Source organism: Coloeus monedula, assembly GCF_965178545.1.
Source record: "Coloeus monedula genome assembly, chromosome: 1".
Lineage (NCBI taxonomy): Eukaryota > Metazoa > Chordata > Aves > Passeriformes > Corvidae > Coloeus > Coloeus monedula.
In genome coordinates, this window is record NC_138781.1 from 146,220,310 (window position 1) to 146,364,488 (window position 144,179).

Consider the following 144,179-nt stretch of genomic DNA (forward strand, 5'->3'; position numbering starts at 1 on the left):
GCCACCAAGGTGGTCGGAGGACTGGAGCACTTCCCCTATGAGGTAAAGCTGAGGGATTTTGGATTGTTCAACTTGGAGGAGAGGAGGCTTTGGGGAGACCCTACAGTCCCTGCCAGTACTTAAAGGGGGCCTAAAAGAAAGGTGGAAACAGGCTTTTTAGTAGAGACTGTAGATAGGACAAGGGGTAATAGTTTTAAACTAAAAGAGGTAGATTCAGACTAGATATAAGGAAAAAAAATTTGTACCATGAGGGTGGTGAGACACTGGAACAGGTTGCCCAGGGAGGTGGTAGGTGCCCCATTTCCAGAAACATTGAAGGTCAGGCTGGACAGCACTCTGAACAACCTGATCTAGTGGAACATGTCCCTGCTTATTTCAAGGGAGTTGGATTGGATAGCCTTTAAAGGTCCTTTTCAACCCAAAGTGGTCTATGATTCTATAATAATTTAAGTCATCCCAAACAGATCACATATATTGCATGTGCAGATTATTTTGACAGTTCACAAAGTGTAACTTCTCCCACAAATGGAACTGTACTACCTGTACATATACATCAGCGTTGCTTCAGTAATACAGAATGGATATATCAGATTTCTAGTCTGTTGAGCATCTGGAACAGCAGAGAAATGTATGAAATGTCTGCTTGATAAAATAAACCTTATGTTAATCCTTATGATGTTTTCTCTCCAAAAAACAAACCCAACACTGACATTTCTGATGTAAAAAAATAATTTTGTCTAAGGGAGATGACTTTTTTGTTTCTTCTCCACATTAAGTGTTTCTATCAGGGAGAATAACATGTATCTAGGTAAGAGGCCCATCAATTTCTGTAATGTTCTGAGTGTCAGAAAGCATTTCTAAGGCCTTTGCTGAACAGTCTCTGCAGTTTTAAGTACTGTGTTTTATAAAGGAGATGAAACATGTGGGGGGGGGTTGAGGAGATTAACAAGAATGATCAGAGGTCTAGAAAACATGTTCATCTAGGGAAAACCAGATAGAACTGAACTTCTTCTGAATGCAAGAGAAGAGAGATGTGTTCTCATAACCGTGTTCAGATATTGCAGCCTGTTTTGAGTCCATGGAGGATATAACAAGAAATGGTGAGTTTAGACTGCATAAAAATTAAGATGTGAGTGAAAATGTTCCAAGCAGTAAGAATAGTGAGCTCTTAGGGTTGTCTGCAGCAGATGTGGAGTCTCTGTCATTGAAGATTTCCAAGGACAAGTTAGTCAATCATTTGTTAAAAATAACGTGGCTAAATCTGGTTCTGCCTTGAGTCACAGGAATGGGTGATGACTTTTGCAGTTTATTTTACCCTCTTTTTATTTCCCTGAATCTAGTCCTGTAACTTGCTCATTTGACTTGCTGATTCTCTGATGGAACTACACTAGACTGAGAAGTTTTTCAGTATAGTTTCTTAATGAATGTAGGCTGGGTTTGTCTCAGATGACAAGAGTGGACTTTAATTATTTTTCTTTCATTACTGGTCCGGTAACACACTGCTGTCGAAGGGCAGATCTTGCAGGTGTTACCTGTAACTAACTACTGAAGCAGTTTCAGAGTCTTCTTGCTGTTGAATGAATAAAGACAACAAATTCAAATTTTCAGAGTAGACCTGTATCTTTGCATGTCAGTTGTTAAATGCTGTCTTATGCAATGATATATTTATTGTCTCTTCATATTTCTGTTAGAAAGGGAAGAAATGTAACCGAACGAAGAAGTCGGTGAGAGCCGTTCGCTACGAATACAAGAACTGCACGAGCGTGCAGACGTACAGACCCCGTTACTGCGGCCTCTGCAGCGATGGGCGCTGCTGCACCCCACACAACACCAAAACCATCCAGGTTGAGTTCCACTGTCCCCAGGGCAAAGTCCTAAAAAAGCCAGTGATGTTGATCAACACCTGTGTGTGTCATAACAACTGTCCTCAGAGTAACATTGTTTTCTTCCAGCCATTAGATCCTATGTCTAGCGAAGCAAAAATATGAAAAGCATGAATTAGATAGCGCAAAAAATACAAGCAGTTTATCCAACACTTGACCCACAATCAGGTGAATGTAACAAATGCATATATGAAACATCTAAAATATTTTTCAGAATGGTCTTTCAAACTAGGTGCTTTTTTCCCCCCCGTAGTTTATTAAATACCTCGTTTTACATTTGCCGTCTCTGAATGTCTTTTATTCACTTGAAGGAAATTTGTACCTTGGACAGAGCCTCCTTTTTTTCTTCATGGTGGCATAAAGATTGCAAAGCCAATAGCTAGACTTTCCCCTTGAGTTAAGGGGATTATGCTGCAAGTTTCAGTAGGTGTAAGGCTGGGCTCCTTGAGAGTAAACGGATTCCATAAGGAATGCATGATACTGTATCACATACACTTCCAGGCTTTTAACTTCACTTTCCATACTGCATATAAACACTTCAGCAGTGTTCTTTTTTCTTTTTAATGAAACTCTAGTTTTTGATGACAGTAAAAATCTTACTGATGAAAGTGTTGCTTTATTGTGGCTTATTAAATACCTTCTGTCAATACCTCTGACTTTGAGGATTAAGTTTGCACATAGCTCCTGAAACTACATAGGTAAGATCTCTTATCCTGAAGCACAGCAGGTTGATAGCTGGCAGCAATTAAATTTCTCTTTGGTAACTTCAATAGCAGTCTAATCCAAAACCAGCTGAAGTCAGTGTTGTATAAGAATTTGGTTCTAATCAATGCGTGTCTGTAGATAAAACTATTTGGATGCAAAAATAATATACCTGTAAATTCCTCTAAAATACTAACTGTATCATATGGTGCTTCATTTCTTAGAAAGGTGTATATGTAAATAGAAACTGTACATACTGTAATATAACTTGACAAAGTAAATAAACTTTATGTGATCCAAAATATTTTTTCCTAAAGTTGTTTTTCTTAAACTACCAGCTTTTAACAGATAAAAGCAATGGGAAGAAAAAGGGTCGCAGACTCCTAAAACCAAGATGCTTTCTTGCGTTATTCTTAATGTCCCTCATCCTAATAGCTGCGTTAAAAGTCATGCAGTGCCTTGCTACAGGGAAGCATGAATAATTTGTGGGGCACATATAAGAAAGGAGGTTTCTTTCAGAGTAAGTTAGCATGGGAGATAGGATGATGTAAATAAAGTTAGTGTGCCCTGAAACGTGGTGGTGGTGAAGAATAATTATGCGATTCAGAGTTCATATTTGGTTCTGAACAACTTAACAGAGTATTCCATTGAGTCGTGCAACACTTCAAGCCTCACAAAAATCAGCTTGTGATCATGTTTGTGTTAGATACTGTATGGCAATATCCCCAAGGAATGTAGAGCCTGAGGAGGATGGCAGTTTCATGTATGTTAGATCATATATGTAGCAGGATTGTGCCAATAGGTCCTAAGTACAGTTGTGGAGACATTCAGCTGCTTTGAGACTAAGTTTAGCTTGGTGTGTGTCTGTCTTTGTTAGCAACAGCAAAGCTGTACTTACGCCACAACTGTTCTATAACCATATGATAGGAAACAACTCTGTCTTGAGAAAAAAAGGCAGAAAGCCTAATCTTAACATATTTGGCCTAGTGTTCTCTGAAGGAGCTATCAAACTCCAGTTTGGCAATTCCTGAGGGGTGGAATTCAGCTGGGGCCTGAGACTCCTCATTTTAGACAATGAAGCCTAAGGTAAAGATAACTATGAGCAAGCATCAACAACTTACGGGTTTTTAGCAACTTTTAGGTTATCCTTGAAATTATGAGGCCCTGGTGCTAAAACTGATTCAGTTAAGGTTTAGATAGATCGGGTCCTCACCTGGGCTCTTGCATGTCTTTCTCCACTAACTCCACCAGTGATGAATTTCTCTGTAGTCATTGTTACTGTTATCAACATGTTCCTGCCTGTTTTATACTTTTCCAACAGCTGGAACAAGACTATGTTTGTGCATACATGCAACACTCCCTGCCCTTGCACTGTTTATAGTGCAATCCCTAATCATAGAATCATAGAATAATTTGGGTTGGAAGGGACCTTTAAGGGTCATCTTGTCCAAGCCCTCTGAAATAAGCAGGGACATATTCCACTGCTTCAGGTTGCTCAGAGTCCTGTAACCTGACCTTGAATGTTTCCAGGGATGGGGATCTATCACCTCCCTGGGCAACCTGTTCCAGTGTCTCACTACCCTCATTATACAAAATTTCTTCCTTATATCTAGTTTGAATCTACCTCTTTTATCTTAAAACTCCTCTCTCTCAGCCCTTCCTTGGAGGAGAGGTACTCCATCCTTCTGACCAGTTTTGTGGCTCTCTTCTGGACCTGGTTCAAAAGGTCCATATCTTCTAATGTAACACCTTCTGTGCTAGGAAATGCCAAGAGCTAGACAGGACATGGCCAGGACTCCTCAAAGCAGCTGAGAAGTGATTAAGGAGTAGATCAGAATCCAGGAGAGATGGAAGAAGGGCTTTTTTTAAACTACTTTCATTGCACATCTCCTGCATCCCCCCCCCACTCCCAAAATCAGGGTGGCTTGTGCAATGCTTCTCTAATATAATGCAAGCTATCAAATATTTCTCTGGGTCATCTTGCAAATTACAGGCATCCTGATTTTCAAGAGATGCATCAACTACTGAGCAATGCAGCAATAATGTCTGGACAAATTTAAACAGTTTTTGGATTAATAAAACCCAGCTAATCCTGAGCCAGATGTAATTAGAGAGGAATGCAGTCAACCACTGATTTCCTATGAAGTAAAATGGTTCATTCACTTTATTATGACAGTTCCTCTATTCCATTCACACCCAACGTTATTTATACTTGTGCATCAGCTTATCATTGTTGCATTGCTTCTCCTCTATTCCCATGCTTTCCCTTAATGTTATCTGGATTTTCATGTCATTCCTTAAGTTTTACTTTTATTGGATCATACAAGCAAAGCGCAAGCACCAGGGAGAAGCAGTTCAGTAAGTAGCTTCTACTTTGCAGGCAAGTTAAAAAGCTCGTCTGGGATATGAACCCACCACCCTTTGTACATTGTCATCCACTAAAGTTTGTCGGTTTTTTCCCCCAACAAAGGCAGGAATTTTATTTCTGGTATTTTTGAAGAGACATAAATGTAGCTTCCTGCTGGGACTCTTCTTGTGGATTGTCCATCACTTATTTTGGAAAGGGGAAATACGGGCACTATGGCATATGAGTTCAACTGCAACTTGAGTAACTCCTTTTGTCTATACTGTTTCACCAGCACTTTAAACTACAGTCTGCACTTCAGGAAACCAATGCCAAAATGCCCCCATAACCTTTCTTAGTGCTGCTTTACCTGATTTCTACATCTTTAACTCATTTTGTGAAAAGGTAATAGCATTATTATGAGCGCTGCAACCTCCACAAAAGAGAAGTGCCACCGTGTTCAAATCCTTACTAGCCATCTTTATAAACACCAGAACTACAGCAGTCTCGATGTCTTCTTATGTTACTATAGCATTTCAGCAGGAAAACATATCTTTTGGAAGGAATCACAAGTGTTTCCTCTGGACAAAAGGAGCCAAATATCTGACCCAGTTTTACTGTCTTTTAGACTATATACATAATACCAATTCAGTGGCTATTTTTACCTCAGCTCAGTAGAGACAGATTTTCATCTGCTATCAGTTTGGTTATGTGCATTTAGATTCATTTTACTTTAATATGTACAGTTACTATCTTAATCTTTGGGCTAATTTCAGCCTGTTCCTGAAAAAGCTCTTGACACTTAGTTAAAACACAACTATGGTGTGTCAAACCTGTGAAATTTATATGAGTAAACTCCAGTGATAAAATCCTGAACATTTCTGTAGAGCTGTTATTTTCCTAAAGAAGCAAAGTTAATTACTCAGATTGAGAAAAATTAAATTATCCAAATGTCAGCAATTCATGCTCGTATCTCCAAGGATTCATATCTGAGCATCTCAGGGAACATCACTCAGCGTTCTGTGTATGGGTCCATACAGCAATGTGAACTGTGTGTTGATGAAACAAGCACAAAATACGCTGGTCAACTTGTTTTTCCCTGTAAGAACCCAGAGTGCTGAGAATATTTCTCTGCCTGTTTTTAAGGGTTCTTACGTCCCTGAACAACACTGTTTTAGCCTCCAACCTTAGAAAAAATTACCAACGGTCAGACAAGAACTAGAAAATACAGTGGTGTGAATTAGGTGATAGATTACTATGTAAGATTGCCACTGGGTGAAAAAATTAGAGATTTTGGGCTTCTCTTTGTAGTAAATAGATAAGAGTAAAAAATATCAAAATGGAGGATTGTTGTTGTTCTCCAAACCTTCTTCTCCTTCTTCTACTACTCCATGTCCTGCAGTAAAAGTAGTTTGGAATGATTGGATAGAAAATTCCGCAGTTCCTAGTCGTGTTACTGAATAATTGGTAGGAAAGTGAAAATAATGTACGTTTTTAGTAACTATTGGTTAAAATCTCTTTAAAAGGCTGTGTAAATCTTGATCGAGAGGCTTCACTCCTGCTTTTCTGTGTTCTATGCTGTACCTGGGTCACGCTAGTGGCTCTGTTCCTCTGATAAGACTTAATAAACAACTATCTGGAAGCATTGAAACTCCAGGAAAAGTCTCAGTTTATCTCTGAAACTCCTTGCAAGGACTTTCAGCAAATTCTCTCCCATCCGGAGGGACTTGATTTACGGCACGGTTCAGTGTCATTCCCATGTTCTCTGAACATATGTACCTTTCCTTTGCTACTACAATTGAAGGACTGCCCCAAAAATAAGTCACTTAACAGTTTTTGGTGTTAACAGCTGGTAGGCTAAGTACACCTTCAATAACTGACGTTAATGATACCCAGTGTTACACCCTACAGCATGTAGCCTGAGATGTTTATAGCTACTTCCAGGACTCTTTCATCTCTAGGACTTCATCAAAACAGCATACTTCTTGTATTTAATCTGCTTTGAATTTCTCTAGGGCAGTAGTCAAACACATTGAAAATGTCTTTTTTTTGCCTTCACTGTGTAAGGAGACTGGCTGACGACCTCCTCAACGGAAGCCTGACACTAGAGTGAAACCTCAAAATGGGTAGAATTCTACAATTGATTTCACTAAGATCATGGCCTCACCCTTTCTGTTTACCAGTATATTTCCAGGAGTAGTATAATGTATAATGAAATAGATTATAATGAAATAAAAAAATAGAATGTTACTATTTTTTTCTTTCTAGTCCAAGGCATAATTTTTCTTCACCCTATTTTCAATAATTTCTAGGTGTGTGGGAAGATGGATGGAAAAAATTCATTTACTGATTCTAGTATTTACGTATTATGACAAATGTGAACTTCATGAAATAACATTTTATTTCTCTCCTCTGAGAACTCAATACACTGGCATTTCTTTTTCTTCTTATTTTTTTTAATAATAAAATAATTCTTTTGTACTAAAGCTTTCTGTGTTGGCAGAAGCTTTGTTTCTTGTTTCAAAAAATAATTCTAGTTATGTCCTAAATGTGCTAAATTTTGTAATATGAGCTGTCTATTGAAGGCACAAAATGTAGTGTGACCTGAGGGAAAATTCTGCTCTGCTTTTCCTGCCATCAATCCCAGTTTATGCAGTACACAGGTATGTTCTATGACCAGAGCTACTACACTGCTATCAGTCTAGAGGCCTACCATACAACTACAACAGAAAGAGTTTAGTTTCAAGTATCTAGCAAATATTTTTAACATTTGTTTTACTCCATGATGTTAAAATTTTTATAAATGTGTAAAGTTAGAGCTAAGTCTCTTTCTTTGTCATTAAACCCATGTTTAAAATCTCATGTTCTCCATGGACTGTAGAGGGAGGCCAGCAGATTGACTGCCAGTGAGCTTGCTGGAGGACACAAAATTAATCTCACACTAAGCCTCTCCACCCAGAGAGGACCCTTGCTGGTCAATTGACTTAATTGAATGATTTTTAGATTAGCAAACAGGCAAAAAAAAAAAGCCCTATTTGTGTCCCAAGAAATAGATTTATTCTGCCTTGGACATGCAAATGGTCACACTAAAATAATGAAGAAAAGTGCCCCACTGACCTAAAACTCTTCACTGTCAATGGACGTTAATCTGGTTGTTGTTATTCAATGTTAGAATAAAGTATTTCCCCCAAAATTTTGCATTTCAGTTCATACAGGGAGACCTGGATCTCCGGTCTCATCTGTTGTCTCTCCTCTTCTTTAGCCTCTCGAGCTATCACCATGTGCCAAGACTCTTTTCCACCCTCTTCCATATTTTTTCCATGCTTTCCTTATCCAGCTCCTTATTTTCACTTCCACTGTGCCCTCAAGTGGTAAATTATGCATGTACATGCATACTCCGTGGCCGGAGGCCTTCCCTATGCACCCCATGCACCCCATGCATCCTGCCTTCTCCCTTTCTCCACGTGACCTGCAGCCTTCAGAATACATGTTGTATCCATCGCAGTCCACTTGCTTGGAGCTAACTGGACCTTTTTTTTGAAGCATGTCAAATTTATTTTTTCTTCTGGTAAAAGATAAATGCTATTTAGAAGGATGCTAACTGAGGGAGATTTGCTCTCCTGCACCTCTGGGTCTGGCTCATTAAAGACCCAGGCTCAGCACCTCATGTTGCTTGATTCACAGAAATTCAGAAAGAATCTATCCATTAGGCCAAACAGAGAATTGAGGCTGCACATACCCAGGATTGTGCTCTGACCATCAGGACAGAAGAATAAGTATGTTAGACCCTGTAGGAGGTTTGCTAGTTTGGGTTGTTTGGGCTTTTTATCCTCTCTATTTTTCATTAAAGAATTGCACTTTAAAGTTGGGAGTTCGTGCAAAGAGGCAAAACCCAAAAATCCTTACACAGATTGAGGTAGAATTAAATTCTTTGAATTGCCTTCATATACAAGTATAATCATTGAAATGCTTAAAAAGTTGGGCCTTCACCACTTTGCAAAAACTGTATTTTCAGACTGTAACATGTTAGACTGCCTACCTCAGAAACAAAATGTACATCTTTGGGGAAAAGAATCCGAATTTTAACATAAGGAAAGTATATAACTTTAGCGTTCCGCAGCTTACGTGCTCACTCTGTGAGCTGTGAGTTTGCAATTGTACATGAAACTCTGTCATTCTCATAATAGGACAGTGCTAAGGGCTGCCTTTGGCACTGCTGCACTGCTTAGAGGAAAGACAGAAGAGCCCATCTTGGGGCCAGAATTACAAGCACTATTTCACGTCAAATTTATAAGGGAAGATGTGTTTCAGCGGCACGGCGCAGGTCTCCTGCAAACCATGGAGAAGGGGGACACCTGGTGGCTACGGGCCATTTGGACTTGTTAAGGATAACCTTTGGGTCTGCTGCTGAAAGCAGGGATGCATCTCTGGAAAGGATGAGGCCAACTGATGTTGCTTATGAAAACTGCCACTGGTTAGGGGGACAGCAGCAGCAGGGGAGGACAGAAGCCAAATTTTTAAATGTATCTAAATTTTTATTAGCATTATGGCAGGCCCCAGTCTCCTCCAGGACCTTGTTTGCTTTGTGTAGATAAACAATGCAGAAGAAAGTTTCTCATCCCAGACTTTCCAGTACAGCAGGAAAGACACAAAGGATGAAGGGGAGGCCCTTTTCTCTGGTTAGCACACAAGGCACTAAAAGCTCAGAATATATGAGCAGCTTCCTCCCCACCACACACAATTTGTGGTAAACCCAGGAAATGAGCCATTTCTCTTAAGTCACCATCCACAGCCTTAACCACAAAGGCTCTCCTCCTGCTCCTCCTCCTGCTCCTGTTAGCTTTACCCTTTTCAAGTCCACTCTGCACTTCAGAGGATCATGTTGCAGAGGAAATGAAGCAATATGCTTTCTTTTCAGATAACAGAAGGGGTCTCAGGCACCACAAAAGAGAGGCCTTTAAAGAACAGAAGGACAATGAGCCCAGGGAAAATTATGGTCTTTGGAATGGTTATTATTCACTCCATAGAGAAGGGGCTGCTCTCTGTATAATGCAGATGTACTTAAGACAGTCCTACTTCATCTGATTACAAGCCATCTTGTTTTGGGTTACACAGTGCCTGGTGGAATATGACTTTGCATCTCTTCCTTGGGATGCTTGTGAAGGAAATAGCCATCCCTCACTTGCACTAACCACTATTCAATGTGGTTGCCAAATCTTTCCTCTTCCAAGTTGTAGTGAACATTTTAGCTTCCCTATCAGAGTGAAAAAACCACAGAGGGCTGCAGTATAGGCACTTGGCACGCAAAAAAAAAAAAAAAAAAAAAAAAAAAAAAAAAAAAAAAAAAGAGGAGAAGTTTCTGCTGCAACCTTCAGGCATGTTGGAAGTGGGAGGGGAAAGGGAAGGGCAGGAGAATTGTTTTGAGAAATAGGAAAAGCCTCAAGGCAGCTGTTATACAAAGTTCTTTGAGGTATCTGTGTTCTTCTATTTAAGCTTATTTGGGGTTTTGGAGTTTTGGTTCCTGGAAAGAACTGATCTGTTCTTGCTTTAATTCACATTTGTTCAGCATTTTAAAGCCTCTCCCCAACTTAAAAAAAAAACAAAAAACAAAACAACAAGAAAACCCTTGAAATGCAAGTGCTGAACTTTCACCATTTCCAAGAAAAGAGGTTTTCCAGAGGTTTTACAGATTTACCACGAGGGGGAGGCAGCTGAAAAATTATAAGACATCTGTTCTTAGGACTCGGTTTTTTTATGAAAAAACACTGGGACATCCACAAAAAGAATGCAAGCAAATCTGTTTTCAGCCTTAAGGCAAATACTAACCTTTTAATGTCTATTATCAATTCATATCCTTTTATGTAAGTTTATTTTTAAAAAATCTTATTAATTGTAGTTAGAATAAAATTAATCATTTCCCAGAGGAAGGGTATGTGCTAATGGAAACTATGCTCTTGCTTTTATAGATAGAGTGAATAATAGAAATTGCTTCTCCAGAACTTAACCCACAAACACATGCTGCGTGATTCTTATGAAGTAGTAAAAAACTTTCTAAATTTCATGTGTCTTATAATTCACATTGAATTACAAAATTCATACTTGTGCTGAAAAAGCAGCTGCTTTCTCTTTCTAACGGAATATTCTACACACGCCAAATCCATTCCTCAAACTAATTAATTTCCCGTGTGTCTGAAACAGAATTTTTAAGGATATAACTATCAAAACCTGAGAATATGAGAAGTCTTAGAATGATAACTAAGGTCACCAAAAACCTTCCACTGCCCATAACATGACCAGACAAGGCAGAGGAGAAAGCCGTATGAGGCAGATAAAGGCCAGGTCTCCAGCAGATCAGTGGCAAATCCAAACTACAAGGGACTGGTAATGTGTCTCTTGGATGACTTTTCTTGTTGAAGTGATGAAAATAAGAGGAGGTTTCTCTCTCAGTTTCTCTGATGACTATACTTCAACAGCCATCGAGAATGTGAAGTCCAAGGTCAATGTGAACAGAGAGCTATGAAAAGCAGCTGGGGAACTCTTTGGGAACATTAATTACAAGCCTATGAGAAATGGTCTTTTCCCCTGTGTGAGACATGAATCTATCAAAGATTGGCATTCAATAGCAAGCCTTCAGAATAGGCCACCTTTGAAAGGTTAATGAATAACCTCGAAAGAAGCCCTTATAAAATTGTAAACATGCACAAGATACTAGCCAAGGGCTTAATAAAATACACAAGCCCCACATGCAAAAAAACAGGCAAAACAAACAGAAACCTATGGCAACTCCAAACATAACAAGATGGACCTCATAAGGAGGAATTAACAGCAAATCTCTCAATAACTTGCCTTTTGTGGCCAGAGGTCTGCTATCTCCCCAGGGTACAGAGCACAGAGAAACCAAATTAAACTGTGGTTATCTGATGTCTCTAGTGAGATTCACTTTGTCGCACGTCAGAGCTCAGTGGGTAGCTGAAGTCCAGGACTGGGAGTCAGAAAGTCTGCGTTTGGTTCCCAGCTCTGCCACAGACTTGCTGTGTAGCACTGCTCTACTTACTCAGCCTTTGTTTGCCTCAGTTTCCATGGCATAAAGAGCCAGGGATTGCAACAGTGCTGCTGCACAGGGCAATGCTGCAAAACCCAGAGCAGGGCTGCTCGCACACCCACCACGTCAAGGGGGGTAACCACTGTCAAAACGCTAGTTTCTAGATGTTCAGCATCACATATTTTTGAGTTGCTAGGATTCCTGGCATGGAAGGATGGCTTTCAGACCAGCCTCACTCTATGGACAGTGGATTAAGTGATTGCTGGAAGATGTGGCATTTCTTAATTGCAGGAGGTTAGTGTGCCCAGATGTCAAGCAGTGTGGTGAGGGGAGACCACACAGCAGTACCATGTCCCAGGAGCCCAAGGCCACATTGCATGGCACAGCACTAACAAGGCTGGAGAGGGGCTGTGGTCCCTCAGAACCCCACTGAGCTGCTGGACTGTTTTTCCAGATATTAGTGACCATGAGTTGCTCAAGCTGTAGCTGTAGGGGCAGTCTGCTGAGCCACAGAGAACTGGGACCGTATCATACGGCAGTGATGATAGGGAACAACCGTGCAACCTTTGTAATACGTCAGCACCAAAAAGGTGTCTTCATCCCCACAGTTACATGACACCATCTGCAGCAGAGCCAACCCCAGACAATGCACATTTTTGGCCTCCTGTGATCCCTGCAGTTTACAGATGGTGTCATAGCCTGGGGCAAACTCAATTTCATAGAAAAGAAATCTTGGAGGGAATTCTGAGACCCTGGTGCAGATCTATAATGCTACTTGGCAAGGTCTCATCCCATTATGTGCAGTAGTTTCCCATACTACCATGAAACAGGAATCCTGCATCCACCCAGGTTTCTGATGGAGGTGTATCTAACCACAGAGAGGGGAATTTGCAGGAAGCCTGTGGGAAAAGAGGGCTGCAGCCAAAGGCAATGGGAATGCACTTGGCATACAGGAACATGGGATAACAGTGAGCTAGATCCTGGCACAACACTGGGATTTAGCCCAATGCATATTCACTACACATGGAAGAAAATCAACAGAGCCTCTCTAGTGCCAGGAGATCAGGCAACCAGCCTGTAAAAAATGACTGCCACAAAAGGAAATATCTGAATTAAAAACTAAGTCCATTTTAAAAGAGAATAATTAATATTATTGCAAATTCAATCCTTCCCAGCCTAGAAATGTCACTAATAAAGCTGCATGTGTGACATGTGATTCAAATAGGTTCCCTTATCAGTCTCATTCTTTATTTGCTTTGAGTTGAATCATTATCATCATAAAAAGGTTTGTGTTAGAAGAGGCATCTAGTTCCAACAACCTTCCATTAGAAGGTGTCTTGATGTCATGAATTATGAATTATATTATTAATCTTGTTGTTACAATTCCCAAAAGTAACCAGGACATCATATCTTACCTGGGATCTGTGGTCAAAACAAGAACTGTGAAGCCCAAGAGCCCACTCTGAAGAGGCTGGGTGTACTGCTTATAGCAGCTGGAGGAGGCTCCATGATAACAAACCAAAATGACAGGGCCCAAGGCAATAGGAGTTGATGTTCCCTTGCAGACAGACAGGGAACTAAAATGTATGAGCCAAACAATCTATGCTTACTTTGAAATAAGATGAAATCAGACAGGCAGGAGGTGGAATGGCTGTAGTGGAGATGTGTTTCTTGATTACAGACCAAATATGGAAAGGTCACTGGATGCTACAACCACTTTGTAGTATCACAGGAACACCATCCTGATTCCTCTAGGCATTTCTCTCTGCCAGATCCACAGTTTGTACCTCCAAGGTCTTTACTTCCTACTAAGACTTAGAGGAAGGGTTAAAGGAAGCCAGTGAGTAAGTCATTTACAACTTTCTCCTCATCATCCTCAACACAGGACTTGTACACAGACCTTACCTGGTTCAAAGCACTTCAAGTTTGTACAGCTTTGAGACTTATGTTCTCTCATGGGAATATAAATTAAGGCTTGAATTTGTCCTTTTGGAAAAAAAAAAGAATAAGTGAAGTAACTTCAGACAGTTTTCTTGCATTTAAATAGACAACATTACTTGCAATGATTAATAATCGTTAAAATAGGCAGTGGTTATATGGACTGTAATCCAACAACTTGTGTCACAGGAACTGCTTTCTTTTTACTTATGACATCAGCCACATCTTAGCTTCTATTATCCATTAGACCCTTTTTTTTACCCTCTTGCATTTTTTACATAAGCTGTCATAGAAGCTGCCTGGGGCCTTTGTTTTCACAAAGTCATTTTTAGCTGTTCCTATATTTCATATGAAAATGTCATTTACATTTTACTTCTAGGAATACAACAGGACAAGTATAGGAGTACAATAAGACAAGACAATAAATAAGACAATAGGAATTCAGTAATACAAGATAAGGAGACTGGGAAGCTAGAGTGACAGAAATTTATTAAGAAGTTGCCTTGGTCATGGCCCGGCAGAGAAGATCCCAAAGACCACAGGAATCTTCATAAATTGTTCTGTATGCATAATGGAGCTCTGCACAGGGGACAATTCCCATAAATGACTTTGGCAGCTGAGGAACCAGTCCTCCAGCCTTCAGGGCTTTCTCTGTTGTGTGCCCTTTGCAGGTCTGTTTTCCACTGTTTGATTTCATGTTTTTGAAGTTGTTTGAAATTTGCATCCACAAAATCATTGCAAGGGAATTGTATCAAGATGTGTTTTAATAGACTTTATTTTTCCAGGCAGTCTTTCTGTCCACCTCCCAAGTCCCAGAATTGTACTGAATACATAAATAAGAAACAGGGTTGTGAAATCACCTCCAATGTGATGCAGCCCAGGCCAAGGCTCAAAAGACTGTGTTGTTCAGTCTGACCTACATCCGAAGGAAATGTAAAACCTGATTCCTGATGCCCTCACTGTGCTGTGGGCAGTGAGCCAGTCTGAGCACAACCCTGTCACTGCATCTTACAGTCTCTCTTCAGAGTGGTACTGCTTTTGATCTGCTTCCCGTAGGTCTTGAGAGCTCTGAATAAAAGCCAATTTTACCAATTTTTTTTCATGGAAAAAGGTCAGTATTTTAATTGCGGTAAAGATAAGGACAACAGCATGAAAAAAAAAAATCTGTGTTCTCTTAAATTATACCTGTAATACATAGCCAAAAAAAGTTCCACAGCATCTCACAGGCTGCAGTGAAATTGCCACCAGAATAAAATTGCCCCTAATATGACCATGTTGCAGACACAAACAATTTTGGCTCTGAGTTTTGCTGTTTCAGTTCTGAATTTTACTGTTTCAGATAGAGAGTCAAGAAGTATTAGATGGCATACACAACGCAGGTGGTCACCTGAAACAGAAATTGTAAGACTTGGAGCAAATGGTTTCTGACTAAGAGAAAGGCTACAATCTCAGCATAAACTTTCTCCAGGTATTTATAAAATATTTATATTACCACTTGGAAAGAAACCTAATTAGATGTGCCTAGCATGATGGTGCTTGTACTTATAGCTCTGGTGCAACATAGATCATGATAAAATAGAGTAATAATAACTACAATGTGGAATTAGCCTCCACACAAACATCTAGCACTCTTGTAACTGGGATAGCACTTGTGCCTAACAAACAGCAGCTGAGACTGTCCAGCCTCTGGGAGCTTGAATGTTGCAAAGCCATTCAGATCCAGCAAGAACACTACTGAGTTTTGGCCAACCAAAGAGCATTCTGGTTTGAAGCAAATTAAAACAATTTACTGGTCTACATGGGGAGTCCATACAAAGTGGTTTCATACTGCCATGCTTTACTGTCCCTAAATGCTAAGACATGTCACTGTTTTTATTGCAGGAAGGTGCAGATGCTCAGTGAGCCTGGCCCTGGCTACATAGCACAGGGAGAGCCTCAGACATACCAGTCCTGATCAGCCTACAGAGAGAGCAAAGCAGTACCAAGGGAGACTTGGGTTGCCTGGGGACTGGAGGAGCAGAAACAGGCTGAAACTTCATGGTATATAATGCAAAGCTATACATCTTGGGGATTAAGAGTATTTGACAGAAAACATGGAATTGTGATTTGAGGAGAATGACTGACATGTATTACAGCTATGGTGAGCCAGCCAGGCATACACATGCATAGAGAAGGAGAAATATTTCTGTGAGTATAGAATATAACTGATATTCCAGGTTTTAGTAAGTACAGGCATGGGGAATCATAAGGTAGAATTGGGTTGTGAGCTGTAAAACCTGCCTGCAGAGGCACATGGCAGCACAAAGGAGCACACGGTGGCACAGAGAGGTTTGTCTCCACCGGGCCTGGGGGGAGGAGGTGTCACACGGCAGAGCCCTGCAGAGAGGAGCCTGCCGGGAGCTGCTGGATGGGTGAACAGCGAGTGACCACCCCAGAGAAGAACACCGAGAAAGTGTGCTGCTGATGTGGCAACACGGGACAGGTCACGCCATATAAGCAAATACGGTGCCTTTGAAAGTGTATAAAATCAACTCATTCCTTTGAATAAAGGATTCCGATTCCCTGACAGTCTGGGTCTGAGCTTCAGTCACTGACATACAGGTGAAGGATTTTCGTTTGGAGGAATTTGCTATGCATTTTTCTTACATATCCATTTTCATTAAAGTTGATTTTACAGCTAGAGGAGCTATGAAGGAAACAGGCAACAGGAACACCTACCTTACAAGACAGTATTAGAAGCATCTGGCTTAGCCTGGAGCAAACACCCACAGAGAAAAATTATGATTACTCCCTATAAACACAGACAAGTAAAAAAGCTAATTCAAGAGCACATGGGCACAGGCTGGCAATGAAGTTTAGGCCGGAAGTTTACAAAAGGGTTCCTAATGGAGAAAGTCAGCAGTATATTCCAGTAGGAAGGGTAAAAGCACCAAGCCAAACTTATTTCTAGGACAATGCTTGTTAAAGACCTCTGAACCTTCCATTTTACTGCAGTGGCAAAGGACTTGAATTTAAAGTTGGCTTACTTTCCAGACCTAGACATTGGACAGTCCTGGCTGTGCACAGCCTTATCAAAGGAAGCACCTGGACACTTCACCTAAAATTAACTGGGATGCCAAAATTGGGATTCACACCTCCTAAACTGTTTCAGAGGTGCCAGCTTTGGTGTGGGACCACCAGAGAGCAGATTCAGCCACCTCTACACACACAATAACAATTCTGCTTTTCTTCAGCTGACAAGGGCAGGGGTGTTGCCCTCTCATGTGTTATATCTTAGCAACAAAAACTTTTGTCTGGGAAGCACAAGATCAGGACCTGATGGGAGCTGACCGTGTTCCATGTTCAGTAGGGAATAAGTAAAACAAGAGGAGGTCAGAAATCTCTGGGCAGATGGAACCGTCCCTGCTGTGCCTGCTCCTGCCCCTGCTAATGTTACCAGGCATTGGATAAAATATGAGAACAGCTCTGGAGATAGAGAGGGGAGTCCAGGCCACTTCCTTCCCAGATAAATTCCCTCTGCCCTGAACTAAAAGGTCATGTTTGTGCTCTTCCTCTCCTGCAAGGAATGCTTATTTTTTTCCTGCAGTTTTCCCAAGAGCAATGCACCTTGCACAGTCCAGAACAGTCTACAGCTGGCCACTAAAAAGCTGCGGTCCGAAGGGAACCATGGTTTTGAATGATGGACACTGTTGTAATCACCAAGGTATGGGAGGAGAACCAGCCCTAGCTGCAGGTATAGCCTTAGGCTGCTCCAATTTGCTGGATGACAAAGCTGTAAACAGCTTTCTTCAGGGTTGTAAGCTTCTAGCCCAGAGCTTATAAAAATCAAACAAACTTTGCCTTTGCCTAATCTTAAATATCCAGCTTAAACTGAGGTACTTTCCCTTTTAGACAATTTTCAGGTATTTAACCTAAGGAAGCAATAAAAGAGCCAACAAAACTTCCCCAATAAAATAAGGTTCATCTCCTTTTTTTCCCAGCTTAACCTCTGGGAACAGACTGCAATGACCATCTCTAAAGTCTTTCTGCTTCTCAGCTCTATACCCTGCATCTGCCCAACTCCCACTTAACAGAAGAAAATGTGAAAAACATCCCTCTTCTTTTCCTCCCAAAATACTACAGGTTTTTGGACAAAAACTTCTGATATGTGAATACAGTAGTACGTACAAAATGATGGGCTAAATAAATCATAAACTGGGAAGACAAGACCACAAAGAAACATTTGTCATACTTCATGATACTTTTATTTTTAAAACTGACAAGCAGAGCAGGCAACACAGCTCCCAGCACATGAAAGGAGAGGACATGCTGTAACATTTAACTTCAAACAACAGAACACAAATAGACTGTTGATCTGCATAATTGTTTAAGCCAGTGTTTCCAAACTTTTAGAGTAATGGGACCACCATTAATGCTAAGACCCTCTTGTGGACCACCATGTACCCTGTATCATCAAATTTTTAATTGAAAACACAACAGAAAGCTGTTCAGCTTGGTTCTGCAGCCCAGCTGTGGACCACTTACCATAAGATTATGGACCACCAGTGGTCTGCAAACCACAATTTGGTAATTATCGGTCCAACTGACTCAAAACCAGGCATGTGCCAGAAAAAGCAATGGAGGGGCACAAATGTCATTACAAAGATATTACACATAACTAACCATATGGATACAGAGCTCTTTATACCACCCGCAGCTTTCCATGTGGGAACACTATTCCAGTTCCTGATTGTCTTCTTGCTAATGTCTCCCATACAGTGTATTTTTTGCAGCATATCCTGGGACTTGTTTATATGCATGAGCTTTGTGCCACAGCCAGTAGCTACAATTTAAGTATAATTATAAGTGGTAGGGAAGGGAGGAAAACTTGGCTACCAGTAAATTTCACAATCAACGGTTCTCCTGCTACTCATAAAAAAGTTTAATTGCTCCCCTTCTTGTTTGCTTCATTGTTTAACTAGTTATAGGCTGGGCTGCTTTTTCCACGTCTCTGAGTCTTGTGAGCCTGTATTTTAAGGCCTGGTTCTCCTCCTCACTTAGAGGAGGTGGAGCAGTGCAAACCAGAGATCTCTAGCCACAAATGACTACTTCGAGTCTTGCCCAAATACAGTTTTCTTATATGTTTTGGGCATCCTTGGATTCTTGGTTTATGTTTTTAGGTTCATCCAAACTCTAATTACACACTGATCTTTGAATAGCAGATACTTGTTTAACCTGCTGTAATACATGTACACACATGTACTCATATACACAGAGGGTTTATCTGCAGGACACAGTGAGGTGCTGTGCAGAAATGCCTTAACTATCTATAGATGACCTTGCTGAGGACTACACAGCACTGCACAGAGCCGTGCTCAGGAGCCCAGTGCACCTTAAAAGCCAACCTTTTCATTCAGGGTGTAGGTGGATACCACAAGGTAGAGAAGCCCAAGTTGTCTCTAAACAAGTTTACTCAGTTAGTACAAATAGTTAGTCATGACCCCATGAAGCAGTGTAGACATATTGTAAAGGACATATTCTTTAATATTAACACACTTGAGGCTTCCATGGTGCCTTTGGAAAGGAACACTCTCATTCTGTCCTTACTCTGTCATGGACAGGTAAATAAATGCCAGGGAAGTCTCCAAGGCAGCAACAGGCTTAGATTATGCAAAGACCAAAGAGGCAAGAAAGGAGGATTTCAAGCTGCCAGAAGGAGTAAGTGGGCCTCTTTGGAGCTCCTTGACCATCCCTAAGGTGAACCCTTGCAAATGCATTTAAAAGCTCAGAAGAAATTGTATGTGAAATTAATCTTTGGCACTTTCCAATTCAGACTAGGCACAGCTCCTTGGACAGCATTTGTGGCTGCTTGGGAAGCAAACGGCACGTTATCGTTTGGAAGAAAGGTTGGGTCTGTTGCTCTAAATTGCACAGAAAATCAATGGCAGGGCCAAAAACTGAGGCAAGGAGTGATGATTACATGTTCTGTTCTCTTGACCCTACGCCTCCATCCCAGTGCTGCAAAAGGCATCTCACTTAGGCAAACACAGAGAGGAGGGAGGGAGCAAGGAAGAGTAAGATTAAAAACTCTGGAAAAGAGATTGCAGAGAGGAAGATGTTGCATACCACCCCTAAAAAACTGTTTGACACATGGAAACAGCAGCAGTACTCCCAGGCCAAGCCTGTGGAGACAAAATTATCTCTTGTGCAACATTAGTGAAGGAAAAAGACTAAGTTATTTCAAGAATGGATTTGAGCCAATAAACCAACCCATTTTTGCTGTGTTGTAGCAGAAATTTTTCTTACTTTTCTTTATCTTTGACCTTTCATTGGGGGAAAAAAATAGAGCTGAGCAAAGCTGTACTCTGGTAAGAAAAATGTATCAGTAGCACGTGGCTTCATGAAATAGAAGAGCCGTGGATGTTTTTTATTCAAGGAGGATCTCATAGATACGCTTGGTTTACACAAACACTATGCTGATGGTAATGCTTGCCCATGGCACTCCACCGATGTGCTGTTCCAACACTGCTCAGCCCCTGTGTCTGAGAAAAGAATGTGACAGCTAATGAAACAATCCTAAGTCCCTCCAAGGGAAAAGAAAAAAATTCTCTTCTCTTGCTTCCAGTGCTTCAAAGCGTGTGTGAACCTAATGATGCTCAGAGGCATTCACAGCCCCACTCCCACGCTCGGGGCCAGCCCGCAGGAAGCTGCTGGTGCAGCCACTGAGCTGCGTTACACACATGGCACAGCACAGCACTGTGGTGAGGAGTGCTCACCACACACCAGCTGCCACAGCTGGGCTGGCACACCTCCGCTGGGGTGCTGAAGGCAAAGCAGCTCAGCTTCCAGCAAGGTGATGGCTCTGTGTCCTGCTGCAGCCTTGCAGCTCCCGACAGGAGACAGCCCGCTCTTATCTTCTTGACAGGGCTGTATGTGTGAACAAGCATTTATACTTTTTTTTTCCATTTTTTTCACAGGTTGTTTTTGGAATCTGGGAGCTTATGGGTCTGAAATAACACGAAGTCTGTTTTACTCATGATACCTCAGGTCCTGCTTGGAGGAAGTACAGAAAGCAGATCAGACCTAGTCTTATTTTATTACATCTTGGAAGCTCCTTGAGGAATTCAGAAAGCCTGTGAAAACCCAAAAAACAAACAGAGAAAGAAAAGAGAAAAACCCACAAACAAAGAAATCCAGCTTTATTTGGGTTCCCCCTAAACATGTTTGTCAACTGCACAGTGCTGCTCACTGAGATGATATTTCCTCAGTTATCTTATGACTCACTGAGCTACATAAACTGTTTGCCAGTCCCTAGGGCCCTAAGTGGTGCATATTTAGTTTACCTCTATCCCTTTGCATTCTTCTTCTTATTTACTGTTCCCAACTTCCCTCCATCTCTGACTATGCCCATTGTGACCTCTCAGATAAGGAGATCTACAAACTAGTTTTTATGCTGTTTCAGGGCAGGTTTTGGGTGCATGTTTTTTTCTTCCAACTTGTCCCAGCAGCTGATTTGGTGTATGGTGGGATCTCCCCACACTTTCTTCCCCACAAACAGTTTCTCTGAGGCCTGCCACAAATTTTCACAATAGAAGCAATGGATTGAACTCCCAAGCTCCACTTGGTTTTCACTCCACCAGAGACCTTAAAAGGAACTCTTATTTTAAAGTCCCTCTGTGGGACTTACTGTCCACATCAGTGTAGACTGGTATAGATACATCTCCTGTCCCTAACACTAGGAGGTTAAAACACTTTGCTGATCTATTGCCTTGCTTACCCTGACCTCCTCCTGTGTATTAAATTGCATAAATATCCTTGAACCCATGCATCCAAGGGGAGCTGCAGCTGAAGAACCACTTCAGGGAGCCAATATCTCTTGGACTGAGCCCACAAAACAAAGATGTGGGCAGCAGCCCCAGGGCACTGGACCCCAGGCTGCCCCCATTACCTCATACTTGTCCTCACCTCAGGTCTGTGGCAGTCCAAGGCAGCAGGGAGGACCTTGACCAAGGACCCAGCACTCCATATCTATCCCAGAAGTAGCAATGGTGGCCAGCCTCTCCATGCCAGGCAGAAATGTTCAGCAGCCCCTGATACTGCCAAGGTGGCTTGGTCAGCAGTCAGGGACTCAAGAGCCACAATTCAACCCCTGCAGCTGCTGTGGTTAAACCATCTTCTTAATTACACAGGAAAATGTGCTTGAAGTCATGACTTTCATTGGTTCAGTTCACCCTGCCTGAAAACAGAGTCAACTGGGCAAAAGGAAATCACAGTTCAGAGCCAATTTTGCCTATCTGCACCAGCCTTATCAGGATGTGGGGACATTCAGTGACTGGGAACCAAAGGTTTTTTCTGAAACAGAAACATTTCTTGAACCAACACAGATTTTTTTCACAGTTTGTTGTGGTTCATATTTGTTGTTGCTTTTTTACCCCACTCTCTTAAGAAGCTACTACCACTGATACCTGCAAACACTGTTTAGCAAGCACTGAAGGTTTTTCTGTCATAGACACAAACGATTTTTTTTTTTTTAAATTTGTCATAGGCAGCTATGTCCAGAAATTTGGAACCAAGAACAAACTCTTGAGACAGATCAACTTGCAACTATTACAACAACTGCCGTTGCTCTGCAGTGCTGTTTAAAGCATACAAATTAATCTTTGCAAATGTAGGATACATTGCTTGAGCAGCTGTGCTTTTGAAGACATTGTGGACTCCTTACTGCAAGAAGACTGAAAATTACTTTCATCCTACTGTTTAGAAAAAATAGACAAAGCTCAGGGATTACTAACGATGTATAAATAAACCAAAGTTAGCATTCTGGGGAAGCAGTATACAGCAACAGTGCTTGAGATCCAATGTGGTGACCCAGATAACAATACTCATCAATGCTTTCCCGGAGGAGGAAAAATTAGGGAGCGTAGAACCAGTGACACCATTCAGTTTAAAATTGATAGAGCTTTAAACTAAACAGAAGGAAACAACTTTATAAGGTTGTAAAGGGGCTTTTTGTTCACCTTTTGCCATGCCTCCTTTCACTGTGCAAGGTTGTTATCAACTTTCATTACTGACTCTTTTGGCAGATAATTTTTCTCCCATAAAACATGCAGATTTTTATAAACCAAATTAAGATTATTAAATTAAAATCCTGGATGCTTGGCAATGAAATATGGCTGAGAAGGGTGGTGGCCGATTAGCCTGTGGCACAAGGGACAGAGAGAGCTCTTGGTAAGACAGTCTCTGGTGCCAGAGACTTACCGGTCATGGTGAGAGAAAGGAGGCTCTCGGAGGCCACCATGTCCTGCTATGTTAATCTATCCCAGTGTGGATTCCCCGGTTGGCTGGCAGCCTCTACCTCTCGTCACTCCCCCAGAGCTCCCCCATTGGTCCCCGTTCCCTAGTCCCGCCTTTTCCCTGCCCCTGATAAAACTGTGAGTTTCTTCATTATACTTGTATTTGCCTTTGCAACCTTCGGCAGCGTAGGAGCAGTAAGTGCCTGCTGGAACGCACGCAGGTATCCTTCTTGACTCTTTGTTACCGACTATTTTACTGAACCCACCTGTGCTTCTGTGGGAGCACGTGTATGCCGCACAAAGCCGGGTCAGGGACAGTAATAGCACACTGTCAGGGACAGTCTGAAAGCACACAAGAAACAATCAAGTGCCTTGGCAAAAAAAAAAAGAACAAGCAAATAAATACTTTGTGGCTGGAAAAATGTTAGGTTGTGTTAGATTTCAGGAACATCGGGGACATAAGCTCACAACAGACACAGGAGAGCAAGTTTAAATTGTCTTCTAAATCAGAGGCAACCACATGGAGTTCTAAACTGGGGTCTCATTTTCTTGAAAAACACATCAATTTATTTTACTGAAACATTCACTACATCTGGAACCCAAGACAAGTAGCCACAACTACTAAGCTTATTGCTTCCTCTCACTGCAGGAATCCTACAGGATTCCTGCAGAGGGAACCAGCATCATCAGGAGCACAGGAGACATCCCAGACTGGTCAGCCCATACCCTGAGAGCTGTTGTATGTGCCTGGAGAGAGGCACCTATACAGAGGAGTAACAGACCTTCTCAAATGGAAGAGTGAACTGAATGTGGGTCTTCTTGACCTCTGCAGTTGTCTCCACCACCAATTCACAGGGACAGGCTCCCATACTGACCCCTAAACCTAATCCTACCTCCTGTGGGCTCTTTCCTTCCACACCACACTTCCTGTGGTTCTTCTTCATGATAGGTGATCGAAAGAGGGGTAGGAAGAAGGTTCAGCCCCAAAATCAAACCAGGTTAATGCATTAAAGCATAATACTAATAAACACTTTGGTGAGTCTCATGGCAGGCCCTGTTCTCCTGCACCAAAAACTGCGCAAAGCTGGAGCTCTCTTACAAAAAGCAGCAACTCACAATTTCACGATTTCTCTTCTACTTTGTCCACAGTTAGGCAAGGGGAAACATTAATTTGGCTTTTATCACAGATCTTCCACTCTTCTCACAGTACTCCTTACTAGTGATGGAAAAGAGGCAGGCCACTTGGTCATGGTAGAGAGCATCAAGAAACACTTTCAGCTTGAGAAGCAAGACAGGGAATCCTCAAAGACAAGGAGGAAAATACAACATGGAGGACAGAGAGCACAGAGTTCTTACAGGAACAGACATGTAACAACACCTACAGAAACTCTTACGTAAGAAATACAGACCCAACCGGAGGCAGTACCAGCACTGGGGTTGTCTTGACCGTTAACAAAGGAAGGAATTGGAGAGGCTGGTTTGCTTTAATTGCATGCAGACAGAATGAAATCCACACCAGCAATACTATGTACTTAGTGCTTTCAAGAAGTCAGATTACACAAAGCTGAAAACAATTATGAGCCAAATTATTGCAGAGAAAGAATTTAAACAGGAAAAATGTGAGTGATAATTGGGAACTATTTAAACACAATTTACAAAGTGCCCCAAAAGGCACACTCTCCCCTTGCACAAAAGAGGTCAAGTGGAGTTAAAAACAAAAGCAAAACAAAACAAAAGCACAAGCTGGCTTAGAGAGGAAATTAAATCAGCTTTTGCAAAAAACTCCACAAACAATTCCCCTCCACAATTCAGCCAGCAACAAAATATTAAGCAAACAAATGCCACATATATCATCATTAATAAGGAAGGAACTGCTGATAACAACAGTGTATCAGATACCAGTAAAGGTAGATGAAAGGAAATAATGAAATACAAAAAGGGGGGGGAGGGGGTTGGCATTGAAATGATAGTAGGGGGAATCTTTTTTTTCCTAAGCATATCAGAGGAAAAAGGCCTCCTAAGAGTAGTAATTATTGACTGTTAGATGGTAGAAGTGGAAGAATCATAGAACCATAGTTCTAGGAGTTTTTGTTGTTGAGAAAGGTCATAATATTTTCACTGTGTACTTAAATCTCCATAAGGAGATTTTGATTTAGAACTGAAGAACTGGCGGGAAAGTAATGCAACAGTCGAAATTCAATTTGTTGCATGTTAAATGTGTTTAGAAATGCTGACCCAAAGGAACACTGCAATGCCTCTGAGGCAGGTAGCAAGATCCAGGGGACAATGCATGTCAGGGAAGGCGTTAAGATGGACCTTTCCTGGCTGCACACACAGCCCTGTCCCACCACAGACCCCCAGTCAGGCATACAGTGCTCCTGGGGCCTCAGAGGATGCATGTGAGGAGGAAAATGCCACGTTGTCAGCTGTGCAGGGTGATGGGGATGCTAATTAGGAGATCCCTCTCCCGTGCTGCAGGTTCTATGCACCATACCCACAACAGCACAGACTTAGTTACAAAGCACCTCTGGGCACCTCGGGAGCCCAAAAATCAACAAAAGTATGACCTAACAAAGGCCATATGTGTTGAACAGTGAACCCAGGCCTCTGGACTGCATTCCAGTGCCTGGGTAGAAGTGGATCAGGCAGAGATGGACAGCATAAGTGGGGCCAGCACAAGTGTCTTTCACCGTTCATGTCCATCTTCCCCAGCCTCCAACTTGGACCTGGGACCTTACACGGACACCCTTGGGTTTTTTAGGCTTTCTGCCAGTTCATTTAGCTTCAAATGCAGCCTGATACCCCACTCTTGAAAGACTATTGCTATCAGTGCTGGTGCCCTTTGAGAGGCATCCTTACAGTGACTCCAAAATCCAGACTCCTATGATAACTTGATCCATGGCATTTATGATGACTTCCAAGAAGAGTGGAAGAGTCTTCCAAGAAGACTTCCAAGAAGTCAGGCCATGAGGACAGTGGCTTTAAATTGCTGTGACAGATGATATGTGTTTGGCTCACAGCTGGTTGAATGTGAATATGTTACGTGCTTGTGAAAGGATTTGGGTGAACAACAGAGAGAAATGCTACCACTTTGCCTCGTCCTGGCAAACGTCCCTGCTGTGCCTGTGGGTCAGGCATTCTTGGGGAAGGCAGAATGGCAGGTGACATTTTCTCTGAAAATCCTGGGAAGGGAAGAAAACTGCAGGCAGGAGTATGTGGTGAGCAGAGGGAACATCTTCCTTTGGCAAAGCAGGAGCCCTTCAACAGAGCAGAAAGTGGGACGTGCAGCAAGGTGCTTCTCCCATATCCCAAGAGGGACTGGCAAGGCTGGATGCAACTGAAGAAGCTGGTATGACAGGGCAGGACTAAGCCTAGGCTTGATGGAAAGGACCTATCCATAATCACACAATGAGCAGGAGTGCGATTTGTTTACAGGCTTTTTAAATTTAATGCCAAATTTCCTTGAAGTTTTCTTGTCATGATTCTTCTGGTAAAGCCTGGCCATGGAGTTCACAAGCTCCTCTGGCATCTGGATGCACTCATTTTCAGAAAAAGATACAGATACTCCAAGAGTACTGGGTATCATCCACTCTTCTGACAGCCAACATCACCTCAAGACAAGGCTCAAAACCAGACCAAGGGCTTTTCACCCACTGCTGCAATTCCACCCTCTCCAGATAAGATTTTGCATTGAATATTGCTCATAGATGAATTAAAAAAGAAAGTTTTGCTTATGAGAAGCTTTAAAATAATATTTTCATGGCACATCCTCCTTGGGATCAAAAAGAAAAAAAGTTATCAATCAAAAGATATTAAGATAGTTGCTGGCTAGAAAAGGAAGAAATGCAACCATCGGCGCATGCTTGCTTTCCGGCGGGGGAAGACATGCAGACAATCAATGTGATTGGTAATGCAAGCTTCGTTTATTAGCAATACAGAGGCATTTATATAGTATCAGTATATATGCTTGTCAGTTCTTGATTGGTTTAAGCTTACAAAAGCGCATTCTTACTTCTACATAATTGGGTTAGATAAAAGACTACATTTGGCAAGCTTCTATTATTTATGTTTTGTCTTGAGAGATCAAAAGATCTTCCTCCCTTCTCATGGTCAGCACATCTTTATCAGAACAGCACTGTACCTCCTAAAAACTCCCTTTTGGTTCTCAGGCCTGTTTCTCACGCAGGCATTTTCTCATGGAGGCTTTTTCTCATGCAGGCCTTTGCTTCCAGGCTTTTGCTTTGTGCAGTTCTTTTATTGATTTGTCTTTATCAATAATGTATGTCCCTGATCCTCTAACCATTCTCCAACAGGCGCATTTCTGCAAAATAGTTTTGCTTCTTGTTTCTGCCACACTTAAGGGACAGCCCAGAGGGGAAATAGTGGGAAGTGACCATTATTTTGGACGTGATGATCTTAAAGGTCTTTTCCAACCTAAATAATTCTATGATTGTATGACCCCACAAAGCAAAGCTGAGGCTGTGGCTGAGGCTGTACCTGGCAGCCCTTGTCCTTGGGTCTTCACTGACTTTGGCCAATAGTGGCCTGTAACTGTGGATTTCATACAGACTGGGTACAAGGTCCTTTTCTCCCTTTGTATAGAAGATGGGATTTCCAAATTTTGGTACAAGCATCTGTAGAGATAATTGCAAACATGCACCCAAGCTTGGCTTGATCTACCTCCTCCCTGCCTTACTGCCTGGCTGGTCCAGGAGCTGCTCCTGCCCCTGCCACCCCAGCTCCCAGGGGGACCCTTGGAAGATAGAGGGGCAAACTTCTCAGAGGGGCATGAAAGCCCTGGAAACAAGAGGATATGGATATTTAGTCCTATTTCTGTAAGTTTCTACACAGAAATAGAGACTGGAGAACAAGCTCACTGAGGTTTTATTTGCAATAACTGTGTTGCTCAAGGAATGATGCTTCTGGTGGGGTCCACTACAGGGGCTTCCCTGGCCTCTTGGGATTTGCTTCCCTTCTTATGACTGGTCTCTTCTGTGAGCTCTCTCATCTCAGCCTTGTAGTCTGCCATGATGGCTGCAACAGCGTTTCTCAGAGAAGGACAAAGATGTGTGGGAGCAAAGTAATTGGGCATCTCTTTGGAAACTGTTCAGACATGCTTCCAGGTTTAAGTTCTATCTAAGCATACAGTTATTTCTCACTCTAAGAATTATTTCAAGGAACATTACAAATGAAAACTTACTACTTTAAAGTATGCCTTGCATTGCTTAATAAAATTTTAGCTGTGAGACTTTCTCTACTAAAAAATTTAGAAAAACATAAGGACTTTAATGTCCTGAATTACTCTTTTAAGGTGAGAAACAAAAGGGACTTGATTTGAGCCTCCCCACTATGAAAAAAACCCCATGAGCTGCTGCCTGATTTTTCATGTTCTGAGGTTATCTTGTTTTCCTAACACATTAGCTTTACTGGTACATTTGATCAAAAATAGACTGAGCTATATATGTAAAACAGATTAACAGGTATATGAAAAGATGTCAGCTTAGTATTTATATCTTTGGCCTAGATGCTACTTAATATTTTTCAACTTCAATACCTTTTGATCTCTCAAGACAATACACATGTATTTCAACTTTTACCTCATTGAAAAGAGAGATTTTAATTCAGCATTTAAAGATTATTTAAGAACTATTTTAAGTGTTAAGTGCTTAAAAATCTTCCAAGGTTCAACATGTAAAGTTTCATTTATACTAAGAGAAATCAGCTGAGATGAATGTAGCACTTAAAGTACAGGGTAAAACCATACTTTGTAAAGCACTTGCAAGTTAAGTGTGTAGGTTTAGAAGAGATAAAGAGGTTCTTTAATAAGCTTTGAAACTTGTGAGTTAAACCAGCACCAGCAAAACCACTATAGGGCAGTCAATGGCCCATATCAATACAGGAATTAAAATGCCAAAATCTATTTTGCCCTTTTCCCTCTTCCCTCCCTTTACTTTGCAGAAACATTTTTCTCGACTTCTGGGACCTCAGACCAAGGCACCTTATCTAACCAAAATAAAAGTCAATTTTTATATTGTTCAATAATTTATAATACCAAACATCCCATCAAGAGACAAAGATTGCTTGCTTTGTTTGTTCCTTACTGAAAGCTCACTGTCTGGTAGATCATGAACTACTAAGCTCACTGAACATTAATCACTACTACTTTGCAGGTGCTCTTAGAGATTCATTGTTTTCTCATTTCCTTTTATACACTATTTGGGATTGTCAGCTAATATAAGAATTTATTGCAGGTGAGCATATTAAAGAACAAAACAAGCAAACAAGAACCCCCCTAAACTCATGCATTTTGAAATAAACTTAAGATAATGGAGCAAAAAATTACTATTCCAGCAAGCAGAATTTATACAGAAATGCAATTAGCAAGTACCTTTATACATATAATTCATAGATGACAGACATAATACTTACTAACAAAGATCAAGGTTGTTTTCAACTATACATTACCATTCCTGGAAAATCAATCTGCATTATTTTTAGCACAGGTTAGGAACTGGTGTAAGGATTAAGTGATTTGCCAAGGACGTGGTTAGACAGACTTGGAAAACTGGAAACTGATTTCTTTCCAAAGGGAACATGTATCATAGTCACAGCTGGTATCGCTATGTAGAAAAGTTCAGTCTTATAATTCATGGTGTAAGAGATCAAACAGGTTTTAATAAAAGCCTCCTATTACCAGAGTAACAGGAATTATCTAGGACTTCTGTCAGGTCTGGGACCTACTCTGAGGCTTCAGTAGGACACAGCAGGCAAACCAAAAGATATGAAAGGATTCACAGTTTATAAATACTTTTTTCTACACCCCCATGTACTTCCCCCCCTCAAAGGAAAACCCAATGTTGAAAAACACTTCTCAGCTTTAAACACATGATCAAGTGCCCTCAAAAATCAGAGATTTAAGTATAGAGACGTGAGCTAAACACATTTAAGTATCCTGCTGGATTACACGCACACACAAATTTGTTATGACTGATTGAACCCACATTCCAGTTACTAGAATATGTGTAAAGCCAAGGCTGTTGGTACAACATACCCATTGTACAATACCCCAGTATTTTGCCAAGGAGTAGTTCTGTGAAGGGTTAAATGTCTATAAAAAAGAGTTAGGGAAGAGTAGAGATGATGAGAAGGGTTTTCTCCTTTTCTAGCATCCAACTTTATCTAGAAAAACATTTTTTAATTTCACTTTAGTTAGAGCTACCTTAAGGTCATGTTTCCTCCTATATCTGCAGCTGAGAAATGTGTCTAGGCAGCTTCCAAACTACAGACTTGTTCCCTGCTGCCCCTCAGTTTTGGCTTTCAGAGGCTCTGGAGGCAGCTCTGGTCCCAGCAGATGGTAGATGTGCCATGCTCATCCTGTGACCTGAGAGGTACCAGGGTGCTGCATTGACGGCTTTGGCATGTTCAGAGCATCCAAGAGTCACTGGGTGTGCCACAGCCAGTCTGTCCCTCACTGCGCCCATCTTCTCAAATGTCAGGCTAAATTCTAGGAGACTTTCCTGGAAATTAACAGTATCAGATGAATAACATTACTGCTTCTTCCTCTTGGTTCCACCAGCCTTCGAGACTCCAGAGTTTTGAATAACTGGCCAGGTCAGAAAGAACCAACTGTTATTTAATATGATTCCATTTTGCTGTCCCAGTCAGAGATAATCTGTCCTTGCAAAAAAATTATGCTGTGTGACATTAAAGAGTCATCTTTCCTAGAAGGGTCTGGAGCACTGAAATTCCTTTTGGTTTAAAAATTTACTAATTTGTACAGCTTGGGTAACCAGGACAATGCCAGGTTTAAACCACATGTAGGACTCAGTGTAAAACTAATCTTTTCCCCTCAATAAATTTGTTCGTAAATGGCTTGACAATGTTCTACCTAGATAGGGAGGATAAAAAATAATTCACAATAGAGAATCATGATCTAAAGATGATTCAGCCTAAGACCAGGATGAAAGGCAGGAAGAGATTAAGCACCTTTCAGAGGGAAATACTTCGTTTTACATTGCAAATAGAGGGCATCAGAGAAAACACAGATGAATCAGATAATAGCGGGAAGCTTTTTCATTCAAATGTTAAAAACATTTTGAAGAAGAGATCCTGCATACACTGACACTTGCAGTGAAGTGCTGCAAAATGGCTTCTGTTCTTTCAGCCGTGAAAACATACCCACTGAAAAAGCAAAAAAAGTTAACAGAAAAAAATGGCATTGCCTAAAATGGGCTTGTGAGGGTGCAGTGAGAGGATCTTCAGCTGGAAACAAGGTGTGAAGCAGCAAAGAAAATGTTTGACTAAGAAACTAAAGTTCCAAGAAGGAGGCCTTTGTTAAAGGGAAACAAACTGCCAGTGAAGTGGTTAAACCAGCTCTTAGCTCACTTAAAGTAAAGTGAGAACAGGGGACATTTGCAAAAGCAAAAATAAGATCATCTAAAAAGGATTTTCCATTAACAGTGTCTGGTGTGATGAAAGATGCTGAAATTGCATTTATATCAGGCCCGTATCTCCTCGAGGCTGGTTGTTTCGTTTCACAAAGTGGCATATACAGGAGTTGCAAAAGTGTATAGATGCTGAAATATATACCCAGCATTTGCATCTTCTGCTTCCTCCTGACTAGCAGGTCTATTGATGCATCTGTGAAGATCCCCTCCAAAGGAGAACACTGGGCTCACCATCACTTCTATTTATTGCACCTCTTGGACCCAGATTTTTACCCAATGATTATATGAGTTGAAATAAGACCATGGAGATAAAGGTTGTTGAAGGTAGGAGATCACACAAATGATGCAATCACATCACTGGGTCAGAAATATTTGTTACTCCCAAGAACAGTGTATTTTTCACACACAGAGCATTCCCAGCAGTTGCATTAAACAAATACCTGGACTTAGGGAGCTCCTGAAACGCTTTGCTGAATAGAGCTGTGCAGGACCTTATTTTCAGACCTACGAGCGAGTAAGAAGTCTTATTGGAGTCCACAGAAACAGTCAGCACCATTAAAAATCAAGTCATATGGCTAGCTGAGCAATCAGGTATTCAGGCAACTGCCTTAAAATGATTATTTCAACACATGCAAAGTCTTCATGCTTTGGACTGAAGCTCTCTTAAGCAAGAGATAGAATCATAGAATGGTTTGGGTTGGAAGGGAACTTTAGAGATCCTCCCCTTGCAATGAGCAGGGATAGAGCTAGTTAGAAGAAAGCACAGCAAAACAGAAAGCTTCCTAGCTCTGGCCCACTGCAGCTGATAACACATATCTGTAGAGAAAGACTCTACAGACACCCTCATTTCTACTTTTCATGAACAGCAGTAGAGGTTTGCTTTGATAACACCTGACAGTGACTCAGCTGAGCCCCCAGTTACTGCTTTTGGGAGCAGCCTCAGGATGAAGTGCCACGGGATGGGCTGAGCTGAGAAGACACAGGTGCCTAAGTGGTAAAGATGCACTTCTGGGTGGCAAAGCATTGTTTAACAGGCTCAGCTGCCTCATTGCACTACAGGGCAAGCCTGCACCAATATGGGTAGCTGGATTAGTTTGAAGCATTAGTAAAAGTGATCTAAAATAATCAGGCTGCTTTGTGAGTTAAGCAGATAAGGGCTGTGAAGGATCATCTCACCTAATTCCAGCTGTCTCAAATGAAAATACCTTTAGTCCCCACTAGATCATCTCAGTCACTCCATCACTAATTACCACTCTTTTTTGTTTCCTAACTAGGCATATCTTGTGTTGCTTCCTAACCCATTTCCAAGTAAAATGAGCTACATGAGTAGAACTTTAGCTTTTAAACCCTTTAGTGAAATAAACTATTCCTCCTCCTGGAGTGAGTTACAGGGAAGCAATTCTGTAGGCAGTGAGGAAACAATAACCCTTTACAGGAGAGGAGGCAAAAACTTCTTCAGCCAGTTCAGTGCACCTGAGAGTCTGTGTCCAAAACCCAGGAATATCACATGATCTGCCTCTGCCACACCAAGAAATTTAACTTTGTGCTGGAGGTGGTGGCTTGATAAACCACTCTAGGAAGTCCCACAAGAATATATCCTCAGGCAAAAACTAACACTAGATTATGTGGGGATGGACTGAGGGGCTGCTAAAGAATTATTATCTCTGTGCAAGCTTTATTTGCTAGTGTATATTTAATTATGAGAATGGAAAATACAGTCCTCTCTATGACATCCATGTTATGAAAGTAGAATTAAGCAAGGGTATAAATGTAGGTATGGGCTCACATAAATCTAAATCCATAAAACAAATAATAAACGAGCCTCTTTTTCAGGAATCAGTTGCAACAGCTTCTTTTCTTATTCAGATGAGATGTGTTTGCAGGTTAAAAAAAACCCAAGAAACCAAACAACCCCAAAGTCAAAAAAACAACCAACTAAAAAAATATTTTGGAAAGGAGTGGGTGGGTTATTTAAATACCAGTAAGGAAGGCGAGCTCGTTAGGATAAGAATGATGCTGACACAAAAGGGACAAGAAGGATAAGAAGATATAATCTGACCATGAACACATTAAGACTGTTGCTGCCTGTTCCGAGCTTCCCTTCCCCCTCCCCAAGACAAGCCAGGACTTGCCTTTGCCATGTGCTCTAAACTCCTTTGTTCCAAGCAGGGGCAAAACCAAATGTAACTCAAACTCTACCAGTGTCTGATTGGCCGCTCACCCCGGGTCCGCCCCCAGTCCTCCCCTTTCCCCTTCTCCGAATAAAAGAAGGGCCCAAGAGGGGGGCCACCTTCTTTGGCTTTGCAATCCTTCTGCGAATGTCTGTGTGTCTCTGTTTCTGTTTGAAAGCTTCTAACTGGGGGAATTAGGCAAGCTGAAGACTGTATTTCTCCCTCTTTGCTTCCACTGGTGGTATCAGCTTTGCAGCTACTATTTGCTGCTTTTAGAGCCACTGAAATGCTGGATTGCCCGTGCTACCTCTCTAGGCTGCCTGAGGCTTTCTAAGGCGTTGAACTACGAGCCTAGCCGGTAAAAAGTTGTAAGTATCTCCACATAAGACTTGCCAGCTTTTATCACTACAGTTCTGGATTTAGCTTTTACTTAGAGCAGCGAGGCCAACAGCTTAACCGCAACCCCAAGAACTGCTCATTGCAGTTCTTACTAGAGGTTTCCTACACCAGCTACGACCTTCAGCATCCAGTTGGGATGCAGTGATCTTAAAAACTCACTACTGAAAGTATTTGTACACTCTTTTGAGTGAAATTCAGCCTCTAAGACTTGCGGAGTTTGGGATACTTCTTTTTCTGTCAGATAATGCTTAGGATAAAAACAACGCTCCAAAAGCCCCATCCTAAGCTAGCCTTGTGAGACATAGTGCATACTGAAATTTTGGGTGGGATTTTCCATGACTCTCTGTATCTTCAAATGTTGTAACAGTATTACAACCTAGACGCTTCAAATCCTTTTCAAGCCCTTGTGGTATGTGCTGTATTATCTTAAAAATGACAAGCCTTGAAGTATTTACCTTCATGAATACCCAACTGCCTTTACAAATTCCACGGCAGAGAGGGAAAATCTGAGGCTCTCAGGCCTTCTCTGCCAATCACTTTGTGTAGTGAATCCAGTGGACCATGCTGGGATCTTCGATGCAGCCCACAAGCAGCCATGGTGAATCGGTGTGAGAGAGCACAGTTGGGTGGGTGCTCTCCTCTTTAGTTATACAGCAGGAAAGAAACACTCAGCATCAGCCCCACTACAGGCAAAAGCATTCTCTTGCTCTTCCTCATTTTTATCTCACCCTTTCCTACTCCCTCATAAACCTGCTCAAGATTCCTGACAGTTTTGCTTCTCATGTACAATGAAACACCATTAAAAAGGAAGCAATTGCCCGTGTGGAAACAGAACTTTCCTGAGGGGCTCTACAAAGGCCACAAAATGAAGTCCCTGAGGAAATGTAACACCTTTTCTACAACTTCAGCACAATGTTAAAAATGAGCTCACCAAAGCCCTCAGAATCACATACTTCTCCAGTGTGGAAGACAGTAAACTTGGAATTTGTGTCGATAACATTATTTAATGCACAACTGGAGGGTTCTGAGACGGACTGATGATGAGAGCCTGACTAGATCAGAGCAAAAAGGGAGAAGCCTACAAAGGACAGCAAACAGGGAGGAGGAGTATGGAGGGAAGAAAGATGAAGTAATAGGCAGATTGTCAGGCAATACCCCAGCCTTGGAAAAGAGATGTGGACAACATCAGATAATGGCCAAAGGGAGTGAGAGGTAATGGGATCGACCCCTTCAAAAACTCATGAAACAATCTAAACTTTTCTCAATGAATACTCCAAGGATAAAGTTTAAAATGGAATTGACTACATCAGATTTGGGGTAACAACCGGAAGAAGAGCTCATGATTTTGACCACAGGAGGGCTCCCAGGTTTCATGAATGCATATGGAAACCTTTTGAGGAGGGTTAGAATTACATGATGAGGCATAGAAGGTGAAAACCATGAAGGTGCAAACCATGAAGGCGCACTCTTAGTTCAATCTGGACATCTACTAGCCTAGCTGAGCATGCTGCATATAATGGCTTTTTTCTTCAACAAAGAAGAGAAACACAAAGAACTATTTTTCTGCAAACTTCTTTTTTCTCTACTGTGTTGAGAGGATAATTATAAAAAATGTAACTTGTTAGATCCCTCAAACCAGCAGTGTTTCTTCTGGGGTTACCAGTAAGGAGAATCTTAGAAATTAATGGTGGTACCAGTAAGGAGAATCTTAGGAATTAATTTTTTTTTTTTGCTAACAAATAATGTTTGGGGATTCAATGTTTATCACATGGGAAAATACCGTTCACATCTGCCCAGGCTGCAGCCCACACAGGTTAGATACAGCCCAGGAGAAGATAACACATCATCTGTGACCTGCTTCCTAGTGTCCTTTCCTCTAGACTCTGCAGAGGTGTACAGTAAGTGTACTACAGTCCTGAGTCCAGCAAGGGGCCTGTGGCCATGGGGAAGCAGGGATGACTGTTCATGTAGCAGTACAATGGAGGAGGAAGAGGACGATGTAGTTACTGTTGACCCAGAACACCATGTCCATGCACCGCAAAACACACCCCAAAAGCCAGCTAGAAACATGGAAAAGACTACAAGTACAAATGACAATGCTCATCCAGCAGAGAGCAGGTGAATCCAGCCTTCAGCAATGTCCTAGTGACTTTGTTAGATGAAAATGGGCTGATGAGCAGAGGAGGTGATCTGTCACAGTCAGTGCTGAGACAGAACCTGAGCTCTGGCTCATCTGGATTGGGTCTGAACTTTCTAGTCCCAGAAGAGAAAATACCAACATTATTAATAGCTAATTTTCTTTGTTGTAAGTAAGGGTCTAGTTGGTCATGTGTGGAGAAGTTCTGGTTGATTCATCAGAGCTTTGGCATTCTACCCTCAGAAACATTAAATGCCTTCAAACAAAGACACGTACCTGGGTAAAGGCCACCAGCTTAAATACTCTGAAGAGGGTTTTTATCTGCAAAAGCTGGCCCTGGGTTTTAACTGCACCGGAAAAGAAAATGGGGATATATCAGGATCTTCCACATCCTCTTCTCTGCAGAAGGTGTGTGTAAGACCTGACAGAGCTGGTAGGCTAACACTAAAGCTATTTGCAGATAATTAACAGATCAGAGCTGAAATAAAACAGGGAGGTCAGCAGAAAAAAACCTGCTGTGTAAGGGGGTAAGAGAAGTTTCCCACTTCAGATGACAGAAGAGGTTGAAGGTCCAAGAGATGCTGCCAGAAGGGGACTGGGGCTGGAGATTTATTTGGTGGGTGTACAAAGTTCCTGTTCCTTCTTTATCCATCCTCTTCTGACATATCAATCCTCCATGTAGAAAAGAAGAAATAATTGTCTACTTGCTGCACACAGCCAGGAAAAAGAAAACTCAGGAAAATATCCCCTGAAGAGTATTTCATCCTTTTCTGTTGAGGGTTTATGATGTCAAATAATCCCACCTCTTTTCTAGTAAATTCTAGTTTTAGGGTCAATCAGTTACAGCTGTGCTAATCCACAGTTACCAATTTCTTTGCCTGATGATGTCTCCATGGCAAAACCCGCAGAGGAAACCAGGGTGACCTCCATCTGCCTTTCCCTACCGTGTTTAGAAAACCACAGATAAGGTAACACAGTAAGGTAAGGCTCCAGAGCAACTGTGCACATACCATGGATGCTGTAGGCAGGGCAGGGATTTTCCTTTGCGAGGGCAGGTCTGACTAAGTCACATCCCAAACCTTTGACTTGTAAAGGGAAAAAATTCTGTGGGTTTTTTTACCGCAGCTGGCTGCAGCAATGCTGCTTTTTATGTCAACATACATTTTAGTAAATGTTAGTTTGTACTCTGTAGTGACAGGCTGTTTGCAGTAACCTTGGGAATACTGCTCTTATCTTGTATTTACACAACAAGTGCAAAGAAACGAGATTAGGTATTTTTCCACAATGTTTAAAAATGCCTTTTTTTTCTCCTCTCTTGAACAAGGGCTGAACTTTAAACATTTGAACATTTCCCCCATTTGGAAGACATACAGTTAACATGGTATTAATCATTTGCTGGCAGGTCTATCCTGGTCAGGGTATACTTATTTTTCATTACTATACCATGTCTCTCAGGTCAAGTGCAACAGTGGTCTGAGACTGCAGTAAGGGAAATTGAAACTAGTCAAAAACCGACCTGGACGAGGACTACAGACAAGATGGACAGACAAGTGCTGTGGCATCCCTGTGGGATACAGAAGGACTCTGGTAAGGAACCAGGCCTACCAAAAGCATTTTGATGCATGGGATTGACAGAAAACCAATTCAGCATTATTTGTTGCCCTCAAAGGAAGGGAGTTTTGCTTCTATTGCCCTGTATTCAAGTTTTATTTCAGCCACATGATTCTGAAGATTTTGCTTTACAAAATGTGCCCTGTGCTCTCCCCTCAGTGATAGCACTATCAGAAATGATTTCAAAATGTCACATATTAAGCCCCGCACAGTAGCGCTGTGACCAGCTTTACTGGCCAGACTCTATGTGTGCCCTTAAACAGACTATCCAACCTCTCCATGCCACAGTTTCATCCATGCCTGTGTAACAGCAGCCTCCCAGGAAGGTTGTGAAGTTTCATTTGTCTCTCTGTGCCAAACCAGCAGAATAAACCCTGCTGCCTTAAGTGACAAACCCATTGGAAGAGCACTGTACTGGAGCAGAGAGGAGATGGCAGCCCTGCAGCACCCATACTCTCCCCTACTCTGGGAAGGCCTGGTTGTATCCCTCTCTCACAGGGCAGAACAAGCGAATCTGCAGGGGAATTTTCTCAATTGCACTGCAAGCAGTATCTCCTCTGCCTCCTGCAGAAAGGAGCCAGGGTAATCTGCACAGAAGTGTAATACAAATTTAAAGGTAATTAAAGATGTTTGATGTGGATGTGAGACTGAAGGGAAGGATTGCTGGAACATCAGTTCCTGCTGCTACAAATTTTTTTCTTTCAGATCAGGTTCTGCACTCTGTCCTCACAGTCTAAGCCAGACACTCCCCAAGTTCCTGCTCTCTCCTGCAACTAGCAACACCTTCAGAGGGGAGCTCCTTCAGCTTTCCTGAAAAGGTTTGCTTCTGGCTATGTGCAGGAATTAGAGAGCTATTTCACCCTATACAGACTGATGTATAGGAAGAAGCGAAATGCAAGGGGAGCAGGGACTTCATAAACCTGCCATGCATGTGTGTTGTCATTTGTTAGTCTTAGAATCTTCACACATTCAGCTGACTGACTGTTTGCATATAAAGCACTGAGAAGAAAGAGATCATGGCAGGATTGCTCTGGAGGAGCCTCCAGGGACACAGCAAGATTGGCCTAATTAAACATGGTTATTGCTCACACTATATCCCTGTGAACTCTGGAAAACCTTCAGAGGATGGCACAGACCTGACAACTAAATCTTTTCATTTTCTTGTTCATCTGGAGCTGAAATTGCTTTATAACACAATACAAACTGATCTGCTGTTACCGAAACAGAACCAACATTCAAACAAGTGCAAAAACTGTTGAATGTTGTACCTAACCCCATAAAGAGGCTAAAGGCTGGACATGGAGAAGAGAGAAACAGCAAGTAGAAAGTATCAATCTAATCAAGCTGTTAGCTGACCAGGACAGAACATAATCATCAGTCATTGAGTACTGTGGTACTGCCAGAACAGGATGGTGACTTTTGCCATAATTTCACAATCACAACTATTCTCTTGGTCAGGTTACTTGACCTGCTTTCAGTGCTTATCTATTAAGGATACGTGACTGTGGAAAATGGGTTCTAAAAAGCAACAGTTTCCAGTAGCAGGGTTATTCCAGTTGCATAACTGCCTCTGAAGGATTTTTCCCCGAGTAAAAGGACCTTGCTAGGTGTGCAGGACACCATGGCTTTCGTTGTTGTGGCAGTTGCTCAACTGAACTGCCTCTAACCCATTGAACATGCCTCAAATTTGGATCACCAAGTACAAACAGTAATTACCAAACCCTCAAAAATAGTGTTTGCTCAACAGAAAAATTCAGTGCTTGTTCTCCTCAATGGACCTCTTGCTGAAGCCAGAAAAGGCAACATGTAACAGAAACAAGTGGTATTTCATCTTTTCAAAATGGTCTAACAGGATTGGAAAGCAGAGGGGTTCCTTCCCTGTGCCCTAAGCTAACATTCACCCTGAATATTACACCAAAGGCAAATTACAAGTTTCCTTTGAAATACCTGTCATTCCTGCAGAGCTCATGTTGCTTAGAGGGATTTACAAGGCTTTAGCTTTGCATTAGAGCTTTTGAGTTGATAAGGCATCTTTCAGTGGGAAAAGTACCCCATGCCACATGCAGAAATCACCACAAGTATTTCTCAGTGCAGTTATTTCTGCTAACACAATAAAATAAAACAGCAACATCATGCAAGACCATAGAGCCAAAGGCTGAAGAGAAGTAGGTAGGACAGAAGTAAATTGCTATTATTTACTGTCACAATAAGAAACGCAGTCAAAAAAATGATGTTTCCCAACACACTAATCATCGTTCTTTAGTGAAACCAATAGTTAAACTATCTCTCACAACAATTTTCAATCACTAATTATATTTCAGAAGCAAACTTCTATGAACACAAGATTATTTTTCAGAGCTTAAATGTTCCTTTGGTATAAATTTCATATTATTTTGGGAGAAAATAATTACATAATTTGTTCAATTTGATTAAAAACCCAAACAGAGCAACAGATTAATGTCAAAGCAAAAGAGCAGGGGTGGTCTTTAGTTTATGAACCACCACATTAAATCATCACTAAAGTTCATGTTGAAGGAATTAGGTCTTAAGAGAAAGCTCTTTTAAATCCAAAGGAAATACCCTTTATAGTACATATAAGAACATAAAAGCTTATCATGGCAAGAAGCCCTGCTGAAAGCTTAAAGGAAAATATTTCTGTGCTACCAGACAACCACAAGAGACAATTATTAAGTTGCAAGAATAGGATGTTTCCCGTAGCTTTGTGCAGTTATTAGAATTTCCATCCTAACATTTTGGAGGTATTATAAAGCATTCAAGTTTTGTGTTTTCTAAATAAAACAGAATTTGGCACCTAGAATAATAAATTTTTGTCTACTGGTCACAAGATCTTTATTATCTACGTCAACGTGATTAATTCCAATTTACTACTTTCTCTTAGATGGATGCTACAGGGGTGCAAGTTGCTGTTGTGCCAAACTAATTTTACTTCAGAGACCTGGCTACTGGTCTGTTTACATGGCTGAGATGCTTTCCAGCCCCTCCCTCTTCCCTTCAGCAGTTGCAACCCTGAAGGAGAAAATAGACACAACTTTCATAGAGAGAGGGAAATCTCTAACCTCAAATGAAGGCTTTACAATAGTGGCATTAGTGGGTTCAGCCTCAAAGACATTCTAAACGATAATTTCTCTGTTACATCATGTAGCTACACTAACACTAATGCTCCATAATATGTCTTCTATAAAAGCTGTCCAAGCCAAATCAGGCCATTATCCAGATACCAGCACACAACAGTGTCTACTCCACTGTCTTAGGACTCTGCCCTCAGTGGCACTTGTAGGGGGGCTTGCCAGGATTATGAGATTGTTACTGCACTGAAATAGCAAACAGAGACTTGACCAGGTCTAGGTGATGGCTCTGAATCACGTGCACTGTATGGACTTCACTGTACCAGAAGTTATATGTGTGCAGTCAGACCAAGGGGTTTCCTTTGAGAATGAGGGCTGCCATTAAGCCTCAGACTAGGGGAACACATCTCAGGCTCTGTCCATTAGAACAGGATGATAAAAATCAGATTTTCTTCTCACAGCTAAAAGTCCACTGCTGTATATTTAGCAATGTCACCTCTTTCAGCTTCTGTCTTATTTCAATTTCCCCCAAAGCTGAAGCAAATGATGATGGAGCAGGTATTCCCATGAACCAGCCCAGACCAGCTGTGGTAGAGAAGGCGTGTGACACAGCCCTACCAGCGACAACCGGTGTTATCACCTTGGATCCTTTCCACAGTTCCAGAGCAGGGCCAAGTGGCCTCAAGCATGGAATAATTCCCTGCTAGCTCATGACAGCAAGCATCCTCCCCTCCCAGCTCTGCCCCTATAGCAAAACCTAACCAGTAATGACTGCTGTGGGTGTCTATTTTATGTCTCATTGCTGAGTACCAGGGCAGGGCACCTGGGCCCCGGCAGTCCTCTTACCAGCAAACCTAAGGCTCTTGAGAAGGGCTCTGCTCACTAAGAGATCTGTCAGCATCCAGCTGCCCACAAGCCCCTCTGAACATCCCTGTGAAAGGAAATCAAAACACATTAAAAAAACCTGAATGTGTGGTTTATTATATTTAAGATGCTATTTGTCTATAGTGTTTAAATATGTCTGTCACACAGTTATCAGTAAATGAATGTAATTTTACATGTTCAGTATTTTGATATAAAGTACAGGACTACAAGTGTGGTAAAGGAGCATGAGAAATTTCCTTGATGCACGCATCAAACCTTGCAGCACCACTTAAAAGCTCAGAGTAAGGACTCAAAATGCAGTATTACAAGCACTACTAAATCAACCAAGGGACATACCTATATTAAACATTAGAGAAACAAAACAAATGACACAAAGGTTTAATGTTTAAGATTTGATACAGGATTAAAATACTAATATTTTTAATGTCCTGGCTTCAAATTAATAAATATAAAAACAATATAAAAATATACACCAGTTGATAAAAGGATGCACTGAGTAAAGGTTAGAAAGCTAAATTTCACTTTCAAACGTATGCAGGTATGTCTTTAGGGAGAGGATTTCTGTGTAGCTGCGACTGGTCTTTCGGAAGAAGTCCAAGCTAGTGAGCTGTTCAATGTCACGCACACGTGCAGTGTGCATCTTCAGAAGATCTTCAACCCACTTTGATTCATCCTCAGAGCTCTGGGAAAAAAAAAAACAAAACATTTTATAGTAAGTCTTGTCAAAAATCATCTCCAAAGCAAATGCAACTTGTCTACACATTTGTTCCAGATTTGAAGAACCTCTGTGCCTTATTCCGAAATGAATAAGGTAAATGAGTTCCAAGAAAACAGATTTGACTTTCAGCAAGCAAGATGAATCCTACAGTTTTAATTCAGTACCCATTTTAGGATGGGGCTGACACAAAAACAATCATCTAGAAAAAGCTAGGCTCAAGTTGCAGGTGTTTCAGAAAAACAGCCATATGTTTTTAGAAGATTCACTGGTCACTCCATGGTTTTTATCTCACAGAAGGAACTCCATATTAATTATTTTTGTATTACCAAAGGCCAAACTCTAGGCTGTTTGGCTTTGAATCCTACCCCTATACATTATTCTCAATTGACCACTACATCATCTAACACAGTAATATTTTAATCTTTCCACTTTACTTTTAGGAGACCTTTACAATTCTTTACACAGCTGGGACAGTGGTTTATGTAGGTACCTAAAGACTCTTGTTACTGGAACATACATATTTTTCACTGATAGAAAAAAGAATTTCACCAAACATTTCCTGACACACAAAAAAAAAAAAAAAAAAAAAGAAAAATCAGGAAGGTTGTGCTGCCAGAGTGATTGGGGTCAGGTTGTATGCTCTTAGGGGATAGCTGCTGCCTCATGCCTTGTGCCAGCACCAGCACATGTTGGAGTCATCCACAAACTAAGGTAACTTGCAAACACATCAGAAAATCAGCCCTGCAAAACGCTGCAGTGACTGGGACTGGCTGTTTGTGTGCCTTAACCAGCCCAGCAACATGTGCCTTGAGCACTGCACCCAGGCCTGGGCACTGCATGACAGGGAGCAGACATGGGAAAAGGACAAAGCAAACAGGACTTTTCCCCCTTTGGCCCCTCTGGCTGGTACCTCTAAACCACTGGTAGAGAAGCAAGTTAGGAATGGTATCTCCGATATTTAGACTTCATGTGTGTGGCTTGGAAATCTTGCTGATAAAAATCTACTTCTGGGCCTATTCCTGGAAATGAACTCTTTTCTGACTGTCTCAGCAAGGTCCTCCTACCAAGTGACCCTCTCATAGACCAAGACTAAGCTCCAGCAATGCCAGAGCCCATCCAGTGCAGTAGTTGTGCCACAGACCAGGAAGTGGGTCACCCAACAAAAGCCGGGAGGGTGAGCGCGGTCGTTTGCACAGAGGACACAAAGTCCCAGACAGATCACAGCTGGCTGGTCTAAAGCAAATGTCCATGACCGAGTCAGCACCTGTTCAGTTCAAAGCTCTCAGCCCCAAACCAGCTTTCCTCTCCATATCACTAACAACCTGAGGACCAAAACCAGGTCTGGAACAAGAAAAGAAAGATGCAAATTAAGAGGGAAGAGGAGGGAGCGCATCCTGCTCACTCCCCTTTGCCTGCAGTGCCATGCTCCAGGAATGCCACCTGGCAGCATGTGGCTGCAGGAAGCCCCTGCTCAGCCTTCAGCCTGGCAATCAGGAGTCTGCAAACAGGCCTCAACAGGGTTGTTACTGCAAATGCAGCCACTGTGACATTTTTGTTTTCCTCAAGCCTTTCTTCTGAGCAGGAAATCTGCAGAGCTCAAAAGGAAGTTATGAGCAAGCTACAAAGCTCACTTTTTTTGAATACAAGCAGTGTGCAAAAGATCTGCAACATGAATAAATCACAGGACTGTGAGGCTTGTTTAAACCTAGTCCAGCAAGACGGCATTTGCATGACTCCAGAAAAATCAATCCACTGATTTCCATTTTTATTTTTTCTAGTCCACAACCTGCCCATGAAGCCTCAGGTGCAGCAGCAAGGATCTGAAATACAGTGATCAGCTAACATGGTATTATATTGCCACATAATAATGAAGTGTTTACATTTAAAATGACAGTTTTCTCCAACTGTAGAGCTTAGTCTCACCCCCATAATACAGAGAGTTTTAGAAGGAAAAAATAACAATTGATAACACGGAGACAATAGAAATAGGTAATCAATTAGGAGGCTAACCCAAAATCCAGTGGAAAAAACACCAGATATTCTGCACAAGAATCTCTCTGAATATCAAATGGAAAGCTGAACATGATGCATGTAGACAGGTGGGTGAGGAACTCACTTATGAAAAGAAATTTAAATGTTCTGCTGAAGGGAAAACAGTCGCCTAGAGAAAGTTTCCAGTAGTTTCTAGGGTTCCTTCAACTTTGGTCTTGGAAAGGATTTTGTGTAATGTTTTCACACATGCTTCCTGTGCCAAGGTCATTAGTTGCTAGCAAAAAGCCCCAACGGGCAGGAACTCCTGTCAATGCAGAGGAAGACTGGAACAGCACAGTGGAGGATGCAGATGCAGGAGCTCCCAGTATAGCATGAAATTGGGTTATCCAAACCGACACACAGAAGAAAAGCACCTGAGTGTATCAGTTGTGCACAAATGTGAGCCACCATTACAACACAGCTATGGAAAAAGCAAATTATAGGTAGTATCAGAGGAGTTGTGTCCAATGGAAAGAAAACCATTTTCATTTTGAGATCTGAGCTGCAGTACTTAATCTCATTCATGATCCAGGGGAAAAAAAAGATTGGACTGGATGAGATGCACAGGATGTCTGCCAACAGGCTCATCCTCTCTTAAAAGAGCAAAAAAGATCCTGGGTCTTCCATGAATAGAGAGAAGTATATGCTTTGAGAATCATCATAAATCATCTCTAGGGTAAATCCCAAAGAAGGGCTATTTAAGACACAGAAAAATGTTGACACAAGAATAAATGGGCATAACCTCACCATGAATAAACACAGTTTAGAAAAGGAACAAATTCAGATGAGAAGAGTAGTGGTGTTCTTCAGTGGCTGTGTGAAGAGAGAGAATGTGTGTACAGCTAGAGCAGAGGGAAAGCTAATATTTCTTCAAATCTTAAAAGAAAACTGTGGAGATGTTAAGGTAAAATTCCTATGTTATCCATGCATTTCATCCATGAAGTATGGTGAGGTTTTACGCAATCACTTCTTCGGACAAGTAAGATGGAACACCATGTGCAAAAGTAAGACTGATGCTGGATTTCAGTGGTAGAAATTTGCCTAGCTGTATTTTCATTCAAGAGCAACATTTAAATATTTTTGGAGTGGTTCTCTGCTATATAAAAGGCATGGACCAATATCTGCTAATGACCTTGCAGAAGCACTGAAGTTTTTCTCAGACTGTAAATACATACACTGTAAGTAGCACAACCTACAGAGAAAAGAAGGTTGGTTTGAAATGTAAGAAATCAAAAACTAGAAGAGACCATTATTGTAAAGAGCTCATAAAAAGGATTTCAGCAGTTTAAGAGAACTATGACATGCAATATCAGGAGGAAAAAAAAACTTACTTTGTCATAAAATTACATGTGGGCAGAGTTACAAGGGCAGAGACACCAATACCTGCTAAAGTAGTAATTTCCAGATCACTAATTGGATCTTGATTCAGAGAAAAGCAGTCCAGAGAAAAACCACAATGCAATATATGTAGGACATTCTGAGACTCCTGGTGGAAGACATCTCTGCCCAAAGCAGTTGAGAATCTAAACAGGGGAAAGCCAGACCTGCTCAAGAGAGAGGGATACTGCTCCAAAAGCATGGGTTTAAAAAGTGGACCCTGAAAGCAGGAAATGTTTGATGAATGAAAAAGAAACAGTGTTCAAGGTCAATTGTGTTCAGAATTGGAATGACTATTTCTACTTCTAGCTGGAAAAGAAGTCTTTAACTTTTTTTGCCTATACAAAATTTGTAACATCAATGTGTTCATTCAGGAAACGGTTATTTGATGAGTGAGAAAGAAACAGTGTTCCAGGTGAATTGTGTACAGAGTTGGAATGACTATTTCTGCCTGTAGCTGGAACAGGAGTCTTAACTTTTTTGCCAATACAAAATTCATGACATTAATGAGTTCATTCAGGAAACAGTCTCCTGGCAGCCTATAGTGAAGTGTCTGTGTGCAGGAATCCACACAGCTGTGTAACGGGAGAACAAGTTCAGGCGGAAGGACAAGTCTAAATACAGCTGCCTGGGAGCTCTGCTGTCCTCGCAGAGCACTGGAGCCCATGGGGGACCCAACACCCTCCTGCCACACGATCAGCTGCCAAGTGTGCACTTTCTGCAGTGCTGACCAGACCAAAGCCTTCATTAAGATTCTTACAGTAGATGATCTTGCATCCTAATGGAAGATAGGAAAGAAACCAGAAGGGTGTTTGGCTAGCTCTACTATAAGAACCCAGACCTTTCCCTTGCATCAAGGTGTTCTGAAAACAGCAAGAACTACAATTCTACCCTTGGCCGGTTATAGCATCTACTTTTAATACTGTGTGGGTTGGATATAATCATGCTGACTGATGCACCCAGACTGCCGTAGCAGACAAATTGCACTGTACCTGCATATAGAAACTGACCTCCATAAAAACATCAGGCTGGCTGCCAGCACAGTATGTCTACATATACAGCCTCCCCCCAGTCTGTTCTGAAGTTACACTGACAAAACATAGAATCCTACAGGCAATAAACAATACTGCTAACCTACTGTATGTCAGTGCTTCCAGACAATTTTAGGTGCAGTAATAGTTCCATATTGTTGCTGATATAATGGAGGCATGCATTCGCTTAACAGAGGCACTATCCTGTGCTTCCCATTCAAGACATCAGTGAGCACTTGCTTCTAATAGTAATGGGTTTTCACATGTCCCAGGAACGTGTTTACCCCAGAGCTGCAGTAGTGCAACAAAACTTACACTGCAGCTCTCATCATTGTCAGGCCGGTGGGGAAGGATGTATGAGAGCACAGAGAGCGGTCCATCACACTTGTCGGCTGGCTGAGTGAAATCTAAGCAGCTGGTTATGATGGCATAGTAATGAGTTGGAACAGGGATTGCACTGCCTTCCACAAACCTGAGGGAATAAAGCAAATATTTATCCACAAAGGATGAACTTGTTTGGAAGAAGGTTACACAAACAACATGGTCTTTCCTCTCCTACGTGTGAGGACACACATACATTGTTGAGATGTGTTTGATTCCTGAATACTATTGAAAGTGAGCATCCAATTAGCTCACACTGTGCTACAGAATTACCTCCTGCAGCGCTGAAAGGCTTGTTCAGTTCAAAGACATAGAGAGAATGCATTACAGAATTAACAAAAGACTTGAGCATGTAACTCAATAGCACTGCTCTTTAAGTTCTAGAGAATTTTAGAGACAATAGACTCTGTGGAACCTAATTCAGCTTCATCTCAAACCAAGTCAAGGATGAACACAATTTCAAAGTTAAGGTGAAAAGTTAACTGCTGAATTGTCATTTCCTTATTTTTATCACTGTCCTGTCTACATGGGCATTCAGTCCCAATAACTTTAGAAAGAGCTAGAAAATTATGTCCCCTCCCAAAAATCAAATAATGTGCAGATAATTAATTGTTTAAGATAAAGTCATCAGCAAGAGAAGCAACAGCAAACCAATTTAAAGACAAACTCTTACTGTTTTATTTTGTCAGGTGTGTCATGTAAACCATCATAGTCATAGTCAAAGATTGGTCCACTTATAACATTGACTCCGTTTCGTTCAGTGGCATATCTCTTCACCAAAACCCTTTGGAAATAGTTCCACACCTCTGTGGGGAAGAAAACCAAACCAAACAATCAACCAAAAGTAATAAAAAAACCCCAAAACCCAAAACAAACAGAAAAAACCAAACCAAAAAAAACCCCACAGCACATCAAGATTTGGGTAAGTCAAAACATGTCAAGGTTACAAACAGTTTTCTTCTTCCTGAAGATAAAAATCCAGTGGATATTATTTGTGAGATAGTAGGGGAAATCAAAGACTAAGCATTACAGTTACTGCAGCTTCATTCAGTTTTGTCAATAAAGCCTATTCAGGACTCTTTGTTCTCTGTTGATTTTTTTCCCCAACCAGTGATAAAGGAAATGCACGGTACAGCTCCCAGGCTGGCATTACCACAGGCCTTGCACAGAGGTTCTGCTGCTCCTTCACCAAGCTGTAGAAACAGCTATTCACACGTTTTTGATATCTCTGTAAATGCTACCTTTGTCTTTGTTATCTGCTTACAGGGAAATATGCTGGGGTGGTGTGTTTTGGGGGTTTTTATTAATTTTAAAAAGGATACAGCACCACGATTAAAAGCTAAAACCAAGCATTTTAAAAGAAAGGGAAATACAAAGGTCATATTCATTCAGTTAAATTCTCCTTCGATACAAAATGTTTAACTTTTAAACTAAATGCAATCAAAGAGGACCAAAGTCATGTCATTACAGCAGCCTTTGGGAAGAGCATGACACACTTTCTCCCACCATGTCCTCCTCAACCTTAGCAAGTTAAGATTCTTGCAGAGATGGGAAACACACTGGAATCTCCAGTGACATCATTCTTATAGTTCTTTTTTTTCTTCTTTTTTAACTAACAGAAGTGTATGTAAACAAAACTTCTCAAACTTGTAAGAGTTTAACTCTTGTCTTGTCAGCTCAGACCATTAAGTCCATGGTTCCCTGGAGCTGGTGGCAATGCCAGCCTCAGAAAGCTCCCTTGTACACCTTGTTCTAAGCCAGCTGGGGCTGATGCCCAGGGTCCCACCAGCAGTGGTCTAACAAGAACTTCAGCCTAATCACTTGGCAATACCACTCCTCCAGCTGCTCACTCCTCCAATGCATGTGCCTTAACAATAATAAACAGTTCAAAAAGGAAAGATTCCGTCTCTCCTCACTGCCTTGAGTTTTGTATCTAAATCCGAGCCCTGTTCCACTTCCCACTGCAATCGCATACAGAGCAACACAAGGGCAATGTGGTCCCAGCCCAGGGGCATAATTTTTGTAGCTCCAGCAAAGCAGGAGCTGCTTCAGCCAATCTCACTATGGAAAAGATGGACACAGAATTATTGCCTGTGGGGATGGGATGGGACAGTCAATTATAAAAACAAAGCAGAGGAGGGGGCCCTCTGCAGCCAGCATTACCACCAAAGCCAGCAAAGCATAAACTGCCACCTCCTATTTCACCTGTTATGGAAAAAGATCCTTATAATCAGCTTATACTTGGCTCTCAGCACTGCAACCTGCATACATGGAGTGGTCTGTAATTCTGCAGGAATGACATTAGTACCAGAATTTTTTTGCAAGGAATCCTTCACCCACTTGTGATGAAGATGGCCACTAGACAAAATGAGCTGCTAGAGGTGGGTTGTTCTCCTGTGATTAGCATTTCAGCAAAATACTGAGATTAACATTAGCATAAAGAGCACTTTTATGAAGTGACTCAGGAGCGGGAAATCCCTGATAATTTTTCACTACGTAATCAGTCAAGAGCTTTTGCTCAAATTTCCAGCAAGCATCACCACTTGGTCCTACACAGAGGCTTTTCAGTTAAAAACACTCTTTTCTGGTTAAAAAGAAACAGGCTCCCATAGGCTTTGATGTTTATCCAAACCTCTCTGGCCTAAAATCTTAATTGGAAATCTCACAAGAACAGGCTCTTGAGATTCTTCCAAGGCTTGTCAATCCCTGCCAAGCCAAAAATACCACCAGAATAGCCTGATGGTTTTCCTACCTCTTGGCAAGACTAGAGAGAAAAGGGATGTGCAGACAAAAGAAATGTTAATATTATAATCCTGCAGCACTGAAAGTTTCAGACAGGTTTAAATCATCCCTCATTTTCCATAAATTGGTTTTCTCTTTTTTCTTTATAGGTAATAAATATGTTCAGTCTCCTTCTAAGGGCATGGAGAGAAAAATCAAATCTAATCACTTGTCCCCGAACTACAAAATGCCAAGGACACACTCCCAGGCTTGAACATGCTCTCAGGCTCCAGCTGTTGCCTAAGTATGTTCCACACTAGCTTGGGCTACAGACAAGAGAATCTGAATGATCTTGCAGACAGTGAATTACTGTGAAATAAAGCACAACTGCTGACCTACAGCACGTCTGTGCTCTTACCTTAGCCCAGCACCAAGGAAAATAAACTTTTCTTAAGCCTTTCTTGTGGTATTTATTTATTATTTATTTATATTGTGGCATATATAGCCTGCCCATACCTAGCACTATACAGGCGCCCACAGGTATTATCTGCTGGCTATAGGTAACTGAATTTTATGTTCTAAACTTCTCCCATCAGTTCATACCATAATCCAACACACAGTAAAAAAAAAAGCTTGTTGTTAAAGAGAAGTATAGTCATGGAAAAAAGCACTTACTTTTGAAGGCAGGATACATTGGAATTATATTTGTTATTAGAAAAGCATCATATTTTGCTTCTGCAGAGGAACTTAATTCTGAAAACAGTGAAACAGAAAAATATTAATAAGATGAAATATAAGAATTTCATAAAAGATATAAATGTTTTGAAAATGGCTTCAGATCTTAACCAAAGGGAATACTATAATCTAAACAGCAATCTGAATGCTATATCCAGAAATGCACATTACATACACAAAATTTGTCTTTAACATGACAGCTGAGCATGGAAAGGAAGGATTTTATCTTTACTTCAACTGTCAGTCTGTTGAAACTATTTTCATATAGCTCATCTATTTTTGCTCTCTTTTTAAAAGGCAGAGAGCTGCTCTGCAGGCATTTACAAAAGAGGCCAACAATTTTCTGGGAAAGAAGTGTGGAATTATCTTTTAGTTCTGAGCAAGCCTTTGCACCAGTAATTCCATTTCAGAAATCCACCATAAAATATTTCAGCCACTGAGTGAGGAAGGCAGAGCAATGAAGTTCACAGCTGTGAGAAAGTTGTGCCCCTTCAACATTTACTATTCCCAGAAGATCACTGCTCCAATACTGGAGTAAAGCAAGTGCATCAGGAGAATCAAGAACACTTGTTTACACAGGCTTTCTACTATCACTATTTCTATAGGATGGTAGAAACTTTTACAGTATGCAAAAGTCTAATTTGGATTTATGAATTAAAAATATGTTTATCTTACTGGTGGTTTGAATTCAAAATTAGTCTGTTTTTATCTGGTGGAGTTTGCCTGGAGTATGTTCATACCAAAGGTTTTCCCTAACAAAACAAGACAATTGCAAAATCCCTAGGTACTAAAAAGCTATCTAAACTTACGAGGAGGGAAGAGGAATCCATAGGAGAGCTGTTTGTCGCCTCGGTATGCGGCGCAGCTCTGGCTGTTTCCTGGAGAAATGCGGAGGTCAGGCCTCACACAGCTGGCCAGGTGCTCCGGGACACCTGATACCTCTGCCTGTATTGAGGAACATGGAGAAAGCAAAAAAAAGTAATTTCAGCTTTTACAGATAAAAGGAAACAGTTGACAGACTGCACAGAAGGCCTTGTGTAGTAAAATAAACCACTACAACCTAATCCTGCTCCTGCATTGCTACACAGTCCCTTCTTCAGGGAAATATCCATGGGAGATAATTCAAATGAAGGCACTCATAATAAAACAACCCCCCACTGAACAAAACAAGAGAAGAAATATATGACCCTTCTGCCTTAAAATTCTTCTCTCATGAAGGAAATAAAAGAATCTGGGCATTGTTTACAGAGGTACTTGACATCATTTCTGGTGCGAAAATTTCCCTGGGAAAGGGAAATTTTAGGACTTCAAGAACACGGATACCAAAAAACTTTCCCCAGGATTTTTTAAGCACATTTCAAGAGTAGAGACAGCTCTAACCTGTTTGGAAATAGTGTAGGATGTCCAGAGAGGCATCAGGAATGTTTCACTGTAGCCACTTTCAAAGTCGTGATGATGCAAGATATTGTATTTTGTGCGGTACAGTACTGCAGGGCGTCCATATAAAAGATGCTTCTCTAAAGATCAAAAGAAATTACATTTACATTTATTACTAAAAATCTTAAGGATGAAAAAAAGAAAAATGGGCTTGGCTTTTTGTCAAATGCTGATTTTTCAGTGATCATTAATGGGATATTGACACCAAATAATTACTAAGGAAATCTTTTGAAAGAGAGAGAAACAGCTCTTCAACTGTTCTGGCTGCAATCCCCATTCCAGGCTCACAATACCCTTTGGGATTAAAAGTCCCTTCTACACTTGAAAGCTTGTTTGTGTCACAGGTTGGAGAGAGGGTATTTTTCCAAACACTGGAGACTCTTCAATTATCTTTGTGTCCACATTTCAGTCACATATGAGGTGATAAGTACTTTTCTTCATAGCTTTAAATCCGTCCCTGGTCTATCAGTCTTGCCACTCTTCTCTGGACTTTCTCTCCTTCCTAAGTTTTCTGTAAAGTCCCTCTCAAAACAGAGGCAAAAGTGACCACTCACTAAAAGAGTAGTTTTTTCCCCACTTGGCTGATACAGATTAGTTCTGAAGACTGATGTGATATTTTTTGTCAGTAAAATCAAAGAAACAAACTAAGAAAAAAGCCTTTTCCTAACTTTGGCTACAAAAAGATACCTCCAGCTCTGTAAAAACTGCCCTTCTTCTGTCTTGGTGATGTTATGGTTAAATGTCCTTAGATAACTCTGACAACCTTGCTTATAAAAAGACAAAAACATTGAAAGAGATAGAAGAAAAATAGATTTCCTGGATAATCTTGCATTGCCCTGTAGAGTTCATTGAATTTGATAACCTTTTGGCAAACACACATGGCTTGCTTTTGGAAATTAAAACAGAAAATTAAAATAGAAACAAGGAAAGCAGCCTAACACAATTCCCAGATAGGCATTTAACCTGAAAGAAAAGGGCATGTTTTATTAGTGCTTGACTACAAACACAGGATGTTTTTATAGGGCACAAGAAAAAAAGTAGGAAAAGCCTAGTCTAAGGACAAAGATGATAAACTTGCTTTATTCAAGAGAAGCTGAAGTCATCTTTTTCTTCTGCCTGTGAATAACGACATCGTGCACTGTGCAGGAGAAGGGAATTAAATAAACGCAGGAAGATCTGCAAACAGGTGCTACAGCTTGTCTTGAAGTAAAACAAAACTTGCATGCAGCAGAACTGCTTGTTTAAATAAGGACACACCATGCCATTTAACAGAGAATTGACAAATGAGCAAGTGCAATTGGTTTGAATGCTCACATATTAAAATATATCAAAATACTATTTTTATATTACTACAGCGAAGAAGAATGAAAACTATAAACCAAAATAAAGATGTTGAGATTTGAACTACAGCAGTGACGGAGTTTTTTCCTGATGCCAGAAACTGTCACAGTGAGGAGTAGCTCTTCATCGATTGGGAAAATCAGTTTAACAAGATGAAAGCTGCAGAAAGGCAATTTAACTCACAAAGAGGAGGAATTACATCACATTTAGAAACTAAAGGATAGGCTGCATTGCCTGTTCACAACAGAGAAACTGAAAATACCTTCATAAAGTATTGCCTTCATAAGGGAATTGAAACAAATCTCCTTAACCATCTGAACAATACAATTTGAGATACCTCAAAAATCCGTGTCTAAACTCAAAGCTTCAGAATTTGTTAATCTGGACAATTGTTATGGTAAGGGAAATGCTGTGAATTGTTATGCTGAACTTGATCACCACTGTGAGAAGGAAAACTCTGCTTTGGTTCACCTTTCAACTCAGTAGTGCTGCTCAGAAAAGTAGTGCTCCTCTGCTCCTATTGCTCCACTTTAACCTGGACCACGGCCCTGATGCAGCTGAGAATGCAGTCACACAGAAGTCAGCGCTGGCACACAGCAGGAACTAGTGTCCAGGAGAGCTGGGAATGCTTTCTCCTGGGAGTAACATTGACTTGAACACTGAAGAGGAACAGAATTGCGCTCAGCAGCCTAAACTAGCAGAGCACTTGTTTCACTCTATAACCTGCACCCTAAGAGCCAAGCATTAAGACCTAGTCAGGGATTGTCAAAGCAGCTGTAGCATCCTTTCTAGGTGAAACCTGAGCCTGGATAACTATGGGAAAACACAGCATGCAAACAGAGTCTGGTTTTTCCCCCACTTACAGCCTGTGGTTGAACGGAGTACTACCTCATGCACCCTCTCCTTTCCTCATGTCTCTACCTTCACATCTGAGCTTAAAACTTCTGAAGGTGACAGAGTGGAAGAATTAAAACTCACATCACTTTGAACAATGCTTTAGTCCCAGTTCAGCAAAAGGTAGTGTGCACTTCGTCACATGAGCAGTGCTTCATCCCGAGATCCCACATATCTCATGTGTGTCTGTGTGCTACTTCAGCAGTTACTCGAAAAGACAATTTACCACACTTAACCACACCAGGAGCTGCTCTGGTATTAACGACGTAAAGTAATTTACAAAAGAAAATGAAATCAGCTTTCATCAACTGAGGCAGCAGGCTCTTACCTTCTGTTCCCTTGACATGAAAGCGCTTGTTGAGTTCATCCAACTTGTTCTTCTCAAGAATAGAAAAAAAAGGAACAAAATTAGGACCACTGGAGCACTCTGACATCTCATTTTACTAGGCATCTAACACAACAAAACTAGTACTGTAAGACAGTGATGATTTTCTTATCTTCACTTATACAAAAAGCCATAATTGTTCCAAGAGGGCAAAAGACTTCACAGGAGGGACCTGGGGAAATTCTTACAGATCAAATCCTCTCAAACAAGTAAAATGGCTACAGCTTTACCAAAAACTACTGCTAGTAGTGGAGGCCTTCACAGATCCTAAACACCTACCTTATCATCACATGTACATCCTATATCAAAATCTGATGCAGAAGGTAGAGCTACAGGATACAGTGGTTTAGCAACTTCATCTGGCACAGTTGGTTTATAAACATTGGCTCTCAGCAGGTGATTTAAACTTCCATGGGTGCCATTATTGGGAGCAGGCTTTAATCCAAGCAGATCTATGAAACCACCGAGGAAAAAATGAATGGTGGTTAGACTCCAAACATGTATTCAGCAGCAACTCTATCAAGCCAAGACATTTATTAGTAATACTGTTTACACCTACAGCATGTTAATGAAAGCTTTTAATGTAATAAAAACACTGATCTTTTGTCCAAGTCATAAAATTGCAAATGCCACATGAATAGTATCTTTGCTTTCATGACAAAATGTTAATTTGCACCAAGACACTGGAAAAGTTTTAAACTGTACAGAGTTTTATTGTAACTACTCCTTCAGCTTCCAGTGCAAACCTATGCTCAATGTGCTGACCTTACACCAAACATCTGCAACACATTGATTTATGAAAAAGGGCTAACTACCCCTTAGGTAATACATATTTGGGAAAAAAAATGTGAATCACATCTTTGAAACACCTTGAAGTTTTACTGTGAATTACATGTTGAAAATTTCATTTTTCGAGAAAATCAGTACTAAAGAAAAGATCTTAATGAATATCTGTAAACATCATGAGATTCTTCTTCGTGGCTTCAGTGCAAATTCGGGAAACATAATCATACCAGGAAACGCCATAGAAAACTAAGTGACCAGCCTGAGCTGCTGCATGAGATGTGCAGGTGCAGAAGCAAGTCTCTGAACAGAAACATCTTTCCTAGACTGCTGAGATGTGGACACCACACATTGTAGGGGTGTCCATTTGATCTCTGTCAAGCTGCACACATCCTAACTATAGTAACGCCCTTTACTGGCCAGCACCAGAGCAAACTGAGACCCCTGAGATGTGCCTTCAGCCCTCCTGGCAAGTGCTTGGGAAAGGGGGACTAGGAAAAAAACACTGGGAGGAAGTCAGGGCATGAGCTCATGGGTACCTAAATGAAGCCCTGGTAAAATAAGTTGCTGCTTTTGCAACTTCTCAAGCAGACAGCTTACCACACATGACGTTGTACAGTTCAATGTTTTCAAAAGGAGGCACTTTGGTCTTGTACTTGAAGGTAGGACCATAACCTATAAAGACAGTCTTAAAAAAAAAATAGAAAGAAGAACATGAAGGAAGAACTTTAAAATGTGGGGGTTTTCACTGAATACTTACATTTCAGAGACTTTCAACTTCTTCTGCCTTCAATGACCCTCCCACACATTGCTCGTACCTGCATGCTGTTTATCTTGTTGTCATAGCCATGGTCTCCGTGAAAGAAACATTTTCCTGTTGGTTTCTTGTAAACATCCACAGCTTTCCTAAATTGAAAAAGTATTAGAAAATTTCCTCAAAGGTGTCTGACCTGACAATATCCTTTGGGGGCAGGAAGGATAAGGTTACAGGACAATGCATTGTTTATCTTTCTTGAATAGCAGTAGTAGGACTGCAGGCTTATACAGCATCCCCAGGGTTTCTCCCTCTACTCCCACTCTAAGAAACAACTATTATTGATAAAAACCTTAGTATCTATTATTTTCTCAGACCTTCTCATATCACATAATCTCCTGCAGGCTGAAGGTGTTGGACCATACTCTTCCAATCCTCAAAAGGCCAACAGAGGCTGCTCAGAAAGCACCTTTGTGATGTTACAGTGCCACAGTGTCATACAATGCTACAAAGTGCTTTCGCCTGTTTGCCTTTAGCCCAATAAACAAAAATGGGGGGCAGAAACAAAGCTGAAAAAATAAAGATTTTCATGAACAGAAATAGCTGGGATGATAAGTGCTCTACCATAGGAATGATAATTATCAGCTTGTTATTGAGATGGGTTTTTTACAAAATAAGTGGAAAAATAAGTATTGTGTCATAGGAATTATAATCACCAGTTTATTTCAGAGTACTTCCATACAGTTTTATAGGGCTATGTGCAGGCAAGACATGCAGAGGACCACATTATCCTACAAATTAATTTCTTCATGTGCAATAAAATAATGCTCAGTCAAAGCTTGATTTTGGCCTTGTATTTATATCTATGTTTATATACTAGAGTTACAGCAATCAGGCTGTAACTACCAATTACACTTACACTAATGAATGAATTAGTGGTGAATGAGAGCTCTGAAAATTCATAAATAAGCCAAAGAAAGACTGATGTAATTAGTAAGAAATTACTAAATGTAAATCAACCTGGGCAATCCCATAAATTCCAGTAAAAGCTTTTATAGGCGTAAAATTCAGAGTGTGATTCTTTGAAATATACATAACCCCAGCCACAGGGCAGCCTGCCAGCAGCCAGTGGAGTTATGCAAGAAAGCAAATGGGGTTTCTCATTCAGTGCTTCAGCAGAGTGATTCTTGCATAATTCATGGAAAGATAAGCACAGATGTCAAAAGCCACTTACAACACACTGTGTGTTTGCCTGGCAGCTATATGGGCAAAAAACCCTACCATAATTTAAAGCTCATAACAGACTACCATGAGCCAAAAGCTGTGTCATCTTCCAAGAAGCACTGAGTCAGATTCATACAAAAAAGACCCTACCATTCTCACACTGTAATACACAACACGTGTCAAAGTATAGTCAAATGGAAAGCTGTGCATGATCCATAAACAAAGGCTACTCCTCTCCTGTTCACTCTATACATGTATGTGCCAATTTGTTTTTCCTCATTCAATTTTTAGCTAACTAATAAATACTGCCCATATTCTATATCCAAAAATTCAGAGTCATATGGTTAAGAGCAACCCAAACCAGAGTTTTTCCTGAGCTAAAGCATCCTGGCTTTCTGTGGATTTGTTTTGAAACACAGTACATTGCCAGCACAACACTTTGATGGCCACCCCTCATATCCTTCCACATGTTCTCAGGCATTCACCCACTCTGCCAGTATCTCCATTTTCTTTCCATTCATCCATTTCATCCACTCAGACTCTTGCTCCCTCACATCCCCTCACCACATAAGCCTGCCCCTTCCTCCCACAATCCCTGCTCCTCAGTTGGAGTAAGCTTGCACCTCATTAGAAAGGCTTATCAGTTTCTACATTTGAGCTAATCAGTCAAAAACCACAAAGCTGCTTGAGCACATCAGTTTGGGTTTCTAACTTCTATCCAGCAATTGATTTTCCCACACTTTAAAATATTTTGTGTTCTAAACCACATCCTCATGCACGAAATGTGATCGAACCTCACACAGATTTCAAAACTCCTCTTGCTCACAGGGTAGAGGTAGATGCAAACAGACAGGGCAATCCTAAGTGTCCCATTTCCTCAGAAGAAAAGACTGAAAATTGGGATGGAAGCAAAAGCAAGGGTTACCTTGCCACATGCCATTTGCGATCCACCAGTAAATGGACATCCTCAATTCTTCGGTTGTTGGCATAGTGCAAACGTTTAGGCAGGTGCTGTTTCAAGTAAGGCTTGAAGTGCTGGTCAGGCTTTCTACACTGAAAAATAAATGGTTACAAATAGCACACTGTGAGTTAGCTTAAGATGCACATAAAACCTTTGACTACAGAAATCAAGCTGTTAAGGGCAGCACTGATGATGTCTGGGAAACAAAGTGTACATCTAGAATATGTAGTCCAGTCATTTCTGTCCAGTATTTACATGCAGCCAAGGCCCAGGGAGGCATTCAAAGATAAATTTAGATAGTTTCATCCTCATGACAGTCTTTATGAAACTATCAAACAAAATGTCACATATACTTAACTCACAGATGAAGAATTCTAACTGGACCAAAGCTTAAGTTCCAGAGGACGACTGATGCTCAAAAATACACCTCATCTGCAGATATATTTAAAGCCATCTGGTTACAAAATTTGGGGGGTTTTGTTTTAATTTTAAACACTTTTCTTCCATTAAAGGCAAGGTTAGAGTTGAAGGCTATTAAATGCACTTTTTCAGCGTCTTTAAAGTGCTAGTAAAATGTTTACCCTAAAAGATTACTTTCCAATTCTGAAGCAATGAATAAATAGACTCAATTCAGGGAGTAAAGACAGTCCAGGAGATTCTGTCTCTGCACTGCCCAAAAAGGTTATAAAAGCTACTAGAGCAGAAAACAGTGAAAAACATGACAAACATTAATCTGTGTGCATGAAGGGCACCATTTAACATTCTTTATTTATGATAATGGTTGATTGATTTTCCTGACTAAAGAGTGAGAAAAGCAAGCTGAATAATGCCACAAATCAAGAAGTGAACAGTGAATTATAGACAGATACCTCCCAGTCCTAAATACTTACTGTAAGGTTGGCAACAATCACTTTAGGATCATCTGTTAAGCAAAGGAAAAAAAAAAGAAAAGATTAAAAATTTGCAGAAGAAAACACAAGTTTTACATAAGCACACTTCCTAATACTTCCCTGACCTTTACTAAAAGTGTTTTGTATGTATCATAGAATAAACCAAATCATTTGGGTTGGAAAAGACCTTTAAGATCATGAAGTGCAACCCTTAATCCAGCACTGCCAAGTCTATCACTAAACCATGTCCACAAGTGCCCCATCTTTTAAACACCTCCAGGGATTGTTACTCCACCACTTTCCTGGGTGGCCTTTTCCAGTGCCTGACCACCCTTTTTAATAAAGAATTTTTTCCTAATATCCAATTTGAACTTCCCCTGGTGCAACTTGAGGCCATTTCCTCTTGTCCTGTCACTTATTACACCTGGGAGAAGAGACCAACCTCAAGCTGGCTACAGCCTCCTTTCAGGGAGTTGAAGAGAGTGATAAGGTCTCCCCTGAGCCTCCAGGCTAAACACTCCCAGCTCCCTCAGCTGCTCCTCATCAGACTTGTGCTCCAGGCAGACCCTTCACCAGCTCCATTGCCCTTCTCTGGACAAACCCCACATGCTCAATGTCCTTTTTTGAGTAAGGGGCCCAAATATGAACCCAAGATTTGAGGTGTGGCCTCACCAGTGCCAAGTACAGGGGGACAATCCCTGCCCTGGTCCTGCTGGCCACACTGTTTCTGATACAGGTTAGGACACCACTGGCCTCCTTGGCCACCTGGGCACACACTGGCTCATGTTCAGTCACTGTTGACCAGCACCCCCAGCTCCTTTTCCAAGGACAGCTTTCCAGCCACTGTTCCCCAGCCTGCAGCACTACATGGGGTTGTTGTGACCCAAGTGCAGGACCCAGCATCTGACCTTGTTGAACCTCATACCATTGGCCTTGGCCCATTGATCCAGCCTGTCCAGATCCTTCTGCAGAGCTCTCCTACCCTCCAGCAGATCAACACTCATGCCCGGCTTGGTGTTATCTGCAAATTGATTCAGGGTACCCTTGATCCTCTCATTCAGATCATCAATAAAGATATTAAACAGAACTGGCCCTGACACTGAGCCCTGGGGAACACTCTGGACCTGGCCATCCAGACAGTTTTTACCCAGTGAAGGGTGCCCCTGTCCAAGCCACAGGCTTCCAGTTTCTCCAAGAGAATGATGTGGGACACAGGACACAATATCAAAGACTTTACATGAGTCCAGGTAGACAATATCCACAGAAGCAGGTCACCTTGTCATAGGAGATCAAGCTGGACAAGCAGGACCTGCTTTTCCTACACCCATGCTGGATGGGCCAGATCCCCTGGTTGTCCTGCATGTGCCATGTGATGGCTTGGCCATATGTAGTTGCTTAGGTAGTGTTCTCACTGTTTTATGATCTGGGCCTTAGCTTAATACTTATTTTATTTTCTGAAAACACAGACTTTCAAGACTTTTGGCTGTTTTATTTTAAAATAAAACATTATCTCCAAATACAATGACCTTCCTTGAAAAATTTTGAAAGCACATTTGAATGCAACAATGCACTCTGTTAGAAGCAGCAAGATAAATATGTAGCATTTTCTGGTCACTTTTAATGTTTGACCGATTTCATAGGCTACTACTGAGTAAGTGAAAAGCCACAGTAAAATATTCTGGATTTGTCTTTGGGCTATTAAAGGGACGTGCAAGATGTAGAAAGACCAAACCCAGTAACACTAACTATTTTCTTCTGTGGGGTGGGGGAAGCATTTTTCAGTCATGAGAGAAAAACGGGCTAAAAGAAAATCTTCAGACATGAAAATCTCGTGTTCAAATACTATTGTTTTGGTTGCTTAAGGCATGATCTTGCTGAGGTTGAAATAGGCTCTACTGACTCTCAAAACACAAGGTGCAGGCTTTTGCATTGCAAAGGTGTGTTTGCAGTATTGAAACAGTATTATGGAACGATAAAGAATAAAGACATTGGTAATTTGCCATTTAAGGAGGTAAACCCCAGTTCCAAAGGTAAGAAACATGCTTCTTTGTTCTATGTTCAAACTGTTGATTTATAAGCAATCGCAAATATTCAAACTAGGAAGCTGCAGACAGAAGCCAAAAGAGGAAAATGTTATTGTGGGAAAACGAGTGGTATGACTCAGAGGTCAGACAGACAAGCTGATCTTTTTGAAAGATATTGCCGTTCATCCTCCAAAGAAAACTTATTTTTCTTAGCAATTTGGGAAGTCAAGGATTGAAAGATCTTTAAAAAAAAAAGGACTTCTCAGAACTGAAATTTGTTCTCAGTAGACTGTGGAGTCTAGGAATTCAGTCTCATGCTAGTCTACAAAGCTTGAACAACATGTACACTACTTTCAACATATCTTTACACACTCATTATATATTCCTCAAGCAGAAATACCCAGGTAAAAAAAGTTTACAGTAAAATAGATGCACACACAAATCGGTATTAAGAAAGTTTTACCACATTCTTATGATTTCTGCTACTATTCTGGAAGTATTTAATCTTCAAAGATTGATCTTTCTATGAAATTTGTCCTCAACTGCAGCATATCTGAAGTGTTGTGAGGAAACTTGGCTATCTGATCTTCCCCTATATCAAAAGCTGTCACACTTGGAAGCATATGGTGAAAAAACACAGGTACTTATGGTTTATTTATGCCTTACACAGTTTGCATGGTAACTTAAACTGCTAGCAAAGCCAGGTTTGCCCTTGTATGCTGAACCAGAGCAGCCAGGGTGCTGGTGCAAGCCCTGTCCCGGTAATGCTGCCCTGGAGGCAAAAGGAGGGCAGCTGGTCTGTAATGCTTGAAATCACAGAGTTAGTTTCACCAGAGGACTCCTGCCCGAGCCCTGAGAGCTATTGTCAAAGATCAGTTAACCTCAAACACTAAGTCAGGGTAAACTTCTAAAAGCATGGTTCAAAATAGCAACAAGTTTTACTGACAACATTGGCCCTGAATGCATGTGCTAAATCTTCCTTATATCCTTCAACCTCTCCAGTCTGTTGCTGTTTAGCAACCCACATTACTCATCTATGCCAAAAGTATGATAAAACTACTGAATTCAAAATTAGCAAGTCACTTTTTTTCCTATTAGCTCATAAAATATACCAGATGCTATTTTTTATATCCAAGCTGTGCAGTGCTGAGATTCCCCAAACAGTTTTTGTTGACAGAGGAGAAAAGTGCAGGAATAAACTCACAATGGCACGTGAGCTGGCATGTGAAACTGGCTTGGAGTTCCCATTCCTCCTTGATATCAAAGAGTGGCGTTTAATGCAGAACATTTAAGCCCTCCCCTTGACAGTTCCACCACTGTGGGGTCTGTGAAATACAGACTGGAAAGGGAGCAAGCAACTGGTCTTCAGTGGGATTCCCTCTGAAATTCCTGCCAACACCCTGCAAATTTACACCCTTTGGACAGCATCATTTCAAGGAAGGAATAGAGTCTAGTTCTCAGGATATGAGAGGTACAATTAAATTAACTTACACTTCAGGTTATTGCTAGACCTAGGGCGAATTCGTCCCAAAGATCCAGGCAGCAAAATTATATCATCCACATTGGTCAGATAGTTGCTTAAAAATTCAGTTCTTTCACAAGTCGTGTCTTCCATCCCTGAAGAAGGAGAATGCAAAATTAAACCACCCTGAAAATGACCACATTTTCCACAACAGCAAAAAAAGGAGATCCCAAACACCCTATGTATTATTTCCTTTTGGATGACTAATCTTGTTCTTTACAGCCATCTAATTCCAACATAAAACACTGGTAGGACTCAAACTAGGAGTGCCTATACAAGAGAAATACCACTCTGAGCGTCGTAGGAACGGTCATCACATGTACCATATGTGCACTGACTCAACTCCAAATTAAGCTCATGGAAAAATCAAAGTCTGTTTCTAGTTTAATATACTACTTTGGGGATTATTTCTTTTTAAACAAATGATTTGAAGAGGAATAGCACACAAAAGGTATTGTCTGTTGGTGGTCTGTTCTAAGGCAGCCGCAGATAAACAATTTTCTCTTGCAGACATTTGTGGTGGGGAGGAATGTACTGCCAGCCACAGGAGGTTCTCAGCACAAAACTGCCACCCCTGGAAATCCTTCCTGACCCTTACCCTTCTCTACCCACAGCCAGAAAGGAGGCATAGACCATTTTATTGCTGATGTAGCAGTTCATGTGAGACTGTCGGGAACAAAGATCTAAAAAGAAAAGGACCTTTGGTGGCATCGCTAAAAAAGTTACGCAAACTCAGGTTTTTCTTTAATAAAAATTTCTTTTTCTTTTTCTCTTTGGTAATATTTATTATTTATTCTATTGCAGAGTTTATTCTAATGTTTGAAGGAATAAGACCTACCAAATAATATCTCTATTTTTAGATGACTGCATATGACCATGAAATACCTTCTTACCTCCTTCCTCCATTATTTTGATGACTCTTCCGTCTAAGCTGGGTACAGTCTTACAGATATTCCAGCCTTTTTTCTAGTAGGATAACTTGACCCACTGATTGCCATGGAAATGCCTCAATCTGAAACCTTACTTTTCTCCTCATGTACAGGAGAACAGGGCTATTAATTTTTTCATTTCATAAAAACTGACAAGAAGATTACTCTAGGCAAATCGTAGCCCTCATACATGCAAGAAGAGCTACACTTGGATGTGATATCAGAAATGCCAAGATTTGAAAAGCTCTGAATGAAGAAGTAAGTACCTAGATCACTGTTACAAAAGAGAAGTGTCCCTCCATGGCAATTACAGGTGAGCTGAGTGGCCAGTCCACACCAGCTGGCTCTTTTGGGAGACAAACTACCAGAAAATTGATCAGCACAAAAATATCTTAAATGGAACTTTGATTTAGGTCACCTACTAGATGTACAGCTACATTGTTTAAGCATTTCTCTTCTGATAAATATTATGGCTTAAAATTTACCATGATCACCAACAAATATAACATTGACACATCGATGTAGTTTCAACTGTTTCAGTCCATCCATTAGTTGTCCTACTGTCTTGTCAATCTCTCTCAGGGGATTCACCATCATCTGTATAAATATTCAGAAGGGAAAAAAAGTTAATTCTGTCATTGCAATGTTCCTACTTCTACAAATGGGAGTCCTTTGCCAAAACTCTGATGGGAAAACCATCCAGGTCAAGAGGCAAAGCCTTGGCTGAGCTGTTACTCCTACAATTATTGTACCATTTCCTTGTGTATATCCACACCATGACTTCAACATGAGAAAGCCCTGCTGAGATGCTGACACGAGACAGCGGAAGATCTTTATGATCTAGGCCTCCCATAAACATGTGTACAGTTGGTAAAACAATGTATAGAGAGCAGAAAAACACATGTGACTTTGGGGTTCAGTTTCTTTCTTATAGATAGAGAGCAGTACTTTTAACAGGCTATTTTATGTGAATGGTTTAGTCAAAAAATGAACATGAAATGAAGCTTTAGACTTGGGATTCACATGCCAAGTCACTTAATGAAATTCACTTCAAAGGACATATGATACTAGGATGACAACACGCACGTCACTTGAGTAGCACATGGGGCTCAGAGGGAGTGTTCTTCAGCTTCAAAGCCAAGAGTTTCCAACAGTTCAAATGACAGTTCTGGCAAAATTTTCAGCAGGCCCCAGAGGATACAGATACCATACTGTGATTTCTTCCTTTAAGTTTCTTTTTCATTAAGGAAAAAAACCAAACAAAACAAAAAACCAGAAAAAACCAAGACACAGGACTGTGTTTTCAGCCTTAAGAAAATGAAAGATTTTTTACCAGATGGCACAGAGAAGGGAAAAGCAAGATTTTAGACAGAGGACTCAGATTTTGTTTTGATTTTAAGAAGAAAATATTTGTTGTCACTATATGCCAACTTCTTCCTCACTTGTCTGATTTGGCTGGTTCAAGTATCCACAGTAAAAAATCCTCCCAATAGCAAACAGAATGATAACAAATTCTGGATGAGAAAAAACTAGATTTTGGCAGAATTTTCTGAAGTAAACAAAGTGTTGATGTGACCCAGAAAGAGATGGTTCAGAAATTTTCCTGCTGCCTGAGTCATTAAGGGATAGATGTTAAATGAGTCTGCTAGGTTCTGGGACAGGAAATGTCAACTCCCAATGCACAAAGAAGGGACTTACAGGAGAAGGAATCACGGTGAGGAACAAGAGGAACAGTTTCTGCAACATATGGAAGTGGTTCAGACAAAGGGTGAAATTTTGAAATATTTTAATTCAGGAAAGCCTAAGTAGTCACTTAAGTTAAAACTTTGAAACATTCAAGTTTGGAAAAAAAGAAAATTGTCTGTTTCAGCATTCTTTCACTCTCCAATGCAAAGAATTTCTTCTACAGATGGGAATTCCATTTTTATGAAAGTCTATTTATATTATGTCAATCATATAAGGAAACACAACTTCTACTCAGAATCCAAAGCTTATTCAAGGATGCTGGAAATCCAGACAGATTTTCCATTAATGTTTACTTTTGTCAGCAAGCTTGAGTCTTCTTTTAAAAAACAATAATGATGATGAAAAGATAGGGCAACAATAATTCAAGGATTTCAAGTGATGGTAATTTTGTTTATCTGCCCTCTTCATCAATCTGACCTCCTCTTACAGCTCCTTCCCAGATGTGACTTTCAAAGATTTATTAGCAAACAAATAAAACTCTTGTATATACCCTTCTTCACCTAATATCAAGACTTTGGAAGACTGTACAGAAACATTTTATTTTTCAAGATACATGGATCTCTGGGATGGTGCTACAATAAAGAGTTTTAAAGCATTGTGAAAGTGCTGGGGGCAGGATTTGAAACAAAAAAACCAGCTAGATTCTCTCACAAGTCTTCCCATAGAAGTCTGATCAGAAGGAAAAAAGAAAATCTTACTTTTTCTTTTTTTTTTTTTTAATAATTGGTAGGATCCATCCTGTACTGCATTCCATTGCACTCAAACAGCATCAAAAGATGAACTTGCAGATATGATGGCAACTGTTGTGTAATACTAGGGTTCTTGTTCTGAAATAATAGTGTCAAATTTTCACAGTTGACTTATCAGAAAGAGTTCATTAGGGATAATGAACTTTTCACTCAGAGAAAAAAAGGCAAAAAAAAAAAGGAGCAACCTGTGTTCACATCACTAGAAATGTTATTTCTACTCTATTTCATGTCAGAATGGCAAATTAGAGAGTAATAGCAATATCATCCATAGTAGTTATTAGTTTTCCTCTCAGGTAAATCTGTGTTAAAAGTTCTCTGGAAAATTCCTGGGGTTTTACACGTGATTTTTTTTTTTTTGCATGTCCTTGTTTGCCATGTTTTTTACACTTAAATAATGTGTCTCAAAATAACTCTTTAAAGTTGAATTGTGCAACAAGTCAAAAAACATCCCCACAAAATAAATCTACTGAGAAGAATGTTTATAGCCTCTTTAGGATACTGTGGAGTGTAAAGGCTTTTGTTTCAAGCTTAAAGGAGAAATAGGTAGATTGTTAGTGCCAGGTGGAAAATGACAGTATACTAAGGAATATTCTTTTCATCCACTTGCACTTTTTCCTAATAAAGCAATTTCTATTTGATGTTTTCCTTATGAAAACAGACTTATGCATCACCTTTTGCAAATACAGGATTCAGAAGTCCTGTAATAAGAATTCCCTACCCTCTAGTTACAAAATGACTTTAAAATGTGTATTTTTAAAAGAAATGTTCTTTCCGTTTTAGATTTTATGAGTCGTATTTTCAGGACTTTTCCACAACCATGATGACTAGATACAAAATCTCAAATAATCACCATGCTCCCATGAGCCGGAAGTTACAGAGGCTACAACATATTGCAGAACTTGTAATAGTTCAGAAGGGTTAGCAGCAGTGGTAATGTCTTCCCAGAGGTTTTTCTGACATTGCCTCCAGCTGATGGCTGGATTTAAAAGTATAAAGAGATTATAAAGATAACTTTCCCTAATGCAAACAGTCTGAAACAAGAAAAACACAGCTCCCAGAAGGCTTAGTCTGGGTTTGGCTGCTCTCCTTTGGGTCCTTCAGTACATTTATAAAAGTTTTGGCTGCAAAATACCAACCTGAAGCATGGAGTGAACTCCCCAAGTTGAAAAAAATAAAGACAGTGTATTGCCTAAAAAGTGGCACTTCCATCATAAATTTTTCGAACTTACTTTCTTCCGACGAGTTTCCGTAGAATATTGATCCACTTTATGTACTTTTCTTCTTTTCTTTGGAGCTGCAACTGGTCTTTCATGTCTCCTCTTAGGAGGAAGCTTTCTCTTAGGTCTCTTAGGCGGAGTAAGAGGGGAGCCATAACTACTCTCCTGTACTGGCAGGGAGAGATGTCTGGACTCAGAAAAAAAGCCTGTCTCAGCTCACATCAGATAGTAAAGCTACCTGTGCCAGATAATTCTGAAGCATAAATGCTATGGCCTTATGAAATATTTAGGATTTTGGACAATTTAGGATCTACCCCTTTTTAAGGGGGAATTTACCAAATTGTACTGAAAGCAGAACAGCAGTTACAAGAGCAGACAGCATAAAAGCAAATTAAGTTGGTGTTTTGAAAGATAGGTGGGGCTTCTATGTTTGAAAATACATAGTTATATAAGGTGTATTAGTTATCAAATATTAATCCATTAATATTATCAAGATTTAAGTTAATTTCAATTACAGCAAAATTCATTGCACACAACTTAATGAGTGTCCAGGGTAGAATACTGGTGGGAATGCACCATTTTACTTGAAGGATGGTTTAGATATGAGTATTAGAGCCTGTCTAGTCTAAATGATTTCTGCAAGGTTTCCCACACCAACTTTTTGGCTGATTTAGTGACACCAAGTACCCTCATCCATAGCACCAGCAGGTACCACCATTGTGTGACAGACCCTGCACCTCCCTGAAATCACCAGAACCCCATTTGCCACTATTTGGGGTCTGCAGATCAGAGCTATGAAGGTGAGACTCAGTTAACATGGAGCTCACATCCTTCGAATCAGCTAGGTAGGGCAAATTAGTGGCAATGCATGAGAAATCTGTGCTGCTACCTGCCTTATTAACAGCTTTATGGGCATTTTTAGAATTTAACTTCCTAGCACTTTCAGTATTGCGTCTCACTGGGTAATGTTGTTGTCCCTAAATTACCTTAGATAGGCTTATGGAAGGAAAAAAAATACAGAAGGAAAAAAAAAAGATCTAGCTAGAATAAACTGCTATCCCATTAATCAACTTGCTTGTAATTTTAAACTGCCCCACTGTCACTGACTTTAACACAAGTTGCAGGCTCTTGGCACTGCTCGAGATGGCGTGTGAGGAGCTGACAGGTGACACCTACCAGGAGATAAACTACAATATGCTGTGTGCAATGGAGCACACTTAGTGCTGGGGAAGAGTTAGAGATTTATGATGCTATTTAAGTTCTACATACTTAGGCAGCTTCTCCCAGTTGTTGAGTTACAGAGCTCCATAAACAGGGAAGGAGAGGAAGGGGATGTTACCATCTGCCATGCTGTTTCATTGCTTCCAACACAAGCAGCTGGAAAGGAGATTCTAGTCCAGTCTCATTCGTCTTTCTCCAGAAAGGCATTTTAATAAAGCAGCACCAGAGTTCTCTGTTTTTAAAACACTTCAAGCTTTGTGCAGTCCTGATGAGAGGAGCGGCAGGGAAAGGAAGGATTCTCATTTTACTGTCTCTGAGTCGGCTCAGCCAGAGCTCCACAATGCCAGAAATATGCGAGCGCGGGAGACCCAGGTCTGAACACTGAAGTGACTGTCTCAAGACAGCATGTTAGAGGAGCAGCAGAAATGGCTTAGCACTGCCAGATTTCCACATATTTTAGAGCTCTTATGGTAGTATATTTCTAGAATATTTTATGTAAAAAAAAAAAAAAAGTTAGCTTGGAGAAAAAAAAAAGCCAAGTTCTTATTAACCAGCCAATTCTTAGTCTTGCTTGAGAAGAGTCAGAACAGAGTTATGGAGGAGGGAAACTAATCCCTCCCCACCTACAGAAGGAAACTGTAACATCACAAGGGTAACTAGCCAGCCAAAGCTTTGCTTCTTGACCCGGATGGACCAACCTACCAGAGTTCAACTGCAGAAGCACAGATGGAAAGAAAAAAAAAAAAAAAAGGCAGAAGTAAATCAAAAGCAAGCATATATTTTATAACTCCCATAACTGCTCCTGGAAACTTAATAGAACCCATTGAAATACTTTCTAAAATGTTTTCAAAGAAAAAAAATACAAAATACCCCCACCCCAAAGCAAAAAAACAAACCAAAAAAAAAAACCCAAACAAACCAAGTCAAAAAACCCCCACAAAACCCCAAAACCTAGACAACCAACTCATTTACACTGAAATTCATGCTAGTGGATATACAAAGTTACACTTGTGGAGACTAGCTATAATATCAATTCAATTTATATAAAAAACACTGGCAATTCACCAATAAATTATAAGTGTATCTAAGTCCCTTTGCTTCTAGCGTTAAGACACTTTGCACATAGGATGGTGTGCATGTCCCGGGAAGATCTAAGTGCCATCTGGATGCCATTAGACCTCTAAGATTATACATTTAAAATAAATTTAGAACATTATTTGGTATAATAAGCTCAAATAAAAATTCACTTTATTCTAATAAAGATTTTTAAGATTTGGAGGTTTTCAAGGCATAAAACTATTCCTCAAGCTACTACTGCAGCAAGAAAAATCAGCATGAAAGAATCACTCTTCAAAAGAAGAAAGAAGAAGCCCATTGTTGATATAACCCAGTTGTTGCAAGCTTGTTTTCAAACATTACTGTTTGGTTGATCTGCCTTTGCATGAAGAAAAATGGTCAGTAATACTCTGAATATACTGCTGCCAGCGGTATACAAGAAAAAAATGATTTCACAGGGAAGTCATGCTCTTGGTATCAAGGAATTAGCTAAATGGGATCCTTCTGAGGACTTTCTTCCACATGATGTAAATTTCACAGCTCCTAAAAATTATGCTGAAAGCAGTGTCAAAAGAAACAATATAAAATACTGCCTAGCTTTTCTATCCCAAAACCAGGCCCCTAGCATGCCTCAGCATCTGTGTACTTACACAGCTGTATTCGTTTACTTCAATTTCCATTGACAAACTTTGGTCCGCTGTTTGAACTGCGAAGCCGTACATGCTCTTCTGCTCACTCATCTGTTCTCAATTTGCTAGAAATCAGTTTTCATGGTCTTCTTGTGTTTAACATAAAACTATCTATTTGCAAAACTATCATAAGCTATTAATTCACACTTATTAAGAGCCAAAGCTTTGCCTTGCAATTAGAGATCAACCTTCAGATAACCATCCAGAAGAACCCCCACACAGGAAGAGCCTTTGGGGGCTCTTTGCTTTTATAATGAACACTTTGCTACACTTTACTTTTTAGACTCTTATAAATAACCTGAAATTAGATTGCCACATTGCATGCTAAACAGATTTGTTAAACACCACAACTTAAAGAACATTTTCAATGTCATCATCTTAATATTCCCCTTTTAAGTCCATGGAAAAAGCTCCACAACTCTGTTCAGAAGCAAATGGTTGTATCCAGATAAATAAAATTAGAGTTTTCAGTCATAAGGCACACACAGTAATTGTAACATTTCACTAAAAGGAACTGTAAAGCATTATAAATTGAGAAAATTATAATGATTATAATTTTAACGATAAATTGAGAAATTTATCATTAAATCAGAGAGCTCTCATTACCAATACCTTGCCTGGCTGAATCAGACACAACTCCTGTTCTGAGCCAAATGACAACATGGACACATATCCATGTCTGTCAATTTAGCAAGTGCTGGCAGATCTTAAGCCCTGTTTATCCAGAAAAAGGACTGCTTCTCTCCATCCAACATGGTGCTTCAGCACTGATTTGGAATAATTCCTCACACTCACTGCTCTAGGACCATGGCTCAAACTGCTCCAACAGGGCTGCTACCTACAGCAACTTCATAACTACTGCAAACTATTTAAATAGCCCAAATAACTCAACCATACTAAGAAAATATTAATGCTGCTTCTCTTTGCTCTCTTCTCCAGTCAAGAACAACCACCAGATGTAAACCAAACAAATAAAAAACTACTGCTGGTACCTGGCTCCTCAAGGAGATTTGCATTGCCTTCCAGAGGGTAGGCATCTGATAAACTCCTCACTTTTTGAAGACTGCAAACATTTGGTTACCCTTTGAAAATCTTACATAAAAACTCCTAAAGTCTTGTGATAGGAATCTTCATGCATTCATTTGCACTGAAACTAGGGAACCTTTGCAAGATGTCAGAGACCATTGGAAATGCCAGATCCCAGCCACTAGAAGCAGGATATTTGAGTACAGAATTTACTTCTCCCCCCTCCACAAATCCCAGACAAGTGCATTAAGTTCTTGTCACCTGGACAGTGCTGACAGGGGAAACAATACCCATCAGTCCCAGCCAGCTACACAAAGTCGAACAAGGGGTTAAACTACTGCAGCATGTTGCACATAATTTTTCATTAAAATGCCTTATGGTGCTTTAAAACTTTTTCCAAACTCAACAGTATGGTCCTGAGGGAACAGTATTGGAAAAGCTTTCTGAACCCCTGTAGGGCCTATATAAAACTGGAACTAGCAGCCTTTTACATTTCCTGACAGACTGCAATTATTACTTTGCTACCACCGGCTGTCAGCTTTAAAGAAAGCTTTTTTTCTTCTCTGCATTTTATCTCAATATTTTCTGTATTATATTTTAATTACTTTTAAGAAGGATAAATTGTTAGAGGAAAGTTAAATTATGCTGTTGCACACAAATATACTCCTGTCTTTGCCAAATAAATCTTTCCATTTGCATTATCATATCACACAGAAAAATAGCCTCCTGAAAGGCAAGGGCAGTTCCTTCTCCCAGAAGTGAGTTTTACGTGATAAATCCTTTACAAGGTAATTTTGTTTTCTCTGGCAGAGGAGAAGCATACTTCAGAAACAGGTGAAAACAAAGTTGCTAAAAATGTTACTTCTGAGCAGCATCAATTTTTCGGTGAAAAAAAAAAAGTATTAGAGACATCTGCTTTTTCTGTAGAAAAAAAAAATCTGTACTAACCTCTGAGTTGAAAGGACCATATCTGTGGCCAGCAGCATCGGGTTGCTCAGAGTAGAAAGCATAAACATAAGGCCTGAAAGAAAGAAAGGTCTTGTTCATGTTATCTTTCCTTCAACAACACCACAAAAACACGGGCCTGCAGGGTCAAGTCAAATCATATCAGCTTTCGAATGTGATTTAGCTCTATGGAAAAAGGACTGTTTCTCAGTCATTCAATCCTAGAATTATTTAGCAGCCTTTTGTTTCCATGATATAATTAGTTGTTTTGCAGCTATATATATATATATATATATATATATGTAGCACACATGCTTGTTCTACATCTTGTAGGAGAAATCATAACAAGCAGCTCGCCTGAGCCTTGCAGCCAGCAGCATGTGGGAACTTGTGGACCAAAACCCACTCATAATTAAAATCTTAACATTTTCCTAGAGCTCAGTGTCCAGTTCTACAACTGCCATTGTCTGTAAGGTTGTTAAACCATATAAGGCTCAGCAGGATAAGAACAATCCCAGTTAATCCAAGTAACTACATGCTTTTTGATAAGAAATAAATTCATACCATACATTTATTTGGAAGAATCCAACTGCTCATGGTTAAAAGCTGATATGAGAACAAAAAGAAAACAAAACAAAAAGCCCAAACCAACTAAACAAAAAAACCGCAAATCCCAAATAACTCACATTAAACACAAAACCCAAACAAATCCTTAAATCAGTAATGGCCTGTAACAGACAAAAAAAAATTTTAGCATTAAATTTTTGCTTGCTTTTGCAGCTGCTTATAAAGAGAAGACAAACCAGCAGTTATGCAACAGCAGATGACATTAAGTGAATTACCTTTCATTGTCTGGAAGGGTTAACCACTGAAGAATTGTTAATATTCGGCGTTCATGAGGGATGACACTGGACCACAAAATACAAAAATATACCTTGTTATCATAGGATACAAAAAGTATCAACAAAACCTTGCTTTGAACTGATTCTAATATGAATATAATGCATCACAGTAGCATAATTTTCTTTTAGCATGCTGTATTTTCTTTGTTGCTTAATTCTGATTGTTAATTTGCAAACAGAATCACATCAGACCTCCTGAATGTCTACGCACTCCAAAAGAAAGATGATTCAAAGTTTGCAAGTGTAGTCAGAACTCAAAGCAGTAAATCTAACTCTTCTAAATAGGAACGAATAAAAGATCCATTCTGGTGGCTTGAACCCAGGTGAACTTCTTTGTATGCACAATAATGCTGCCATTGGATAGCTGGCACAAGTAAAATCCACTACATTGCTCATATCAGCAGAGGTTTAAATAACCACCCTGCTCTGGTAGTCTTGTAGACACTGGAAAAGTTTGCACTGCCTTAAGAATAGCCAAACTGAGGGTTAGGCTGGTGTGAACCAGAACAGAGCCATCTGAAACACCAGGCCAGCAGCACAGGGACTTGAACAACCCTGACAGCTTCTCACTCTGCAGAGCAGACCCATCCTTACTTTACTGTTTGTACAGGGATTGCCATTCTCACTTGGCTGCTGAGGCCAAGTTCATGCTATGAGAATGACTAACCTTAGAAACAGCTGGTAAAGTTCCAAATATCTCATCTTAGGAAGGCTCTGCAGGTCAGTGACCGCACAGTCATTTTAATACAATAGCACAGTCAGTCCAGATTCCATTAGATCAATAGCAGAATCCCAAGGCAGGAATCAGACACCACCGTCAGTCACCATAATGAACTGATTCAGCACTCTCTGGAAGCCTCTGGCAGAGAAACAGAGATGGCAGCAGCCATTTGGAAATACCTTCATTTTTAATGCCTTATAGAGAAACAGTGGTCCTCAGTCTCCAACTACATGGAGAACTTTTGGTTGTAAAAAAATCCATAAAAATGAGAATTTTTGCTAAAATTTGCAAATAAGGCAAAATTTTAAACTAGAATAATAATCTTGGGTATTGTCCCGTTTTAATATTTTTATTAATTGTGCAATATGAAAAGAAACCCCATTATTTCAATTAACTAATTTCTGACTAAAATCTTTTGAAAATTCTGTTTTCCTGGAAGAGTCTGCCTGAAAATTCTCCCAAAAACATTCTGTGTCCCAAATGAAGTAACGCAGTTTTAAGTCATATATATTTCAATTACACAAAGTAGCCATCTCACTCCCTTACTAGTGCTATTCATACAACCTATCCTTGGCTACCTTTTTTACATTCTGTATCACCAAGCATGCATTGGCCAGGGTGTTTATGGTGACTGTGTAGTTGTAGAGCTTAGGAATCACATTCATTTCTTTGGTTTGTAGAGCACCAGAGCAGAGCTCTGTCAGATCTTCATCCTGCAAGCCTAAACCTATCATCAGCTTGTGGTGTGTTTTATTATTCCCTCCACATGCTTTAAGATATTTAGAACAGTAAAAAATATTATTTCTAAAGGAATCACAAAAAAAGAAGTCAAGTCCCCTTATTACTTCAATCTTGCAGTTTAAACATTTTCTTTGCTCCTGCAATCCTGCCACAAACTCAAAATTATCAAAATTCATTTATTATTGGTTGTAAAGATACATTTTAGTTGGGACAAGAGAAAATAAGTTGGAATCATTAAACAAAAGAACAAACAGCAAAGATCCCCAAGGCTGTCTTTTAAGAGAGGGAAATTGGATATCTTGCCCAAAGGACAGACTGTATTGTAAAATGAATGAATCAAGCCTTTAAATCAATTAGACTGGTGATGTCAGTTAACATAAGAGGACAATAAGAGTCTTCCACACTCGGAGGACTAAGAAACATTGCTAGCAATACTAAGGAAGCAAAAAACCACACTGTGAAATGAAAGACAGCAATTTTTCCACATAGTCACACATGTTTTCTTTAGACAACTGTTAAAAGTCAGTGCATGAATCTAAAGCAGCAAACTGTAGCATCAGCTTTAGTTATCAGAAACATTGCACAAATGAAACAATAGAGGGTTACAGGTACAATCTCCAACCTACCAAATGCTTAGAGAAAGGAAAACAACTCAATAAACACTTACACTGAATTAATTCTGAATTATTAGTTTAGAATCTCCAGAAAACAGAAGGTACTTACATAGACCAGAAGAAAGTGCCAGCTTTCACCCCTTGCTTGGCTGCAGTAATCCAAATCTAATGAGGAAAATATAAGAGGATTAGAATGTGTTCAGATCTCTAATGACTCTCTGAAATCAAAAGAAAATGTTTTCAAGACACATTCTTCTACCCTGAGCCTGGAAGTGAAAATTGCAGTTTTCAGCCTCGGCCCTAATTTGAAAACGTGGGGTGACAAACCTATGCAAACTCTGTAGCAGAGGGTCAGCTGCTGTGCTGTAGACTTTCACCCCTAAATCTCTATGTTGCTTTTAATTAAAAGTATTAAGATTCAAGGCCAGGAATTCCTGCAGTATTTAATTTAATTTTCAAAACTCAACAGCTACTCACCTGATTCTTCTAGCGTTCAGGATTTTGAGGATACTCACTTAGAAAGGAACATACCTTAACACTAATCAGTGTCTGCATAAATGTCCCTCTTCCCCTATCCTACAATCAGTAGCCATCAACAGAAAATGTGTTAGAAGAGAGCACACAAAAAAGGGCGCAGAGAGTAATGAGGTGTTAAGACTACAGGGAGGCACACCTTCCTACACAGATTTTTAAGAACTTCTTGAGCTGACCCGACGGGGTGATTGATGGAAATGATGGAAAAAATCTCCATGAAATTTTCAAACCCTTTTTTCAATCCTTCAAGTCCCTTGTATTTTGCTAGCTATAAATCAGTTTGCAGCAGAAAGTTCCACAACGTAGTCACACACTCTATGAGTGTATTTTAAATTTTGCTTGGTTTAAAACCTTCTGGTTTCACTGGGGTTAGGGTACCATTCTCATACTTTGAAACATGTTATTAATACTTTCTCTTCCCACTTCTGTACAACATTCATGATATTCCTCTGTATTTATTCCTCTTCAAACACAAGTTTGATCGATCTTTCTCTAATGAAAGCCACGCCATACTTCTGGTTATCCTCATCACCCTCTCTTTTCTAACCTATGACAAGGCAGGGGGATGAGAATGTCAGAACATCAGAAAGGTCCACAATCAAGGAAAACAAACGAGTTTGTCACTCCATAGAACTAAATTTCTCTTGCAAGGAAGAGCTATCCAAGTTACATCAAAACTCATTTCAAAAGTGGCAATGGCTTAAAGACCAGCGTTGCATATAGAGCTAGATTATTTCCTTCCATTATTTATGCATACTGCAATGTATACACTTCATGAGGAGTTAAGACAAAATGTAGCTCCTTTACATAATAATTGCAGTCTTTGGCTTACTTTAAATCAACTCTTTGAAAATACATTCAAAGTCCCAGTACCTTGCTCTAACACATTTATAAACTGTCATCTGGATATGCATCATTTAAATGTTGTGCCTGTATTATTCACACATCAGTTTTAATTGAAATTGATTTGGGACAGTCTAATGAAAGATCATTTTCACAATGAGGCTATAGTTAACAGCAATTAAATTTGGATACTGTAATGTCACTTATGGGAAAATTGGTCACGTTTGCCTTTCCATTGCCCTGGACACACCCCTTACCTCTTATCTTCTATTCCACCAAATCTGACTGGACTCAGTCCAATTAAATTAAAATCACAGCTATAAAAGTAATTTGTTTGTATTTTATTCTAACTCTTTGATAATGTATCCTCTTTTCCAGTGAAGATTACATCCAGAGTAATGCTATAGAAATGGTGTTTTACTAAATATATGCAGCAAGATCAAGAGCAGAATGGCCACGGGTTTGCCCCACTCTTCATTTTCAGGTGTTTCTCCTCAAGAGTCTGATTTTAGGCTTGGTTCATATTTACACACACTCAAGCTGCCACCAAACAGGGAGTCCCCCAAACATCTCCCCCAGCCTTCTACCAGCACTACAGTTTGCATGGTGACAATGATCACAAGATGATGGGGCTGCACAGTAACTGCCAAAAAAAAAAAAGAGAAATGGCTTTGAATTTATATAGGAATTTGGGAGTTGTAGTTGAATAATAGGGATATTGTTTTCAATATCTCAGGATACTGAAATTTGAATATCACGGCTCTGACAGGATGGGACAGAAGGATGCAGTGAACATGAAAGATGAGGAAGTATGCCTACAACCAGTGACCATGTCACTGAGCCCACACACTGCAGTCAGAAGTATGATTGCAATGCAAGGATGCTTGTTTGCACCACAGAAGTCAGCATAGAGTACATAACCAGCCTGGATACTATGTCTAATTAAGGCAGTTATTCATTACATATTCATTAATGCATCACGGTAGTCCCAGGTCAAAAAGGGCCCACACTTAAAGCAATTACATTTTCCTTTGCATTGCAGATTTATTCATAGAGAAAAAACCCAGCCATAGGAGAGAGAGGAGGTCAAATACACATTCAGCATGAAGTGTGTGTCAGCTCCCACTACTTTTATGCTCTGTCTTGCTCTGCATTGTTGCCAGAACAGATTTATTTTTCTTCAAAAAAGTTTGTGTTCCTGCAAAGCCTAAATAATTTTGCAGATATATTTGGGAAGGTACCAACAAACTAAGTCCAGGGAATTCTGTGTTTTAATTTTACCATCTGCAAACTCTAGTTTGACTTTCTAGAGCTTTGGCCCACACAGGCCCAAACTGTCCAGTCTGCCTGGTTGTATAGATGAGACCAGCCAAGTTCTACCCTCAGCAGCTGAAGATGTCCCATGGTGCTCCTGTCTTAGCACAGCTGAATTCACCCCTGACCCTGTGTATTTTAGACAATGATTTTAAACATGTGCCAAAAGACACTCTCCCTCCAGCCAGGCAAGTAAAATACTTGTCATCCTGATAGATGAATAACTGCATCATTGGTACATTGCCAAGGCAGCCAGCACATCTGTGAGAAAGTGGTCGCTGTTCTTGTTGAGCATAGAGTGTGCTTCATGAATGTCACCTGAGAACAGCATGCACACCTTTCTGTGCCAGGGGTAATGCACATAAGTGGAGATCACTCCCAGTTGTGCAGTCCTAAGAGCAGTAAGAGCAGCCTAAAGGCACCCAGACTGGCTTCAGAGAGGAAAAACTGCACCTGCCAGTATTTCACCTCAGGAATGCAGCCATTTACATTGGCATTAGCTGTTTAGATGAGTACAAGTGTCTGCTGCACTTGAAATAAGATCAACAGCTAAGACAAGGATCTGTTGAAGTCAAAAATCAGCAAATCAAAAGGCCTGTATCTGTCTACAACATCTGAGTGAGTCTGAATGACTCCACCCTGACTTTGGCAGGCAGAGCCAGATTCAACTCAAGCTTACAACAAACCATTACTACTGGACCTCTGCTCTCCTTTGTTTTTTAAGGGGAAGGAAAAAAAAAAACCAACCAGCCCTTTGATTTATTTAAACCCAAACTAAGAAAATTCAACACTACCCACCATAATACCTAAAACTCCTACTCAGCAACACATTTGAAGAGACATCTTTCAGGACACAGAGAAGCAGTATTACCCTTTGTTACACAGACCCCTTAGTGGATAGGCAAAATTATACAACAGACTGGAGCAACTGATGGGAGCACACAAGTTTATTTACTATATGGCTATAGGAAAGGAACTCCAGCAGAAATGTTGGCAGCAAACTCTTACTGCAGCCTAATCACCACTGAATGTCTCTCACTGTCTTTAAGTTAAATTCATTGTCTTTCAAGGCAGACTACAAGTCATGCAGGAGGGCAGGATAGAAAAACCTTGTCCATTCAACCTTGTCCATTCAAAACAACTGAAATTAAGAAGCAAATAAGGGTTATTGCTCTGCAAGGTCAGTACCATTTGTGAGCTTACATAATTTATTTACCATATATAAATACATTGGGTTTAACTGTTAATGTTAGAATTCTGTAGTCAGCTGTTTAACCATGTCAATTGTCCACTCTTGGCTTGCATAGGGGACAAGCCTAATTGTACTGCAAACTATGTAAAGGCCATATTTGTGAATTAATTTGCTTAAGCAGAGAGAACAGGAGTAAACATTTGAAAAATATTAAGAGATCAACCACTCTGTCTTCATGCCGTGCCACAGGAAATCAACAATATCTAACTTTTCCAATACAGAAAGACCCGTTAAATTATGCAATCACAGATCAAACCTAGTACATTGGGAAGTGTACCAAGAAATATAAAGTATGCATGCTTTCCTACATATATATGAAACATATGCTGTAAGTTGAATTACTTTTATTTTTATATCGTCTGTGTTGAATGACTACAATTCTCCTCTATTTATGGATGAAAGTAGACAAGGCTAAGCAATAGGTTAGGTATCAATGCCATATGGAACATGAAGTCCCAGGTTCTCCCTTCTTACTGCTAGACACATTTGCACACAAGTACCTCATACAGAGTTATTCAAGATAGCTGTGGAATTTTCTTTGAAAACCTGCACAGAAAGTGGGACACCTCCCTGGTTTTAATCTTCCATGAATAAACAAGAGCCCACAACTTCACAAAGGCTGACTCATATTTGTAGGAATGGGAAATTCCTTCCACATCCAGGCAGAGGTGGGAAGGACGAAATCACAACATTTCCTAGTAAAGAAACGCGTACAAGACTGGGGCAAACATGTAGAATTAATACCACTCCTGCACCATCTGCAATTTGTGCTGCCAACAAGGTAAAATGTGGAGTAGCCCCTTCCACACTTCTTAAAAGACGCAAATGTTCTCACAAACTTGGGGACTAAGCATTGCCTTCTTGCCCAAACAGAAGATTTTTAGTACAAGAAGTCTGTTAAATAAATAGACAGACTCAGAATCCTGTTGCTAGTTCATGGCTCAAGCTGGATAAATAGAAATATTCATAAAAAAGAATTACAGACATCTCTCCTTCTGCTTCCCCTGCTAATCAACAAAGTGATTGCAAAACCTGTTCAGGGTGCAAAGGCAGATGACAGCCTTCTGAAGCTCCTTCTGTAATTATTAGACAGGCAAAGTCAACAAAATTTAAAAAATGGTTTAATTCTAAAAACTGATACATAAATTTGGATGAATCAGGAATATCAAGTTAAGATGCAGGGTGATGATAGCTAATGTCTACAGGCAGACCTTGAAGACTGTAAAGACAGCTTTACAAGCATGCTGTGTGTTACCTAGGAATGTCATGGTCACGTTTAAAGGTTAACTTAACGTCTCAAGCTGGTCCCTTTTTGAGAGCTGTAGTCTTTAAAAGGTTGATAGCTGAATTAAAGCTACATACAAGGCATCCTAAACATCCATCAATACCTGCATAATTATGATATTTCTGAAGCTGACATCATTGAAAGACATCTTTTCAACCCAAATTCAGATCCAAGCCAGGTTACCTTCTGAAGGAGCCTCTCTGTCCCCATTAACCACAGACCGACAGTTTTGTATTTTTCATCTTCTGACCTTGGAGAGGCTAATGGATTATTTCTAAAGATCATGGAGGATCACTGAAAAAAAGCAATGTATTGTCTGAAGTGTAAGTTTAAACTCACTACATCAAACCAAGACATGGAAAACTACTGCTTAACAGAAGCCAAGGACAGCTGGGGCCTAAATTTAGTGCCTAAAGTTACTTGGGATGAAAACAGAGTGTCAGTGTCATGAAAAATGAGCAGTAAACTTAGTTTCCCCCATGGGCTCTGATGCTCACCATTTCTGTGAGATGCTGTTGTGGTATGAGGAGTGGTTTTATGGCTGTTTCCTATGAAACACTTTTGTTTTGAAAACAAGGTGGTTTTAAGCTTATATAATAAATCAACATTGTATACTAAATCAGGATGTCCCATAATCAGCTACAGCACCCTGAAACACTTCCAAGCTACTTTTCCCCCCCTTCTGCCTTTCCTAATGCTATTAATTTCTCGTAACTCCTGGAGTAAAAGCATTCAGATACTCATCTGCCAAATCCCACTGATGTCTGTGGTAATCTCGCTGTTTTCCAGCAAAAGACCAAGTATTAGAACAACTGAAGCACGAAAGACCACCAAACCCCCCACATTTTCATACACTAGACCAGTTTCCAGGAGCAAGAAAGTACTTCAGAAATTATCAGTGTTAAATGACATTCTCTTTTAGGCAGTTTTAACCATAATACAAGGCTGGGAGTCTCACACTTTTCCTGCCTTCTTGCTCAGAAAAATAGTAATTCCCAATTCTGTGCAAACCATATCCCATTCTGCACATTTTGAGTACTTCAGTTTGAGACCCAGGACCTAAAAAGAGCCAGATGAATATATGATACGACAGACAGGATTCCTGTGATACATGGACAGGTATCCCTTCCTACCCCCTTAATTGTACTGGTCTTATCTTTCAATACCCAGCTATTTGGGGCAGTCTATGTCAATGTCATATTTAATGAAAATTATAAAAAGGAGTTTAGAAACTGACTGTATCTAACCAATACATAGACAGAGATAACTTCTTCTCTTATAAAAATCTGCATCTCTCTTACCAAATGTGTAATTCTTGCACATGCAAGAGATCTATCACCTCCTCATCCAGCTATTGTGGCCACTCTATCAGGTTTGCCAAATTTATGGGTTTCCCTCATATTGTGTGCATGGGGATTGAATTATAACCCTTCCTCTGTGCATTTGCTTCCAATTTTCCAATGACACATCCAGTTTATTACACTATTTGTGTGTTTCCTCTTTAACAATTCTTCAGAACAACTGGTTTATTTCATCATCCCTACACGGGTATGCAACACCCCCATGCACACACACCCCATCCTCTGAGGATTTCATCCAGCATAAGGTCACCCACTGTTGTGCAACTTTCTTGAACTCTTCTTGGATGACATTTTTCATCCAGAAAGTCTTTTATTCCCTGGAATAGCATAGGTGTAGGAATTAACAGTGTTCCCCACACAACACAGCAGGTGATGAAGTATGCAAAGACTTATATTGTACTTCTAAAATACCATAGTTTAAAAGTAGAGACATTTGTACAAGCCCCAACAGTTAGTTCTCCACTAACTCCTACTTAACCATGATTAAGGTAAGATGCATAATTTAATTTGCAATGCATTTAATTTGCAAATAATTTCCAGCTGCTTAATGAGTTGTCACACAGCAGTTGAGCCACAGGATTGTCTATGAGCTCGACTCCAGACTGCAGCAGGTTTTAACTGTGTGACTCTGGCAGTAGCTGAGATAAAGAGGTTACACACTGCTGCTCTTTCACTGCTCCTAGTTTTAATCCTGATTCTTTGCTCACATTGGGAAAGATAATAGGTGTGTTTCTCACCCTCTCCTCTCCTCATCACCCATGCCAAAAGCTAACCCAGGGCATAGCTAGACAAGGGAGTGCCTACAGTCACTGACAGATTTTACAACACCACAAATACCTCATTCTGGCTCATCTACAGCCAGACACATCTGCCTGCAGCTCTAAATTGCCTTGCCTCACATTTGTTGCAGACTAAACGATATGCAGACAACACACACACTTGCTAAGCCTACAACTGAGTAACTTCCTTTAGTCTCTTGGGATATTTCTGTCTTAAGAGATTTGGGAGATGATACAGATCAATTTAGCAAACAAATGACAGATTATAGTGTTCCCAAACCCCTTCTCATTTCCTCTACCATCTCACTCTTTTGTGAGGTTAATTTGTCAGAGAGCATTTAAACTATAGTTCCCTAAGCAATCAGTGCAATGAAACATGCATGCACCTCGGCTTCTTGCACTTAAAACTTACTAGTTTCACTTTTTTTGTCAAAGCAAGCCAGCACAGCGTGCACTAATAGGGGAAAGTGCAGCAGAAGCAAGGGAACTGTCTTAGCTGTAGTAACACAGAACACTTTGAAGGACTCCATTTCCTTGCCCAGAATAAGGATTCAGACAAACCAAGTCCAACACTAATCTAAGAGGCTGGACATAGTTCAGCCTCTGCTGCTGTGCTCAAGGAAGAAATTAATTCTCAAGTTTCCACAGCCTCTGCAATAAGTCAGGTAACAGTGATTACTTGTGGACTTAACTAATAGTTATGAAATTGTGCCATGCTATGCTAACAAAATATTTATACTAAAACTGTTCAAGAACATTACTAGGACAAAAACCTGAGAAACCCATAATGAAAAGGAAACATTATGCCATAGTAACAAAATGATAGTGTTACACTGCTGCCCCAAGTGAGGCTTTTTTCCTAGCTGCATCTAATTTATACTTATCAGTGCAAGCACCTTTCCATAGTCAATGGATTTATTATTCTGAAAAGCAAAAGCCAACTCAAAACATTACATTAAACTGATAGACAGCCAGTCAGCTAGGGTGGGGGGTAGGGATTAGGTACAAATTGTTCACATATGTTTTTTTAAATTATTATTATTGGCTATGTTCCACAGCACAGAGGGAGGGTAGAAGAGGCAGGAAGAAAGAAGTAGGAGGGAATTTAAAACTTACTGGTTGACCTCCCCACCATCTGTGATTGAATTTCTCTCGCCCTCGAAGACTGAAGCTGGCATCAAACACTGGGTCATACATCGAATTGCCAACAATCCCATGTGATTCAGGATAGAGTCCCTTTGTGCAGAAGTAGATTAATTAGTAAAACCCTAATGCACCAAATGCAGTGCTTCATAGCTATCTGCAAATACCACTAAATTATTTTAAAGTTAGTATCTTTGTAACTACATACCAGAGAAGTTTTTTATTTTCAGATAAGCACATTTAAATCTGGCTGTAGTAATGAAAGCAGTAAGAAACTGAATTGTGCTAAATAGCATAAAAACTCCTGTTACTCAATACTTTCAAGTTTTCCACACTGTTTAAAAGTTAGTTTGAGGTCATCAAAGAAAAAGCAAAAATGTATGAAAAGGAGATCAATTTGTACTTTCAGTTCCTCTTCATGAATGCCCTTTCTGGACACAGTAATTCATTCTCTGGTTGCAAGAGTAACACTTAGCATTTCCATTTTATAGTATTTTATCTTCATGAGTGCTTCTGTGAGATAAGTTATTTGCAAGAAAAACAATTGAGGCAGGTCGCCCAAAGCCATGGCTTTATATCACAATTTGTCCTGCAGTAAAAGCAATTTAGGGAGGAGAGCAGAAAATTCCTTTCTCTGGGCCCTCTCCCATCCCAGCCTACTATTTCTCCATACCCTCCTGTCTCATCCATTTAAACATTTGTGCAGTGGCTGCACAAAAAAAAGAAGGGCAAAAAATTGCAGCTGCAGGTGGAGACTCCCTTATGGCAGCTTTGGGAGCACTGTCAGTGTCACACAGGTGTGGGGACAGCCCGCTGCCAGCGCGGCGCAGCGATGGCTCCTCTCACTGCAGGGCTGCACACTGCAGACGGACTGCCAGGGCAGCCCCACTGACTTCGGCTGCTCCAGCCAAGGAACAGCTGCTGGCTGCACTCTGGGCAGCATTTCAGGGGTGGCTTTTTTTTGCTGAGGAAAACTTTGACCTGTAATTACACAGCAGTACAAATAACTGCAAAAGCAGGCATAAGACAGCACAGGAAAGCTGTGACAGTGTATTTCAGTCCATTTCAGCACTTCAAAAAAAAAAAATACTTAAACACTTTCTTCAAAATGAATAAAATACATAACATAAATAAATACCAAAGAGGATGGACAAAAAAGCAGTTATATATACTTTTTTTTTTTTAACCTTCCTTCCCATAACACACATTTCTACCCCAGTGCAACATTTTATCATGAAAAAGTCCTTCCCAGGGACTTACAGTAGCAAGGGTGTACAAGTTGGGGAATGTTTTTGTAGGGTAGACAGGTCTCATGTAAGGAGAATGTGTTCCACAAGATCCTGAAAAATCAACAGCAAATTCAAATATGAGGAAGCAAAGCTCTTAGACATGGAAAACAAAACCTGAGAAAGTAATTCTGTGACTAAATATGATGCAGAAACTAGTTAAATTTTAACTAATTTAAATGAACTTTCTGCTGCTTAACAGCAGTCAGCAGTAAGGGCAGTAGTAAATTTCTCACGCACTCTTTGTACTTCACAACTAATAACTGAAATAATGCAGCCAGACAACTACAGAACCAGCTACATTCCCACAGACTGGGTTTTTTCCTGAGGTAGTCTCCATCCAGAGTCATTGGAAGTATCTTGTTAAGTAAAACAACATGAGAAAACGCTAGTTTATTTTAAGTGATAAATACACCAAAGCTGCAGTTTCACACTGGGCTTTGTGGCCTCAGCCCCCACATCATAGAATCATTTAGGTCGGAAAAGATTTTCAAGATCATTGAACCAACCATAGTTGGCTACACAAATGTGAGGACCAGGACACACATAGGGGGAAAAAACCCCCAACACATTTCAGGGGTGTATGGGCACACACACACAAACTACCATACACAGAGGCTCAATACAGAGAGGCTCAACTATGCAGTGCATCCAGTACTCCACAAACCCAGGGGGATGCCCATTGCCAGGGAGGTGAGTGCAGGGCACGTTTTCAGCCAGTTAACAGGTATCCAGCTACAGCTTCTGTAGCCAGTTATCCATACCTCTGACATTTCTGAATCAAGTGGCAAATTTTGTGGACATCTCGCAACTAGCCTGTAAGCATGCATGATACATATCATATACTACAGATGCCTTTCTTTGCTGACAAAACCACATGAAGGTCACCGATTCTGAGCAGCATTTCCCAAAGCAGCAGCTGTGTGTTACATTAATCAGGGTGCTTTCAAGTCACCAGTTGATACTACCTAATTTAAAGGGGACTTCTGCCATTTCACCTCCATGCTGACCCTTCTGTTGCTCAACGAACAGTGAAAGCAATTGGGCCGCAAGAGACTGTTTTCCATTTTTTGCCAGAAAATAGATTTACTCACTCAGTTTTTCAATATTGGGCATGACCTTGTTCCCTTTCTTCATATATGATGCACGGAAACCATCAACAGAAAAGATGATCAAAGGAGGACGAACAAAGCTAAAGGCAAAAGCAGCAGGAATATAAGGCAACATTTCAAAACTTTAGTTTTTTAATTTCCACTTGCTCACTAAGCCTCCAGGAAATCTAAAAGTTCAGTTACTGTATAAACTACAAATCTATAGTCTCTTACATATGTAATAGACCAACAGAAACTGATAATCCTCACACTTAGTAACAGCCAGTGTTCACTCACACTCAGTGAAAGGGCTGATACCCAGCATAAAAGACATCTTCCCTGAGCAGTTAAAAACATATAACCCATAAAGGCAAGTGCTTATAGAAGGAGATGGAGAAGGAAAATTACCATGCACAAGTACACAGCCCTAGTTAAACAATCTCTAGTTAAAAACCACGTCCTATGACAGCTGGTCTTCTTTCTCAAACAGAAGTCCATGTGGCATTTGGAGCACATTCTGTGAGGTACAGTTCACTCTAATATACTCAAGTTGACAGTATTTCATGTTACTAAACTACTTTTTTAATTTACTACTGCTACTGAGAGTCAAGCCCAAGCAGGCAGATACGTGTCATGGATGGACACACCTGGGCTTTTAATGTCATCTGCTGCAGGGGTTAGCAGCTGTCATTGTCACCAGGAGAAGCATCTCCAAACTATCCTCCCAACAGCACAGGCTGAGCTGCAACCCAACACAGCACCTGAGCAGATGCTTACCTTTAAGGATAATAGTGAGACAAACAGTTTCAAAAGTGCTTGCTTTCCCCATGTTACTCATGTGCTCATATTCCTCACTAAGTCAAGCCTGTACCCCATTGCAGTTTAGAAATCCTTTAAGAACATAATGCTGAAAGTACAAAATTCCATTTAAAAAAAATGGCCTGAACTGTGTTCACATACACCTGAATTTTACTGAAAGCAGAACAACCTAAGCCTTTCCACTGACTTCAGAGGAGTCTGGCTACCTTCTCCATGCATGTAAGTGAAGCAGGCAAACCCAGCAGCAGGTGATTGAAGACCGACAGTTCAAACCCATATATCATCTACCACTACTCAACCAGCAGCTCAAAAGCAAATGCATTACAATATTATGAGCCTAAATAAAGGCAGATGCATTACAAAATTATGAGCCTAACTGTACAAACAGTGAAGCCCAGGCAAGCATCCAACCCACAGTCATTCAGTCTGAATGACAGGGCCAGTGCAAAAACAGGGTGGGCAGAGGTCCAAGGCAGAGCTGGGGACCACTGGCTTTGCTGCATTTGCCTTCCCAGGTGCAAGCAAAACACTTACCCTGCTGGACATTCAGGAGCCTTTATCTCTTCACAGTCGTCATCCACCCAGTGGGTTTCTCCTACCAGAAAAATCACATTGGAGTTTCAAAAAATAAAAAATACAAAAATCTGTGGATACAGCTACAGGTTTCACAGAAAATAGATATATAAAAAAAATAAAGTCTTGCTCCAGTCAATGAACTGACTTGTCATACTTCCCATGAATAATGAGAACATCTTTTCACAAAACTGAACAAGTGATCTGGTTATATTCTATTCAACAAAAATATCCAAACTAGCACTTCTACAAGGAGCTCTTAAAACTGGAGTTAAAAGTGTCCTTTTGGCCGCAGGAGACAGTGGTAATGCTTTAGGCACACTGGTCATCTATTTTAATTTTTTTTATTTTTGATCTGTCAAAACCAGGTAGTGCTGCTTATGTGAATTCCCACCCTCCTCCCATCAGCTCTGATGTCTCCATGAGCTGATTCAGCTGGCTAGAGGCACAAAACAAAATTCATTCTGGAGAAGAAAAACAACTCTAAATAGTTTTCAGCTGGTTTAGAGAGGTGATCAGCTCATGGATCAGGTGAGACTCAAGCTAAAAAAAGCATTGAATACTCTTTCAGAGCTAGATTAGTTAAAATTACTTCGTGTAATCAACTATTTTCTTAAGGTTTTCACTGCTGAGTGCTGTCTATAGAGTGGCTCATGACTTGTACTTTAACAGGTCAATTGAAAAAAAACAAATTATTAACTAACAAGCCTGCTTCCTGAACCTGGCACTATTAAAGGAATTGCAATTCAATTAAAAAAAAAAAACAAAACAAAAAACATCATAGAAAAGACCTGCAGGAAATGTGAGCCGCAGCAATTCCAACTGACCATGACAAGAGGTGGAAGGACAATTTCCAAGAAAAAAAACCCCAAACAACACATTATCTTCAGATAGGCAAAGGCACAAATAAAGAGGAAACACTGTTCTCACATAAGGCTTAGTCCTGTCAGAGTTCCAGGGTCGTTGAGATAGTTTGTTATTAGCCAATTAAACAATTATGTACATTAAAGCTGGAGACAAATTCCTCTGTCTTGGCCCCTGTAAGAGAAAGCTCACAAAAAAGGCAGGAACTGGAAATGGTACCAGTGTTTAAGTGGTCTCAGTTTCAGGTTTCTTTGGGACAGGGAAAGACAATCTACAGGAATTTGTTGGAAAAATACATACTTCATTTGGATTCCCAACAGCAAAACCCAAGTAAACAAAAAGGCCCATTTTCAGTGTATGGATGGATCTGGACTGTTACAATTTTGTGAACATAAGCATTTGTCCAAAATGGTGAAACAATTTCAAACTGTAACCCTTGCCCCAGTAAAGTCAATGAATGAAAAAAACTAAGAACTAGCTGAGATACAAAAGCAAAAAACTGTAGAGCTCATTATCAAGGATCAGAAGACCTGCTGTGAATGGCAGACACATTAGACAGGCAGGATGCACTCTAAAAGAGCAGAACAGTGGATGAAAATAAAGTCTTTGTCCACCCACCAAGCCCTGCGGGATGTTCTGCAGCCAGGGTGTGTCATGGTCATCTGCAGCCCATGGCACTCACCTGCGAGTAATAAATAGCTCTTGGATTCTTGCAACTCCTCTTCCACAAGAAACAAAGCCTACAGATGTTAGGCCAAGTAGTTTGAGCAGCAGCTTTTGTGGTGGGGGTGGAGAGAGGTCTTTGGGACAAAGATAACGTATCTAGGAATGCTCTGTTCCTTCTGAGATCATTAGATATCCCTGCACTCCCTGTGATGCAGACAAATGCATCTGAACACTTCAGAGCTTTGCTCTAAACTCTTCTGCATCCACCTCTGCCTCTTCTCTTTCTACCATTATCGCTACAGGCAAAGATAACGTCGTTCTACAGATTATTTGTATTTACCTCAGCTAGTACCCAGAAAATTACAAATGCGATTCCCATTTCCCCCACCTCCTAACAACAACAACAACAAAAAAGTAAAAGCTAAACAAGAAGTGTTCTTCCTTGGGATGAAAACTCTTTACCCACAAGACTGTCTTCTATTCGGTTTGGAAAGATAAGAGGTAGAGTGACCAAAGACGTACCTTTGCAAACGACTTGGTAATTAGTACAACAATCTCCTCTACTTAAGCAGTCTTCAGAGCAGTGACAAGCATTGTCATCATTCCTGGTTTCTCCACAGCGATCTTTGGTACACTCCCAGCCCCGAGCTAAAATATTCACAATGTAAGCAAGAATAGAGATTGTAATCAAAACAAAAAGTATTCATCCACATTGTAACAACACTCTAGTCGTTAAAGCAGGTATGCCAACCAGAAACAAAAAGGACCCTTGTCGCTTGCAAGTGCAGGAGGGCTCCTCCACAAGCACACTTGGGAGTATTTCTGCCACCTGCTCAGGTGTTGTGTTCCAGGCTTTGTACAATCTGAATGCCAGGAAAAGTGTGGAAAGGAAAAGACAAAAAGGGATCTTGACAGATCAATGGTGGGACCTAAAGAACAAACTAAGAATTCTGGCATTTCTTGGGTAATCTTTGCTTTTCCTCACAACTACTACAGTCCCCAGTTCAATCCGTAGAAAATTACAAAGTAGAAAAGAGACTGTGTGAATGCAAAATGATGCCTTACTCTCACCATCAGTTCCTCACCCATAGTGCAGATCCAGCACCAACTGCAAAGATATGAAAAAAAAAGCTGTTCTTCAAGGAAAAGCATGGTGTGGCTGCTGTGAAAACTCCAGCTTTTCTCATCTTGCAAATGAATTTAAGATCTGGCCTGTCTAAATAAGGTGCTCTCTGAAGGGTAGTACACTCCTTTGGAACAGGGCCTACAGTTTTAAACATATGGTTTTCCATAGTAAGGCCCACCCAAGAAACTTTAAAAATCACTTTAGACAACAAGCACCCAGTACAAAACCACACATCAGAGCAGTCTTTTATGCCCTTTTCTGCTTCATTTGGGGCTTTTTTCTATAAGTGTGTAATATATACAGATTACACGTGATAACTGCCTGAATAAATGCCTGTGGGAGTATATGACCATTAGCACAACAACCCCAGGGGCTATACAGGTAACCATATGTATATGTGTATGTGTCTGCTATGGACAGGAGGGTGAGGAACTGAAATTCTGCCCTTTGGTAGCAGACATCCTGCAGAAAGTCTTCAAAAAGAGCCTCTCATTCTGCAGCCATTTACACTAGGGGTGAAACAGCATCAGCCTAAAATTCAGACATTTTTGTCCTGGAACAAAACTTGTTTTTCAAACTAGATTAGTTCACCCTTTTTTGGTACCAATTTATGAAATTATATAATCATTAACAGAACTGAGGAAGTCAGGACTTTCAAGCATGGAACATCCACGGGCAGTGATATTTTTAATCATGAGACTTTTCCTCTAGGTGCTTAGTAAGTGTAATACTTCAATAAAGCAAGAATAAGTTCAATGGCAAAAATAAAAGGCACCTGTGTCAACTCTGACCACTGTGCAAACACTGAAGGAGATGGGTACAACTAATAATTTAAATGCGCTATGCTAAGAAGTAAAATATATCTCATGTCTTTCTTTGACGTTTTCTTTGCCTATGACTCATGGAAAAAAAAAAAAGCCAAAAAAAAAAGTGAAACTATTGCTATATTTCCATCCCCAGGGTCCAATGAATTGTAGTCAAATGTTTCTACCAGTGTGGTATATGCATCCTAACTCCTGGATATGATGGTCTGGGGCACAGGTAGCAAGCTCAGGCTGTCTCCTGCTCCAAGAGGACCTGCACCCCTTCAGTGCTTCTAGCTACTAAGGCACACTCACAAGTGAGCCCAAATTGCTCCAATATTAAGTTATCAGTTGGGATGAAAAAGGATGGCTGACACAAAATGATCAATATCCAGTTTTTACCACGGTTTTTATTATTGCTTTTGATTTAGTGTCAGAAGATCTGCTTTTCTGTGCGGTATAAAGAGTACCCTGCTTTTTCTGCCCATGCAGTGAGGAGCAATAGGTGCACAATTCCTACTGCTCCTTGCAAGGAAATATGGGCTGCATTTTGGGCTGAGCTGAGCCTGCCCGGCCAAGGCAAGGTGAGGAGGAGATGCAGGTTATGCCAAGGAGTGCTGGCTTATCAAGCAAGTCCTGACCACTGGCAGGACCCAGGTGTCAGCAGCGCCTGGCAGTGCAGGACAGGAGACACATCTTACCTGTCTTTAAGCACAGCTCATCAAAGTCAAAGCAGCAGCTGTTGTAGCTCTTGCACAGGTTGTCACAGCGGCAGCCAGGAGGCTCTGCCTCTTGAAGTTCAAAGCATCTGTTTTTGCAGGAGCCAGAGGTATTGATCCAGGGGGAATCTGACAGGACTGTGCGGAACAAGAAACAGGGCAACATCTGTCAGTTTGGCAGCAATGGGACACGCAGCTCAGCCTGGAGCCACTCAAATGAGCAAGACCTTGCTTGCTCTGGGAAAGGGAAGGGAGCAGGGAGAGGAGAATTGCTCGAAGAAACAAGAACAAATTCAAAAAAACTTGTTCTTTTGGGGGAGAAAAAAAAAAAAGGAAGAAGCATGCTGTGATAACATCCTGCAAAGAAACAGCCCTGGCTTTACCTCTGTAACAATCAAGAGATCATTAGCAGAAATGTATTGAAGTCTCCAAGGCCCCATTTCAGGAGCTGTAGCTATTCCACAGAAGCAGGCCTTTGTTTTCAGAAACCAAGTGACATTTTCATGGCTGGCTGGGCAGTTTACATAGGAAAGGACTCCAATTAATCCACATGCAGACAGCAGGACTTGGTTTGCTACACTGGAAGGTGTCAAATCAATGTGAAGCATGAAAGAAAACTTTAAAATGCTCTATAAATTAATGGAGAAATAAAGCGAGGCTTTTTGGTGGGCTTCTACAGAGCACCAAATTATAAAAACCTTAAAAATACAAAAGTATTTAAGAAAATAATAGTTTTTATGTGTATAATTAAATGGAGGACTGCCAGTCTGAAAACCATGAATAATGTATTAGACTTCAATAATCTATTAGTAAGGGCTGTTAATGTCAAAGACTATATGTCTGCTCTTTTCTCAAAACTTACTATTTTATACATTGAATCTATTTTAGAAGTTTTTCTTATGAGAGAATCCTACATCACGGCAGGAAAATTGTGTGCTATTCTCTAGGGTTAATTGTATTTTATGAAATAAAGTAAGGAATTTATGTTATCCTTTAAATACAGAGGTGTTCCAAGGAAAATTTCACAATGCCTTTTGTTCCTTGAGAGACCTCTTAAAATTTAGTATTTGAAATTGTCTTGTATTTTGTTTTCTTTTAGGCCATGGTTTGGTTTTGGGTTTGGCAAACCTCACCATCATTAGCAGTATGACTTTTAGAGGACTGACGCAATGGCACTTTTGGGAAATAGTTGCTCTGCTATTTTCTTATGTATTTTTTCCCCCTACACTTTTACATAGCTGAGAGTTTAGTTTCCACATAAATGGAAGGGAAATCTCTTCCCAAATCAGGTGGCATTAACTGAACACTGTGAGAATGGATGGAAAAGATGATGAAGGGGGAGTTTGGAGGTGGTGTCTCACCAGCTCTCATCCCAAGCACTACTGCTCCACCACTTCCCTTGAAGGGGCACTGGCTGGACACCACTACAAACCACTTCAGGGAATAGGAAGCCTGTCAGAAAATACATGCTACAGCAAGATCATAGGTAAGAAACCTACATGTACCATGGTTGCAGTCGTGGATCATGGCAGTGTTGAGGCACACTCACATGACTGCTGGAAAAGGTAGTAGCAGACAACTCTGTGTCACTGTTTTGTGGGTGTTTTCAATCAGGTCAGCAGTGCTTGGGGCAAGTAACATCATACACACAGTGAAGTTTCACTCTATAGGTACATACCCTGCAAGCATGCTCTTAGTGAGCCATCAGTATTTTGGCCATCTGAAATTCCAAGGAGCTAAAGATTGTGCATCTATGCTGGCACTACACAGATCAGTATTTTCTTTGCTCACATAAGTAGGTCACAAAGCTATGTTAAAAATTAATCACATGAGAATTGTTTCAAATCATGTGAACACTCAAATTTTAAGAGCTATGAAGACCTGGTCCTTATTTTTGATGACAGCTGCTTCTTGCCAAATGCTTCTGAAAATCTGTTACCAAAAAATATTTTCATGTTATTTAACCTCTTCCACTACTTTCTCTTTTGGAAGCCAGGTAATATATAATCACAGATCCAGTAAGCTGGAAATCAAAGGTTTTAGAAAAACTGGAAGGTATTACATACCAGCATATAAACCTTACCCTGGGCATTACCCTTTTCATTTCAAGGGGCTGGTAGGAAGATCTTTTCAGAAGGAAAAAAAAAAAGCCAAACCAAAAAAACCAAACCAACACATCAACATGTGTGTAGGAAAGACAAGGTGTAAATCTGACTGCAGATTACATAAGAGACAGTTAACAGCAGATCAAGGACATGTTGTAAAGAGCAGCTCATTTATATCAGGAAACCACTGGAACAAACTGCCCACAGAAGCTGTGAAATCTCTGAGCTTGAAGATTTTGAAGAAGGGCTAGGCCAAGATCTGTCAGAAGCACTTCTATAACAAGTGACCAGGTGTTGGGATATGGAGGTCTACATGGCTGTTCAAGGTCCCATCCAGCTCCATCTTCTATAACTGCAAAGTAGGGTTTCCATTTCATGTAAGAAAGGTTTAGCCCACCTACCTTGTCTAATTTTTTCACATATATTGACAACTACCTCATTAATGATGTAGAAAATCATCCCAAATCACTTAGCAAATTCAAGTCACACCTCCTGAGTCAATGCAGTTTCCATACTGCAGCACAAAAGAGGACTTGCTGAATTTCTCCAAATACATTAAGATCACTCCTTTGTTTCTCGTGCTTGACCTTGCCTTTGCAGCCAGACTATGATTTTCAGGTCGTGCACAATGACATGGCACAGGTACTGGCGCATGCAAAACGTTTGAAAATATATCATCAGGAGCTCTATCCCTGGTGAGCATTTTCAAATTAACAGAAACCTCTGTACAGAACAAACTTAAACAATTTTAAATCCTTTCCAAAATTCCTGCATCCCGTCACAGCTCCTGCAGTCAGATGATGCAGCAGGCACAGGGACCTCAGCATGAAGATCCTTCTGCCCTTATTTCATACATAAAGCTTGTCACATTGTTTTCCATACATTCCTTTTATTGCCACTAAGCTCAAAACAGCCATCTAATTGTCTTCAATGTCATAGGTTAGAGAGTGAAGCTAAATAGAGCAAGAGTGTCTTTGTGATTCAGTTCATGGAAGTTGTTACATTTCCATTTTAAAGGTGTTACATTTATCTTAGAAAGTGCCATATCAAATTATTTCCTTTGATTCTATCTGACTACAAGGTTTAAAAATAATAAAATCCATTTATTTTCAGTAGTGTGTCAAACAGTCAAACAAAAATAGACATGCTTACAGAGGCATTATAGGAAGGAGACTACCTGGTAACAATTTGCCATTTTGGATCCCATATGGAACAACCAGATACTTAAACAAAACATCTGGAGTGCTAGTTCTGCTAAATAATACTCCTATTATGAACTTGCATTTCATTGCAATGAGTTAAATACAAATGAAAAGTCAGATAAAGGAAAAAATACAAGTGTTCCAACAGAAGAAAGGTGTGACTCCATTTTTAATGGCATGCTTAAAACTGCAGTGAGAAGAGATAGAAAGACTGCAGTGTTTCTCCTTCCAAAGCATTAAGTTATCTTGTTGTGATCAAGAACCATGCTTCAAGAGATTACTAAGGCCATTTTCCCTGAAAGTGCTTAAAAAGATGGCTAGGAAATTCATTATCAAGTAACATACAAAGGCAAAGTTATGAAAAAATGTGAGCTTTGGTTCTCTAATGTCTCTTAGAAATTAAGTAAAAAATTTATTTCAATTAAATAATTTGTTGGGTACAAATATTAAACATCTCAAGTGTATAAAGACATCTGGGCACTGTAAAAGGAGAACAAGAAGGGGTGTTCTAGGCATTGTTGTGGTACTTCGGCATGCATTTACAAGGGACTAGGAAAAAACCATATTGTTTTTGGCTCAGAGCAGAGTTCTACACTAGATGAAAACTAAAATTTGCTTACAATCATGGCATACCTCTGGAGAAATAATGGATTGGTTTCTACAATAATGCTTGGTAAACAAAGTGTTTTGTCAATATAAAATAAATAATTCTCAACACCAAGACACTTGTAAGCAAATAAGCTAAAGAACAGTGAAATTGAAAAAGAATTTATACCAATCTGTTTTTCTGGATATTTCATTGGACTGCTCTTCTAATGAAATATAATTGGAAGTCATGCAATTAAAAGTGACTAAGTAGGTTCTTTGATCACAGTGCTTTCAGTTTGCTAAAAACCCCACAGGTCTCCAGTGTAACATTTTACTGTCTATACTGTGACTGTACTCCTTCATTCTTTGCCATCATATTTTTTTTTCTCCATTTTTTTTTCTCTTAATAAAAGTAACCAAGCCACATAAACACAGAATGGAAAAAATCCTCCATTACTTTTGTCTCTCATTATTGCATCCTTGACTGGACTACTTCAATGCCAGATACTGGGCCAATCCCACCTGCAAGCAAATTTTCAATAGACTTCCGAAAGTACCCCATCTCCTGCCCTTTTTCCTAATAGTAAGCAAGTAGCTAATCCTGCTACTGGAAGGAGCACACAGCTCCTGTTCCCAGCCCTTGCAGTGTTGAACAGTGCTGGCTGGCTCAGCAGAGTTGGCACTGATCAGCTGCAATGGAACCCCAATATCAGACCTTTGGGACTTCAGTAAAAACCAGCAGAGCCCTGCCTAGACAGTCACCAGTGAAAGCAAAGCAACTGGCACTCAGGTGTTGAATACCTGAAATGCAAATCCTTCCCATCCCTATTACACACACTACACATCTCTTCTACAGTTAACATCCTAGAAGATTTTAAAAAAATATATATTTTTCAAGCAATTTTTTTTACACATATAAAGATCAAAAGCAATAGCCACTATCTTCTTGATTACCTAAAATGCCCCTACTCAGTGACCAGCAGCCCTGATAGTGGCTGCGATTAGACACCAATTCCTCAAAGAGAGAGGACAGGAGGACACAGATACATCACCAGGAACACAACAAACTCTAGCCACGGCAAACAATTTTATAATTAAAATTCACAAGCTATCATTACAGACGGGCATTGCAAATGAAACCCTTTCACTTCAGTTACGTTAACCAGCTCTAAGTCAATGACCGCAAGTTTCCTTTCTCCTGCCAAAGGAACAGACACAAGTCAAGCCTGCTTTTTTTTTTTTTTTTAATAAAAAAAGTCTAGTGCTCTGGTTCATACATTTTTCCATTTGGACTATGCTTGAGCTCATGGAACCCTATACTGCCCCACAACACAAATAACAGTTCCTCCTGTGGCATGTTCTTGCTGTCTTCCAAAGAAAAAAAAGTAGAAGGCATAAGAAAAACAGAGGACTCGGTGACAGCACATCTGCACGAACACCTGCTCTGCTCTCCCGGCCCTCTCCGCCGTCAGATGTCTGCCGTCTACTGTTCACAAACCAGCATGACCTCAGGAACCACAGAAATAACCAAAGCTTTTCTCACCAGTGCCTCTTGAAAGCATTAATCAAGTTTCTAGACACCACTTCAATAGCTACCAAAATAAACCCAACACCCTTAAAGCCATCAGGGAGTTTCTGTTAGGGCTAGAAGGAAGCCATGCAGAGTACAAAACACTGCAAACACTTCAGAGGAGCTGATGAGACCAGTCTCTGTGAGACTGACAGTGCTCAGTCCTAAAATAAGCTAAATTTTCCATAGTCACATGCACACAGAGCAAAAGTTTAAGTAAATAGGAAACCTATAGGTGAGTCCCAAAGGTCAACTGACTCGGGCTCAGCAAGTTATTTGTTCTTCTCTATATCCTAGAGGGAAAAGAACAAGCAAACTACTGTTACAGAGTAGGAATGTTTTCTAACCACAGTCTATAACACAAGGGTATATAGTGATGTACAATTTACGTCTGTTACTGTACCTGAGACCGGGCCCTCATCCCATTCTTCAGATCTCCTAAATCGATTTGTTGTAAATCCCATGCAGACATTTACTCCAAAGGCAAAAGCAAATAAGGATATAACCTGCAAAAGTAAAACAGCAAAGTAAGCAAACTGCACAAGAAGCAGGACTTTTGCACTAACAGCATTATGCATAAAGGGCAGAGATAGTCCTCAGTACATTGGAGCTCCCCAGCACTGCAGTTCCCATCACTGGAGTAGCAGCTGACAGCGTCACCGCTGGAGAGAAACACGAACCAGAAGGGGTTTATGAATAAAACATCTCTTTCTGAAGCTGAAACGTTCCTTTTTGTAGGAACTTATTCAGACGAGACGGGCTGCTCCTCCTCTGAAAGCAAACACGCTCCTCTCCTCCCCTACCTGGTGCGAGTGGACGCAGCCCTGCTTAGCCATACCAGGGAATTCTTGAAAAGCCTGCTCCGCACCGCCGCCTTTTTTTATAGTGAGCGCAGAGCTCTGTTTGCTCGGGGAGTTCGGGCTATTAGCTACGAGTAATCCCACCTGGTGAGGTTGACAGGCTCGTGTGATTTGTCCAGGGGGTGATTTCATCATAGTTCACTCACAAATCGCAGCTCCGACTGCAAGAAGCTCCAGGCATCATCCCTCGCTGCGCCCTCCCCCCAAACGCACACCCGCGCGCTTTTATGTGGTTTCCTCTGGCAGAGCAGGGCTCGCTTGTGCCGCTGCGGCCAATAGCTGTTCCTGCTCGTTTTATTCTCCTCGCAGGAGTAACATGCTTAAAAGAGAAACCAAATGCGGCTCCATCTGGCTCGGAGAAGAAGCGGGGGGAAGCTCGCTGGGGGCTACGAAATACAAATCTCCCGCTGCCACCCCCAGAAGTGCCCCGGCTGGTGTCAGGTGTGGCAGCCCGGGGGCTCGGCCCGGGGCGCGCCCGCAGCCGCGGACCCCGCACGGCCGGGCGGGTTTGGGGAGCGCCCGGCTCGTTCTCCGCGGGTGCTCCCCAGGTTTGTCACTGAGGCCTCTCAAAACTGGAGACACCTTCAGAGCGGGGGCAGGGGGGTAGTTATCAACGCTGTTCTCCCGTGCTGCTGTGGCCGGGCAAGGCTCGTATCGATGGAAACACAAGCAGTTTCATCTGAATAGCTGGAAACCCCACACTTCCAGAAAGGAAGGGAAGTGACACGTTCCCTCTGCCTCACATTTCCCCATTTTCATCAACAACAGAAACCTTGGTTGTTTGGATAAGCACTTTTGTTTACAAAGCAAATGATAATGCTGAACAGAATTACGGTTCAAATCAGTGGCTTAAATATTATTTGCCAAGGCAAATTATTTACCACTGTAGTTTCCCACTTTTTTTTCTCTGATGAAAGCTTCTTTCATGAAAGTGTTTACTAACAATTACATTTAAAGGGACAGAGTCAAGGTTTGTAAGCCCTCGGACGGACTGAGCTTCCCTTGGGACCTGTCCCATATTCTATACTGGCATTAAAAGACACAGTACAGTTTTTTTTAAAATATCTTGCAGTATTAAACACATACAATTTTGAACTTTGTTTAGAAGTAACTTTTACCTGCTGAAATAACTCCCCTTCCCACCGTGTAGTTTTTACAGGACAGGGTCTAAAAACCCTTCTCTTTGCTGCCCAAATCCCAGCCTGCCAGCCTTTGCTAGGACCTGATCCTTTTTCATGCAATTTCTTAACCGAAAGTGCCTCCATTGTGCAGCTGCAACTTTGCATTGCAAGGCTCAAGGCAAGGTAATTAGCTTGAAAATTCCTACACTGGGACATTGTATTCCTTTTCCTTTAACAGAGACTATGAATTCAAGACCCATCTTCTAATGTTCACTTTATCACTAGCTGCGCTTAAAAGAATTAGGTTGCAATAAGCACTATTTTTCTAGCAAAAAACTGTGCATAGAGGTCTAGAGAAAAGTAATCATCAAAGGTCTTACTAGCTGTTCCTATAAAATTCTTCACCCTTAGCCTCTGGTACATCCTGTGGTTAAACAACTTCATCCCCAAGCACTAGGTAAGTACAGCAGTGTGTGACCGCAGCAGAAGGGAAACCTAAAGTGTCACAAGTAAAATTACTCAGTGGTGTTGCCTATGTATCTTAACTAATGAAGTTCATGATTTCAGAGGCAAAATAGGCAAAATATGGGAATCAGCAGTCCCAAGCTCTCCTCCAGGCTAGGACCTTCAGATGACCAAGGGACTCAGGCAAAACACAACTGACTTTAAAAATCGGGTGGTCAATTTTGAGTGCCCAAACCAATACATGAAGTCTCTGAGATGCTCTCAATTTCAGAGCCTTTGCTGTTCCTGCGTATCTTCCTAACACACAAGTTCTCGGTTCTTTTGAAAAAAAGTTACGTGTGTTAAAAATGGTCGTTCAGAAAAAAAGAACCTCAACAAACAAAACCAAAAAATACAGCATTATGAATGACTTCTACTGATTTAAACACACGTATTTCATTTTTCCATTCATGTAACCTCTCTGGAGCTTGTAAACGTCACTATTTTATATAAATGGAAGAGCTTATTTTATGTTTCCTAGTCCATGTTACAAGTGTATTAAATTTATTAACCTCCTTTGTAATGTCCTTTAGAACTATAGATGACGACTCTGAAACTGCTAATCTTTTTCATCTGTGTTATGTAAGACACATTTTCCAGTAGCTCTGAACTGAACACAGTCAGATGCACAATGTTCTTTTTGTGACAAGGATTGTGCCTGAAGCCATCCCAGATTCAAAAGGGACTTATTAGCATAAACAAGGTCTAATGATTTTGTTCAGGAAAAATTTCACTGCTGGGATCAGTGGCAACTAATTTTTTGAGCAACTAATTGCCATTTTACTAATCAGAAAAGAAAGGACTAAAGCTGACATAATGTATTCCTGGCCCAAAAATTCAGCGATTCAGTGGAAGTTTTAAGGTTGAAATGAAACACATTAAAAAGGAATTTTAACAAGATCACCAGAATATGAAATGCCTCTTCCTCTGTTGTTGTACATAAAAATTGGCCTTTGGCTTTTCAGGCTTGTATGATTACACTGATTATTTAACACGGGTTGCAAAGCTTGCAACGAGGCACCAGATGGCGCCTTACATGACACGTTCGTGCTGCGACATTTCCAATTACAAACGTTCATAGAGTCACAGAATCACAGAATCGTTTAGGTTGGAAAAAACCTTTAAGATCACTGAGTCCAACCCCATGTCCACCATTAAACCATGTCCCTAAGTGCCACACCTAAACGTCTTTTAAATATCTCCAGGGATAGTGACTCCACCAACTTCCCTGGGCAGTTTGACAGCAACTTCTGTGAAGAAATTTTTCGTAATACCCAATCTAAACCTCCCTTGGTACAGCCTGAAGCCGTTTTTTCTCTTCCTGTTACATGTTACTTGGAAGAAGAGAACAAACTCCACCTGGCTGCAGCTCCTTTCAGCGAGTTGTAGAGAGTGTTAAGGTCTCCCCTGAGCCTCCTTTTCCCCAGGCTAAACACCCCTACCTCTCTCAGCCGCTCCTCATCAGACTTGTGCTCCAGACTCTTCTCCATCTCTTTTGTCCTCCTCTGGACATGGTCTAGCCCCTCAATGTCCTTTTTGAGGTGAGGGGGCCAAAACTGAACATGGGATTCAAGGTGCAGCCTCCCCAGTGCCAGGTCACTACTGCCCTGCTGGCCACACTGAAATATACAGATACAGGCCAGGATGCCACTGGCCACCTTGGCCACCTGGGCATACACTGGCTCATGTTCAGCCACTGTTGATCAGCACTCCCAAGTCCTTTTCTGCTGGGCAGCAAACTGACTGAGGGTGCCCTCAATCCCCTTGCCAAGGTCATAGTTTAAAGATATTAAACAGAGCTGACCCCAGTGCTGAGCCTTGGAGACTGGACGCCAATTCTATTTAACTCTATCACAACTCTCTGGGCCCAGCCATCCAGCCAGTTTTTTATCTAGTGAAGAGGGCACCCACCCAGCCCATGAACAGCCAATTTATCCAGAAGAATGCTATGGGAAATGCTATCAAAGGCTATTCCATAGAGTTAATATAAGCAAGGCAGTACTTACTTACAGTCTTACATAAAACTCATTTTTCTTGAGCAGTTTTTCTAATGAGGAAAGGAATGCAGAGTAATCAAGTATATTGGCTGAGTCAGAGGTTGGGGATGGAGTGGACTCTAATAAAATGAGCCTTTTTAGCTACTCCTGTCCACTTTGCACTGGATGCTGGATGCATGGGATGATTGGGGAACCGGGATGAAAGCCTCCAGTAGGCTTCGCAGCAGCACAAAAGACAGAAGGGTGAAGGACTTCTCTAAAGTGTCACAGAGCTCTCACTGTCCCAAACACAGCATTCACACATTGTTGTGGCCAAGAAAAACAGTCAGTTGAGTGCATGAAATAGCAATTTCAAGGAACAAAACCTTTTGACAAACTATAGAAATTCAAGTAGTATCCACATCAAGCCTACTCAGGTACAAGCACTGTGAAACCAAATGAACTTCCAGTAGCCAGAGTGAGCATGGGAAGAGTTGAGTACCTTGCTGAAGACACCCTGAGTCTTCTTAACAAAATCAAAGAGGCACAACATACCAAGCAGAGCCGATTCCTGTGTATAAAGGACTTTAAACCACATTTTTATTACAGAATCAGAGAATGGTTAAAGTTGGAAGGGACCACTGGAGGTCATCTAGTCCAACCTCCCTGACCAAACAGGGTTCTCTAGAGCACATTTCTAAGGATGGTGAATATATCCAGAGAAAGAGGCTCCACAGCCTCTTTGGGCAGCTTGTTCCAGTACTCAGTCACTCCCACAGTAAATAAATTCTTCGTCGCATCCTGGTGGATCTTCCTGTGTTCCAGATTCTGCCTGTTGCCTCTCATCCTACAGCTTGGCACCACCAAGGTGGTGGTGGTGGACTTTAGATATTTTTAGAGATGAAAACCAAGTATCTTTGCTACTCAGCCAGCACAGTGACTGATAAACAAGACAGAAAAGGAAGGAAAGATGTATGTGAAGGGAAGGATAGCAAAAGGACAGCAAAGCCAGCCTTGGTCAGCAGTCTGATGACCAAAAGAGGGGCAGGAGTAAGAGTCAGTGCAGGAGGGTGATGACCAATGATAAGTGGTCCTTCAGCAGAGGTCAGCCCAGGAGCCAGGCTACAACCAGATACAAAAATGCAGAACAGTGATTGCACACTGGGTATGGAGGAAAAAAATACACAAGAGTTGCTGCAGGATGATGGATCTGTATGATCTGTATCTGCTCAATTTGTAAAAGCATCACTGAAGACCCCAAAATAGGGTCACTGAGAAGTCTCTTTTTACCTGCTGAAGGTAAAACACTTCAGCAAGTGATAGATTTCAAATGACTGACAGCTGGCTTGGAAACAAAAAATTACAACAGGATCATAAATGGTAGGAGGGAACCCAGATGTTCACAAGGATGCATTAAAGGGGTAAAGGCAGGGCAGAGAGAAAAAGGAGCTCTCAGCATGGGCAAAGGCCATACTATCCATTCATGTTTGAGAGCTGCAAATGTTCAAGACACTTCTGCAAGTGTCTTTTGTTCTTACACACATAAAAGCTGCATTTTGTCAAGGAGGCAGAAGGCACAGGACTGACTGGGAAGGAGCTGCGCCATTATGCCCTCTGTTACCCCACCAGCCTGGGAAGATCCATGAAGCAGGCTGTACTCACATGAAAGTACAACCTCCTCACCGCAGTTTCTCAAAACACCACCAGTCTTCAATTATCTGTCTGCTCATCACTGCCCGGAGGGGAATGGTATGCAAATCATAGTGCCTGGTGCACTGGAGGACTGTGCTGAGGATGACTTTCTTGGCCAGAAAGATCCATAAAGCAGTGCCAGACCCTCAGGGACAATCATGGACAAATTAAAGTCTTCAAAATTGCAGTTTGCTGCAGCCCAGCCCCTGAAGCACCAAGTGCCTTAGGCACATACAAGCCCATCAGCATTTCTGAGCATCCTATATAATGCCTGCAGGGTTCACAGGGCTGGAAAGAGAACACCCAGATAAAGCCCAAAACTCACTGAGTACAGCCAGCAAAGCACGCACGTCGACCAGCAAAGCCTGTTGCACCCCTCCTTACCTCATCTCACCTCACCCTCATGTACGTGTCCTGCTCAAAACACAGGGGACTGGGATCATGCCTGTCTGAAACTGAGTTCTGCCTACCTAGAGACAGAAGAGGAACCACTGGCCAGGGGAGGACCCGAGTCCCTGTCTCTGCTTTACCTATGTAAAACACTTGCATAGCCACTGGGATAACAACTGAAACCCAGGTGAGCAGCCTGGTGAGAAAAAGGAGGACATAACGCAGTAGAGAAATAAATTTTCCCACACCCCACATCAGATAAAACAAGGTTCAGTGGTTCAGTGAGGACTGTGGATTTGGTGACAGCACTGCAGCTCCTGAAGCTGCCTGTGACGCCTGTGGAGGGATCTTGGGCTCAAGTGCACCCTTCACACACAGTAACCATTTTGGTGGCACACAAGCAGAACAAGGTTTGTAAGTGAGGTTGTGTCTTTTAGCAGGACAGCTAGGTCAGCTGGAAAGAGGACAGGAGTTTTCAGTGACCTGAAGAAATCTTTGGGTGCCTGAATGCTTGTCTCTCCCAGTGGTACTGCAGCTAATACACCACCTGCTCCAACACAGGGTATTACACCTCTCACTGTGAACCACACACACAGCAGCAGCAGCATTTACACCAGTCCCACATCTATGTTTTCCTCATCTTCAAAGAAACTAACATATACCCAATTCAGTTTCTGGACGACATTACTATTATGAAGCAGCACAAGTACTTCACTAAAATGCATTGAGAATTATATTTCTTAAGATAGTCATATCTAAAATTCTAAATTCTAAAAATTCTAGCAACTACAGAATAAAAACTGTTCTGTGGTGAAAAATCTCATCTTCAGGGAGGAGATGAAGGAGTGAAACATGGAGCCACAGAGCCCGTATGTGTTTTTAGCACAGCCCATAAAAGGTTGTGTATTTGGATCTTCATCCTTGTTTTCCACTGCTTGATATGGGTATCACAGGTGCCCATTAACAGCTTTATATCGGTCTTGTTCAAAGAGCTGTAGATTTCAGTGGTGTGAAATCCACCCACCTAGCCCTCAGACAGCAGTCTGGAGGTTTCAAGGGCCTTGCATGGTACCTTGCATGTGCCACACACAATCACTGTTAATTTATTTGAATTTTACAAGTGGTACAACCTAATACATCCCATGAAAATCATAGCTCCTTTAAAATAATGAATTAAAGCTAAAAGAGGAAAAAACCCCAACCAAAACAAAAACTAACAAACAAACAACAGTCAAAAAAACCTTAAAGATGGGAAAGTTACTTAAAGATGTAAAAAGCAAGTTTTCTAGACTTCAAATCATATTTCTAGTTTCTTTTTGTAACTTATATGTACATCCTTTACCATGTTCAAACCTTTCTCAGTAGAATATGATCTTTGAATCTTCTGGGTATATAAAACTCCTTGTGGGGACTTCTACAGTAACCCTGCAACATATCTCTCTGACTTGATTACGTTTACCCTCAGCTCAAACTCGATTTTAGCACATTTTCAAGGTCAAGGCTTGGATATGATTAAAAAATTTTCCAAGTGCTAGTCTCTCCCCTACAAGTAAAATGTGGATATAATTAATACTGTTTTGTTTATTTTGTTTTCTTTGCAAACAAGAGTTTCTGTTTGTTTGAAATCCTTTTTTTCATGTTTTCAGCACTTGGACCAAAAAAGAAATATTTAAATTAATATCTTTCTCGTGGTTAATCTAAAAAAACACACTGATATTTTCAAAACAGCAAAATCCTATTTGATTTCAGTTTAAAGAGATATGTCACTAGGAATATTATTCTCAACTTGCCTGCAGCTGAGGCTTTGGACATGCTTTGCAGCATCACTACTTCTGCAGAAAGATCAGTGGGGTCAGGCTGGAAACAGAGGATTCCCACACAACAAATAGGGACATGCCTTCAGGTGGGCACATTTTCCTCCTGGTTCTTTGTATAAGGGGCATCTCAGGCTGAAGAATTGGCTGCTCTTATGTTGATGCGTGTTCACACCTATGAAAGCTTTTTTTTCTGGCATGGTAAATGAATGCATGAACACAGAACAGACCTTGGCAGTGTAGAAGTTAAGACCAAAAAAAAAAAAAGCTGAGGGCCTTCTGGGGCTTGAACCTCCTTCACATGAGTATGAGCATGACTCAAGCAGATCTACTTTATTTGCATAAGAACTGCAGGACACCACTAAATGCAATCAGTCCAGCACAAAGAGAAGGAAAACCTGAAGAAATTAGGACAGTTGATAAAGAAGATATGTCCTCTTAAAAATTAAAATAACAATTATTAAACACTGCCTAAACTGCCTGATCTGATTCACTGGCCCCATGAACATTTAAGTGGCAGAGGATACAACAGGAACTGTCCAGGCTTTTGTTCATAGAAAAATGCATATAATGAGGACACAGCTAACATGTTAACAAACCTAATCCCATCTGCGGCTCTTTTTTGGGTGTATTGATTTATCTCATAGTTGAAAGACACATCTTTATGATGTACATTTGATAGCTTAAGCTATCCCCAGCTGTTGAGACGGGTGAGGTATTTCATTACCTTTGAAATAACTGGCTTTTCTGCCCTTTTCCTTCAGAACAGAAATAAACCTAGCAAGTGGAATACAAGTACCAAGTGTCTACCACCAGTCCTGGCAGACTGGCAAGTCCTTGCTATCACTTCCATCCTCTCACCCCAACCATTTCTGGGGATACACTGCAAATCAAAACAGGTTAAAAACTTCCCTTCCTTTGACAGGTTTTTCAGTTGTATGAGTTTCCTGCCCTGGTCCTCAGCCCTGGCAGCAGTGTGTCTGTGAGACACAGTGAGCTGCAAACTGCTGCTGCTTACGAGCCCCAAGCCAGGCACTGTAACTGAGGAGCGTCTGTGGGCAGGGGCAAGTTCTGCTCTCCCCCCACTCCCTCTGCTCCCAGGGGAGCAGTGTCACCCCAGCATTCACTAAACACCCTACATTTCTTAACAGGCATCCGCTGCTGCCTGTTGTAACGGCAAAGCACAAAAGCGTAAAACAATCACATCTTGCTTTTTGGGTCATTTTGGACAGATGGGCCACTTTCCAAGCATCACAAATTTTCCTAAGTTGAAACATGTCACCACAAGTTCAGTTGAAGGTCACATTTTTTTTTCTGATTTCAGCCGAGTGCAAAGATGACAAATGTAAGCACAAAGGGAAAAACATCCTGTTGGAACAGTACTCCCTGTTTTCTATGGGTGAGAAAAGTATAAGCAACATTTCAACAACAAAACAATGTGATCCATTGCTGAATGATTTTTTTTTAAACCCGTATCATAATGTGTAACTGAATAAATTTCAAAGTCTGCAGGAATGCAATATAAAAATAATGAAGAAAAATGCTAGCAATCAAAAAATGTGCAACTCTGCATGGGTTTGCATAAGGATTATCAGGGGGGTTTAGGCAAATACTTTTTTACTTTCTCAGCATAAAACCTTGGAAAGGAATAAAGTATTTTTTAGAATGGATTAAAAAGTAAACTGCAGAGAAACCCAGGTCACTTAAATATTTATAGACTTCTTCATGACTTTAAAGCAAATAATCTTATTGAGCTAAGTTTTGTTTAACTCATATTTTGTTTTTTTATTTAGCAAAACAAGACTTTCAGAAAGAAACAATTCATTGGTTTAATGATTGCTGGCTGCTGTAGACTAAAAGCGGCTCTGCTTTGCTCAGCCTTCAGAGAAGGCTCTCCACCCTAGTAAATGTCCTTTTCCCAGCAGACAAGACCGAAATCAGCTTGAAATTTTACTTGTTGAAGATTTCCATGGCAGAGACAGAGGTTCCCGGGCATCCACAGAGAGCCTGCAAAACAACTGGGACTATTTAATTTATTATCTTTTCACTGTCCATGGCTAACCCTCCTTCAAGACACTGAAACCAAACAACTTTGATGGCAATGTCTGATCCAACCCATGTAAAAAAGACTTGAGCATACCACTGCTCTGGTGAAGAGAGTGGGGACATCTCCTTTGCCAGATGCAGGGAAGGCCTCCAGTGCCTGTGGTCCCTGCTCAGATGTGTGAGCTCAACCTTTTGACCTTTTGGGAGAGGAGGAACACTCTGATTAAATCACCTTTAAGATAAGAAAAAAAACAAAAAAACCCCACATTTTAGGCAAAGAAGCCAGGATGGATGATGGAAAGAGGCAAGGAGCAGCAATATGTTCAGGTGACAGCTGAAGTCATCAGAGGAGGAGCACCCCCTACCCCTCTACCCCTGGGCAAACTGAGTTCCCTTTGCACTGAGACAGCAGGAGCACAAACTTCCTCTGTGGTACCTTAAGCCATGACAGCTGGTTTGAAAATGGATGTGGGACTATAACTTCATCTTCAGACCCCTGCCTGTTGGGAATCTAAGCCTGCTGAAGCATCTGCTTGATTCTGCAGATAATTCAGCATGGTTTTGGAAGGTACTGAATAAAAAAAAAAAAAAGCACTGGGAAAACTTCTGATTTTTGCTTCCTACTCTGATGCATTATGAATAAAACAACTAAGCCAACCTCCAAACCCCATTGTATAAGGGCAGGTGGAAGTACAGTCAGACTGCAGGACAGAAGGCACAGGGGAGAGGCATGGGAAACTTTTGGAGAAGTGGCAGGTTCAGCACAAACCAGGCTTGATGCTGCTGATGGCAAACACCAGGAGAGCACCGTAGATGAAGGGTACCCAATATCCCACTACTGTCACAGCCATCTCCTGCTATCTGTGGGGAATGCTGGGCTGGCTTGGCAGAGCAATGGAAGGGCAGAAAAAGACATCTGAGTTTTGAGGGTGGAAAGAGACAAAATATATTAGAACAGAGCTTTGGAGATTCCAAAAGGGAATCTCCTTTTTGTTCCTGCTGTTTTGCAGTTTGGAAGGAGGAAAACATCCTTGTGACCTCTGCCCTATTGCTAATGCTTTCAGTTGTACTCTATTGCACAAGTCCATTATATGTTAGGGAATGTCAAAAAAGTAAAGTGTCTTTAGGTGCATTGAATTTATGTGGTCAAGTACAAATTACCTGAGTTAGTGCTTTTGGACTTGGCAGCCAGCTAAGACTGGGACCCTTCAGGTTGTTTCCTGTAATCGAGGACTTAAATTCTTTGCTACAATCCTGTCATTTACAAGGAATGTACAAAGAAATGCTCTTTCCCTGAGCAGGGAAAGGAATCCTGTTGTTCTGGATATCCAAAAGGCACTTAAGGGCTTCTTAGATTTCTCCTGGACGAAGGATCATCAGCTCCAAGGGAATTTCATCCCATCTTACAGCATTCCTTCTGTCCCAGCTGGAGGGGTGACTTTTTTTGGGGTTTGCCTATTGTCTTCACTGCCACTTTAGCTGTTCAGCATCAGCATGGAAAGAAATAAAAACAAGTATTTATAGGTGATGGCAACTAAATTATTTACAAAATATTGTTTCATCAGGACATTTTCTCCTCCTACCCTCATAGTGACCTTATTTTCATCAACTGGATGTTTATGATTGTCACAGCCAAAATTTTGGCTGTGCCAAGAGCCTTTGAGGGATGCCTAAAATGACTGAGGAAGCTGTACCTCTCTTCCAGTGTCACATGATGCAGGTACCAGACTGCAGCCACAAACTCATACTCTTCTTTCTCCAAAGAGGGCTGAACCAAACCATATTTCTCTTTATACAGCCTGTGAAGTCTTCAAGTATTGCAGTGAACATCCTTCACTGATACAGATCAGTGCCACTTCCCACAATCCCACTCACATCTGAGGCTGATGCTAACACACCAAACCATGGGCTGGTGCAGCTGGAGGGGCAGTAATTTGTAACAGTCCTTGCAATCAAGAGTTTTCCTGTCCCATTTGGTAGCTCCAGCACTGAATTTGGTGCAGCGTTGGTCCTCCTTTGCTGCTGCCACAACACAGGTTCCACTATCCTTTCCCAGCTCCTATAGCCCTTGTCCCATTCCCCCATTCTCCTGTCATTGGCCAGAAAAGGTTTTCAAGGTGTCACATTCAACAACAGCACTGGGGACATGCAGCTAGTACGACTTAAAAGATTTTTCAGCAGGGCAAAATATACAGCAATAGATTCAAATCCACAAATATTCTGTGGATAGTAACTCCTATGTTTGAATTCACTTCATTGTCTTTGCCCTTTTTACTGCTAATTGTCATGAGTGCTCGTGCATCCTGCTGCACCAAAATCTGCCCTAAGAGCTAGCACTTAAATAAGGTAGTCTGGAGTGACTCTGCAGAGCCCAGTTGCTGGAGTCAAGTAATGGAAAATTCAGGGTGTGTGATGGGGTGTCCCTGGGCTGTATTCCTCCCTTCTGCTTTGTTCTGCTGTTTGCAGAACAGCTGAGGGAAGTGTTCCAATCCTGTCCCACGTTTGCACAGGGCTCTCTGTAAAACCTGGAGTGATTCCCTGTGGAGCCCATTTGAGAAGTCCTTGCCTTTGCTGGCTCTGACAGCTTTTGCTGTTGCGTGAACAGAGCAGTACAATCATCCTTTCTTCAGGTTAACACGTTTTCCCCTTGCAAATTATCCACTTCTGGCAAAAGAATGACCTGGGGGGACGATTTGTGTGTAAACCATGGTATGGATGGATGGTATGGATATGTCTGGGAGCTAGTGGGCTAGTGCTGGCTAAATGCATGTGTAGCCTGGCAGCCTCAGCAGCTCATCCTGCTACGTCTCTTCCACTGCCACATGTGCCGTTATAGAGCCAGAAGCTTGAAATTGGGTGTAGATCAAGAAACGTGCAAGAACAAAGCATTATTACCCAGGACAATCCATATTATCCGACATATCCCAAGTTCTTTGAGCAACACAGGTATGAGAGGCAGGACCTCAGCTGAACATACCATTAACAGCAAGCAGCAGGGAACAGAAATCTGTGAAGGGAATAAAATGTTAAGTTTCAGTGATGGGGATGGGAGACAGGTGCAGCAGGAGGGATGGCTTCAGGAGAAGAATGGCAGGAACGACTCTGGCCATGTCCCACCAATGCTGTTTCTGCAGGTTTCTACATCAGATGACACGGGAGGAAAAAATTAGGTTATGGACAAGGATGGGTTTCCAGGAACTTCTTTAAAAAAAAAAGGAAGCTAAAACTGGTGAAGAGGTAAGTGACAGCAAAGCCAGAAAGTCCTCAAAACTAGAAGGCTTTCAGGTTAAAATCTTTAACTAGCCTAAAAACATGGAAACAGAAGAACAGAGAGTGAGAATCCAGAAACATGTGCAATAGTGCATAATTTGGAGAGGCTGGGGCTGCCATGGGCTGGACACAGCCTGTCCCACCACAGGACACGGCTGAGGCCCTCACAAGATGGCAGTGCCTTGGGGAGAACAAAACGGAGAAGGGTAGAAAGTGCTGTGCAGGTACTGATGAGTGAGGGGGAAAGGAAGAGAAACAGCTCTGCAGACACCAGGGTCAATGAGGAAAGAGGGGAGGAAGTGCTCCAGGCACCAGAGCAGGGATTCCCCTGCAACCACCAGAAAATACCTTAGAGAAGCAGGTTTGTCCTGAATGACTGCGGCCCATGGAAAGGCCCCACGGCAGGGCCAGGAGATGTGTGAGCAGGAGGGAGCAGCAGAGAGGGGCTATCATGGACTGGTCATCCCCCAGTGCTGCCTGGGATGGTGGGGAGAGGTGAGGAACCAGGAATGAAGAACTGGGAAAAGGGGAAAGAAAGGTGTCTGAGGACACAATCTCCCAGCCACAGATGTAATCCATCTGCAATAGGAGAAAAGTTCTGTCTGGCTTAGGGCAACAGGACAGGAGCTGAGCATACCTGCTATTATCTTGTATTTTTAATCTCTTTTAATCCAATTTTTCATGTACATCACTACCAACTAGAACTTCCAAGCAGTTCGTCACTTGAATATTTTGAAACATGAAGCCTTCCAGGACAAAAGACCATTTACCATGAATCTTTCTCATGGAATTTAAACAACTGTACACAACAGGAAAATAGTTCTCCTATAGTGATAGAGCCAATATGTATTTATTTCTATATGTACGTCTTTTTTGTGTATTAAAGTGACAGTGACCCTGTTCTCTTTTATTCTGTGTAGAGCACACACAGTTTCATGGGTTTTGAGACAAAGAAAGCCTGTGAGATCATTTGGTCTGGCACCCTACAAGTACACTTCTCATCTCACACAGTGACCAGAGCAGGGAGGGTGCATCCCAGCTGGGCTGGTGTGGGTGGCATGGGGAGAGCCATGCTGGGAGGCTCAAAACCCCTCATCCAGCAAGGTGTGTCATAGGTCAAGGATGCTGTCAGCTTTGTAAGCAACTGAAAACCACTTAGTGTTCCTGGTGTGTCAGCAATATCAGGTTTTGATGTGTTTCCATAAGTGGTCCATTCATCTGGGGAAGTGCCACGAATGAGCACTTCCAATGGCACATGGGAATTCAGACAAGCTGGTGCTAGCCCAGCGCTGCCAGGAGCCGTCTCATGCACCACCCTTCATTCATCTATCACAAATATTCATTACCTCCACTTCCAGTTCAGCTAATGTCAAAGGATTCATTTGGCATCCTTTGGTAAAGGCTGAAGTGCAGACACTGCTATGAAAAGCTCCAGCTTTCAAGAATGGTGCTAACCTATCTTTAGCTGTCTGGCATTCAAACTCAGCTGACTTCCTTAATGAATAATTGGAAACCTCCCTGCTGCAGTGACATTAAACTCACAGTTTAACCTTCATATTACAGCCTCTGAAATAAGCTAGGATTTTGTAGAATAAATATTACTACACAAATGGAGCACTACTTTGTTTTCTTAACATCTTATACAGGCCAGCCTCCTAGGAGGAAACATTTCTACAGCCTTGCACTTCATGAGAAGCTCTTAATCTACAAATGTCTTTATCTGTCCCTGAACAGTCCAGCAGGTCCCCTGTGGGCAGCCAATGTTAGGGGCAGAGTCACCTTTGCTTTCTTTTAGGTACAGGCAACACCCCACTATCTTTCCCTATAGCCAGTGCTCTCTGCCAGCCCCCAGCCCACCTTCCCAACACCCCACCGCACATCCAGTGGGGAGGGTTGGAGCATTCATGTAAACTTTGACACCCCTGAAATGCCCTGTTTCCCTTTTTTGTTTTTAATTGGACAAGTCAGCGTCCCAATTCCACTTGCAGAGCTCAGAGTTTCCATCACAGATGTGGGGGCAATAAGGAACAGCCTGCACAGCACTGACACATGCTGACAGGAAGCTTGCATAGATCAGCAGAAATTAGAGCAAATCACAACCAAAATCTAAGCAAATCAGAAGCAACAGAAACTTGAAAGAAGGACCCAAGACTAATACTTCAAAATCAGAATAATCAAAACCATTATGAGTTCATTATGAGTAGGGGAAATACGAGGCATGCAGTGTGTCATTGCGCCTTATCAACTTGCCTCTCTAATCAGCACTTTACAGTTGTGGCACGGGGAGTTACAGAAAAAAATACAGATCCTTGAGGTGCTACTAGCCTGATTAAAGAAATCCATGTATTTCCCCTGGAGAAAAATGCTTAGGGAGAGGTACCTGTAACAGGAACCTTATTGAGACGGATTGCCTTTAAGCCCGGGACTTTACCAGTGAAGCTCCAGACACTGGAAATTTTAATATAAATGTGATGTAGGAGTGATGTAGGAGTTCTAAACTCATATTTATGTACTTGCATAATATTAATACTGTAGGCGGTAAATATAAACAAAACACATGATACTTTGCTCATGTCTGTGCTGGATGCCAATTTTGATATTGTTATAAGGTAAGAATATATATGAAAAGCAGTTTATATTAAAAAGGTTAAGAGAGGAGATCTCTTCAGGAGGCAAAACAAGCTGTACAAGAACTACTATGGTTTCTAAAGTACATTTTCTTCTCTGTGCCTTAAATAATCATTTTTTTCTCTTATTTATGAATCAGGGTTCTTCCAACATCACCCCTGAATGCATTTTGGAAGGACTTCCTACTTGCCAAATCCCAGTTCGAGTTGCATTTTGCAAAAACACATTCATGCTCTTCATTACCCGACTTTCTTGTAATGGTATTTTTTTAAGGCTACTTTGGCAAGCCAGGAAAACACACAGGGCAGAAGGGGAGGGCAGATGCTCCTACCGTACCAGAGGGTCCTTTTTCTCCATGTCTGAAGCTCCTCCTGGCTGGCCGCGGCGCTGGCAGCGGCTCCGGCAGATGCGGCGGGGAGGTCGCGAATGTGCCGGGGAGGTCGCGGGGTGCCCCGGGCCCGGGCTGGCTCCGGGGGCTGCCCTGGGCCCGGCCCCGGTGCAGCGTGGCTCAAGTCAGGGTGCCAGCTGCCCCGGCAGGACAATGGCTCCATTGGGACATAGCTGGGGGACAAAGGCGCTGCTTTCAGGAATGATTTTATATGCATACATGTGACCTTTGCCTGAAATGGCTCTATGGAAAGTGTCCCTGTCCTGAAGCTCTGCTTTCAAATGCGGCACTCCCGGGAGCTTGCTTAATCTGTCCCTTTTTTCTCCTTTTCTATTTTTTGCCACAGATGCCTCAGGAGAGGTCATGTGCAGATAACAAGGTGGTGCTGAGCTTTTTCTCATTATTTAATAGAGCTATTCAGTAATGGATAAGATTATTTTCTTCATTTTGCAAAGTCGTTCACTCGGATCTGCTATCTGGAATGCTTTTTCTGCTTTTAGGAATTTAACTACAAAACCAGAGTACCCCCATTTCCAATCCCATACTCTTGAGCTAGCCTCCAGTGGCTGACACTTCCAGATACTTCCAAGCTCAGGCCACCTTTGCTAGGGTGCATATAATTTTAAATTTATGCATCCAGATAACAAGAGCAGGGCATTTGGGTCTTTTATGGATTGGAGCAAGTTGTTTATTCCTAATAAATTTATTATAAATTAATTTATTTTAACTGTGCTTTTTAAGTATTTTGAAGGCTTCTTAAATGGATATAAAATAGTGGCTGTCAATACACACCATGCATGAAATCCAAATATTGCTCTAGCTGGGCTGGAGATGGGGGGTGAAGACAGAATTTATCACCTTTACCTTGGGATATGGCAGTGAATGCTGCAGGTGAAATGATGGGCCCTCAGAGTGATTCTTTATTAGGTTACAGGGAAAGTTAATAGCAGTGTGACTCTCAGGTTAGCCAAGTTTTCCTTTGTAAGACCTTGATTTTTGCTGTTTATTGCTCTGACAAACCTACATTTGCACTGACATTTTTGTGCTGAAAAGAGTTGGGAGTTTTTAATCTATTTTTAGTTTACAGCAAAATACACCAAACATTTTTGAGGTTAAAACAAAGAATGTATTCTTTTCTATACTAATGTTAAACAAAATTATCTGTCCTTTCCATAAACTGATCTCAGGCTTACACAGCCTGGAGCAACAGACCAGATTTTGGGGACCAGGGAGGAATGGCCTTTGTGAAATGAATACATTCATTCATCCCCACCAAATTCCATACAAACTTTGTCAAGTTATAAATCTTTAAGAGATCTTTGTGTATACTGAGCACTGTGTGCAACTTGGTCACACTTAATAGCTGAGCTCTCTGAAGAGCATCTTCACTGGATGTCTTTGAGCCCCTTACTGACCATGGATCACACTGCAGGTTTATCTTAAAGGAAGGGAGTTTTAAAAGGTGCTCACAGTCCCAGCCAGATCCAGGAGTGTGGTCATGGCTGTCTGTCATACACCAATGCCTCAGCACAGCTGCACACACAGCCTGCATCTCTCTCATTAAAAGTGTGGTATTGTACATGCTGGGAAAGCAAATTTCTTGTCCTGAAATAAATCCCACCCCACCCCCCAAAAAACTCCAAACTCCACTGTGAAATCTCCCCAACCACCCTCCCTGTTCCCTATTGCCCCTTCCTTTGACATCAGGTCTTTCAAGAGAGGGAACATTGAAAAGTAGGATAAAATCAAAACTTTGAGGAGCTACTGCATAGGCATCAGGTCCTGGATCATAAATGAAACAGGGCTACTGCTGGAAAGACAGCACAGAGCACATGATAATGCACAGAGACCACAGATGCAGACAGATTCCAAGTGTTTGAGAAATATTAAAATATGGTATCAGCATGTGAGGTCAAAGAATATTAGATACAAATCCAGTTAGAGTACCAGTACCAAATACAAGCAAATTAAAATATACATATATTCTGCAATATCTAGATGCAAAATATCTGAGCAAAGGGAGCAAAAAAGTATCAAAGAAGAAACAAACTAGCAAACTCGCAGATCTCCACCTCATAGCAGGCTGCTCCCAACACTGTGCTCCCTAATACTTGTTTGAATTCCATGTAAAAAAAGATGTATCTCACTTGCCCTAGAAGCTAATGTGCAGCCTGCCATGCTACTGACAACTTTTGAGCCCCATCTCACTTCAATATGATTTTCCTTCTTTTCCTTTGATTTTAGCTTATCGCTTTTAATTATTTGTTGCCCCATGAAAAAGAATCTATACTACAGCAGAGGGGCTTAAACTTATTGTTACAAGTGGTCTGCTGAATAAAGACGACTGCATTTTAAACTGAATGATTTCTCCAATTTACAGTGTTAATATATACCTGTATTTGGAGAAAAGCACAAGCTTCCCTACTTAGTCTCACTTCAGCATGGTTTGCAGGAACTGGCAAGATTTAGCATTTCCCAATATATTCATTGCAACCTAAAAATATTTTGGTCGATCTTTACATCAGTTTAACACCACAGCATTCTTGGTCATACAGCTACTCACTTCTTTTGAGTCATACTCAATTAAAATAAATCTTAGGCAACTCTCACTCTGTATAAACACATTCAGGCTGTTTAGCAAAACAGATGCTGCTGTCCCTAGATGCCATGGGGAGCAGTGGGTATTGCTTTAGGTAATGCTTGGTCAGAATTAACTACCATAGTTCAAGCAGGGGCAGTGCCCTGGGGCAGAGGCACACACAGTGATGGAAGTGGAAGCCGGTGCCTGTCCTGAAGGGCTTTGGGAATGGATTTCTACCCAAAACCACATAATTTTTAAATGTGTATGTAAGAGTTATTTAAGATCCCTAAAAGGCAGTCTGTGCAGTGCCACCATCACGCTTTTACAGGCTGTGGCCATCACGGCATTTTCACAGAATCATAGAATGGTTTAGGTTGGAAGGGGACTTTAAAACTTGTCTAGTGAGAAATTCCTTCCTAATATCCAATCTTCGCCTGCTCTCTTTCACTTTGAAGCCATTCCTCCTTGCCCTATCACTACATGCCCTTGTGAAAATACCAAACAGCCTCTCCAGCATACCCTCAGTGAGCTGTGATTGGAGATGTTGGATCTGCTTTCTGGACTAGGATTTAGGCACCAGCAAGGCACAAGTTGCTCAGATCAGGGCAGGGCTGCAGTTGCACAGGTATGCATGGAGGAAATTTCAGACACGAAGGTCCTATTTTGATCGTGCAAAACATCCAAACTAATGAAAACAAAAATTACAAGTTTCCAGGTACCGTAGGTTCAGAAATTAGTATTCAGGAATCTGATTGTACAATAAATGCACTGAGGAGAATACTCACTGTAAGGGGCATAGGCTCATGCTTTCATGTGTAGCTAAGGTTAATGAAAATGATAAAAAATATTTCTTTTTCAATATTCAGAACACATAGGATAAAAAATTGTACAGGCTCAGCTTTAAAGCAGCTGTTCTCATCAGAATCAGAAATCTGAACATCTCTTGATCTCATGCAATCAGAGCGAGTAGCTATATAATTAAATCATGCCACACATTGAGCACCTATATATGGATTTCTGGAGCTAACATTAAAATCCTATTTTTAAAAGCTGTGTTTACAGATATCCCAGACTGCTAGAAATAAAGACGTTTTGAACATAACTCCTTTTTATGCCTGCACTTTCTGCAGTCATTTTAAACTGTATTGATACAAATAAATTCATCAGAAATTTATACTGGCAGTTTAATATGCCATGGGTATTACAGCACTAAAATCAACCACAAAAAAACCAGCACTTCAAAAAAATTGCACTGCAGATAGTCATGAATAAAAGAAGATTGTGACTTACAAGAAATATACAACCCCTCCTCCTGTTAATCTGTTCCATATTTGATCACTGAGCTTGCATTGCAGTTGAAAAATATCCTGGGGGACTACTTAGTGTACTGCCTAATCCAACCATCCACCCCCTGCAAAGTACAACCTCATGTGGTTTTGTTTCTTTAGGAGTTTCTCTGCAGCTCCAATGACCCAGCTCAGTTTCACCTCCAGCAAACAGGTCTGAGCATGAAGAAATAGCTTCTGTGGCCAGAACTGTGCAGAAATATATAATTCTGTACAAGCATAATTGCACGAGCTGAGCTAATGGAAAAAACATACTTTGTCCAGCTACTTCTAGGCATGGCTGGAGTTACTCTGTCTGCAATCTGAATGGATTATGTGGTCTTGTATCTCTGACTTTGCCTTGGCATATTTTCTTGTTCTTAACCCTTCATTTACTGTATTACAGCTACATAAAAGCTTTGTTCAAACTCCAAAGGTTTACCACTTCTGTTAAACAACATTTTTCCTGCCATTAGATGGTTTTTTTACCACTAGACTTTGCCCACCAGTGGGGATGTTATGGTATCCTTTATCCTCAGTTTATGCAAAAATGTATCTTCATTCTGAAAAGTCATCAGACCCAGAGCTTCTAAAAATCATATGTCAAAATATTAATCCTCCTTTCCTGGGCTCTGTTAACCACAGCATACCAGGCTACAAGCAGTTATAAAATACCACAGCTTTACAAACCTACACCAGCAGGATCCACCTGTGTGAAGGTGTCTGCCATGGAGAGTTCGGGATGGAAGAGAAATGGCCAAGGGTAAACTGTAGCCAGGAGTAAATGTGTGTGGGAAGACGAAGTTTGGATATGTGGAGACTCAAAAAGATTGTAAACTAAAGCTTAGTTCTCCCTGGCCAACATGAAAAGACTCTGCATGGGCTGCAGTTTTCCTCTGAGAGAGCTAGAACTAGCTGAGATAGCTCATAGCTTCATCACTTTGGTCATCATACAGGGCACTCCAAGTGCTGGATAAGGCCAGCAAAGAGCCACAGGGAAGAACAAAGCATTGCCAGCATCAGCCAAGACCCTGCTCCTTGGCTTGAGGGCTGACACCATGGCTCCTTATCTACCTTCCTTATCACTAAAACATTGCTCTCTACACCTTCAATATTTCCCTTCAACTGGTTTTCTTCTCCCAAAGCCAATCCCCTATGCCTATCCCAAACAACATCTCTTTATTCTAACACAATTTGAAGTCCCTAGTCTGGTACAATATGTATAAGTGAAGTAAAGCTCTACATCCTGAACAAGATGTACAAATTTCTTAAATTAAACAGTAACTAGGGACCAAATTAATAAAATCCCTAAAGAAGGAAACACAACAAATTTCAAGGCTGCTCTTACCTGCTACAGAAAGTCCAGTGTTAAAACCTGACTATAAAGGCCTGACAAGAGATACTGCACTAGGAATAAGGGTTATGAAGGTTAAATAAAAAATAGTATGATAATTGCACACTCCCAGATGCTAACACCAATCCATAGGTGACAGTAGCCAACAAACATAGCCATAAATACAGCAAATGTACTGTAGAGAACAGAGAAGCCAAGAAACTCTGGAAAAGGTTTACAGAGGAAGGACTAAGGACTTCCAAGGGGTCCCACTACAGGACAGGGGTTGGAAATACACATGGATTTGCAGGTGATACACCTAGACCAGCCTTTGGAGCACAGTGAGGAATTTTGACCACCCACCAGCTACTGTGCCAGCAAGCAGCTGTGGGTCCAAGCTGTGTCATGACCCAGGTTGTTGATACAGTGTTTGTAATTCAAGATCAGTGGGTTGGCCACCATTACTATAGTGCTTGGATTTTCATCTTCCCGGAAAGAAAGCTGAATCTCCAGAAAACATAAACATCTCAATCTTTTGGGGGCTGGGGAAATTGGACAACATTTTTACAAGTAAAAAATAATAATGATTTCTTATTTCTTATTGTCTCCACTTGGGGTGTAAAAGCTATTTCAAGTGATTGGACAACTCATCCTTGCTTTTTGTGTGAAGCCCATGGAAAATCCATTGTGAGAGGAAGCTACAGGCACAACTGCAACATGGATTAGGGCCTTACAAGTGCTAGATTGAGCAGGTATCCATCACAGTGACGGCTGCTCCTGCACTGAAATGTACTCGATTCTGGGAAAAAAACCCAAGAGGGAACTGGCTTGTTCAGTTTTGGATGCTGCAGAGAGGAATGACTGTGCAGTGAAGGTTTTTGGGCTGCACAAATCAATTTTACATACAACTCCTTGAGAATTCTAAAAGGACTTGTTTGTTCACAAAGCTTAGTTTTATTTCTGCTTACAATTTATCTTCTGTTTTTGATTTCTCACAACGTTTGTGTCCTTTTTCCAGACCCCCCTGCAAGTCTTTATTCACTAAAGCTTTCAGAGTTTTGTTTTTGTTCTAATTTCTTTGCCTTCTAAGTTGTTTTTATTATGATGTACCACACTGAGTGCTATAACAGCCTGTGAGGGATATTTTCTAAGAAGAATAAATTATGGGCATTAATACAACAAAGCACAGAGGTTTTGAACATTTGGTTTCAACGTGGAAAGATTCTCTTTCATATGAGAGTCATACTGAGGATTTATTTCTAGGGGTCTTTTTTCTGCTATTAAGATCTAACGAAGCAGTATTCTACTGAAGGCTTATTTTTTTCCTTGCACACTCTGTCATGGTTACTGCAGAGCTCTTCTCCTGTTTCTCATTTCACTGCAAGGTACCTATGTGCATATGAAAGGTGTACTGTGCAGGGTTTGCTTTCAAGTTTTCCATTAAGGGGGTGGAAGGAAGGTATGGGGGTTTTGTTTGAGCTTCTTTTGTGGAGAGGGATTAAGGAAAGGATACGGAAACCAGGGGCAAAGTAGTTCTTTAAAATAAATCCAGATCTGTAAACACATGCCAACCAAATATACAAATTACAGCAAATTGCTTGTCTGTGTTCACAACTGGGCTCATGCTAAAAACTAAGAACACTGTAAGCATGAGTTAGAACATTTATTTGGACCTCCTTGAAAAGTCTTCCTTTCAGTAGGTTCAATCCTGCAACATAAGTAATTTAGCTCTCATGAGTAGTCCCATTGACTAAAAGCAGGGCCTGGATTTACAGGGTCACCTAAACCAACAGAGGAGTTTCGAATGCAACATTTTCCCATAAGTCACTTCCCATTATACGCTTTTGCCACCTGGACTCCATCTCCTTAAATCTGCTTTATTGGTCCCATATGCCTTTATTCAACAAAATGCTCGAGCTTTGATGGAATGGAAGGGACACAAGCGAGCACCAAGCAGCTTTCCTGAGCCGGTGCTGCAGCTGTGCTCCTGATTAATGCCTCCATTCATAGAGCTGTGTCCCCACACTGCACACAGGGAACAGCCTCCCACTTGTAATGCCCAAACATGCTGGCTTTCTCTTCCAGATCTGCTCACAAAATCCACTGCGTCATGGCTGCCTCCAGCTTGCAGCTCTGTGCCTGTGTCCTTTACATGATGGAATTGCCTTTTGCTGAGTACCCACTGAGAGCTTGACAAGGGCTTCAACTCCCATTGTTTTGTCCCCTCCTAGCTCCCACGAGCAGGATCTCAACCTCAGCCCTTCAGGTCTGGAGGCTGGCAGCCCCCAGCTGGCACCACTGCCCCCTTCTTGTAGCCCCCTTCTTGTACCATCTATGCCTGCCAAGGGATTTAATTTAGTTCCCCAAAAGGCACAAAATACTTTTTTCCCCCCTGATTTTGGTTGGATCTCGTTTCTGGCTATTTAGCAAACTGGCTCACCAGATCAAGCTGAGCCTCTGGGCTGATGCTCAGGAGTCCCTCGAAGTAGAGTGGGAGGAGGACAGGACCACCATGTTCAGCAGTCCTGTATTAACTGATTTTAGAATCATACACAAATTAGGGAAGAGAAAGACATGGCTCCATCTTTCTTTCCAGCCTTGTATCTCCATACTCCTTCTCCTTTTTGTCTGCGTTTTACAATGCAAGAAATGTAAGAAAACATTTTAGTGCAGATTTCCTGAAGACAATGGCAATTTTTGGACCTGGACAGATTTTTAGCAGTACCTAAATGTATTTCAATGGTGGCATTTCAGCTATACGCCTCCTGTTAAGGTAAAGATGCAAACAGTTTGATCATATCATACTCCAGATCAAAAAGTGGGGGGTGGGAACCGCAAACTGCAATGTTTGACTTGAACTCAAGTGAAAACATCTGAAGGCTTTTGTGGGTGTTTGAACTTCTCAGTGACAGGAATCAAGGTAAAAGCAACTTGATTGTTTCTTTTTATCACTTTCCAGCCTTGGTACAAAAACAGGAATTCATTAATTACTTCAGACACCAGTGGGGTTGGATTGGCAGCAGCGAGGAGCTCCAAGCCCTTTCCTTGTAACTGCTGTGATGAAAAACTCCTGTGTTTCCTTCCTCACCACGTCTCACAAAGAGATTTACGGCTGTGTTTTAACCACGTGTCAGCGAGCCAATGCATCAAGATTTACAGCAGAAAATTTGGAGACTTATCTTCAGCTGAATTTTCCCACTGATAGCTATTATAATTTATAATAAGTGTTTGCATATTTAATTAGCTGTATGATGATAGTAAACACTAGAGAAAAGTGGCCTAAATGGAGGAAGCAAGTGAATGGCACTGTATCCCTTCCCATCCCCACAAAGGTTAGGCAGTACCTGAGGATCAGATTTCTTAGCTGCACCATGCTGCTCACAAGCAGCAGCAAGTAAGTGTATAGAAATACCAAGAAATGGATGTTTATTTGCATGTCCTGAGGTTTTGCTTTAGTTCTTGCAGGATCTCTTACCATCAATGCTACTTCTGTCAGTTCGTTTTCAACCGAACTCCCAAACATCCCAGCAGAGACAAGGACCCATACAGTAAATTTAAGGTGGTGATCACTTGCTTAGACACCTTTCACCAAACAAAGAATTTAAAAGCCATTTCTCCAGGGTTGATTGGTTTTGTTTTGGTTTTGGTCCCTGTTCTGTTTTTGGCAGTCCACATGCACAGGGCAGGGGTCTGTGAGACTGGAACAGAGAGAGACAATGGACTTGTGAGGGGATGCCAAGAAAGAGGCCTGGGGCAGGTTAGAGCTGAACACCAATATTTTCTTTACATTTCCTAGCACTGTATTTCTTGACAGCTCTCAGCCACTTTCATGACATGGACACCAGGGAATGGGACTGCACAGCAGGGAGTCCCTCTAGGTGGCCTAAGCTACACAATTTGCTGTTACAGAGGTTGTACTTACTTCTTTATCAGGTCTTTTTCCAGACAACAAAAGCTCAAATCTAGCTAACGTGATGTCAGCTCCTCCCTCTCATTTTCTGGCCCATGCCCAGAGCATAATCTTCCTCCATGTTTCAAATATGAAACCTTGCATTAGGGCTTTGAGCATTTCCACTTTAAGTTGTTGCAACCTCTTCCATGTAGCTGGAAGAGCATATATAACTCAGACACCGCAGCAACTTGCCAAGTTGTGTTCAGCTGAGTTTCTTGCTTCCATTTGGAGTTAGCTGTTATGGATCACAGTATTGAAATAAACACATGTCAGACTGCATTAATGAAGAGCTGTTGAGCTGACTTAGAAAACACCAAAAAGGTCTTCATCACAGCCTAATTTCAGGTTTCAGATTTCTTTGGTTCATCTCAAAGTTCCAGGTCCATTATTCTCAGTACCACTGCTGATTATTATCACTACTTTTGGCTCAAAAGGTGAAAACACCTCCAGACTCAGCCTGCTGCACCTCTTGCTATCATCCCACCCCTAAATCCATTATCTCAGAGAAAAGCATTTAATAGAAAAAGCCTAGAGAAGACTGGCACAAACTACCAGGTGACAGCAGCTATCTTTCTTCCACATTCTCTTCTTGCCTCACTGACAGTAATTTCCACATAAATTTTGGCATATAAACGTCTTCCTGCAAGAAACACATTTTACCTTTTACAAGGTAGCACCTTCAGAAAACAGATTATTACTACTGAAGTAGAATTTTTGTTTGAACTGTCAGTCCTCACACTTTTTTGAGGGGACCAGTATGAATTTAAAAAGTAAAATTAAGCACACATGTACTTCAAAAGATTACTTTTTAAGGTGTCTTCCTCCATTTTAAAGGATTCATAGAGCACAATTCCATCTAGTTTCCTTCTCAAGTTATCTGCAAGACACTCAGGAATTCTTGAAGCACTACAAAAGGCCAATTTAGGCATAAATGCAATACATGCATAGTAAAAATAAAACAGGTAATCCATTTTTACAACTAATTGTTGGAGCATGTACTCTCCAGCAGTTTCACCCCTCTATTAATTCAGCTCATACTTTACCAATAGCTAAAACCAGCAGGATCAATGTGGAACTATGCAAATAAATAGCAGCAATAATAAAACATCAAGAGTGTTCCAAGAGTGTTGCCTCTTTCTTGCAAAGCAACAGTCTACTCTCTCTGATCCCTTATGCTTTTGCCATTCACCTGAGGTTGGACGTAAGATGAAATTGTTAAATCTGAGGCTGGGGAGGATGCCAGACTTCCAAACCCAGGCTGTGAAAGGCCCCCTCTGTCCATTGCAGAATTTCACAGGGACTGCAGACAGCAGATCTGAGACAGCCTTTCAGGCCTGTCTTTATCAGTCAAATCTCCTCTTGTGCTCTGGAGGAACCCCTGGAGACACTTCAGCCTCCTGGTTGTGCTGGTGCAAGGGGGCTTGGCTGTGTGCACCCCCAGCCAGCCAGACCCCAGGCTGCCAAAACTTCCCTTCACACAGGCCCACTCTCAAGCAGCACCAGCCTCCCTCTGCTTGCAGGACTTCTGATTCTTGAAGAAATTTTGATACCTGTCAGGAGAAGAAATTAAGACCCTTTCAATTTTATTATATTTCTTCCATTTTATAGGTAAGCTGTTTCTTTTTTGTTTGCTTTGCAAAAGACATTATACTATAATAATCAACCACTGGAAAGAGTTTGTTTTTGATTCCTTTGGATGAACTGCCTTAGACGGACTGTGTCTGAAGTAGAAAAGATTAGTTCTGTATTTACTAACATGCCACAGGCTCAGGGAGAAAAGGGGGGAGTAATCCCTTAAAAAGGGCTGTTTGTTATAAAACCCACCACAAGTAATCAATATACCCCAAAAGAGCAAAGGCAGTGATGGAGCAAACCCTTAATGTGAACCAGACCGAGTAACACGCAACAATCAGCTTGATGGGTGAAGTAGTGATTTGGCAAATGTTCTGACATTCCTTGCCATGGGATTTCCGGGCAGTCATGGTGAAAGTAAGTAAACATGCCTCATCAGAAATAACATTAGCAACAGGCCCAACAGTAACACACAGCTGGGCTGTTCATTCAGAGCAGGGATTCCTTCCTTTACCTGATACTAAATCTTATTCTCCACATGGGGCCACAAAGGAGCTTGGATATAAACTTTATGTCAAAAATTCACTTCCATCAAAATACTCCCGAGCTGGAGGTGCAACAACGTGATTGCCAAGTTCGTCCTTCATGACAAAACCAAGAGGTTCCCTGAATTAATCCGTATCCATTATGACTGTGTGAGGAAACAATCCAGGAGCTGGCACTTTCTGGCTCCTCAGTTCACATGCTTTCCATTACACAAAGTAATTCTATATTTTAGCAACAGGATTACCCAGGCCTTTCTGGGAAATTTTAAGCCAAAGCAATTTCCTCACCTAGAAAACAAGAATAAGAGGGTTGAAACATGTTAAAGGTTTTAAAGAGTGAAAATACTGATTGCCATTCCCATGTAGCAACTGAATCTTGATCTTTTTGTTTGTATTTCATTGAAGGAACTCCTCCCGTCCCTGGGGAGCATGAACTTGCAGAATGGAGAGAAGTTAGAAAAGGGGTGTCTCATTTTGTCAAGTGATGGATTCAGTCCCTCCAGGAAAGGGAATATAATACATAAAATCACTTTATAAATCTTCAGCTCAAGAGCTACTAATCAAGGGTTCTTTCAGTGTCTGCAAATTCAGATGATCTCCTAATACCCAGCCCTTCTTTCTGATTAGCTGCAAAGAGTTGTGAGCTTTTTTGGTGACACCAAACTTGGGGGCGAATTTGAGACAGTCCCCTAGACTGGAAATCAACAGCAGCAATTGTATACAGAGGTTGGGACTTTTGGATAAAACATCAGGGCCCATGGGGAGCATTCCTGCATTAAAGTCAGTGTTTGATTCCAAAATTTGATATCTCCAAGATGCTAAGAGAGATTTCAAGAAAACAAGACCATCACTCAAAGCGTGACAGAGGCTTCTAACTGTTACAACATCATCTCCAACAAGCATTAACACTGCATTTTAAACACTGAGTGCTGGGGTTTGATGCAGCTCCAGGAAAGTGCTTTCCTAAGCTTCGGAGAAGATGTGCTAAATTTAGAATGTTGTCCAAAGAGAAAACTGGTTATAATCACCAAAAATCCATCTAATGTTTTACAATGATCCTAAAACAGGCAGATTTAACAAGGGATGGCAAGTAGCCACTGACTTGACTCCAAGGTCACTTGTCAAATACAACAATCTGATCAAGTACTGAGAAGCCACATGATGTTCAACAAGCAGCACAAGGCTGAAGGGAGCTTCAAGTATGGCTGAGGGACAACCTCCTGCCTAATGCAGAAGGAGCTCCCAGCTGGTGCTTCTCTGTTTTGTGCTTCTGTGCTACTGAGGACCTGATCAAGATAGCAACTGTGTGTTATAGAAGACATCAAATGTAGGCCAACAATTCTCCTGCACTTTTTAGTATATTGATGTGTCTGCAACAACCAGTTTTAGCATGCTCTTAGAGTATCAGCATTATCACCTAAATGCAAAATACATCACCCAAAATGTACTCCAGGTCACTCAGACTAGGATAGATTCCCATTTCCACTCAGTCTGTCCTCTGGCCAGACACTGATTGATGTCTGTTGCTCTGGCTCATATACATCCTGTTCAGGTGCTTCCTGCACAGGTCTTGGTGCTGTAGACCCTTGTTTCAAACAGCATCAACCACAGCAACAAGCAGATGTTCTTACATCTTGCTTTATCTGCTTCCCACATCGACCCCACAAAGCAAACCAAGGGAGAGAGCTGTTCCACTCAGAAATGTCAAGCCAGCTTGCTCTCAGACACAGCCATTTTGCAATGCTAAATGCTGCTGAGAAGAAAGAGGCACAGACCTCACCCTTGCTGTTCAAATGCTGCAGAGCTGCACATCAGGGCTGCAGGACTAGCTGAATCTTTCAGATGCTGCCAGTGATACCAGCAGCAGCACAGCAGCTCAGTACAGTCACTGCATACAAATTCCTAACTTCTTTATTATGGAGCACCATTCAAAGCTTCTCTATAAACAAGATGATCAAGAAATGTCCTTGCAGTGGTGTCCAAGCAGTTTCCAAAATATCTTGACAGCACTCCTTTGAGGTAAAGGCAGCACCACTTGCAGATGAGACAGAGGGACATTAACAAAATATTTCTACTACATTTAAGAGCCTATCTTAAGACTTCAAGAATGCCAGTTTCAAGGATGCACAGCATTATAAAGCACTACTACCAGTCTGTAATAGGCACTACCAGAGACTGGCTGTACTAGATGCGTGCAGCACAGACCCCTGTTACCTTCAGATGAACCCATCGAGACTCAGCAGTTCTCCTAATCAGAACTGGGCATTTCAAGCTGAGTGCTGAACAGAGAAGTTAAAAAATGACCTTTTCTAAAAATTATAGCTAAAATGACCTGGCAGCATCTTGTAACAATTCTGTTAATGGAGACACAGAAACAGGATCCAGCTCTCCAGAACAAGATTGAGCTGATCTGAGCATGACCTGAGTTCTCCTGCAGCCCCATTCTCCACTCAAGGCACTGTGTTGAGATTGTCTCATCATACTTGAATGCCAAGGTACTGCGTAAAGTTGCCCAGATAGTCTTATGTCTATTCAAATGGACCTTATTCATAGTCTCCAAAGAGAGTACTTTGGGTTTGTTTTTTTTTAAATTATTTTAAAAGACTGAATTCAAAGAAGAGCAATTCCTAGTGTGTTGGTGATGATGGGCTGTCTCCTTCATGGCTCAACAGCAGTACTGGAACATGTCCGGCTCGCGTGAGGTAAGAGATTGACAACCACAGCTGTTGTAGGGTCATCCCTTTGGTAACTCATACCTACAGAGGAATAAAACACGTATTTCAAGCAAATGAATATGAAACCTGTTGCCCAGGAGCAGTGAGACTCATGAACCTCTGGTTACAACACAGTGGATCATGGCTCTGAATTATTTTGTTTAGCCATCTTTGCCCATTGTTCCTTGATATCCAGTTTTCCTTCCTTGATGCTATTGCCTCCCAGATCTTCCTTTGACTTTATGCCCTGTCACTGGTTCCTTTTCCCAGTTCTTGATCCATTCGCTTAGCTCCCTGGGATAGCTTAGCTTTTTATTTCATGTTTGATTCACCTTCATCAGAGGTCTGTCCAGGCCAACAGACTTCACTCTGGAATGGCTGAGCCCAAAGTTCCCTTCTGCGTATTCTCCCCTGGGGGCAGTGATCATGTGAACTGCTTCAGCCTTGTATTGAAGTGCTAACTCACAGAAATTCACAGGGCTTTCATTTTGCCATGCTGGAGTCTCTTCTGGAAATCAGGCAAGAACTTCTAAATCACGTGAATTGTTTGGCCAGTTCTACCTCTCACATCCACTGAAAAAATGTGAGCCTTTCAGTATTTCAGGCAGATGTTAGTGGATGATTCAGGGAGCAGATACACATGGTTGCCAGCCATTGAGTTGAAGAAGCCCCAGAGAGAGTCTGAGAGATGATAAAGTTGAGCAAAACTGAGAGTTAATCCAAAGCTTGTAACTTGCTCTCAGCTCCCTTGGGAACACACAACACACACTGAGCAATGGATTCCAAAATATTAAGAAATAAGCTAGCGTGTAAAAAAAATAAGGATCTCCTGTTGAATTAAGGAGTTAGGTCATTAATGCTTGTTCATATTACATTACTCACACTTGAGAGACAAATAACTATCTGTTGCCTCACTAACCCACATATTTATTTGAACAAATATTTCCCAAGAAGTAGAGAGAGAGAACCATTTCAACAGAAAAGTTCTATATTATGGTCTTATCATAACAAGCCACTTCACAGTACACTGATGTGTATCGTATACAAGCATCCATTGTGAAAAGCTATTAAGTGTATCTCATTTTACAGTGCTGACATGTTGGTTCCTTCACAGAGGTCATTAGCTCACAACGGGGCCTCTCATTTCCCTATGCCTTACTAAGGTTTTGCTGTATTTTAGAATCAAACCTTAATATGAGCATTATTAACTCAGAGGGATATGATCTGTGCCATATAAAGTCAATTTACATAGAAATCCTGCAATCATTCAGAACGAATGTTACGTATTTATATATATAAAAGGAAAGCTACAATCTCTGAATGGAGAAGACATAGTACATGATTAGCTCAGTTCCAGATGCTTAAGATGTTTAACAGAATAGCCTTCCAAAAAGGAAAAAATACCCAATCCTAAACAAAATTACCTATTTTCCTCTGGGCCGAAAATGCTGTTCAGTCACCTGTTCCCAGGTCACCCTGTAAACAGTGCTGGACATGAGCAGTGTGTGGAGGTGAATTGCTGCCTATATTTTGACCAACAGGGGGGTCTCAATAGTGTTGTAATACCTGCTTCAAATGGTGGCACTGATTACCTAAAATCAGCTCAGACTCTAGGGAAAGGTACAAGTCATTACCTCAACTCATGGCCACAACCAGAAATACGTACTGATAAAAATACAGCTCAAAGGCCAATGCCCAGTTGTGTTTCTGGGCAGCCCAAGTACACATTACATACGTAATACAGAACAGGTAAATCAGGTCCAAAGTATATTTGATTTTTGTAAAACAGCAGTAAGTCATGTATTTAGAAGCTTTCTCTATTCTTCATAGCACAAATCATTAAAGGAAAATTAAAAGTGAACTGCCAAGCTGTTAGTTTCAGTTGGATGACAGATATTCAGTCATGATACATGGCTTGACTCTGAAAAAGAAATGGAGCTCTTGCTAGGTCCTCAATTAAGGAATACAGCACTCAAAGACAATGGTCAAAAATTAAGCAGCTGTTGTACATTATATACATTACCTCTTTCTTGTTTTCATTTTATAAATGATTTTATCTCCAATTAAATTTTTGAACTTTTTTTGCAAAAAGAGTACTGTTTTCTGCTGCCCTCTCCACACAATTTTACTCTGAGGTTTTCATATCCTTTCATCATAGCAGTAGACAACAACCAATTCCTTGAAGTCCTTTATCAGTTCTCCTACAATGTAATTGCATTTCTCTTCCATGAAGAGACGCACAAAAAGCTTTTGTTCTCTCTCCTCCTTTGTGTCTTGTCCTACTCATTAACTGCTGAGAGTTTTATAGAGCACCTGGAAGATTTTCAGTGCCATAAAAACAAATGTATTTTTGTAAAAATCTGACTCTCAAAATATATGCAACAGAAAGTGTTCAGTATTTTCAAATTAGTCAACTACTCAATAACAAACATAATTCCAACACTTCAAAATTACATTTGAGATGGAGAAGCATTTTTTACATGTACTGCTCCAAACACAAGAAAGATGCTTGCACAGACTCTGGAACTGTAAAATGCCCACAAGGGACAAGGAACAGCTATGTTTGGTTCTCAGAGAGGAGAAATAAGCTGTAGCAGCCTGCTGGCCACAGAGCTGGGAACAGACCATGAAAAGATATGATAAGACTCAAATCCCCAAGTGTAGGGCATCAACCTGCTCCTAAGCAGCTTAAACCCTCTGCTTTAGTGGATGTCTTTGAGTTGATTTATCTTTCTTGAAGTTTGGACATCCCTCTGACATGGGTTATATCTATAAACTGGAAGAAGACTTGAAGGCAAAGAAATAGCAGAGGAAAACAAGTGATGACAGCAGCAGCTTCGTAATACCTAAAAGCAGAAGAAGCTGCCTTAGGAGGGTGAGTGACAGAGCTGATGTGAGATGTTTAATCTCTCAAAGTCTCTCTTTCCCAAGACCATCCCAGTCCCTTCTCTTCCTCCCTATCTCAAGTTTCTCACTGTACAGAAAAGCTAGGAATTAAGTGACTAAAACTAGCAAAACAATAATGCATTGTTAATAACTTCCGTGACTGCCGTATCAACTTGAGAAGTTTTAGTCAAGTAGTTTCAAAACTTCTAAGAAACCTTCTTCCCCTCCATATGCTTTGGCTCAGCTCCTGGGTGGGAAATCAGCTACAAAAGAGGTAAGTTTAAAAAGAGACTTTTTCCCCTCAGAAATATGGTTTTGTAAAGGGGAAGAATCAACCAGGTCTTGCAATATGCTTTCATTTGTACTGTGCTTTCAAACTCTGTCCTTCTTTTTAGGGAATATTTTAATTTAGAGGTTTAATCAGTTACTTACACTTCACAGAGTGCTTTATTTATAAAATACAATATTTAGAAAATGAAAAGTGCATTTTCAGAATGAATTGCTTCAGATTAACTCTCTTATGAAATTCACTTCTGTGGATAAAAGAAAAATAAAATATAACAAATAATAATAATAATAATTAATGAAGAAAGAATAAAAGTAATTAATAAAACTCTATTTGACCTGAAATAACTTTTGGAGTAGTTTTTGAAGTGAATTTATTTTCCACTCTATCACTGAGACCATCTTTTTAACACAGCAAGGAGAAAATAACTGCTAGTCACATAAGCTCATCTCACTCCAACCTTCCAAAATGTCCAAAATTAATCTGATTCAAAACAATCACTCAACTAATTCACAACAAAATTAAGACTCCCAAAGATGCGCAGATGTGAAAACTTGAATTCTCCCTATTGTATTATTTTCTCGAAGCAAAGTCACAAGAAGCAGTGGAGCCAAGTGAACCGACTGCTGCTGCCAAAGACGGTTTTGTTCCTGCTCATGCCTCCCTCCCTCCCTCTTCCCACCCCACCCTTGGCTCCACAAGTCAGGCATGAGCCTTGCTGCCTACTCAGCCTCTGCCCAAAAGTTTCAGCTCACTAACAGTGCAAGAATAACTCCAATTTTACTCACAGGTTAGAGAGTTGTATCAGGCCACAGAAGAGCCCAGTTAGCAAAAAAATCCTACATGGGACTGTGGGGTTGGGAGCTGTGGGGGGAAAAAGAGCTTCTTGCTGCAGGAGGGACAAGCTGTCAAATCAGCCCAAAGCATGCCCACACAGATTCACTTTCATTCAGAAATTAAGAAAATCCAGCTAAATATGCTTTCATTTGTTCTGTCACTTTAGGGTGGTTACCACATCCTAAGCGCCATACTAACTGAAGGATTTTTCAATAAAATACAAAGTATTTCAAATTAAATCCTGACTCTTCTACATCAACAAAGATTGTTAACCCTGTAGATTTATCAGGACAAAATAATAGTGAAAGAAAGCCTTAGAAATGTGTTTAGAAAAACGATATTTATGGTTATCCGATGACTATGGAATAATGCAGACTTCAAGTATCAGCTGCTCTGACTTAATTCATATGCAAACACTCATATTATTGTCATTTAAAATTATAAAATCAGGAAGAAAACATATATTTTAAGAATATATATTTATATATATATATATAAAATTTGAAACATACTAAAGTAAGTAAATCTCATCTAACACAGTTCTGAACTTACCTTGTGTATTTTAAGGGCCGCTGTGTAATACCCATGCTCCATTAAAAACTGGGTTCCTAAGTTTCTGAGAATAAACTATCACAAAGAACTGAAAATAATGCCATGACTCAAAATTTCTTGTATTATAATTTTAAAAAACTCTATTTCTATGAATATGAAATCAACTAAAACTAAGGAGGTCATACATCCCCAAAAGCTAAACAGTGTAAGACACTAATTTTTGTTGATAGGAGTCCTGATGTCAGCTTGAGTGCTTTATGGACAGCAGGGCTTATTGATAGAAAGATGTTATGAGCTCTCCCAATGACTCCATGAAGGTGCATCCTCTCTCCCTCCCTCCACAGCACTGGGACACTCTGACAGAGCCTGGCAGTGACTGACCAAAGCTGAAACTCCTGCTTACCTGGACACCTAAGGAGAGAAGCTATATCCTCATTAGATGCTTCAGCATGCCTACAAATTTAAGACATGCAGTTACTTACTTTGTGGACATTTTGTTATATAATTATACTGAGAAATAAAAAACCCAATGAAAAGTCTGCATTAGAAACACGTAAGAGATATTTTAGCATTACATATTTGCCCTACACTTACGTGTGTTCTAACATTTATATTGAACAAAATAAAGGAATTCATGTTAAAAGCAGAGATACCAAAATAAATTCTTCAGACTTTGACTGCTTTGCATATTTTCAACAATGCATTAATTTCTACTTTATATGTGCAATGTGCATTCTTGCAGTATTTGGATAATACCCCAATTAAATAAAATATTTTTCCTTTTGTTTTAAGAAGAGTGCACTATAAAGCAGGAGTTTTAACCAAAAATCAGAACCCAGGTCAAAAGCAACTGTATAGGTTACAGGCAACCCATGAGGTTGGAAGGTGCAGAGGACAAAGAGCTTAGTCCACCATCCAAATACCAGACTTTAACTTGAATTGATGTCAGGTTATAACTTTGAAACAGTCATCAGTTTTTCAGCAGAAGAAAAACTCGAGCTAAACCACAATCAGTGAGATCTTTGGCAGGCAAAGACTTCAGTTTCCTAAACCTTCCACAAGTGCCAGTCTCATCCAGGGAGGCATCACAAAAACTACACTGACAAAAATGGAAGATCAAAGAAACCATGAAAACAACCATAGCAGTGAGGTCCCTGCACTGTGGCGGGGTGAAGCATCCCATAAACATCCCCTCCAGACGTCTGCCAATCTGCTGCTTAAAAGCCTACAAGAAATGAGTCTTCACATCATCATTAGGTGCCTGTTAGAATGCTTTTCATCTTAATATTCAACAAAAATATTTTTTCTTGTGAATAAAGCTAACTCCTCCCTTCCCAAAGGAAATATCAAGAACAACTGATAAACACTTTTTGTTGTAGCAATATTTTAGGTATGAGAAGGGCAAGTTCCTTCCTCAAACTTCTTTTATTCTAGACCAGGAATACCCAGTTCCCTTTATTTATTTTCTTATATACAGTATTATCTCATTTCCATTTGCCCTCTTATTTCTTAAAATGTATTGCCCCAAATCACTGGCACGACAGGATAATTACTTTCACATCTTATATAAAAAATCCTGTTAATCCTTAAGTGACTTTTACTTTTGCAATAGTATAAAACTGCTCACCTCTGTGCAACCAGATGCTTTTTTTTTTCACTGCACCATACAAGATGGGGAGAATGGCTTGCTTTCAGACACTCCATTTTCCCTGGAGTTCAGTATTTCACATTCGTTCCTTCTGAATTTCAGTTTGCTTTTTTATAATCACCTGTGCAATCTGCCGAATTATTCTGATTTCTGAGCACACTTACTGTTTGTGAACATTGCCTATCCATGTTGCACCACCTGCAGACCTCAAACTTTGTATTCCATCAAATACACTAATGGATATTCTGAACCACGAACATGATGTAACCTCAGAAACTGCACTAGAAAAAGCTTTTTTAGATTCTCTCTGTCCCTCCCCTACCTTCCAGTTTTCTACTGGCAGTATCTTCACCATATATTTACTATATATTTAACAGTTCACTTGAAGTCATACAGCAATACCTCTGATGGCACAATTTCTGTGCTACAGCTCCACCTCAGTTCTCTGCCTGTATCACTGAACAATACATTTTCCCCCCAGCCTAAGAGTGTAAATCCACATCTCCAAAAGTAGAAACTACACCAGCCTAAATTATCCATGACCTCATTTTTAAAACATAAATGCATCTGCCTTCAATCTCCCAAACAATGCCAGCTTTCATTGCTTATTAGCCCAGGTCTCCCACAAACACCCCTGGCACTGTTACATCACTCCTTAGCCAAGGGAAAAACACCTCAAAGTATTTCCATTGAGCTATTACTTGCTGTCTCACAAGCAGTGCTGAGCTGCACATATGGTTAGTACCCAAAACACGCTCAGTACCTCTTTCATCCCACGTTTAGGTGTTTTTCTTGCACCTTTAGCTCACCTAAGCTCCAAGAGCTTGCAGTTATTGCTAAAAGGACACCCAGGTGGGCTTCCCCTGACAAGGCAAAGTTGCAGATAGGAGAGGCTGCGGTGTTGCCCAGGACCATTGTGTCTGAATCCAGCCCAAACATGTGTTCCAAGTGCAACAATCAGCACAACTATCCATGCAGTATCGAAAGGATATGGTGTTTGAATAACAAAATAAGTATATGCATATTACAAATACCTGAGCCTATCATCTTTCTAGTCTACAGATAACTTTTTATTCCAAGAATTACAGGATTCACCAGCAGGTATAGAATATAAAAGTATTTATTAACTTTCACGAAACAGAATATGGCTTAAAAAAAAGTTTTCTTGGGTCCCTCTTGAACTTCTCTCTTTGCTCTAAGAAGGAGAATCAGTCTCTCATAAAAATTTGTGAAAATTAAAAAAAAAATATTAACCCAAATACAACCATCTTATAGAACACCATGTGAACTCTGGGCAACAGAAGCTAACCAGTGCATGGAAATAAAACCCTGCTTCTACACACGTATAAAGAAAACAGATAAAAATTGGCAGAGATTATTTATCTCTATTATTAAAACTTTTTAAAAATTAAGCTTTTAAATAAAACACTTCCTAGGTATCAATAGTACACTGCATAAAACACAGCTAAAGAAATTTAAATGTATCCATAGTTTCAAGTCCCAGACCTAGTTTCATCTACTAACATATTTCTTTTGTGGATTCATGAGCTGATCTTGCTTCCAAACAAACCACCCCTCAGGAGGAAGAAACAGATATTTTTCAATATTTTAATTTTTAGGTTTTTCAGACTTTTTTAATTTTAGCAAACATCTTTCAAAAGCATATTCCAATGTTAAGCTTGAAGAAAAAATTCTGCCTCTGTCAAAATAATTCGCAAACTTTATTGGATTTTTAAAAGCCTGATTACAGGACAAAACATGCATTACGGATTTTGCTAAAATTCCCAAAACAATTGCAGAATTTAATCATATTCAAAGGCTCATGTCCATAATAAATACCGCCAGCTTAAAAGCAGTCTGGAATTTTTCAAGAGTTTTAGTATCTGAAAAATGCAAATGTTCTACATACTGTTCTTTTAAGTCTGACATAACGTTGCAATGGTTAAAGCAAGAAACAGGCCATCTGAAGACTAAAGAAAATCCCTGTCTTCTGAGGAGATCTACACTTAGTAACACAATACTGCTCTGGAAACAGCCTGTCACCAAAGGCCTGGCAATTGGCTTCTGCTTAAAACATACTCTGCCTCTAACATTCTTCAAAGGATTAAACCATAATTGATTCTGGCAATACACATGGTAAGCGTGATGTGCAGGGGGTTGCCAGTGGACATGGGGCCCTTACATAAAGGGCTGTTTTCTTTGTTTAAAATGGAAAAAAGAGTGGGAGGTGTGGAGAACAGTGAAATACAAAATGAGTCAGAATCATAAACCATATTTTTTGAATCAGATTTCAACAACCACATATGCAAAAAGAAGGCTTCAAAGGTGGCAGAGCTTCTGAATTGCTAAGGCAATTCGCATATTCTTAGTTCCATAAAAAAAGATAGAAGCTATAGTTATGTACATCCTTCTAAGCACTCCAAGAATATTGCAAGTTGAACTCCAGAGAAGCCACTGGTATCAGTCTGAAAGTGATGGGGAACGAATTGATCGTGCACTGGCTGGACTGTTAGAGAAAACAAAGGGATCCTTTTCCTTTTCTTTAGTATCATGTTTATGTTTATGTTTATGCTTATGCTTGTGTTTCTTCTTCTTTTTCTTGTGCTCATGGTGGTGATGGTGGTGGTGATCGCTGTGTTTTGAGGAGTTTGATTCTTTACTAAACACAGAGAGTGGAGCTGCTGAGACAGGGTGCATGTTTATCTCTCCCGAAGACTGTTCCTTACCTAAAAGAATGGATACAGTGGGATTAGCAAATGTTTAACTTGCATTGTTTCCAAACATAAGGAATTCTGAAATATTAGATAAAACCTACATTATCATTTAAACATACAAACATGGAATCTGTTATGATGCTTGTACCATTTAGCTTCAGAGAAGGTTCTGAACATGCCATTAAAGTTCCCACACTACTGACAATTTTTAGAGATGATCTTTCCTTCCTCAACAGCATAAAAGTATTCCAGGCAATCTGGAACTTTAAAGAGCCCTAGGAAACTGCAAGTCATACTAGCTTCCTGAAATTCATTTTCGAATAGAGCAGGAAGGCCACTATAACTCTGAATAATGCAAATATAATTGCTTGTGAAAATGCTGATAAAAAGTGCAAGAGTGGCATAAAAAAGTGCATTTTTGGGATGTGAACTCTTTTTAGTCAGGAAGTAAAGCTCCCCACAAGAACATACAAACCTTCTGACAGTGGAAAATTAAACTGATTTTTCTAAAAATTGCCTCTTACAACCAATTTAGCCTATTTGAAAGATTATACAAAGCTTTTTTCTTAAACAAAACCAAATCCCAGTAAAGACAATTATACCATCTTTATCAGTACATATTTCACAAGTACACTAGAACAGTTATATATTGAGCAAGCCTCCTATCTAAACCTGAGGAAGGAAATACGATCCATGACATCTCAATTCTCATTCTCTCTTTGGCTCATTTAATATTTCATTATTTCAGACAGACTGCAATAGCTTCAATAGTAGAGATTAAAGGGCATTATTCTAAGGATACCTTTGTTAAAGAGTGCAAATGCTCAGAAGGTAGGAACACTCAGATTCCTTTAGGCTGAAATTGAATCAAATCACATTGCAAGAATGCTTTAACAACTAGATAAATGTAGAAAAGCATCAACGGATTTTTAAGGCAACTAATCCTCTAAGTTTTACTTAAAATGGATTTTCTTCATAGCTACTTTAAAAATGTTTTTTTTTTTTCCCATCCAGTTTTTGGTGAAAATATCCCCATTAACAAATAACAAGAAACTGTGTTATGTTCTTTGCAATTACCTTCTCCTGTATATTTGAAAACACATTTATTTTCTAGTACATCTTTTTGTTTGGCTGGTTGGTTGTGTAACTCAAAAGGCAAGAATGATTTGTCTGTGGGAATGATTCCTGGAAGTCTAAAGAGACAGCTCCCTGTACTATACTATGACAATCAAGTATTGAGAACAATTTCCATGCAATCTTTCTAGCCTTACCCAAAAGATTAAGGACTGATTCAGTTATGAATATATACAGGAAATTTCTAGATGGTACAGCTGTTTTGTTTGTTTGTAAGTAAGTTTTGTTTGTTTTTAAGTAAGTCTGGAAAAAACAAAATCTACATCTATACAAAGTGTTTGTAAGTCAGAATAGAAACACAAAACATTTTTATAGTGAGGATAATCAGTAACTTACTATGGGGACATGGTGGAATTTCTACTGCTTGAAGTCTTATACAGCAAAATGATGTCTTTCTAGAAATATGTTTGGTTTTAACCACAAGACAGGAGTATGGTGCAATATAAAACTCTGCTGAGGTTATGAAGGAGGCTAGTCTAGAGTACAATAGATTCCTATGAACTTGAAATTGCTAATAAAGAAGTATTTTAAAAGCTTTAATTTTTATTTAATCAGAACTAAGCAGCAGTAAGCTCATGTTATCAATGCAAAAATTTATTGTCAGAATTCACAACTTTACTTTTTTATGTATCTTATGGCAGGTAGAGGAGATGCACACCAATTCCAAATTCAGTGCATACCTACTACCACTTTTTTACATTGTTGTCTGGAGCCATTCTCAACAGTGCAGACAGTGTGCAAGTATACTGCATTTGATGTACAAAGGTACAAGACTGCTTCACAATGTAATGATTTCCAACTTCATTTTTAAAGGAATTCCTCCTGTATCTAAACCTATCCCCATAACCTGAGCTCCTTCCTCTAAAGCATTCAGTGCTTAGACAACTTTATTTAGCAGCTGCAAGTCTACAAAACCAGCCACTAAACAGAAGACACAATGGTGAAAAAAGAAGTATGTCCAACTCAGGCGATTAGAAAAGGAAAGGGTGGAGGCTGTATCTCAGAAAACCAAAGCAGGCAGTATTTGACACTGTTAAAATAGTCTGCAATAGTTAAAGGTGAACTGTGGCAGTGACACAAACAGGGCTCCCAGTAACACAGAAATAAAGGTCCTGGCAAAAAGGCTGAAGACCACTGGTTGGTTGTATTAAGAAATGTACAAAAGATTACCTAAAGTACAGAAAACATTGTCATGTGTTCTCAAGCTGCAGGCACATGATACATAAAATACACATGGCAAACTGAAGTCAACTTCAAATAGAAGAAAAAACCCACATAACGTGACATAAACTCTTAAAACTTCTCAGCTCCATTAATTCCAAATTGTGGAGTTATTTTTATATGGAAACTAAACCTGTAAGTCTAGACACTAACTTTAAAAATTTTAATCAGAACTGGTATAAAAACACTGGCTTAAGTCTGCAGGGATGATGTAGCAGCAGTGTCAAGTGAAGATGAAGGATGCAACCAGACTCTCCTGACTCTGTTACACGACCTGCCACTTGTGCTAATTTCCTGTAGTTTACTGAACTACCAGCTCTGCTAAGGCAACAGTCTGTATTATCACCTCATTACTTATTTCAGGTGTGTTATTAAAAAAATCTGTTTGTTAAAGCAGTTAAATACCATTGACTGCAATAAGTTAGGGAGCAAATACAACAGTAGTTTAAACCAACAGGACTGAAGGGGTGGTGGTCACCACCTAGAGAGGCAGGAAGATCTTCAGGAAGGTGAGAAATGGGGTCCAACTGCAACTCAAGGGCTACTGACACTTATGGAAACAGTCAACATTGGTAATATGGAAAAGACGTCAGTAAGAAACGAAAGAATGTCATTACAAAAATCTGCTTCTACTGAGCCAGCAACAGGAGTACACACACAATTTCTTCATAGAGGTCAATAGTGACTCTAGTCTGCTGAGTTTTTAAATGCAAAAATAACAGCTATCCAGAAAATTTCCTCCTACTGTTAAAGAGTGCTTTGAAATCAAGAATCAAATACATTGATCCTGGATGATGGCTCCAAAAGATTGAACACCGATAAATGCTCTACCAAAAATGTTGCAGATTTCCACACATAAAATTCAGTGTTGAACCTACAGAACCTTTTTTTTTTTCCTTTCTTTTAATTAGTATCTACTTACAGCCTATGCTAGGAACATGCCAAGTGTAGTTAAGGAAAGCAAGACTAAAGAGAAATTGCCTCACAGGGCAGTATAATCATCCTTTTACCAATGGAGGTAGCAGGACTGATGCAAAGAGACACAGAGCACTCCCTCTTCCTGCAGGGAACCCACTTCTTCCTGGCACAGAGAGCAGGACTGAAACCCGCATTTCTCAAAACACAAAAACACACAATAAGTGGAGGGCGAGCCCAGGAGCTCGCTTCTGAAGTGGTTAGTAGCATTCCTTGGAAGAAAATTCACATACATGTGTCTATCCACATGGATCTCCTCCTTTTTAGGATGTGGAGATTCCAATGTAATTATTGGCTTTGTGGTGTTCCAGCCAGCTGGGTAGGTGTTTAAAATTAGACAGGATTATGATCCCATAGGAGAAAGATCAGAATCTTTGTGTACCATTTGCCCCAAGGACAAATACAAATGCTGTAGATGTTGTGAGAGAGAATAAAATATGAAAACACAGATCTGGTAGCTTAGTTTTAAAATTAAAGGGATTTAGGTCCTGATAAGCTTTAAAGTAACAGAAATTGCTGTCAGATAATGATAACACCCTGCTCACTGAATTTTTTTCCTTTGTAAGACTCATTGGTGCATTAACATTCAACTATGTTGTTGGGTAGAGTGTTTTTCTCTGATTTTGTTATTGAACTTCTACAGTTTCAAAACCTGTTACTTGAGACTTTAACATGTCAACAGGCTTTCATGAGATCTTTCATATGGTCCCTACTATGTTTCTGATTTTTTCTGTGTGAAGAGAGTGGGATGCCACAAACTTACAGTCTCTGTTTCTTTGCATGGCCAATCAAGGTAAAACAGCTAGCTTATACAGGATTTTTACAAATTGACACTTGTTTGAAATTATCCCATTTGCACCCTGATTTATTCAAATATCAGAGAGGGAAAAACCAAGTTCACAAATCATAGCAAAGGCTGAAGCCATGGGTCCTGAGGACAGGCTGGTGCTCCAGCACCTGACATGGACAAGCTCTGGGAAGAGGGAGACATCAACATAAGCACGCAAGCACTTAACGTGTCTCTCCCAGAACTCAAAGAAAGCTTACCAGAGAGGAAGAGAATGCACTCTCTTTGCCTAGCAGTTAAACTGCATCTCTGGCTAGCATTTTCTATAAAGAGAAAACACTCAGAAAAGGGAAAATACCATAAAAACTGTTTCAAAATTTTTCCTGTTCTTCCTTATTTCTTCTTTTCTTTTTAGTGTTACCCTGGAAATATCCAAGACACACCATTTTTTAATTTAATGCTCTGTTTATGCATCTGTTGAACCACCAACAAAGTACATAGAAAAAGTTACCACGCATAAATGATTTCAAGTATCCAGAATGCAAAGTCCTGTAATTAGTCTAAAGAAGCAGAATTTTCAAATTATATGTCTCTGAAAAAGATTATCAATTTTCTCTCTAGGAGAGTGCTCTTTTAAGGTCCATGGGACAAAAAAGTTTGAGGGTGAGAAGCAAAGGTCTTGTCAAAAGAAATAAAACCAGCCCAAAGGTTTCTGAAGATGTGCTAAGTAAATCAGTTAATTTGGCTCCAACGTAAACATTTTAACTAGTTCCAATTTACAGACTCATTTGACTTAAATTTTTCAGTAGGATTTAAAATCAGATAGACAATTCCAGATACATATACCAAAGGTGTAACTAAAGTATTGTATAGACAAGCTGGTGTTTTAACTAAAGTATTACCTTTAACTGGTAAAAAGTTTATTAATTTCCTCATTTGACTTTGATTTAACAACTATATTGCCTTATACTTAAAAGAATAGCTTGACTATGGTGTTATTTTTACTGCACTTATTTTAATATTCTAAAACATTCTAGTGAAATTCCTATTTTTGAAAGAAAGAACATTTATATCAGGCAGCCAATTTAGAATACTTTGTGCCTCTATCAGTTTCAGGTAGTTCACTTGAAAACTTGCTAGCCTTATTCATCCTCTATATTTGACAGTGTTTAGTTGTTTTCTCAGAGACAGTCACAGCTATATGTTGTTTTTAGTAAATCATGGAGTTGACACACTGCAGCCACACACTGATGCAATTCTCATTTCTGTTGTCACTATCTGCAGGGCTTGTGTTTCTATTAAATCTGCTTTCTTTACTTCAGGGTAAAGCACTGGAAAACACCATTCCTTGTGAAGTGTACAATTAACCACATACTATTTCAGTGAGGCAAATTTATCTACAAACCTCAAAGCCTATGAGATACCAGTTTGGGAACAGTTATATCTTGGGTAATAAAGTGTAACAGATACTGTATTAATATTATACGTTATTAAAAGGCATTCTAGCAGAACAGCTCTAACAACTTTTACCTCCTTAGAAAGTAAAGCAAAAAGCTATCATTGTCAGTGGTGTCCTCATATCCAAGAAGTGTTCATTTATATATGCATGATGTTTCCACAGCACTTTTTGGCAGAGAGCCACTAATGGCTGGACTTGGAGGTACCAGTGCATTTACAGCTAACTTGGGTAACTGCAGAGCGGCAGAGCTTCTCAGGCAGTTTGGACTGAATTCCTATTTATTCCTGCATCCAAACTCCAAGTGCAGTCATTTGCACCTCAGGTTTGGATCTGCTGTTGTAAATGTACTGTTTAAATATAGGAACTACACTAGTTTACTTCTACACTTTACTGCAGCATATGCAGTATGTCCAAACTGTTCCAGAAAAAAGTCAATCCAGATAAGCCGTAATTTCCTGAAAGTGCACTAACTGTGATAAACAAGACCATAATCAACACTATGACTGTGGTCTAGACCTCCAAAGTTTCATGTACATCTACACAGCAAACAGAACAACCTACAAAGTCAGCAGAGGCAATTTCCAATTTGATTATCCTAGAAAACTGCAAAAGGATTAACAGAATGGCTAAGGAATCTGATCTGAATCTGAATGCTCAGGATGTGTCCTCAAAGCCCACTGCCTCTGAATGTGATCAGAAAAAAGACTGCCAGTGCACAAAGCGAACATCACTGAACTTTTTTTCTTTCCTTTGCAGAAACAGAGAATTGGATACTGCTTTTTATCAACTTTCAAACCATCAAAACTAGCTGGAAAAAGTTCAATTAAGTGTTTATCAGTGATGAGCCATAACAACATGTAACTTCACTGGCAGATCATGCAGCCTACAGCCAGGCATTTATTTTGAAAGCAGAAAAGACCAGGCCAATCAATAACCACTGACAGATACAGCAGAACCTTTTAAAGGTTACTTCTGACGTATTGTACTTTCAGATGAGTGAAATATTAGAGAAGTGTACCTTTATCTGATTTCACTGAAGTCAACAAAGCAAGACAAGTCACCTTACAGCCTGAGAGTTCAGATGTGTTGCTTACACAAAATCTGATCTTGAAATTCTTTAACTTAAGATTTAAGTGAAGGGAGCATTCCTAATATTCTTGATGATTAATAGCAAATAAAATCTGTTCTCACATTAGAAATGTAGCCTTGCACAGCCTTGGAGGTCCAAAGGAGGCTACCAAGTTCCTAGCCCTAAGGGCAGATGAATAATCATCACAACAGCATTCTTCAGACAGTTCACAACTACTGTTTTGTTTTAATAATTTCTTGATAAAATTATTAGATTCCCTCACAACTACCAGAGT

General features: G+C 40.6%; 3 protein-coding genes across 3 annotated transcripts in view; 1 reads left to right on the forward strand and 2 right to left on the reverse strand.

Moving 5' to 3' along the window:
* CCN3 (cellular communication network factor 3) overlaps positions 1 to 1,988 on the forward strand; it is a gene marked incomplete at both ends in the record, with an annotated part of 5,284 nt that extends 3,296 nt beyond the window's left edge. Inside the window, one exon of the mRNA XM_082278918.1 lies at positions 1,692 to 1,988. Within this exon, the coding sequence (XP_082135044.1) occupies positions 1,692 to 1,988 (297 nt within the window). The remainder of the gene's footprint in view (positions 1 to 1,691) is intronic.
* Positions 1,989 to 42,105: 40,117 nt separating this feature from the next.
* Positions 42,106 to 98,600, reverse strand: ENPP2 (ectonucleotide pyrophosphatase/phosphodiesterase 2; the record flags this gene model as incomplete). Its single annotated transcript, XM_082288184.1, has 25 exons — positions 42,106 to 42,599; positions 47,390 to 47,546; positions 48,129 to 48,261; positions 50,852 to 50,929; positions 51,721 to 51,856; positions 52,292 to 52,428; positions 54,912 to 54,960; positions 55,248 to 55,420; positions 56,352 to 56,439; positions 56,570 to 56,657; positions 58,655 to 58,782; positions 59,581 to 59,612; positions 63,096 to 63,221; positions 64,541 to 64,652; positions 72,708 to 72,780; positions 73,547 to 73,612; positions 75,792 to 75,847; positions 84,167 to 84,286; positions 85,454 to 85,533; positions 86,574 to 86,671; positions 87,924 to 87,984; positions 90,015 to 90,140; positions 92,123 to 92,278; positions 98,009 to 98,111; positions 98,409 to 98,600. 25 exons carry the CDS (start codon positions 98,598 to 98,600, stop codon positions 42,429 to 42,431), a joined length of 2,739 nt encoding a protein of 912 aa, XP_082144310.1. The 3' UTR covers positions 42,106 to 42,428.
* Positions 98,601 to 135,654: 37,054 nt separating this feature from the next.
* The window catches only part of TAF2 (TATA-box binding protein associated factor 2), a 38,489-nt gene continuing 29,964 nt past the window's right edge, over positions 135,655 to 144,179 (reverse strand). Inside the window, exon 15 of the mRNA XM_082293979.1 lies at positions 135,655 to 137,251. Coding sequence (XP_082150105.1) covers positions 136,986 to 137,251 — 266 coding nt within the window. The 3' untranslated portion in view covers positions 135,655 to 136,985. The remainder of the gene's footprint in view (positions 137,252 to 144,179) is intronic.